Source organism: Eucyclogobius newberryi, unplaced genomic scaffold (genome assembly GCF_026437365.1).
Source record: "Eucyclogobius newberryi isolate DKJ021-1_F unplaced genomic scaffold, fEucNew1.0.hap1 SCAF_4, whole genome shotgun sequence".
Classification (NCBI taxonomy): Eukaryota; Metazoa; Chordata; class Actinopteri; order Gobiiformes; family Gobiidae; genus Eucyclogobius; species Eucyclogobius newberryi.
The window spans coordinates 36,289,491-36,433,669 of NW_027316056.1; the positions used below are offsets into that span (position 1 = coordinate 36,289,491).

The following is a 144,179-nucleotide window of genomic DNA, read 5'->3' on the forward strand; positions in this document are numbered from 1 at the left end:
CAAATTTTTGTGACTTTTCGTCAATGTTCACTGGGTGAAAAATAGGGGGGTTGGTCCCGAGAAGAAGAAGAAGAAAGAAAGAAAGAAGAAATATAGCCGCAAGCGGCAATGATCGGCCCTCGCCACGCCGCCGCCACGCCGCAAGAGGAGGGGGCGCTAACGCGCCCCAATTGTCCTTTTATTACGCCTACTGCTGAATCTGTGACGCTGTCACATCTTCTCCCCTTTGTTTTACCATCAAAAAGCAATTTTATTTTGAATTCTTGGCACAATGTGCGGCTTTGCCGCACAGACACCGTGACTCTTTGAATAAAAATGTGGATAACTTTTGATGGTCCACCCCTGAAGATGAGTCTCACCAAATTTCAGGTTAATAGGGCTGACGCCCTAAGAGGAGTTTGTGAAAGTATAAAGTGTAAACATGTTCTGGCGATTTCCCCATTGGAATAACATGGAAGGTTTCGGTCATCGTTACGGCAACGCCATAACAATTATGACATGGGTCTCATTGACTTTTTTGATGGGGATGCTAAAATTGAGTTGTGTGTCAAATTTCATATAATTTCGCAAAACTAAACATTTAACCTCCATATAAAATCTGTAGGGGGCGCTGTGGCGCCAAATGAATTTATTTCACTTCAAGTAGGTTTAGGGCAAAGAGTTTAACAACTGATTCTAATTTGACGCAATTCAGACTTTATCTGCGCAAACGGCAGAAATTTTAAATATGGGAGATTTCTGAAATTCTAGCTACAGTTTGCGGCTTCGCCGCACAGAGATCGTGAGAGTTATCAATGTAATTTGGATAACTTTTGATGTCCCACTCCTCAGTAGCATTTTCACCAAATTTCAGCTTTTTAGGGCCAACGCCCTGGGAGGAGTTCGTAAAAGTACGACGTTTGGAAAAACTCCGAAGTCATGTTTAGCCATTTCTGAAGCAATATGGCCGATATTTGGTTGGGCGGACGGCGTTGCCGTAATAATATTTTTTACTTCTCTTGTCACCATCTACCTCTGCGCCAAATTTCATGATTCTACGATCAGATTATTTTTGGGTCATTTCCCATCTCTCAATGCATTATTGGTACATTTGGGGGCGCTGACGCGCCAATTTTTTTTATTTTAGAAAAGGGAAATAGCCAGAATGTAGAGAGGCACGATTTTTAGAGGTGTGCAAATTTTTGTGACTTTTCGTCAATGTTCACTGGGTGAAAAATAGGGGGGTTGGTCCCGAGAAGAAAGAAAGAAAGAAGAAGAATATTCTGATGCGAAAACCATGTTTCCCATTTTTCAAATATCATAAACTATACATTTTCGGAAAGCGCTCGCGCTTTCCTACCTCATGGTGTGGGTCCCTGGTCACTGACGGGTACTTTCGTTAATTTTGAGTGGGCTCCGCCCACTTTGTGTTTTTGGCCCTCTATACAGTAATAATGTTAATTTTTTGCATTACATGCTTATATGCACGGAACATGCAAGAGATGGGGAACGTATTCGTGAGCTACTTAGCGCAAATGAGTGCTTTATATGGGGATGACGACCGCCAATGTAAAGTGCTCGTTTAGTGCGAACTTTTGCACGGGCTTCGCCCGTTTACAACGGTAATGTTCCATTTTCCTACTACTAATTAGTATGCACGGGGCGTGCATGAGTGCGTTAGTGAGTGTTTGGAAGTGGGCGAGCGCTTTGCGCTCGATTTCGTGCGCACTACGTGCGCACTTTTGCAGCCGTGCTTCGCACGGCCTTACGAGACTAATAGGCCTCTCGCCAGCTTGTGGCGCTCGGGCCTAATAATAAAGGCGGAGTATAAGGGCCAACCAAAAATAATAATACGAAAATAATGATTGAGCACCACGGACAGGACTTGGATGGGTTAAAAGTGAATACTAAAGCCCACAATAGATGTCGATCTTTATAACGCGGGCCTTTTAGACAGTGCCGTACTTAAATACATCTGAGAACATCTGTATTTTCATTCCCTCTTGAACTGGACTGAAATGTTGAAGTTCATTCCATGTGGTTTGAGTTCATTTTCAAATTTCCTCAGAAAAAGGAAAGTGTTTTGAGTCGACCTCTGCAAACAGCACATTTAACACTTCACAAAATCTGTGTCAAATCATTCTACGTTTCACTCTTAAAGTACATATTAACTTTTTTTTGAAGATGCTGTTGCCCGTAGGCTTTATTAGAGAGCACATGGTAAAATGGGGAAGAGCGAGGGGAGGACATACAGTAAATCTTCGGAGTCGGGATTCAAACTCACGACACCACGGCCGCCTGCACCTGGCATATGTGTACTGTGCCTTAACCACTCAGCCACCGGGCAGCACTAAAGTACATATTTAAACAGGTACTTCACAGTATTTACACAGGCCTCGGGCGACGGTCTGGACTGCAGTAAACGCCACACATTCACATAATTTACCTGCACTTTTAACAAATACTTTTAACACTTTTACACACAGCTAATTTACTTCTACTTGCATTATTCGCTCTACTTGAATCCTTCTCGAAGCGGGTCTGAAAGAATAAAGGTGCGTTTGTTCTTCTCGTGTCCCGGGACGTTCTGACAGACCCGGACGACCTGTCGAACCTGAACGACCGTTTAAAGAGGCAAGCGATCTGGGGCAGACACTCGCTGACTGACATCACGGCAGAGGCACGTACAAGGGCACGAACGCAAAGAACGCCGCGTCCTCATAAAGCCGTCTGTCTATGCTCAGAAACGTAAGAAAGAGTCAGTCTGGGGTGGAGAAGTCTCGGGTGACACCTGTGCTTACGACATGGAAAGAGCAAACAAAGTCAATAAAATAGAAGCAAATGACAAAACTGCTTTTTTTTTTATGCCCGTACACAAGTTAGAAAGTACTTGGCGGGCGAGACGAAGTTTAGAAAGTATTTGGCGGGCGAGACGAAGCTTAGAAAGTACTTGGCGGGCGAGACGAAGCTTAGAAAGTACTTGAGCTTAGAAAGTACTTGGCGGGCGAGACGAAGCTTAGAAAGTACTTGAGCTTAGAAAGTACTTGAGCTTAGAAAGTACTTGGCGGGCGAGACGAAGCTTAGAAAGTACTTGAGCTTAGAAAGTACTTGAGCTTAGAAAGTACTTGGCGGGCGAGACGAAGCTTTGAAAGTACTTGAGCTTAGAAAGTACTTGGCGGGCGAGACGAAGCTTAGAAAGTACTTGGCGGGCGAGACGAAGCTTAGAAAGTACTTGGCGGGCGAGACGAAGCTTTGAAAGTACTTGAGCTTAGAAAGTACTTGGCGGGCGAGACGAAGCTTAGAAAGTACTTGAGACTGAAAATATAAAGGCCGTGAAGTATTTGTACTGAATTTTGTTGTGAATCGCCGCGGGCTCCACCAGTTTCTCTTGCACAAAAGCCGCTCTTGTTGCGTTTACAAACTAACTGCGCCGTTGTCGCTTTCCACGTGTTCCAGAGCCTTCCGCGGCCCCGCCCCCCTTTTACACGTTCCCCACTTCCCATTGGCCCAGCGCGTCCCACCAACCCCCCCACCCCCCGCCTCGCCGCCCCGCCTCCTCCCTCTACGTCACCGGTTCCGTCCCAACACGGAAACGTGGAGCCGTCACCAGAACGCGCGGCGCCGTTGTTGTTATTATTATTGTTGTTGTTGTTGTCACGATGAGTTCTCACGCGGCGCTCCGTTTCGCCGTTCCGCGCGATGACGTTGTTCTCCTCACGCGGGAGACGCTCGCCTGACCCGGCGCGGCGGGACGGATGGGACACGCGCCGCGGACACGGAGCGACAGCGCGCGAGCCGCGTTGTCATTGAGCGGAGCCGTTTGAGGCGCGCGCGAGAGAGAGAGAGAGCGCGAGCGCGAGCGCGAGCCACGATGGAGAGGGGCGTCCGGGGGCTCGTGCGCGCTCTGGCACGTCTGCTGGTGGTCCTGTGGGGGCTGTCGTGTCGAGGCGGACCGCGTCAAGTAAGTTTGGACCCCCCCCCCCACACACACACACACACACACACACACACACACACCCGCGCCGCTCCGTGCCGTGGTCACGCGGGTGTCGCCGAGGTCCGTGCGCGAGCCGCGAATAGGATCCTTCCGCGCGTCCCGGGGCTATTTCGGGAGCTCGCGGTGGTGTCGCCGTGATACCGGGGCTATAATGACAGCGAGGACCCGCGAACGACACGGGCAATAGTGAAAAAGAATTAGATTTAACCTAATTTATGTCTTTACGCTTTGTGCTGTTTGAATTCAGGCTTTGTACGGTAATAATAAGAGTAGTAATAACAGTAATATTAGTAATAGTAATAATAAGAGTAGTAATAACAGTAATATTAGTAATAGTAATAACAATAATATTAGTAATAGTAATAACAGTAATATTAGTAATAGTAATAATAAGAGTAGTAACAACAGTAATATTAGTAATAGTGATAATAAGAGTAGTAATAACAGTAATATTAGTAATAGTGATAATAAGAGTAGTAATAACAGTAATATTAGTAATAGTAATAACAGTAATATTAGTAATAGTAATAATAAGAGTAGTAATAACAGTAATATTAGTAATAGTAATAATAAGAGTAGTAATAACAGTAATATTAGTAATAGTAATAATAAGAGTAGTGATAACAGTAATATTAGTAATAGTAATAACCGGAATCATGATCACAGTAATAATCATTGTTATAACTATAATAAATAATTGTAGTAATGATTATAATAGTTATAATCATAATAATTACAGTGATAATCGTTGTAATAATCATAATAATCATAGTAATAATCGTTGTAATCATAATAATCACAGTAATAATCGTAATAATCATAATAATCACAGTAATAATCGTTGTAATAATCATAATCATTCATGTGCAATCTATGTGCTGTCGTGACACATTGTGCAATTACTGTCGTGATCACATGCAATGGTATTTATGTATTTATGTATTTATTTATTTGTCTATGGGAGTTTTTATTTATTTATAGGAGATCTTCTACTGAAAGTGTTTTTCAGACTTCCTATAAGTGATCTGTTCTTCTGTATCTACCTGCGTTGCACCAATGAAATTTCCCCATGTGGGACAATAAAGGAATATCTTATCTTATCTTATAATAATCGTTGTAATAATCATAATAATCATAATAATCACAGTAATAATCGTTGTAATAATCATAATAATCACAGTAATAATCGTTGTAGAGATGAAACTATTAATGGACTAATCGTATTAAAAATAATAATAAGATAAGATAAGATATTCCTTTATTGTCCCACATGGGGAAATTTCATTGATGCAACACAGGTAGATACAGAGGTAGATACAGAAGAACAGATCACTTATAGGAATTTTGAAAAACACTTAATAATGGCATTATTCATTCAAAATATTAAATCAGAAGAACACTTTGTTTTTTAATTAATTTATACTTAATTTGCTTTATTTATTTACATTCTCTCACCTTTCGGGCGCCATATTTCAACCTTTATTTGGTTGAAAATTATGTTTAATGTACAATAAAAATAGTCGACTAATCAAAAAAAAAAAGATGACTGACCGGCTAAGATAATCGTTTGTTGCAGCCATAAGGCGCTGGTACAGCTGGCAGCCCGGTGTAAACGCTCTTTCTTCTTTCTCACACTTATTGTGCTTTATCTCCTATATTTTGTAAATATAGTTAGTATATTTTTTCTATTTTACTGTACGATAGGGACACGCGCTGGAATAGTTTTTTAATTCAACTGTTTTGACTTTTTTCGGCTGGATTTGAGCGTTTTTCGTTGCGTTCGTTGTGTTGTTGTGACGTGAGCTAGCTCCGAGCGAGCCCACCAGCCCCTCCCCGCGCCCTCCGGCCGCGCTAAAGTACGGCGTGTCGTCGGTACACGTTTATATACACGTTTATATGAAAGAGGAACTTCACGAACGATCGGGACACGCACTGGAATCGCTTTAAATTAACTTGTTTTGACTTTATTCGGCTGGATTGAGTGTTTTCGTCGTGTCGTTGCGATGTGTCTTGGCTCTGAGTCCCCCGGCTCCGGCCCCGCCCCCCGGCCGGCGCCGTACCGCGTTTACACAAAGGAGGAACTCATGAAACTGTGGAGAACAGTCGTCTTACCCGGAGATCGTCACGTTATCCCGGCGGACATCCTAAGGAAAACGCAACGAGGCAGACAGGCTGGACGTAAACTCCGAGAGAAGAGAGGAGAAAACAGGAAGTCGGTTCCCGCCGTAGTCATGGGTAACGTGAGGTCCCTTCAAAATAAAATGACGGAAATAGCGAGCCTCATGCGGTCCCAGAGGATTTATAGGGACAGCAGCGTCTTGATTTTCACAGAGACCTGGTTAACAGCAGAAATGCCAGACTCTATTGTAGGTTTGGACAATTTTCATCTGCTGCGGGCGGACAGAACGAGAGAATGCTTGAAGAAAAGAGGTGGAGGTCTGGCGGTATATGTGAACACGAGCTGGTCCAAACCCGAACACTGCACAGTGAGGGAGCAGCTATGTAACAGGGATATTGAACTATTGGCTATTGGCATGAGGCCATATTATCTGCCCCGGGAGTTCTCACATGTGATTTTGATCGCAGTCTATGTGGCCCCGTCTGCCAATGCTGAAAATGCTTGTGAAGCACTGCTCTCCTGCACTTGTAGGCTGCAAACACAGCATCCACAGGCTCTCTTCCTCATCTCTGGTGACTTTAACCACGCTTCTCCCTCTTCTGTTCTACCAACATACACCCAGTATGTTACCTGCCCCACCAGAGAGAATAGAACATTGGACTTGTTTTTTGCCAACACCAAGGAGGCTTATTCTTCTTCCCCCCTCCCTCCCCTGGGCAGCTCGGACCACAACCTTGTACATCTGAGGCCTGTGTATGAACCCATCGTGCGCAGGCAGCCTGTGGTGTCCCGTGAGGTGAGGATGTGGTCTGCTGAGAGCGAGGAGGCTCTGAGGGACCGCTTCAGCACCACTGTCTGGACTGAGGTTTATGACCCACATGGGGAGGACATCAACACCATCACAGAGTGCATCACGGACTACATCAACTTCTGTTTTGAGAACATTGTTCCCTCCCGGACGGTGCGGTGTTTTCCAAACAACAAGCCATGGATTAACCGTGAACTGAAGGCTCTGCTGAAGGAGAAGAAGAGAGCCTTCAGGTCAGGGAACAAGGAGGAGCTGAGGAGGAAGATCAGGCAGGCTGAGGCCGGCTACAAGAGGAGGATGGAGGAGCAGCTGCAGCAAAAGAACATTCAGGGAGTGTGGAGGAGCCTGAAAACCATCTCGGGCTTCAAAATCCCCTCTGCCCAGACAGAGGGGGATCTACAGTGGGTGAATGATTTAAATGCTCATTTCTTGAGGTTTGATCGGTCACCCGCCCCTCCCCCTGCACAGCTGCATGCTCCCTCTTCCACAGCTGGACAATGCCCTGCATCTGTTCCTCTTCACTTCTCTGCCCCGGACCATCAGCTCCCCACTTCGCCTGGACTCACCCATCCCCCCAGCACACGGTCCCCCTGCCAACCACTGACTGTCACAGCAGCACAGGTGAGGAGTGAGCTGAAGAGGATTAAAGTGAGGAAGGCAGCAGGACCTGATGGCATCAGCCCCAGGCTCCTTAAGTCCTGCGCAGATGAACTGTGTGGAGTTGTGGAGCATGTCTTCAACATGAGCCTGAAGCTGAGGGTGGTACCACAGGTCTGGAAGACCTCCTGTCTGGTACCTGTGCCTAAGACACCGCGCCCCAAAGACCTCAACAGCTTCAGGCCAGTGGCTCTCACGTCCCACCTGATGAAGACACTGGAGCGGCTGGTCCTGGACCACCTCCGCTCCACCGTGAGCTCAGCCATGGACCCGCTGCAGTTTGCATATCGGCCTGGCATCGGAGTGGAGGACGCCGTCATCTCCCTGCTGCACCGCTCTCTCTCTCACCTGGAAAAGCCTGGCAGCTCTGTGAGGATTCTGTTCTTCGATCTTTCCAGCGCCTTCAACACCATCCAGCCGCTGCTCCTGAGGGACAAGCTGGAGACGGCTGGTGTGGAGTATGACCTGGCAGAGTGGATCCTGGACTACCTCACAGACCGACCCCAATTTGTGAGAGCCCGGAACTGTGTGTCTGACACTCGGACCTGCAGTGTGGGGGCGCCCCAGGGCACTGTCCTCGCGCCCTTTCTCTTCACCCTTTACACTGCAGACTTCAGACATGACACGGACAGCTGTGTCCTGCAGAAGTTCTCTGATGACTCTGCCATCATCAGACTCATCACGGAGGACGATGACGCGGAGTACAGAGGACTGGAGCAGGACTTTGTGGACTGGTGTCAGCGGAACCACCTCCTCATCAACGCAGGGAAGACCAAGGAGATGGTGGTGGACTTCCGCAGACGCCACCCCACTGCCCCCTCACCAGTGAACATCCAGGGACGGGACATTGAGAGAGTGGACTCATACAAGTACCTGGGTGTTCATCTGAACCACAAACTGGACTGGACTCATAACACAGACGCACTGTACAGGAAGAGCCAGAGTCAGCTCTACCTCCTGAGGAGACTCAGGTCTTTTGGAGTGACAGGGCCACTCCTGAAGACCTTCTATGACTCTGTGGTGGCATCAGCCTTCCTGTATGGTGTGGCCTGCTGGAGCAGCAGCATCACAGAGAGGGAGAGGAAGAGGCTGGACAGAGTCATCAAGAAGTCCAGCTCCGTCCTGGGCTGTGCTCTGGACTCGGTGCAGGAGGTGGGGGACAGAAGGGTCCTGGCTAGATTCACATCTATGCTGGACCATGAGTGTCACCCCCTGCAGGACACTCTGGAGAGCAGCTTCAGTGAGAGACTGATCCACCCTCGATGTGCGAAGTAAAGGTTCCGTAGGTCTTTCCTTCCTGCTGCTGTCAGACTTTATAACAAAAACTGTTAGTACTGAACACTCGCAATACTGACCTAACCTAATACTGATGTGCAATTCTGTCATATGTGCAATTGCTGTGAAATTCATGTGCAATCTATGTGCTGTTGTGACACATATTCATGTGCAATTACTGTCGGGATCACATGCAATGGTATTTATGTATTTATTTATTTGTCTATGGGAGTTTTTATTTATTTATAGGAGATCTTCTACTGAAAGTGTTTTTCAGACTTCCTATAAGTGATCTGTTCTTCTGTATCTACCTCTGTATCTACCTGCGTTGCACCAATGAAATTTCCCCATGTGGGACAATAAAGGAATATCTTATCTTATCTTAAATAATAAGAATAACCACAACATTCTTCACTCTTAAAGAACATTAAGTGTCTGTGTCATGGCTTTTCACACGTCTGACACGATCCTGTGTTTATTATTGAGCGGCTGATTTTCAACGTGTTTCAACCTCTTAACGCTTTAATCGATTTCAACAAGTTTGACCTCTTTACGATCGGCTTCACCGTCCAACGTCTGCTACTGCTTTTGACATCTGAACATCTTGTACTTTTTGCAGTATTTGCAAAAGCATCAGTACTTTTTCCCATTGAAATGAATGCGGCATTGAACACTATTCAGTTTTTCAACAAAATATCTAAGTCTAAAGAATAAAGTCTAAAGATTAAACTCTAAAGATTAAAGTCTAAAGAATAAAGTCTAAAGATTAAACTCTAAAGATTAAAGTCTAAAGAATAAAGTCTAAAGAATAAACTAAAGAATAAAGTCTAAAGAATAAAGTCTAAATAATAAAGTCTAAAGAATAAAGTCTAAAGAATAAAGTCTAAAGAATAAAAGTCTAAATAATAAAGTAAAGAATAAAAGTCTAAAGAATAAAATCTAAAGAATAAAATCTAAAGAATAAAATCTAAAGAATAAAGTCTAAAGAATAAAGTCTAAAGAATAAAGTCTAAAGAATAAAAGTCTAAATAATAAAGTAAAGAATAAAAGTCTAAAGAATAAAATCTAAAGAATAAAATCTAAAGAATAAAATCTAAAGAATAAAGTCTAAAGAATAAAAGTCTAAAGAATAAAAGTCTAAAGAATAAAAGTCTAAAGAATAAAAGTCTAAAGAATAAAAGTCTAAAGAATAAAAGTCTAAAGAATAAAAGTCTAAATAATAAAGTAAAGAATAAAAGTCTAAAGAATAAAATCTAAAGAATAAAATCTAAAGAATAAAATCTAAAGAATAAAATCTAAAGAATAAAATCTAAAGAATAAAGTCTAAATAATAAAGTCTAAAGAATAAAAGTCTAAAGAATAAAAGTCTAAAGAATAAAAGTCTAAAGAATAAAAGTCTAAAGAATAAAATCTAAAGAATAAAATCTAAAGAATAAAAGTCTAAAGAATAAAATCTAAAGAATAAAGTCTAAAGAATAAAATCTAAAGAATAAAATCTAAAGAATAAAATCTAAAGAATAAAATCTAAAGAATAAAGTCTAAATAATAAAGTCTAAATAATAAAGTCTAAAGAATAAAAGTCTAAAGAATAAAAGTCTAAAGAATAAAGTCTAAAGAATAAAGTCTAAAGAATAAAAGTCTAAAGAATAAAAGTCTAAAGAATAAAAGTCTAAAGAATAAAAGTCTAAAGAATAAAATCTAAAGAATAAAATCTAAAGAATAAAATCTAAAGAATAAAATCTAAAGAATAAAGTCTAAAGATAAAGTCTAAAGATAAAGTCTAAAGATAAAGTCTAAAGAATAAAGTCTAAAGATTAAAGTCTAAAGATTAAAATCTAAAGAATAAAATCTAAAGAATAAAATCTAAAGAATAAAATCTAAAGAATAAAATCTAAAGAATAAAGTCTAAAGAATAAAGTCTAAAGAATAAAAGTCTAAAGAATAAAGTCTAAAGAATAAAGTCTAAATAATAAACTAAAGAATAAAGTCTAAAGATTAAAGTCTAAAGATTAAAGTCTGAAGATTAAAGTCTAAAGAATAAAGTCTAAAGAATAAAGTCTAAAGAATAAAGTCTAAATAATAAAGTCTAAAGAATAAAGTCTAAAGATTAAAGTCTAAAGAATAAAGTCTAAAGAATAAAATCTAAAGAATAAAGTCTAAAGAATAAAGTCTAAAGAATAAAATCTAAAGAATAAAGTCTAAAGATTAAAGTCTAAAGAATAAAGTCTAGAGTACAGTCTTTACTACACACATGTAGTACTTTTACACATATGTTGTACTTTTAGGCAAGAATGCAGACACTCGCAATGGCTTCAGCTATTGCACATTATTTAATTTTGAATTTTCTACTTCAAATAACAGCCTGGCCTGTTAATAATGCAGTGAGTGTTGACTTTTCATAATTTCTTAGCTGTGCAAATATGGGAGTGGTAAGTACTTCACAGTTACAGTTTTGGGTTTGTTAAGGATATCCTGTTAGCAACGCACACACTGATTAACGTATAGAGGGGGAGGAGGAGGAGGAGGAGGAGGAGGAGGAGGAGGAGGAGGAGGAGGAGGAGGAGGAGGAGGAGGAGGAGGAGGAGGAGGAGAAGGAGAAGGAGGTGGAACAGGTCTGACACACCCAGCACCAGCACCAGACACACGGCCCGCGGCCCACAGCCCGGGGCGGGTCACACCTGCAGGTTTAGAGTCAGTTTCTGGCCAAATGAGTTTAAAAACCAAACGGACAAAAACAGGCAGCGCATCGCGGAGCTTTGACGTCCATCAATAGCACGCGATAAAAGATCATTCAAAGTACTGAAAGTTTGGATTTAAAAGGCGCAAAGACGTACGGGTAAACCATTTTAACCAAGTATAAATATAAGTATAAGTCGGCCAAAACTATGAAAAAAGGTGCGACTTATACTTTTTTATTTATACTTATACTCCGGAGCGACTTATATGTGATATTATTTGTTATTTTCACACTTGCAACCGCATTTCATTCTCCAGTGCGACTTATATATGTTTCTTTCGTCTCTTTTATGCATTTTTGGCTGGTGCGACTTATACTCCGGTGCGACTTATAGTCCGGAGAATACGGTAATAGCGATGGCTCACTTTTTAATGAATAAATGTGGTGTTTTTAGCTCGGGTTGTCAGAAGAATACAAATCGAGGCATCAAAACTGGATATTGATTCAAAAACAAATCACAAACAGGTCAAAAAGGGTTAATCAAGCTGTTTTAGAACCGGTATAAGAAAGTGCTATTGTTTAGTGTGGAAATTCTGTTTTTTGTATCAAATTCAGTGTAAAGTATTTGAGCCTTTACTTTTTATAGTGTCGAGACTGAGTTTGAAAAGCATCAAAAACCAGATATGAATCAACATCAAACTCGGATGGAAACTAGATACTCCTGTGAAGTATTGATAACAAAATAATCATATAAACAGGACAAAATGCTACAGTTTGTGAATCATTTAGAGCTTCATTATGATACAAAAACTTTTTATTTTGTGTTGAGAGTGTAAAAACTTTTTTACCGATTAGCGTGGTATATAGACTCAAGTATAGTCCTCAGTGTTGAAATGGAGTTTTAGATCGTGAAAACAGAGCTAAGAATCCCGTTACCATAATGAATAAACCACTGAAGTTATAATATAAAAAAAACGTTCAATAGTGATAGAAGTGCTTGTGTCCGTGGAGATGTGACGTTTCACAATATTGCATTAAACAAATCTGCTTTCTTACACCGGTCAGCGCAGGTCAATGCACAGTGACAGGCCAGGTCAGATCTGTGGAGGGGCGTCTTGAACTGACAATGCAGTTTTACAACATCCGACAACTATGTTGCGGCATTAAACATATTGTTGACGTGAGCAAACGGAACAAACGCTCCGGAATGTTCTAAAATATGTCAATTTAGAGGGCCCCCTACATGTCATCACAGAATAGCACATTTTTAAGGTTTATAATCTCACTTCCTGTTTGTAATTGATGAAATCACATCAGGAAATTACCCAGCAAACACTGGGCCAAAACTCATTTAAATATTCAGTGTTCTCGCTGGGCTGATGTTGAAAGATGGCGGTGGGACAAACCACCGTAGGCGGCGCTCGCAAAAAGTACTTAAAACATTTAACAAACTTTTTGCTACTACGGCACGTGCACCGGGATCTTAATACCTGCCGGTATCTTTTGGGCATGGCGGTGCCCAGCCGAAGCATGCTAAAACCATGCTAAAACCCCCCAGCGAGAGCACTTTTCATGTGCAATCTATGTGCTGTCGTGACACATATTCATGTGCAATTACTGTCGTGATCACATGCAATGGTATTTATTTATTTATTTGTCTATGGGAGTTTTTATTTGTTTATAGGAGATCTTCTACTGAAAGTGTTTTTCAGACTTCCTATGAGTGATCTGTTCTTCTGTATCTACCTCTGTATCTACCTGCGTTGCACCAATGAAATTTCCCCATGTGGGACAATAAAGGAATATCTTATCTTATCTTATCTTATCTTATCTTACTGCAATTTATTTAATTTGACATACAAAAATATATGAGAGCGAATTTATTTTGTTGAATTAATGCTTAGAAAGTCAAAAAAGTCTAAATTCTGCATAAACTTCTTCTTTGGTGTTTTATGGCGTTGTTATCCAAGTGTTACATTACAGCCATCTACTGCCGTTTTACATCTGAGACTTTAGACTTTATTCTTTAGGCTTCATTCTTTAGTCTGGGGTCTGGGCCTGTGGTGGGTTTGACTGAATGAGCTGTCCCTGGTGTGATGTCACTTCCTGTCACAGATTTTTCAACCTTTTCTCCACAAATATTTACTTTATTGGTGTAAAACCCGGCCCCGGATAAAGCGGCAGAAAATGGATGGATGGTGTAAAACTATAATTTATATGTACAACTTGTATAAAAATACACTGAATAAAGTCAAAATGAGAAAACCGTAAGAACCTGGCACTGTAAATGTTCATTCAGCCATTTTGACAAAAGGGTAGAAATAATACTACTTGTTTGGACAATTACACTAAACGTAATTTCCCCACAAATATATATCCACTCCAACTGTTTTGTGTTGCAAATTGTATAAACCAGAAAGTATCCAAAGTAGATCTCCCACTTCTACTCCAGTCATATCGTTTTTAATTTAAAATTATTATTTTTAAATATTTTTGCTTTTTAGCGAGACAATGACAACAGCAACACACACATTATACAGACAAAAATCAATTGATAATTATAATAATAATTAAAAAAAATATATTTAAAACAAGTTTTGAACGGAGCTGTGCCCACATTGGCCCGCAGCCCCTCCTCCCAAGCCCCTCCTCCCAGGCCGCAGCCCCTCCTCCCAGGCCGCAGCCCCTCCTCCCAAGCCCCTTCTCCCGGGCCGCAGCCCCTCCTACCAGGCCCCTCCTCCCGGGCCGCAGCCCCTCCTCCCGGGCCGCAACCCCTCCTCCCTGGCCCCTCCTCCCGGGCCCCTCCTCCCGGGCCGCAGCCCCTCCTCCCTGGCCCCTCCTCCCTGGCCCCTCCTCCCGGGCCGCAGCCCCTCCTCCCTGGCCCCTCCTCCCGGGCCCCTCCTCCCGGCGCGAGCAGCAATGCGACACATGACACTGGCCGCACTCACGTCTCACAGCTGTCTGTCCCTGTCCTCTGTCGTCCCCCAGGTCAGTGGAGTCACCCTCCCAGAGTCCCTCCTGTTCGTGTCCACGCTGGACGGGAGCCTGCACGCTGTGTCCAAGCAGTCCGGGGACATCAAGTGGACGCTCAGAGAAGGTCCATCATCATCATTCATATTGTGGCGGCGAGTTTAAGACGCATGCGACAATGTTCTCGTGCTTTTCTAATTTAGCGTTTCGTTTGGTGGGATAGTGTCTGTGCTGAACATTCATAATTGTTTTACGTCAGTTGAGCGTTTTGTGAAGGAAAATTGGAAAATAAAAGTTACAGGAAGTAGGGCTCTGTTCTAAAACAGAATCCCTCTGTGATGTCATCAGTAAGCGACGTCCCATCTAAAATGCAGGGTTAATTTGCACGTAACACACGCAATCTTCTGTCAGTTTAAACAACAATTGAGCAAAAAATAAAGACATTGTCAGATATTAAATCATATCAGATATTAATATATGTCAAATCATAACTATTTGGCTCTTGTTTACAGTATGGTTGCTAGGCAACAGTTGTGGAATCACCATATGTCCAACCAGGAAGTACAACTGCAAACTACACCAAGATTGTCTGGGGGAAACGAGGCAAAATCTTAAGTAAAATCTTAAATATGATAAAGTTTACTATGTTTTAGTGAAATGTGCAGTCAAACATGTCATATGCACTTTAATGAAACAGAGACTCAATATTATATATTTTTTTAGTTCATGGTTTTAGACATTTTCCACACAATAAATAGTTCTTTCTTTATTGGATTTTATACTCGTGCTGATGAAGCTCAAGGTCATTACAAAACTGTTCAGGAAAGGACACATTTTGTTTCGAATCGTTTGTTCAAATGAGAATCCAGTTTCAACACTAGTTTTAGTATCGTTTAGTATGTGATTTTCAATACTTTGAACAACTCTACAAGCGAGACCATGAGTATTAAACCCCTTCATCTAACAGCCACCAAAATATGAGAAGTTCCACAGGTTATTGCAAAACTTCTCCGGGCGGGGACACCCAACCCCCCTTCACTTCTTTTGCACAAACCAAAAGTTTAAAGGTGAAGTTATTATTGTTTCTGATTCACAAATCTTAATCTGTATAAATGGTACCACATGAAGGCGTCCCCCATTTTCCAGTGTTAAAAATTGCATAGTAAACAAAACATTTATTTCAGATGTTCTAAGATAATTCATTTTATTGCTGATATCTTTCTTGGTGAAACTGTGGGCAAAAGGGGCTAATTCAGACCTCTGCAAACATGTTCTGAAATGCAGATTAAATGTTCACTATAACGACAATCATGTACGATCTGATGGTTCTTTTCAGACCCGGTCATCCAGGTGCCAATCTACCTGACAGAGTGAGTCAAACACACACAGATTCTTTTCTATACGGGACATATTGTCACTTACACACAGTTTGTCAAGTCATTTCTTTATTGTTGGTTTAGGCCTGGTTTTCTCCCCGACCCAAACGATGGCAGTTTGTACATCCTGGGAGGCAAACACAAAGAAGGGCTGGTGGTGAGTAAAACAAGATGATTACAGTCATATGAAAGAGGTCCTTCGACTTCCTGTTCAAAACTGCAGATCCGATAAGCCGAGAATTTCATTTACATGTTTTTATTTTAGAAAAGTGGCAATGTGATACTGTACAACACGGAGTCTTCATTTTATAATATTAATATAAGTACTACAGTGATGTGGGCGGGGATTGAGGGTAGGTGTGTACAATCAGAAAAAGGAATGACAGGGAAATATGAGGAAGAGACCCGGAGCTCTGCCTGATCCGCGTCACATAAACACATTTGAAGTGCGACTTTAGCCGAGTTTGGATTCATTCTTTGGCGGATTTACCCCACAACCTGCCCCACTTGTGCACAACCAGCCCCACATGTGCACAACCAGCCCCACTTGTGCACAACCTGCCCCCCCATGTGCACAACCTGCCCCCCCATGTGCACAGCCTGCCCCCACATGTGCACAACCAGCCCCACTTGTGCACAACCTGCCCCCACATGTGCACAGCCTGCCCTCACCTCACATGTGCACAACCTGTCCCACATGTGCACAACCTGCCCCACGTGTGCACAACCTGCCCCCCCATGTAAACAACCTGCCCCACGTGTGCACAACCACCTGCTCCACGTGTGCACAACCTGCTCCACGTGTGCACAACCTGCCCCACATGTGCACAACCTGCTCCACATGTGCACAACCCGCTTCACATGTGCGCAAACTGCCCCACATGTGCACAACCTGCCCCCACATGTGCACAACCCGCCCCCACATGTGCACAACCCGCCCCCACATGTGCACAACCTGCCCCCACATGTGCACAACCCGCCCCACATGTGCACAACCTGCTCCACGTGTGCACAACCTGCCCCACGTGTGCACAACCTGCTCCACATGTGCACAACCCGCTTCACATGTGCGCAACCTGCCCCACATGTGCACAACCTGCCCCCACATGTGCACAACCCGCCCCCACATGTGCAAAACCCGCCCCCACATGTGCACAACCCGCCCCACATGTGCACAACCTGCCCCACATGTGCACAACACGCCCCACCAGAGTTACTTTCTTTGGTCCAGATTGCGCGTTCATAATCACCCAAAAGAATCAAAAGTGTGACTTCACTCTTAGAATAAGTAGTAAATATCATGAATAAGTCAGTGATAAAGATGATATTACCATGATATGCCACACTGTGGAACATTCCAGGCAAAGCCGTACTAAGGACACTCAGTTCTTAGGTAAATAAATAACACAGTTAAAAGAATACTTTGCAGAACGTAGTGTTGGATTCAATATATCAAGACAGGACGAGGTCGTATGAAGAAGACGCTCCACCAGCCGCTCTGCTTGGAACACTTTCCCTCACACACGACGCTCCACCAGTCGCTCTGCTTGGAACACTTTCCCTCACACGACGCTCCACCAGTCGCTCTGCTTGGAACACTTTCCCTCACACGACGCTCCACCGGGCGCTCTGCTTGGAACACTTTCCCTCACACACGACGCTCCACCAGTCGCTCTGCTTGGAACACTTTCCCTCACACACGACGCTCCACCGGGCGCTCTGCTTGGAACACTTTCCCTCACACACGACGCTCCACCAGTCGCTCTGCTTGGAACACTTTCCCTCACACACGACGCTCCACCGGGCGCTCTGCTTGGAACACTTTCCCTCACACACGACGCTCCACCGGGCGCTCTGCTTGGAACACTTTCCCTCACACGACGCTCCACCAGTCGCTCTGCTTGGAACACTTTCCCTCACACGACGCTCCACCGGGCGCTCTGCTTGGAACACTTTCCCTCACACACGACGCTCCACCAGTCGCTCTGCTTGGAACACTTTCCCTCACACGACGCTCCACCGGGCGCTCTGCTTGGAACACTTTCCCTCACACACGACGCTCCACCAGGCGCTCTGCTTGGAACACTTTCCCTCACACACGACGCTCCACCGGGCGCTCTGCTTGGAACACTTTCCCTCACACACGACGCTCCACCGGGCGCTCTGCTTGGAACACTTTCCCTCACACACGACGCTCCACCAGTCGCTCTGCTTGGAACACTTTCCCTCACACACGACGCTCCACCGGGCGCTCTGCTTGGAACACTTTCCCTCACACACGACGCTCCACCGGGCGCTCTGCTTGGAACACTTTCCCTCACACACGACGCTCCACCGGGCGCTCTGCTTGGAACACTTTCCCTCACACACGACGCTCCACCGGGCGCTCTGCTTGGAACACTTTCCCTCACACGACGCTCCACCGGGCGCTCTGCTTGGAACACTTTCCCTCACACACGACGCTCCACCGGGCGCTCTGCTTGGAACACTTTCCCTCACACGACGCTCCACCGGGCGCTCTGCTTGGAACACTTTCCCTCACACACGACGCTCCACCAGGCGCTCTGCTTGGAACACTTTCCCTCACACGACGCTCCACCGGGCGCTCTGCTTGGAACACTTTCCCTCACACACGACGCTCCACCAGGCGCTCTGCTTGGAACACTTTCCCTCACACACGACGCTCCACCAGTCGCTCTGCTTGGAACACTTTCCCTCACACGACGCTCCACCGGGCGCTCTGCTTGGAACACTTTCCCTCACACACGACGCTCCACCAGTCGCTCTGCTTGGAACACTTTCCCTCACACGACGCTCCACCGGGCGCTCTGCTTGGAACACTTTCCCTCACACACGACGCTCCACCAGGCGCTCTGCTTGGAACACTTTCCCTCACACACGACGCTCCACCAGTCGCTCTGCTTGGAACACTTTCCCTCACACACGACGCTCCACCGGGCGCTCTGCTTGGAACACTTTCCCTCACACACGACGCTCCACCAGGCGCTCTGCTTGGAACACTTTCCCTCACACGACGCTCCACCGGGCGCTCTGCTTGGAACACTTTCCCTCACACACGACGCTCCACCAGGCGCTCTGCTTGGAACACTTTCCCTCACACGACGCTCCACCGGGCGCTCTGCTTGGAACACTTTCCCTCACACGACGCTCCACCGGGCGCTCTGCTTGGAACACTTTCCCTCACACACGACGCTCCACCAGGCGCTCTGCTTGGAACACTTTCCCTCACGCGCTTAAGACAAATAATGTGAATATTCATGAAGATTGAATGTCTCGGGACCAGTATTTTTCCACAGAGATGGTCTTTCTCTGTCCGTTCCTAATATGGTCGTGTTGTGGTCAGGAAGCAGGTGGTATTACTTCATCAGAGACAGATAACGCACAAGGCCTTGAGTTTATGAGAAAGGAGTAAGACAGAGCAAGAATATATTTGCACTGTGCGTGTGAAGCCAGTATTACAATATTAAAGGTTTATTAATGCATTACGATATTAAAGGTTTATTAATAACAACAGTAGGACATTTAAAATCACTCTCCGACTCTTCGTTTTCCTCGTGTGATTCCAGAAACTGCCCTTCACCATTCCAGAGCTGGTGCAGTCGGCTCCTTGTCGAAGTTCGGACGGAATCTTATATACAGGTAAAAAAAAAAGATAAGCAAACGTGACTCTGCGTTGCCGGGGGAACACGCTCCGGTTAACATACTCGAACCCAAACGACGGTCACGGACTTTAGGGACCGGGCGTGTGGGCGCTGTAACCACGGTCGCCTGAACTGTCCCTCGCCGTGTGCAGGTAAAAAGCAGGACATGTGGTTCGTGGTGGATCCGGAGACGGGCGAAAAGCAAACCAGCCTGACCACCATGTCGTCCGAGTCCATCTGCCCCAACTCGCCGCTGCTCTACATCGGCCGCACGGGTATGTCGAAACGGGCATAAAACAGGCATAAAATGGCGGTCGCAGCCACATACAATGGTCTAATAATGTCTAACTGAGCTTAAATCATTGGCTAGTGAAAGTAATAACAGTTCAATAAGCAACAGTTACTTGGATTTGGACTGAAAAGTATAATAAATAATTTACTAATGTGTTAATAGTGCTGTGAGTTTTTTAGTTATTGGTGGAAATATATTTTTGTTGTACTTACATCAAATTTATAGGGACTTTTCTCGAATTAGACAAAAAACTACTGTAATAACTACTACTGCTATGTAATAACTGGTTAATAATGCTGTAAGTTTTTAAGCTATTGGCTTGTTATTACTGTTGATTAAAGTGACGTAAGACAGGCTTTTACAATTCACAGATTTTGACTTTATTTGGTGTGTTTATACCTGTTGTACATATAAATTATAGTTTTACACCAATCGAGCAGGTATTTGTGGAGAAAAATCTGTAGAACATGACAGGAAGTGACATCACGCCAGGGACACTCATTCCAGTCAAAGTTTATGCAGAATTTACACAAAAGAAACATCTTTTTTTTGACTCTCTATACATGTCTAAACATGAATTCCACAAAATAAAGTCGATCTCATATATTTTTATTCGTCAAGTTTTTTAAAAAGTGACGTTAGATTAGTTTTTGCCGGGTAATTTCCTACTGTGATGTCATCAATTACATACAGGAAGTGAAATTATAAACCTAAAAAATTAGCGATTCTGTGATAACATTTTAAAATATTTTGTAGCAACATTTTAAATATATCCACCTTAACTGCATTTTAGTTCAATGAGTCGTCCGACCTGTAGGGGGCGCTTTAAACACGCACATAAGCATGTTTAGTCTGAGTACCTTTGTTCCTTTTGCAGAGTACATGGTGACGATGTTCGACACCAAGACGCAGGAGCTGAGGTGGAACGCTACCTACAACGACTACTCCGCCCCTGAGTACGACGAAAAACAAGATTATAGTATGTACCTGTCACACGGACACACGCTTAGCCACACCCAGGAGCTGTTCTCGCCGTTTAACAGGAAACACAGAGCACAAAGACGGAGGCGGAGCACAAAGACGGAGGCGGAGCACAAAGACGGAGGCGGAGCACAAAGACGGAGGCGGAGCACAAAGACGGAGGCGGAGCACAAAGACGGAGGCGGAGCACAAAGACGGAGGCGGAGCACACACGTTACACTGCACAATATATCACTCAAACAGGAGTAAAAGGAAGCAGTAATAAATGCATTTACCGTAAACACATCTGCAATTGAATGAAAGCATGAATATTTGTCAGTTAACAGCACTTTGAACACACATGCAGTTGTCAACAGAAGGAAGTCTGCAAAGATTAAAGGAGACGTATGACAGTTTTTTACGCTTCTCTAATTGTGACTTTATTTGGTGTATTTGTGCCTGTTGTACATATACATTATACTTTCACACTAATCAAGCAGGTGTTTGTGGAGAAAACGTTGTTGTAGACAGGAAGTGACGTCACACCAGGGACACACTCATTCCAGTCAAAGTTTATGCAGAATTTACACAAAGAAACAACTTTTTGGACTCTTTAAACAGTCATTCAACAAAATAAAGTCGCTCTCATATATTTTTATTTGTTAAATTAAAAAAATGGTGACATAAGATGAGTTTTGGCCCAGTGTTTGCTGGGTAATTTCCTACTGTGATGTCATCAATTACAACCAGGAAGTGAAATTATAAATCTTAACAACAATTTTTATAATTTTTAGCAGTTTAGTTCTGTTTTTTACAAAAGGAATGTTGAGAATCTTTTACTTTCCCTTTTATTTTTTTTCTTCACATTTTTTGTTTGTTTAAAAAGGCTTTCATCAAACAGTTAGTCAAGTAAATTAACTTTATGTAACCCACAATTATAAGAACAAGTTTGTATTCAAGACAGTTGCAACAGGATTTGGTCAACTCTCAGATTATTATCAACCAGTTGCTCTTAACATACGGTAAACCACTAAATATTTCAGATACATTGTGTAGCAGTCCTACAAATCGATATCATTCAAATAAAAATAGCGAATATTTCAAGATTGTCGGGGCAAAAGTCTTCTATGCCGAATAAGAAGTAATGTGTCAAGTAAAAGCATGATTATTATCAGCTTAAATGTTCCATCTTTTGTTACACAAGAAAAGAACATCACACAACAGATCATTTTGTCTGTTTATGCTCTTGAATAGTTAAGATTAAACTATTATTGCAAACGTTTAAACTATTATGGCAAACATTTGGAGCATGTTCTCTTCTTCACAACGTTTAAAAAGGTTAAACACAAATCCAAATCACAAAAAAATCCCAAATATAGTTTGAATCCTTTTTTACTTTGATATATCAACACAATGTGGAACAAGCATGAAATGTTACAACTGCAAACGATCAGACGCATGTGATCTACACTCTCCATGTTTGTGTTTGATCAGATATTAAGAGCCACAGTTATATTGATTCTTCCTTTAAAGCGCCCCCTACAGGTCAAACGACTCATTAAACTGAAATGCAGATAAGATAAATATATTTAGAATGTTGCTAAAAATGATTAAAATGTTATCACAGAATAGCACATTCTTAAGGTTCATAATTTCACTTCCTGTTTGTAATTGATGACATCACAGTAGGAAATTACCCAGCAAACACTGGGCAAAAACTCATCTGATGTCACAATTATTTTATTTGACAAATACAAATATATGAGAGCAACTTTATTTTGTTGAATTAATGTTTAGAGAGTCAAAAAAGTTGTTTCTTTGTGTAAATTCTGTATAAACTTTGACTGGAACGAGTGTCTGGTGTGATGTCACTTCCTGTCTACTATTTTCAACCGATTTTTCAACGTTTTCTCCACAAATACCTGCTCGATTGGTATAGAACTATAATTTATATGTACAACAGGTATAAATACACCAAATAAAGTCAAAATTAGAACATCGTAAAAACCTGTCATAGGCACTTTTATACTTCTTGGATAACTACATTGTACTTTTGCTTGAGTATAATTGTTTCGAGTAAAGACTTTGACTTCCTCTGATTATTCCACGCACTTTTTATGCATTTTAAACAGATTTAGAGAGTTTTCGTCTACATTTACTAATTTCTTTCCTCATTTGCACCGTTTCCCCCGTCGCTTTGACTGAATGTCTTGACTTCCTGGTTTGTTCTCCGCAGAAATGGCCCACCTCGTGTCCAGCGGCGACGGACACGTGGTGACGGTGGACAGAGAGACAGGTGAGGGCAGGAGGCGTGTGCGGCCTGGGGCGGTCCCTCGCCACCTGCACAAACTCACGATGGAACACGCCCATTTTTAATCATCAAAAATGTTTCCTTTCTGTAAAACGAGCGACAAAATTGTAGCGTGGTTGCAAAATAATTCAGGAAATTATGTTAAAAAAAAATGACTCGATATATCGACATGGAAGCCCACGATATCGATACTGCATCACCACATTTAGTATCACGGGATGTGGATATTTCGGTATATTTGCCAATGAGGCACTTCTTGCTTCGACGCCAAGGTACAACATAAAACATATACCGTATTTTCTGGACTATAAGTCGCACCTTTTTTCATATTTTTTGCCAGGCTGCGACTTATACTTATAAGTACATACCGGACATGTCCGGTGGGAGGAGCTTACTACACTTTATTTCCGTTTATTATTTAATTTTTGTATTTATTTCATTCATAACATATTAAATACACGATCAGTGACACAAAGAATGAATGAAACGGAGCAGAAAGAACAGCGATCTTACGTTATCGGCCCTTTTTTCCACTGATATTTAAAAACACAAACTACTTCTACTTTTTCGTGTGTGTGAATTCAGAAATATCAAATTCGCACATTTGTCGCTGTAAATACACAAGAGCGAAAACAAATCAAATGGAACGCCCACTTTACAAACTCCTCCTTTTTGTGTTGTATACTTCTACTCGAGTACTATATCTCAGTGCAGTGTTCTTCTCCGCCTCCAGGTGACGTGCTGTGGAGCCAGAACTACGGCTCCCCGGTGGTGGGCGTGTACCTGTACTCCGGGGACTCGCTGAGACACGCCCCTCGCCTGTCCCTCGCCGTGGAGACGCTGCGCTTCCTCACCTTCTCGGCGAGCGAGCGGGACGACCCGTACTCCGGCCTGAAGTGGAGCTACCAGTTTGTGAAGGAGCAGGCCACTGCGCAGGCTCAGCTGGTGTAAGACGTTCGGTTAAAGGCGCACTGCGGGACATCTGGGGCTCGTCTTTATGGTCTCGCTATTGCTTTGCCTACAACGTTTCATAACAGTTTCATTTTCACGTAGAACACCGACAAACTTGTACAAATATCCAAGTGTGCTAACGCATCGCTAGCGCCGCCAGTCGTGAGGCTAGCCACGCGCTAAATGCTAACGCTTGTATTTTGACGTAGAGGGGAAAAAAGTTGCGTTTCCCATTGACATCAACGAAGAGTTCCCTCTCACTCCAGGCCACGCCCCCAGCTACGGACACATGTAATTTAATAAATGCAAAATAGACACGTTTTAACGTCATACCGTGAAATGTTTCAGGCAAAGCGATAACATCTCCATGGAGACGAGCACCAGAGCCCAACCAGAAAAGTTACATAGTGCACATGTAATAGAAGCTAAAACCTTAGACGGGATCATATTGAAATTGTCCTTGGATATGTGAAAAAATTTACAAAATAAAAGCATCTATTAAGGTGAGAAACAGGATAAAAACTGCTAAAACAACCTCTGAGCAATAAAAGAAAGAAAACACGGCATAAAGAATCAGCCCTAAACTGTATTAATCTGAGGTGAGAGAAGTTAGAAAAGTCATACATGATATTCTTATACACCTGTCAATACTGTGTATGTTTGAGGCGGTATATTTAAACCTGTTTGTCTCCAGGCCCACTCTTTACGTCGGGAAAATGGACTCCCACCTCTACGCGTCCACTTCCCTCGTCCATCACGGCGTCTCGCTAGTGGTACGTACGCGCGCGGAGTACAAGTACTGCAATAGTGTCGGAACGCAGTCCGCCGTCATGAGTATTTGTGTATTTGCCCTTCAGCCTCGCGGAGTGACCCTGGCCCGTATCGAGGGTCCTCGGACAGAAGAGGTGACGGAGCGGGAGCGGGGCGAGTGCGAGATTACCCCGTCCACAGATGTGCGCTACCCGCCGGGGAGCACCGCCAGCCTCAAGAACCAGTGGCTGCTCATAGGTACGACACACGCACACATTTTTACCATAAACCAGTGGCGTGCGGTCAGGGCAATCAAGACAAGCAGTGAGTGACCAACCAAATCTAAACTTACTGTCTGTCACAACTTTATTGAGTGTCTGCGTCATAAAGCAGACACTATATGTTCTTGTATTCCCATTTATTTTTCCATATCAGGATTTTTGACGCGCTTCCACTCCTTAACACTTTCACCGATTTCAACAAGTTATACCTCTTTACGATCACTTTCACCGTCTTAGGGGCTATTGCCTTTGACATTTGTACATACTGTACTTTTTTTCAGTATTTGCAAAAGTAAATTGCTAATGCTAATTAGGGTTAGCATTAGCGGTGCAGCCGGGTCACCGAGGCTCTCTCTCCCTTTCTCCCTGCTCAGGTCTGCGTTCAGCACGATCTTGCAATTTGTCAGGACAAACAACTATTTGAGTAGCAAACTACGCAATCATCAACTGTGAATTACTGAGCTTCGTTGGTATGACGCAAAACGCAGTAGAAAACATGGACGGGCGGGAAGGTGGAATGTAATTTGTTGTCAATTAAATCTGACTTTTTATCTTGAGTAGTAGTAGCAGTGGCGGCTGGTGGTACAAATTATAGGGGGGGCTATTTGACATGACCGTGTTTTTGTTTTTTTAAATGTCCAAAATTGAAATTTTTAACATTGACTGTATGGATACATATCTTAAATAGACATTTACAACTGAATTAATTAAGTAAACACTCTTTATTACCACTCCAAAAGAGCAAATCAAAAATCTCAGTGATACTGTCACTTATAGTGCAGAGTAGCAATTACTACATTAAGAGGAAATAAAAACACAAACAAAAAACACAAAAAATACAAAAAGTGGCATTAGTTACCCTGACATGTGTAACATTTTACATTTACACCTACATTACACCTACATGTGTAACATTTTACATTTTTATATTTAATCATCACAGACATTATTGCTGTATGGAAAGTTGTCATTTATGACTTTCTTTCATAGGTTTTCTAATAACAAAAGCATATTTTTATCAATAGAAGTTAAGCGATACTGAATGCTTAGCGTTAGGCTTATGCAAGTAATAAACAAAAAAAAACTGCGTGCTTGTTATCATGGTAACGGAGCACGGGGTTTGACAGACACATGTGGCTCGGATTGATACGAAATCAGCCACTTTCAACTCGAATAAAGCAGCAAACAGTTGAGCAGCACATTCTGAGTCGTTTTGGACGTACCTTTTGTAACAGACGTCTGTAGATGCAGTTTTAAGATGTAAACACGGAAAACATGCCGTGTGTGGCACTTCCGCGTAGGCGCGCGCACATGTCTGTGTCTCTAGTGTAAAAAGTGTAGCTCCATGGCGCAACTACTGCGTTCAAAAGGGCGCTTTCTGGAGCGCCCCATAGTCACTATTTTCCTATGGAGAAAACCATAGTGACGTAGTCACTTTTGATTGTGATTTGATTGGCTAAAAATCCCCATTGATTTTCTATGGGGCTCTGGGGCGCTATTCAAACCGCCCCACGGCTACGTAGAAAAGTGACGCAGGCTGCGCAGCAGACCACGCGGCGCGCAAACAAAGTATACATCTATATCTATTTATAGATATAGATGTGGATATATATCATTATTTTAAACATTTACACTAATAAGAATATAAGATATTTCTGAATAAATTATATTTAGACACCAAAAAATTTACGTAGTTGGCAGATTGACAGGGGGGGGCGGCGCCCCAGCGCCCTTAATGGACCAGCCGCTACTGAGTACTACCATTACTACTTACACACATGTAGTACTCTTACACGCATGTTGTACATTACGCAAGAACACAGACACTCGCAATGGCTTCAGCCATTGCACATTATCTAGTTTAAATTGCTCTGAAATGTATCCAAATGAGCTTGTTTCCCCCTCACTTCTGCTGCCGACGCTTGGCTGAAGTCGTGGTGTCTTTTAGTGGCCTCTACAGGACACCGAGCAGTACTGCAGGAAGCTTGATTCTTCTTCTCCGTCCCCTTTTCATTCTCTGACACCGCACGCTACTGCTACCTCATATTTACAATTAATTAATAACACTGTCCCCGCCTCAGGTCACCACGAGCTGCCTCCGCTGGCTCACACCACCATGTTGAGGGACTTCCCTGGGGGCCTGCAGCGCTTTGGAGATGCAGTGATCCCCCCTCGAAAGCCCTCCCCAGCCTCTCCCTCCTACTATGACCAGCACAATGTAAGTACTACTACTGTAAGCTCCTCCCACTATGACCAGCACAATGTAAGTACTACTAGTGTAAGCTCCTCCCACTATGACCAGCACAATGTAAGTACTACTACTGTAAGCTCCTCCCACTATGACCATGTCTTAAAAATGTTAGTTGATTATAACGACGTTTCTTTGCGTCCCTTTGTTAATCCTGCTCTGTTTTCAGTTCGAGGGCCCGGCCGGTGGCTCACAGAGAGGAGCGGGTCCAGAGGAGCACCCAGAGAAGGCCCCCCCTCGAGTGGCCGTGCTGCCCGTGTACATGACCCAGGACCACCTCACCCTGGCTGTGCTCACCCTGCTGCTGGGAGGGTGGCTGGCCTTCGCCTTCTCCTACCCCATCGTGAGTATCTGCTGCTGGAACGCCCTACCACAACATACTTACATGTATTAGATTATTTTACATGTTTGACCTTTGAAACTTTTCTACGACGGGTCACTCCTGGACCAATGTGGGATTACACCGACTTTAATATTATTTTTTTTTTCTGAATGTTTTAAATGTTCGTTTTGTATTTTTATCCTTCTTTTTATATTTTTACTATTATATATTTTTCTTGCCACAATACATATTTATTTCTTTGATTGCTTTTTCAATAGCTTTTTCCTTTTCAAGAATTGTTTTGTTTCAAGATAAGATAAGCCTTTATTTGTCCCACAATGGGGAAATTCCAGTGTTGCAACACCAAGTAGGTACAGAAGTAAATAATAAAAAACAGATAACTTTAAAAACTTTAAAAAACACTCTTATATGGTGCACTAAATCTTTTGACACAAGCACACAAACATAACTAATGTTTTCTTAATAAATAAAATTGTTTATTAATTCCATGATTGTGAGACGTGGCTAAAGCTTTATGAAATGAATTGACAAATATTAGACACATTATGCAGCGCATCAATAAACTGAAAACAGCTGATGCTAACGTGGGCTAGCTTTGCGCCGCTAAACATGTGGGCTCGATCACAGCATCGACATAAAAGTTAGCATCACAGCATTGACAAGTTAGCATCACAGCATCGACATACACGTTAGCATCACAGCATCGACAAGTTAGCATCACAGCATCGACAAGTTAACATCATAGCATCGACAAGGTAGCATCACAGCATTGAAAGATTAGCATCACAGCGTCGACAGGTTAGCATCACAGCATCAACAAGTTAGCATCACAGCATTGAAAGATTAGCATCACAGCATTGAAAGATTAGCATCACAGCATTGAAAGATTAGCATCACAGCATCGACAAGTTAGCATCACAGCATCGACATACAAGTTAGCATCACAGCATCGACAAGTTAGCATCACATCATCGACATACAAGTTAGCATCACAGCATCGACACGTTAGCATCACAGCATCGACATACACGTTAGCATCACAGCATCGACATACAAGTTAGGATAACAACATCAACATACACGTTAGCATCACAGCATCGACATACACGCTAGCATCCTATCCTAAACCTATCTTGCTCCATGGAGACTAGCAGCTGTCCCCCACCAGGCCGCTTTACAGGTCGGATCTGTGGAGAGTTGACCCCGCTCAAAGAGTAAGAATAAGAAGAGTAAGAGTAAGAAAAGAGTAAGAATATAATTAAAACACCTCTAATTAGATAAACGCAAGAGGTTTTTCCTGGCAACGCAATAACATCGCGAAGGAAACAAGTAGGTGACGACCCCTCCGATCGATATGTTAGAAGACTAGCATAAACACCACATCCAAAGTGGGTCTAAACTGGGACTAAACATACAATTAAACCAGTAAAAAAGATAAGATATTTCCCCCTTGTGTTAATTATAAAGAGTTATTTGACGAAGTGTTAGAAACAGATGGCATTGTCTTATCGCCGTTTCCGTCACAAGAAAACAGGATGTACTGTACACTTCGAGGTCGTGCATGCAAGATGTTCCAGAACAGATAAACAGTTTTAAGGACGCTGTTTTCGACATCAAATTATTACATTGTGTGTTTTTTAAGAGCTTGAAGATGTCGCTTGAAATCTTGTGTGACTGCGATGTAATTGAACTTAAGGAATATTAAGTTTATACGCTCTTATATGGCGTTTAATATCACTTTATCACTTGGTTATTGACAATAGTTTAATAAGCAGCTTATAAGGTTATTACAAATGCCAGTAAATGCCATGAAGTGTTAGCTTATTAACGACTACTAAATGGTTTACTAAGGACCCTGATTATAAAGCGTTAACAAATATTCTTCTTCAATACAGTGTTTGGAAATACTGATTATATTATTAATTAAATGAAATATAAAAGGGCATGTTCTGTTTGAGAGATTATAAAGTGTATGATCCTCTTCCTGCTGTGTGCTTTGGCTGCAGCGTGTAGCTCATCAGATGAAGGCCCAGAGGCAGCTGGAGCAGGCCCTGGAGTCCCGCCTTCAGAGGATCCAGAGCACCATCCACACAGTTCCCCTGGCCTCCTCCGACTCCACCATCTCTGAAGAGAGATCCTCGGGTAAATCCAGAGCTCGTGTCAGCCCATTGTACTAGTTTAAATAATGCGGTCCGGTAAATACCTCCAGGTTTAGATGAAATGGCAGCGTTAGGACTTGAATCTGCTGCACAGTGAGGAGCGAGAGACGTTTTCATTGAGCTTGAAACGATGGTAGTGACTATCGAGTGTCATTGAAATGCTTAAAGATCTGGTAAATCTGGCAAACGATTTACAACGCATTAGCACTAGTCATAAGTTTATACAATCTTATAAGTCCCTGGTTTTGTTCCTGGTTTAGATTCTTGCTTTCGTCCTGGTTTTTGCCCTGGTTTAGTCCTGCTTTTGTCCTGCTTTAGTCCTGCTTTAGTCCTGATTTAGTCCTGGTTTTGTCCTACTTTAGTCCTGGTTTTGTCCCTGGTTTCGCCCTAGTTTCGTCCTGCTTTAGTCCTGCTTTAGACCTGCTTTAAACCGGCTTTAGTCCTGGTTTTTGCCCTGGTTTAGTCCTGGTTTAGTCCTGGTTGAGACCTGGTTTAGACGTGCTTTAGTCCTGCTTTAGTCCCGCTTTAGTCTTGGTCTAGTCCTGTTTTAGTCCTGTCTTAGTCCTGTTTTAGTCCTGTTTTAGTCCTATTTTAGTCCTGCTTTAGTCCTGCTTTAGACCTGGTTTAGTCCTGGTCTAGTCCTGGTCTAGTCTTGCTTTTCAGTTCAACAGAAATATGTCTTCAAAAATTTGGTAAATGTGAGAAATGTGAAGCACGAGTTTGAGGCTGTGACTGTATCAAGATCAGGAGTTATCACCATGGTTACGAGTTCAATGTCGATCGTATTTAAGACGATTACGAAGTCCATAAATGAAACGTGTACATTTTTATAACAACTTTATAATGACAGATTTCTCCCGTTATTTGTTGTAACGTGTATTTTGTTTCCAGACTCTCCTCCGGCGTCTCCCGAGCCGCCGCCGAGCGCTCGCGTCGCCGCCGACATACGCGCCGCCGACCACAAACCCACTGCCAATGCTCGCGCCAACCACGGCAACCAGGGCAACCATGGCAACCAGGGCAACAACGGCAACCACAGCAACCGCTACGACAACGTCAGCAACAATAATCAAGGTTTGTTCGACAGTTTACACAATGCAAAAACCTCTCTAACTTTTCACGTTTCAGACTGATTTATCACAAAAAATGATATTTGCCGCGACTTGTCACAACTGTAATCGTTATTTATTGTAGTTGTTCTGTACGGACAAAACCCAGACGTGTTCTCTGTGAGCGCAGAGCGACTTCCGGAGCACACAACTCAGTGTTGTTGATCTCTTTTTCATTGTTTTTTTTCTCAATCTCAAACGTAACAAAGCTTTAAAAACAGCTTTTTATCTGCAGTTTTCCGCGTGTTAAATAAGCTGTAACTCATTGTTCATCTGGTGATGCTTTTTATGTCGACAGTAACGTTTTAGATGTGGGCTCTTTTTAGGGTTTTATACAAGTGTTTTTTTTTTTTTTTTTTTGTTTTTTATCGGCACTTTTTAATTGTCTTTTATGACCGTATGTTGTTTTATCAGTTTTTATGTATTTATTACAATTTTACATAATTTACATAAAAATATCAAACAAACACAAACAGGTCTGTTTTTATTTTTTTCAATTACAATTATCTTTGTTCTTGTTTTATGTTAAAAAATAAACAAAACAAACACTTGTTTTTTGCTCATTAAAATGATTTATTTCTTAACATAAAACAACAAGAACAAACACTTATGTCTGTTTTTTTAAAATTATTTTTAAAATTATAATTATTTATTCATTTTTTACATAAAAGAACAAACATTAAACAAACAAACACTGATGTGGAAGTGATTCGACCTCTGGGTATGAATAAAGCTGAGCGTACGTGACATGTTTGTACGTACGCAGTATATAAAAGTATGCAGTATATAAAAGTACACAGTGTATAAAAGTGCTGCGTATATAAAAGTATGCAGTATATAAAAGTGAGCAGTATATAAAAGTGAGCAGTATATAAAAGTATGCAGTGTATAAAAGTACGCAGTATATAAAAGTGAGCAGTATATAAAAGTATGCAGTGTATAAAAGTACGCAGTATATAAAAGTGAGCAGTATATAAAAGTGCGCAGTATATAAAAGTACGCAGTATATAAAAGTGAGCAGTATATAAAAGTGCGCAGTATATAAAAGTACGCAGTATATAAAAGTGAGCAGTATATAAAAGTGAGCAGTCTATAAAAGTATGCAGTGTATAAAAGTACGCAGTATATAAAAGTGAGAAGTATATAAAAGTGTGCACTATATAAAAGTATGTAGTATATAAAAGTGTGCAGTATATAAAAGTACACAGTATATAAAAGTGAGCAGTATATAAAAGTATGCAGTGTATAAAAGTGCGCAGTATATAAAAGTGTGCTGTATATAAAAGTACGCAGTATATAAAAGTGAGCAGTATATAAAAGTATGCAGTGTATAAAAGTACGCAGTATATAAAAGTGAGCAGTATATAAAAGTGCTCAGTATATAAAAGTACGCAGTATATAAAAGTGAGCAGTATATAAAAGTGCGCAGTATATAAAAGTGTGCAGTATATAAAAGTACGCAGCATATAAAAGTACAAAGTACACAGTATATAAAAGTGAGCAGTATATAAAAGTATGCAGTGTATAAAAGTATGCAGTGTATAAAAGTACGCAGTATATAAAAGTGAGCAGTATATAAAAGTGCGCAGTATATAAAAGTACGCAGTATATAAAAGTGAGCAGTATATAAAAGTGCGCAGTATATAAAAGTACGCAGTATATAAAAGTGAGCAGTATATAAAAGTGAGCAGTATATAAAAGTATGCAGTGTATAAAAGTACGCAGTATATAAAAGTGAGCAGTATATAAAAGTGTGCAGTATATAAAAGTATGCAGTATATAAAAGTGTGCAGTATATAAAAGTGAGCAGTATATAAAAGTATGCAGTGTATAAAAGTATGCAGTGTATAAAAGTACGCAGTATATAAAAGTGAGCAGTATATAAAAGTGTGCAGTATATAAAAGTATGCAGTATATAAAAGTACACAGTATATAAAAGTGAGCAGTATATAAAAGTATGCAGTGTATAAAAGTACGCAGTATATAAAAGTGAGCAGTATATAAAAGTGCTCAGTATATAAAAGTACGCAGTATATAAAAGTGAGCAGTATATAAAAGTGCGCAGTATATAAAAGTGTGCAGTATATAAAAGTACGCAGCATATAAAAGTACAAAGTACGCAGTATATAAAAGTGCGCAGTATATAAAAGTACGCAGTATATAAAAGTGAGCAGTATATAAAAGTGCGCAGTATATAAAAGTACGCAGTATATAAAAGTGAGCAGTATATAAAAGTATGCAGTGTATAAAAGTACGCAGTATATAAAAGTGAGCAGTATATAAAAGTGTGCAGTATATAAAAGTATGCAGTATATAAAAGTGTGCAGTATATAAAAGTGAGCAGTATATAAAAGTATGCAGTGTATAAAAGTATGCAGTGTATAAAAGTACGCAGTATATAAAAGTGAGCAGTATATAAAAGTGTGCAGTATATAAAAGTATGCAGTATATAAAAGTACACAGTATATAAAAGTGAGCAGTATATAAAAGTATGCAGTGTATAAAAGTACGCAGTATATAAATGTGAGCAGTATATAAAAGTGCTCAGTATATAAAAGTACGCAGTATATAAAAGTGAGCAGTATATAAAAGTGCGCAGTATATAAAAGTGTGCAGTATATAAAAGTACGCAGCATATAAAAGTACAAAGTACGCAGTATATAAAAGTGAGCAGTATATAAAAGTGAGCAGTATATAAAAGTATGCAGTGTATAAAAGTATGCAGTATATAAAAGTGAGCAGTATATAAAAGTATGCAGTGTATAAAAGTACGCAGTATATAAAAGTGAGCAGTATATAAAAGTGCGCAGTATATAAAAGTACGCAGTATATAAAAGTGAGCAGTATATAAAAGTGAGCAGTCTATAAAAGTATGCAGTGTATAAAAGTACGCAGTATATAAAAGTGAGAAGTATATAAAAGTGTGCAGTATATAAAAGTATGTAGTATATAAAAGTGTGCAGTATATAAAAGTACACAGTATATAAAAGTGAGCAGTATATAAAAGTATGCAGTGTATAAAAGTGCGCAGTATATAAAAGTGTGCTGTATATAAAAGTACGCAGTATATAAAAGTGAGCAGTATATAAAAGTATGCAGTGTATAAAAGTACGCAGTATATAAAAGTGAGCAGTATATAAAAGTGCTCAGTATATAAAAGTACGCAGTATATAAAAGTGAGCAGTATATAAAAGTGCGCAGTATATAAAAGTGTGCAGTATATAAAAGTACGCAGCATATAAAAGTACAAAGTACACAGTATATAAAAGTGAGCAGTATATAAAAGTATGCAGTGTATAAAAGTATGCAGTGTATAAAAGTACGCAGTATATAAAAGTGAGCAGTATATAAAAGTGCGCAGTATATAAAAGTACGCAGTATATAAAAGTGAGCAGTATATAAAAGTGCGCAGTATATAAAAGTACGCAGTATATAAAAGTGAGCAGTATATAAAAGTGAGCAGTATATAAAAGTATGCAGTGTATAAAAGTACGCAGTATATAAAAGTGAGCAGTATATAAAAGTGCGCAGTATATAAAAGTACGCAGTATATAAAAGTGAGCAGTATATAAAAGTGTGCAGTATATAAAAGTATGCAGTATATAAAAGTGTGCAGTATATAAAAGTGAGCAGTATATAAAAGTATGCAGTGTATAAAAGTATGCAGTGTATAAAAGTACGCAGTATATAAAAGTGAGCAGTATATAAAAGTGTGCAGTATATAAAAGTATGCAGTATATAAAAGTACACAGTATATAAAAGTGAGCAGTATATAAAAGTATGCAGTGTATAAAAGTACGCAGTATATAAAAGTGAGCAGTATATAAAAGTACTCAGTATATAAAAGTACGCAGTATATAAAAGTACGCAGCATATAAAAGTACAAAGTACGCAGTATATAAAAGTGCGCAGTATATAAAAGTACGCAGTATATAAAAGTGAGCAGTATATAAAAGTGCGCAGTATATAAAAGTACGCAGTATATAAAAGTGAGCAGTATATAAAAGTATGCAGTGTATAAAAGTACGCAGTATATAAAAGTGAGCAGTATATAAAAGTGCGCAGTATATAAAAGTGTGCAGTATATAAAAGTACGCAGCATATAAAAGTACAAAGTACGCAGTATATAAAAGTGCGCAGTATATAAAAGTACGCAGTATATAAAAGTGAGCAGTATATAAAAGTGCGCAGTATATAAAAGTACGCAGTATATAAAAGTGAGCAGTATATAAAAGTATGCAGTGTATAAAAGTACGCAGTATATAAAAGTGAGCAGTATATAAAAGTGTGCAGTATATAAAAGTATGCAGTATATAAAAGTGTGCAGTATATAAAAGTGAGCAGTATATAAAAGTATGCAGTGTATAAAAGTATGCAGTGTATAAAAGTACGCAGTATATAAAAGTGAGCAGTATATAAAAGTGTGCAGTATATAAAAGTATGCAGTATATAAAAGTACACAGTATATAAAAGTGAGCAGTATATAAAAGTATGCAGTGTATAAAAGTACGCAGTATATAAAAGTGAGCAGTATATAAAAGTGCTCAGTATATAAAAGTACGCAGTATATAAAAGTGAGCAGTATATAAAAGTGCGCAGTATATAAAAGTGTGCAGTATATAAAAGTACGCAGCATATAAAAGTACAAAGTACGCAGTATATAAAAGTACGCAGTATATAAAAGTACGCAGTATATAAAAGTGCGCAGTATATAAAAGTACGCAGTATATAAAAGTATGCAGTATATAAAAGTATGCAGTATATAAAAGTACACAGTATATAAAAGTACGCAGTATATAAAAGTACGCAGTATATAAAAGTACGCAGTATATAAAAGTATGCAGTATATAAAAGTACGCAGTATATAAAAGTATGCAGTATATAACAGTACGCAGTAAATAAACGACAATTACACACAACTAGTACTTGACATTCTCTCCCTTACATTCTAGTCTGAGATGAAAATGATCATTGTTTCACCTGTCGCAGTTCGTCCGCCTGCGTCTCGTTCTGTCAGTCGTCAACGGCGACGGCACATTCCTCACACTGAACATTGTGAACCGCTCAAACTGTAATCTCCAGCTTGTCCTCAGCTGTCAAATCCTCAAGGTGTTCAAAGTATTTACAGCACGTACTCTGTTTATTGGATATTTAAGACTCCAAAACACACACGAAGACGGATGGCGCTTGAGATTACGGCCGGCTCGTCTTTCCACAGATCTGACTTGTAATCGTGGTGTGATGTGCTGAAGAAAAACACCACAGAATAACATTTAAACTAATCCATGCCACTGACACGACTCTAAAGCAGGATCGTTTCTAAATGTGCGATAGCGTTGAAAACAAACACTTTAGTTGTTCGTTTGTAGCTCTGAAAATGCCCACGATAAATATGACCCAACACAAATGATTGTTCCATTCGTCATTTAGGTGTAGTATAGAATATTCCATGTGTTTTGTATATTTTAATGTATAAAAATGCATCATTGTGAGCGTTAGCCTAGCCTAGCATGGCCCTGGAAGCGCTCTAAAGCTGAACTCTTCCTGCAGGGGGCGACGGCGAGGACGTCCAGGTGGGGAAGATCTCCTTCAGCCCGTCTGACGTCCTGGGACACGGGACGGCGGGCACTTTTGTCTTCAGGTTCGTGCTCCGGGCCTTTCCGCGTGGAGTTTGCATGTTCTCCTCGTGTCTGTGTAGTTTGTGAAGTACAAGTGCAAAAGATATTCTTCAAGGACACATATTTTAACCGTGTTCTAACGTTGTTTCTTCATCATCAAAAACAGATTTATCTTCATTATAGTTGGTGAAGTCCTCTCCCTCTGAGCCTCAGAAAACACTCTGTTTCAAATGTTCAGCTTTGTGACATCAGAAGTCGAGCTCAGAGATCCTGGGCCGTTTTTAAGTTCATAAATCATCGCTAGACTCTGAGCATTTCTGCCGTCAAAGCACTTGGAGACACGTTTTTTAAGTTCTTTGTTCCAGTCTTCTTCCTGTAATTTTAAAGTCAAAATGTCTTCACAAACTGTAACTTAACAGAAGGAAAACTATGATAAATATTTACTACACCACCAAACTAATCAGAACACCAGGAGATCCTTCATATGAACTGTAGAAGCTCGATTGCACTGCCAAAACAGAAGTCTTTGAGCACCTCGTCTTCCAAAGCATCAAAAATAGTGAAATAGTTTAAATTGATTAATTTGGCTCAACGTTGTCACAATAACACATGGAACTACATTAGACACGGTCCAGACTCACATTTGCACCTTCCAACGCCTGGAGCCAGTTTCCTGCCCTCTTTATGCCTGGGGTTTCCTCCCATCAGCTGCCCAACAGCGCCCCCTAGAGGCCGGAGGTGCACACAGGCAGTACAAATGGACTTTAAAATGACATTTAATACACATTAGTGAAATGTCTAATGTCAGTGGGACTATTCTGGGTAAATAAAGGTAATTGAGTGGACGCCCCTCGTACCCGTCGCCGTGGTGACCTGTGGTGACCCCTGTCGCTCTCACCCTCAGGGGCACGTTTGACGGGCGGCGCGTGGCCGTGAAGAGGATCCTGCCCGAGTGCTTTGAGGTGGCAGAGCGAGAGGTGCAGCTTCTGCGCGAGTCGGACACTCACCCCAACGTCATCCGATACTTCTGCACCGAGCGCGACCGACTCTTCACCTACATCGCCATCGAGCTGTGCGCCGCCACGCTGCAACAGGTCAGTACTGTGACGGGTCAGTACTGTGACTGGTCAGTGCTGCGACAGGTCAGTACTGTGACGGGTCAGTACTGCGACTGGTCAGTGCTGCGACAGGTCAGTGCTGCAACAGGTCAGTACTGTGACGGGTCAGTACTGCGACTGGTCAGTGCTGCGACAGGTCAGTGCTGCAACAGGTCAGTACTGTGACGGGTCAGTACTGCGACTGGTCAGTGCTGCGACAGGTCAGTGCTGCAACAGGTCAGTACTGTGACGGGTCAGTACTGCGACTGGTCAGTGCTGCGACAGGTCAGTGCTGCGACAGGTCAGTACTGTGACGGGTCAGTACTGCGACTGGTCAGTGCTGCGACAGGTCAGTGCTGCGACTGGTCAGTGCTGCGACTGGTCAGTGCTGCGACAGGTCAGTGCTGCGACAGGTCAGTGCAGCGACTGGTCAGTGCTGCGACAGGTCAGTGCTGCGACAGGTCAGTGCTGCGACTGGTCAGTACTGCAACTGGTCAGTGCTGCGACAGGTCAGTGCTGCGACAGGTCAGTGCTGCGACTGGTCAGTGCTGCGACAGGTCAGTGCTGCGACTGGTCAGTGCTGCGACAGGTCAGTGCTGCGACAGGTCAGTGCTGCGACTGGTCAGTACTGCAACTGGTCAGTGCTGCGACAGGTCAGTGCTGCGACAGGTCAGTGCTGCGACTGGTCAGTGCTGCAACGGGTCAGTGCTGCGACAGGTCAGTGCTGCGACAGGTCAGTACTGCGACAGGTCAGTGCTGCGACAGGTCAGTGCTGCGACTGGTCAGTGCTGCGACAGGTCAGTGCTGCGACAGGTCAGTGCTGCGACTGGTCAGTGCTGCGACAGGTCAGTGCAGCGACAGGTCAGTGCTGCAACGGGTCAGTGCTGCGACAGGTCAGTGCTGCGACAGGTCAGTGCTGCGACAGGTCAGTACTGCGACAGGTCAGTACTGCGACGGGTCAGTGCTGCAACGGGTCAGTGCTGCGACAGGTCAGTGCTGCGACTGGTCAGTGCTGCGACAGGTCAGTACTGCGACAGGTCAGTACTGCGACGGGTCAGTGCTGCGACGGGTCAGTACTGCGACGGGTCAGTGCTGCAACGGGTCAGTACTGCGACAGGTCAGTGCTGCGACAGGTCAGTGCTGCGACGGGTCAGTACTGCGACGGGTCAGTACTGCGACAGGTCAGTGCTGCGACAGGTCAGTGCTGCGACAGGTCAGTGCTGCGACAGGCCAGTACTGCGACTGGTCAGTGCTGCGACAGGTCAGTGCTGCGACAGGTCAGTGCTGCGACAGGCCAGTACTGCGACTGGTCAGTGCTGCGACAGGTCATTGCTGCAGGAACTGACCCACACATGTCTGTGCTGGAACCGGTCAGACATGTGCACCTTTCATTATTGTGTTTATACACTGCAAAAAGTCATATGGTATTAAACTGACTTCAAGAATGTTTTATTGAGGAGATTTGACTTGATCAAAACTCTTTGCATTTAAATGAATGAAAATCTTATTCAATTTTAAGACAAAAGTCAAAATACACTACAATCAATTTAATAATATGTCATTCAAGCACATCTTGATATAAGATATTTTTCATAATTCAAGTTTACTTTTGTTTATTTCAATTTATTTTGTGTACTTTACTTGTACTTGAAGTTTGAAAACCACATTGGAAAACGTGTTCAAAGTACCAGGAAATAAAATATTTTTTTTATTAATTAGCTTTATTTTATTTATAACTTTTAAGTTAAACTCTAATGTAATAAAACAAAATATGGAGCACCGATATTTAGAACTAAACACAAAAGATTCAATACAACCTACAAATGTGGCCTTTTTTTGAAGTAATAATAAGTACGAGAATATTTTTTTCTGAAGTACTTGATGCAAAGTATTTACTGTATATATACATATAAATCTTTCCTTTCTTCACAGTATGTGGAAAACCCCTCGGCTTTTCCAGACCTCAGTCCGATCTGCTTTTTGGAACAGACCATGTGTGGCCTGTCGCACCTGCACTCGCTCAACATCGGTCTGAACTCTCATCACTAATGACATCGCACTGTTAAACTTTGATTGTATTATTTGTCTCACGTTTCTGTTTTTGCAGTTCACCGGGACTTGAAGCCCAGAAACATCCTGCTGTCGGGCCCCAGCGCGGCGGGTCGGGTGCGGGCGCTCATCTCGGACTTTGGCCTGTGTAAGAAGATCCAGGACGGGCGCTGCAGCTTCTCCCTCCGCTCGGGGATCCCAGGGACCGAAGGGTGGATCGCCCCGGAGGTCCTGAAGGACACGCCGGCCAATAAACCGGTAAACGGGGTCGTGTGGGGCAGGTTGTGCACGTGCGGGGCAGTTTGTGCACATGTGGGGCGGGTTGTGCACATGTGAGGCGGGTTGTGCACATGTGGGGCGGGTTGTGCACATGTGGGGCGGGTTGTGCACATGCGGGGCGGGTTGTGTACATTCGGGGCGGTTTGTGCACATGCGGGGCAGGTTGTGCACATTCGGGGCATGTTGTGCACATTCGGTTGTTACATGTGGGGCGTGTTGTGTACATGTGGGGCGGGTTGTGCACATGTGGGGTGTGTTGTGCACATGTGGGTTGTGCACTTACGGGGCAGGTTGTGCACAATGTGGGGCTGGTTGTGCACTTATGGATTGTGCACATGCGGGGCAAGTTGTGTACATGTGGGGCGGTTTGTGCACATGTGGGGCGGATTGTGCACATGTGGGGCGGGTTGTCCACGTGCGGGACAGGTTGTGCACATACAGGGCAGTTTGTGCACATGTGGGGTGCTTTGTGCACATGCGGGGCAGGTTGTGCTCATGCGAGGCAGGTTGTGTACATGTGGGGTGGTTTGTGCACATACAGGGCAGGTTGTGCACATGTGGGGCGGGTTGTGCACATGTGGGGCAGGTTGTGCACATGCGGGGCAGGTTGTGCTCATGCGGGGCAGGTTGTGTACATGTGGGGCGGGTTGTGCTCATGCGGGGCAGGTTGTGTACATGTGGGTTGGTTTGTGCACATACAGGGCGGGTTGTGCACATGTGGGTTGGTTTGTGCACATACAGGGCGGGTTGTGCACATGTGGGGCGGGTTGTTCACATGTGGGGCGGGTTGTGCACATGTGGGGCAGGTTGTGCTCATGCGGGGCGGGTTGTGCTCATGTGGGGCAGGTTGTGCTCATGCGGGGCAGGTTGTGTACATGTGGGGCGGGTTGTGCACATGTGGGGCAGGTTGTGCTCATGCGGGGCAGTATGTGTGTAATGTCAGGGGGTCCCAGATGATATGTAGTAAGAAGTGTTTTAATCTATGTAATAGTCTTAAACAAAGCTTCAAATTAGGGCAACTAACGATTATTTTAGTCGGCGAGACCAACTATTATTTCAATTCAATATTGATCACATTTTTAACCAAATAAAGATTGATTTATGGTAACAATACAGTTTAAAATAAAGAATATTATTAATGGCAATTAAAAATAGTTAGTTCTTTTTTAAGATTAAGTAATGCTACAAGTATTTTTTGTATGTTATATCTGTCCAGAGTACGTATTGTCCAGTTCTGCTTTTCAAAATACATCTATAATTATTTTCATAGTCTACTAGTCATAATTAGTCAATGAACTGTCGCTGCCCTACTTCAAATACAGTGGTAAATATACTGTACTAATATGTAAATATACTGTAGAGTCCCACAATAGACATAAAGCTTTATCCTTTTACGGGAGATCTACCTTTTGTTTGTGGCTTGTGGAGGTCGACCGCCGTTCTTGACATCATTTTTTATTATTCTGTTTGATATATGAGGGAAGTACTTATTGTCATTACACAAAATAACATGAAGTGGATTTGCAAAAGGTGAACAAATATTCAACATTGTGGAAGTGACAGAGGCTAAAACGTTGCCGTGCTCTTGCTTTTCCAGACGGCGGCGGTGGACGTGTTCTCGGCGGGCTGTGTCTTCTACTATGTTGTCAGCGGGGGGCAGCACCCGTTCGGAGACGCACTGAGGCGGCAGGTGAACATCCTGTCGGGGGAATACGCCCTGGCTCACTTCATGGAGGAAATGAACAGTAAGAAGACGCACACACACACACACACACACACACGCACACACATGTTGTATAAGACGAGCTGTGACGCGGCGTGTGTCTGTGTGTGTGTGTGTGTCTGTGTCTGTGTCTGTGTGTGTGTGTGTGTGTGTGTGTCTGTGTGTGTGTGTGTCTGTGTGTGTCTGTGTCTCTGTGTCTGTGTCTGTGTCCAGATGACGTGATCGCGCGGGACTTGATCGAGCAGATGATCAACCCTGACCCGGTGGTCCGGCCCTCCACCGCCTGTGTGCTCAAACACCCCTTCTTCTGGACGCCGGAGAAACAGCTGCTCTTCTTCCAGGTATCGGCGGCCGTCTAAAGCAGCGTAAAACAGGGGTGGGCAATTATTTTCCTCCGAGGGCCATATTCAAATCCAGGCAAGTAGCGGAGGGCCGGCCCGCGATCATTGGTGTGAAAATTTTTTTATTACAAAAATTAAATATCAAATGAAATACGTGACGCACCTATATTCTGTCAAATATTGGCTATTTCAATCTATTATTTCATTTATTTCACGTCATATTTATTAAGGATACAAGTGCAGAGAGATACCTAAGGGCAAAAAAGAAAAATAACCTAAGTCTATTTTGGACTCCCAAAATAGACATGCAACCGGACCCCCATAGTTAAATAAAATAGACATCTGTAATATTTCAATATGTAAATCTTGAAATTATTACTTTTATTTATTCTTTATGTTTTCCGTCCCATTTTCCCTGAAAGAAACTGTTTTCATGCTTTGCCTTAGACCGTGTTTGGCCCGTCTGGTGTGAATGAACGTTTTTGTTTTTTTATTAATGACCTACATATTGTAGAAAACGCTGGATGATATAAGTCTCGCTTATACAGACTGAGCAGAGACAAGAACACTTCCTGGAGGAGGCGGAGTTTCCCTGTACTGCTTCAGATTTGTCAGAGCTGTGAGTGATGTCGTTGGCTCTCCGTAAACCCCTCCCCCCTTTCAAAGGGTTAAATCTACTAAACACACGGATTAATTTAAAAAATACAGTTTTTAGGTACAATTAACACTGAGAGAAGGTTAAACACTTTTACAAAATGGCACCTCTAAATTTATTAACATGGGGCCAATGAGAACCCGACGGCAAAAAAAAGTTGCAGTAAAAATATGACGCACAAAGTCACAAACGCTGATGTGTGTGACCTGATGCCAAAATAGTTCAGCCACAGGAAGGGGCGAGAAAGGGGTGTGGTCGGCTCCTGAACGTAAGAGAACAAACTCAATTTTTAAAAAGCCAATGAAGGCATAACTCGAGCTGAAAGCATGTTACCATGCCAACCAGACAAACACTGCCATAGACTTACATTGCATTTAGGTTTACAGGCATTTTGAATTGGATTAAAACATTTTGTCATAAACAGTTAAAATTTGGCACACTTATTCTCCACATCAAACTGAACATAAAAGCCAATGGGGACGTAACTCTACCTCGAACCGGGCGCTCGTGAAAATGTTGAGTATAAAGTAGTATAAAGTTGGTACTGTTTGTGATCAGTTTTCCGGCAGAAAATGGTCCAATAGTAAATCCTGTGCAGTTCGCCCACAGATGTTTAAGTCTTATCTAAATATAGGACCCTCAGTGCTTGAGTGTGTGTGTGTGTGTGTTGGCAGGACGTGAGTGACCGCATAGAAAAAGAGCCCTCCGACAGCGTCATAGTGGTCAGACTGGAGACTGCAGGACGATCTGTGGTCCGGACCAACTGGAGGATGCACATCTCAGTTCCTCTGCAGACGGGTACGAGCCGCCTCAGCTCAGACTGGACCGGCCCGGATAATGATCATTGTGTTTGTGTTTTTGTTGTGTTTATGTGTGGTTATGTTGTGTTGTGTTTCTGTTTGTGTTTACGTTGTATTCTTGTTTTGTTTGTGTTTACGTTGTGTTCTTGTTGTGTTTGTGTTTACGTTGTGTTCTTGTTGTGTTCTTGTTGTCTGTGATTACGTTGTGTTCTTGTTGTGTCTGTGTTTACATTGTGTTCTTGTTGTGTCTGTGTTTACGTTGTGTTCTTGTTGTGTTTGTGTTTACGTTGTGTTCTTGTTGTGTCTGTGTTTACGTTGTGTTCTTGTTGTGTTTGTGTTTACGTTGTGTTCTTGTTGTGTTTTTGTTTACGTTGTGTTCTTGTTGTGTTTACGTTGTGTTCTTGTTGTGTCTGTGTTTACATTGTGTTCTTGTTTTGTCTGTGTTTACGTTGTGTTCTTGTTGTGTTTGTGTTTACGTTGTGTTCTTGTTGTGTTTACGTTGTGTTCTTGTTGTGTTCTTGTTGTGTTTGTGATTACGGTGTGTTCTTGTTGTGTTTACGTTGTGTTCTTGTTGTGTTCTTGTTGTGTTTGTGATTACGTTGTGTTCTTGTTGTGTCTGTGTTTACGTTGTGTTCTTGTTGTGTTCTTGTTGTCTGTGATTACGTTGTGTTCTTGTTGTGTCTGTGTTTACATTGTGTTCTTGTTGTGTCTGTGTTTACGTTGTGTTCTTGTTGTGTTTTTGTTTACGTTGTGTTCTTGTTGTGTTTACGTTGTGTTCTTGTTGTGTCTGTGTTTACATTGTGTTCTTGTTTTGTCTGTGTTTACGTTGTGTTCTTGTTGTGTTTGTGTTTACGTTGTGTTCTTGTTGTGTTTACGTTGTGTTCTTGTTGTGTTCTTGTTGTGTTTGTGATTACGGTGTGTTCTTGTTGTGTTTACGTTGTGTTCTTGTTGTGTTCTTGTTGTGTTTGTGATTACGTTGTGTTCTTGTTGTGTCTGTGTTTACGTTGTGTTCTTGTTGTGTTCTTGTTGTCTGTGATTACGTTGTGTTCTTGTTGTGTCTGTGTTTACATTGTGTTCTTGTTGTGTCTGTGTTTACGTTGTGTTCTTGTTGTGTTTGTGTTTACGTTGTGTTCTGGTTGTGTTTACGTTGTGTTCTTGTTGTGTTTGTGATTACGTTGTGTTCTTGTTGTGTTTACGTTGTGTTCTTGTTGTGTTCTTGTTGTGTCTGTGATTATGTTGTGTTCTTGTTGTGTTTGTGTTTACGTTGTGTTCTTGTTGTGTTTACGTTGTGTTCTTGTTGTGTTTGTGTTTACGTTGTGTTCTTGTTGTGTTTACGTTGTGTTCTTGTTGTGTTCTTGTTGTGTTTGTGATTACGTTGTGTTCTTGTTGTGTTTACGTTGTGTTCTTGTTGTGTTCTTGTTGTGTTTGTGATTACGTTGTGTTCTTGTTGTGTTTGTGATTACGTTGTGTTCTTGTTGTGTCTGTGTTTACGTTGTGTTCTTGTTGTGTTTGTGTTTACTTTATGTTCTTGTTGTGTTTACGTTGTGTTCTTGTTGTGTTTGTGATTACGTTGTGTTCTTGTTGTGTTTGTGTTTACGTTGTGTTCTTGTTTGTGTTTACGTTGTGTTCTTATTGTGTTTGTGTTTACGTTGTGTTCTTGTTGTGTTTGTGATTACGTTGTGTTCTTGTTGTGTTTGTGTTTACGTTGTGTTCTTGTTGTGTTTACGTTGTGTTCTTGTTGTGTTTGTGATTACGTTGTGTTCTTGTTGTGTTTGTGTTTACGTTGTGTTCTTGTTTGTGTTTACGTTGTGTTCTTATTGTGTTTGTGTTTACGTTGTGTTCTTGTTGTGTTTGTGATTACGTTGTGTTCTTGTTGTGTTTGTGTTTACGTTGTGTTCTTGTTTGTGTTTACGTTGTGTTCTTATTGTGTTTGTGTTTACGTTGTGTTCTTGTTGTGTTTGTGTTTACGTTGTGTTCTTGTTGTGCACAGACCTGAGACGCTTCAGAACGTACAAAGGAAACTCGGTGCGAGACCTGCTCAGAGCCATGAGGAATAAGGTCAGAGTTCATCTTGTTTATGAGTGAAAGTAACGACATGTATGATATAGTCTATTGGAACATATTATTACTCATATTATACTAACTGAACAAAAGTGACACTATAGCTTTAAACCAGGGGTGTCAAATTAATTAAAACCACACATAACTACTAATTTACCACAACAGTGTGTCATCCCAAACAAAAAATCTAATCAGCCATGCAATAGCATATCGCTCAGTTAAAACTAGTGTTCTCACATTAAAACTAGCTCGCTAGCCGGCATCACTTTGTTTAATCGGCTGTCACTCCGCTATTAACGGAAAATACCTTTCAAACTCTGATTGTATTCACAACTAATGTGTCCTTCATCCTACCAAATATAATGAAACGGCATGTAGTATTGCACCAAGCGGGAGCAGAGTTTTGTTCGTTTATTCTTCAATCTACTCTACGTAAACAATGACATCATGAATCCACATGGCTGAGCACAATACTAGAACTTCCTATAAATATCACAATTCACCACAAAAAAAAATGATAGCCTGATGTATGCTGTGAGTGAACCCCTGGTGATCCTGCCATGAAGACAGAGTCCAACTATCACACGCACAATCTCGGGAAAAGGTTCTGGTGTATGTTCTCCCCTTTTCGCTCGTCTGTTGGGTCATGTTCACTTCTGGCTTGTTGAGTTGTTTTACAATGAACTTTTCCTCAAAAGTTCTTCTTCAAAGTGAGGCAGATGTAAGGATTTGACTGAATTTGCGGCAAATTCATCTGAAGTCTCCATTTTACACACTTTGCTGCTGGAATGAAAACGCTTGTAAACAAGCAGCTGCAGCGGTGATTCTTGGTACTTTGGGTGGCTAATCTTCAGCGCCCCAAACCCATAAAATTCCTCGACGATGATTGGCGGATGTGTATTCTTTTTTGCCTAGCAACAGGGGAGCCATTGGCTTAAATACAGCACAATGGGGCTGATCGAACAGGAGCCCCGGCAAGACAGCCTATTGGCTCCTACACCAAACATGATAAACGTTTTAAACGTGGAACTTGAAAGTTAATATAAATATAATTCTGGAGAGTTCTAAACCCATAAAGCAAAATCATCTATAGCATCTAATTAACACAGATTATTTTTTCAAAATGAGAGATTATTTAAAAAATAAAATATAAACAGGCAGTCAGGTCAGGTGGGGCAGTGCCCCCTATGGGCGAGCCGCCACTGGCCTACGCTGTTTTGAAGCAATTACTGGATCAATATTTTTTTTTTTACAAAACTCATAAACTGAAATGTATTTAGAAAAACAAGTGTAATTTCACCAATACTGTGCTTCAGTTTATGTGCTTTACAACTTCAGAGTTGATCTACAGTTCTACAGAGATAAACATTTGACTTTATAACAAAATAAACTTTTCAAGATCTAAAAAAACTTTGAAATGTACTAACTAACATTTCCACGTCTGTGTAGTTCTCTGTACACCTGAACTGACACACCACTAAACTTCTGCTCAAAAGTGCTTAAAGTGCACTTCTCCCTCGGCAGCTCACACAGCAGTGCAGCAGAGCCCCGTGGGGGAGGGGCGGCCACCGGCGGCATTGTGGGACACGTAGTTTTAGCGATAAAAACGGTTACGGATGAATCGATTAAAAAAAAAAATATATATATATATATATTTTTATTTTTTGTTGTTGTTTTTTTGTTTAAATATAAATTTGAAATGTTCGGCGGGCCGGATTAAAACATCTGGCGGGCCGGATTTGGCCCGCGGCCCTTGTATTTGACATATCAAACAAATCACTGTTTTCCCCTACCCCCCAAACACACCCACTGCTCTTCTCCGGTGGGTCGCCGTCTGGTCTGGCAGAGCGGCGCTTTGTTGTCATGACGTTCACGGTGACGTACCAGAAGGAGCAGGCTGTAGTTTTCAACCGGAACGTCACGACTTTCAGAAGTTTAAGATCAATATTGGGATTGTAAAAGTTCAAAGTATAAAATAATGATCCAAAAGCCTAACGTGTCTTAAAGGTGGCATGGACGATTTTTTTCAGCAAATTTTGTATCATATTTCCTCGTGGCGTGGATAAATCATTTGTCCTGCCACTTATCAATCATAAAACGTGTGCGGCTCGTCCCCACGTTTCCGCGTGCCTAAGCGCATGGATCTATCATAATATAGTTCCCTCAGTGTACGGGGCAAAATGAAGACGGAGAAAGACAGTTCGAGCTGACGCAGAAGTGGACAGAAATCTACGGGAGACGAGCGATGCGATGCGCTCCGTTGCGCTAATAAACAAACGCACGTGTGTGTTGTATCGGTCCACACGGGGGAGGGGCATGAGCACTTCAGCCTGCGTTCACAAATCGCCGAAAAATCGTCCATTGCGCCTTTAATTATGTCTCCATGTGTTCACAATGCTAAAGTCATATTCTGGATTACTGCTATTACTCAAATATAATTATAGTAGAAAGTATTGATATTTGTTTTTGTTTACAGAAACACCATTACCATGAGCTGCCTCGTGAGGTGCAGGAGACCCTGGGCGAGCTCCCAGAAGGCTTTGTGTCCTACTTCACCTGTCGCTTCCCCCGTCTCCTCATGCACACACACACTGCCCTGGAGGTGTGCGCCCACGAGAGGCTCTTCCAGCCCTACTACCTGAGCCCCCCCTTCTCCTGAGCCCCCCCTACTCGTGAGCCCCCCTCTACCTGAGCCCCCCCTTCTCCTGAGCCCCCCCTACTCCTGAGCCCCCCTACTCCTGAGCCCCCCCTCTACCTGAGCCCCCCCCTTCTCCTGAGCCCCCCCTACTCGTGAGCCCCCCTCTACCTGAGCCCCCCCTCTACCTGAGCCCCCCCTACTCCCGAGCCCCCCCCTACTTCTGAGCCCCCCCTCTACCTGAGCCCCCCCTACACCTGAGCCCCCTACTCCTGAGCCCCCCCCTCTACCTGAGCCCCCCCCTCTACCTGAGCCCCCCCTACTCCTGAGCCCCCCCCCTCTACCTGAGCCCCTCCCCCTGGGCTCCTCCCCCTGGGCTCCTCCCCCTGTGCCTGTCACAAATACATTTTAAGTGCGATTACTTTGCTGAATAAAAGTATAAGTAGTCATTACTGTGACAGGCCGAGGCCGCTGACACTGACACACACAAATACACAAATACACAAATACACAAATACAACGGTCATTCATATGCAGTACAGTATACACCATTTCATTCATAGTATTATACATAATACTTCACAGTATATCAGTATGAGACAGAGTACCTTCAATTTCAATGATCGATTTGATTTGAATATATTTAGAGGTGTGGCAGTCCCAGTACTGCGTTGTACTATTATTCATCAGAGAATACTCCACGTGAGATCAGGCGCCAGTTAAGGGACACGTATTATGCTAAATCGCTCTTTTTTGAGCTTTTAAGCATGTTACTATGTTATTTCCACACGGTAATTCCCTCTACTGCCTGTAGATGGAGCACTAAGACCAATCCTGACCAGGGAACATGCATTAGTCTAAAGTCTAAAACATGGGGTGCAAGGTACAAGGGCACGTTTAAAGGACAAATAATGCGTTATAGCTGTCCTTTAAGTCCATTCAAGTTCAACTCAACTTTATTCACACGCACGGTCACACGGACAAACACAGTGACAACATAAAATAAACGGGGCTCAGAGAGGTTCAGATTTGGGCAAATGAATGTATTAAAAGGCTTTTTACTGGTCACTGTTTTTGCTAATTGTCTAATTAGATTTGCACATGACATTGTACATAGGTTTGGCTGAATTATTGATAACTTTACAATACAAATGTGCTTGATTTTTGTCCTCAAACCCAGCTTCAGACACTCGAAACCCAAGTGCGGTTTGTGTCTTCTTCTGTCTGAGGACGACGGACGCAAACTCGAGCGTCCTCGGTTTAAATAAAGAAATAAATGACAAAATGTAGTTTATACATCTCCAAATAGAACGTTTTAGTGGAACTTATTGGACGTAAGATTCGCTGTTTACCATTCTAAAAGTGTTGGAAACATGGAAAATAATTGGAAGTTCTGGTATTTCTAATCAAGTATTTTCCAGTACACTTAAAATATATATATATATTTTTTACAGTTTCATATGTCATGACTGATTACTCAATAGTTATTCCGTTATTACTGCTAGACTAGACTTTTACAACTGCGAAACCTGCATAAAATGTGCTGATTGTGTTTGGGTGAAAGTACACGGTTACTGAAGTAGCGACACTGGCTCAAAGTATTTATTCAAAGTTCAAATACTGATCTGAAAGATTTTAGAATTCTTGTACATTTTGCCGCGGCTGCATATTGTCAGTATATTATCCACCACCGTGAGGCGCTGCTACCGGACCCGAATGAAGATGTGTTATAGACTGTAATATACTTTTGTACTTTTTTAGAGCGAGTGAAATAAAAATAACGAAAATTGTCAGCGTGTTTCTCTTTTTGCGCACGACTCGAACACAAATGTGCAGCGTTTTCATCTTTGGTCAAGTTAAGGTGCATTTTATGAACCTTTAACGCTGCAGATGACGCTTCAATTGTATTTGAAATGGCCAAACGTGTCATTTTTAAGATGTTATCATAGTCAACAACAACAACAACGATAATGTATGTATGCTGTCAGTAAATACATGATTATAAGTTCTAAAGCAAAGGCACTCGAGCATGTTTAAAGGACACTAACGATACAAATACAGAGAGAAAAGAACTGGCAGCACAATCATAACGATGCAGCGTGTTATTATGAAATGTGTCGAATCACTTTATTCATCTAGATTTGAAACTGAACCAGGAGTGAGTCGTAGCTAAAGGGGAGGAGCCTATTATCGTCATAAGGCGCTGGTACAGCTGGCAGCCCGGTGTAAACGCTCTCTCTTCTTTCTCACACTTATTGTGCTTTATCTCCTATATTTTGTAAATATAGTTAGTATATTTTTTCTATTTTACTGTACGATAGGGACACGCGCTGGAATAGTTTTTTTAATTCAACTGTTTTTGACTTTTTTCGGCTGGATTTGAGCGTTTTTCATTGCGTAAGTTGTGTTGTTGTGACGTGAGCTAGCTCCGAGCGAGCCCACCAGCCCCTCCCCGCGCCCTCCGGCCGCGCTAAAGTACGGCGTGTCGTCGGTACACGTTTATATACACGTTTATATGAAAGAGGAACTTCACGAACGATCGGGACACGCACTGGAATCGCTTTAAATTAACTTGTTTTGACTTTATTCGGCTGGATTGAGTGTTTTCGTCGTGTCGTTGCGATGTGTCTTGGCTCTGAGTCCCCCGGCCCCGCCCCCCGGCCCCGCCCCCCGGCCCCGCCCCCCGGCTCCGGCCCCGCCCCCCGGCTCCGGCCCCGCCCCCCGGCCGGCGCCGTACCGCGTTTCCACAAAGGAGGAACTCATGAAACTGAGGAGAACAGTCGTCTTACCCGGAGATCGTCACGTTATCCCGGCGCAATACTGACCTAACTTAATACTGATGTGCAATTCTGTCGTATGTGCAATTACTGTTGGGATCACATGCAATGGTATTTATTTATTTATTTGTCTATGGGAGTTTTTATTTATTTATAGGAGATCTTCTACTGAAAGTGTTTTTCAGACTTCCTATAAGTGATCTGTTCTTCTGGATCTACCTCTGGATCTACCTGCGTTGCACCAATGAAATTTCCCCATGTGGGACAATAAAGGAATATCTTATCTTATCTTATCTTATACATGTTGTTGTTGGGGGAAACCTATGCAGACACAGGGAGAACATGCAAACTCCACACAGAAAGGACTTACGCCGGGAGTTGAACCCTGGACGTTCTTGCTGTGAGGTGAGCGTGCTAATCGCTGTGCCACCGTTTCACTCACAGAAACATGGTCACATTGTGCAAAGTAGAATCTTATGAAAGTCTCTAATAAACAAATTATCCGCTCAGTAATGAGTAATGAGCTCACATCCTCCATATGAACAACGCCTCTTTGTGGTGGCAAACAGTCTAACAGGGACCAATCATTATTTTTTTATATATTAATTTGATTTATTTTTTTGACACATGAAACACAGAACAGCTAAAGAAATAAAATCACGACACATTTCAAACAAAGGGAGTCTAAAGTCAAACAGGTCCATTTAGGACTGGATCATTTTAATGATAAAACAGGTGGTTCACCATAACTTTAGTCTCATTCATTCACTCGTTTTGTCTTTTCTCCAGTTTGTTCTCAAATGAACTGCAGTTTATAGTTTGGACATCAGTAGAACGAGATTGTAAGGTCAAAAGTGGACCCTCTTACAGAGGACTGGGTGGGCATCACTGGCCCCGCCCTAAACTGGTAAAAGTCCTATCTGGAAGACAGGAAGTACTTTGTTGTGTCTCAGACCACATGGCCCTGACCTGTGGGGTGCCCCAAGGGTCAGTCCTGGGACCCCTTCTGTTCAACCTCTACATGCTGCCGTTAGGTCGTGTCCTATCACAATGATACAGACGAGTCAGAGCTATGTTTCACTGTCGCAGGTGAATATAGACCAGTGGATTCACTCTGTCACTGCATCCAACAGATCAGTGTGTGGACCGAACTCCTGCTGGTGCCAGAGGGCCTCCTGCTGGTGCCAGAGGGCCTCCTGCTGGTGCCAGAGGGCCTCCTGCTGGTGCCAGAGGGCCTCCTGCTGGAGCCAGAGTCAGTTTGTGGAGGCAAAACAACTTTCTCCAGCTGAACTCAGACAAGACTGAAATCATGGTCTTTGTCACAGAAACAAAGAGAAAGTGTCAGCGTCACCTCCAGAGTCTCGCTCTAAAACCTACAAACCAAGTTAGAACTCTGGGGGTAAAAATGGACTCAAACTTAAACTTCAATCAAACTTCATCAATAACATCAGCAGCTTTTTACCCTCTAAAAACATTGCCAAAATCAAAAATATAGAGTCTAAACCAGATTTGGAGAGACTTATCCATGCGTTTGTCTCCAGTAGATTAGACTACTGTAACGGCCTCCTGCTGGTGCCAGAGTCAGGACTAAACATGGACCGGCCTCAAATAAACAGAATTTTGGTTATCGGCCTGTTTTTTTCTCGGGCCTAACACACAGTCTCAGTGTAACATGTATTTCAGACACTAGCAGGATTTGTATATATATATATATATATATATATATATATATATATATATATATATATATATATATATATATATATATATATATATATATATATATATATATATAGGATATCTTCATTTATCCAAGGACAAGCTTTTTTCAGTCAGTGATGACAAAGTGGATTTTACAGGTGCCACCTGATCTAAAATGGATAAACAGTGGCTGCTAAAGGAATTAATTAAACTGTCCACATCAAGACAATTCATAAACAAATGAGGATCAAATACAGCAGAAAATTGGACGGCTGTATTTGCAGTGATAATGTGCCTCTGAGACCTGATGTTTGAGGCACAGGCTCAGGAGAAAAGTTCAATTCAAATAAAACACAGCTATGATCACTCATATGGACATCCTCCACACAGAGGTTAGCAACACTCAGGCCAAGTGAAAACACCAGGTCTAAAGTGAAAACACCAGGTCTAAAGTGAAAACACCAGGTCTAAAGTGAAAACACCAGGTCTAAAGTGAAAACACCAGGTCTAAAGTGAAAACACCAGGTCTAAAGTGAAAACACCAGGTCTAAAGTGAAAACACCAGGTCTAAAGTGAAAACACCAGGTCTAAAGTGAAAACACCAGGTCTAAAGTGAAAACACCAGGTCTAAAGTGTGTCCCTTTTGGTGAGTGGGACCTGAAACATGCTGCTCAAAGTTAAATGTTTCCGTCAAGGTTAAAAGATCCTTTGCAGGGCATGATGAGCCATCGACCCAAATGTTAAAATCCAAGAATTAAAACATTTTCCAGCTTTATAATAGAAGATAAAAAGTCACTAAAGTCCTTTAAAAAGACAGCAGCAGGACCAGGGGGCCGGTAGACTAAAACACAGTAAAAAGGACTTGAAGAACCAACCTTAATCATCTGTGATTCAAAGGAAGTATATATATATATATATATATATATATATATATATATATATATATATATATATATATATATATATATATATATGTGTGGGGGTCCTGCAGTGTGAGGAGGGACCTGCAGTCTGAGGGACCTGCAGTGTGATGGACCTGCAGTGTGAGGCACCTGCAGTGTGGAGGACCTGCAGTGTGAGGGACCTGCAGTGTGATGAACCTGCAGTGTGAGGGACCTGCAGTGTGATGGACCTGCAGTGTGAGGCACCTGCAGTGTGAGGCACCTGCAGTGTGATGGACCTGCAGTGTGAGGCACCTGCAGTGTGATGGACCTGCAGTGTGAGGGACCTGCAGTGTGAGGCACCTGCAGTGTGATGGACCTGCAGTGTGAGGGACCTGCAGTGTGATGGACCTGCAGTGTGAGGGACCTGCAGTGTGAGGCACCTGCAGTGTGATGGACCTGCAGTGTGATGGACCTGCAGTGTGATGGACCTGCAGTGTGATGGACCTGCAGTGTGAGGGACCTGCAGTGTGATGGACCTGCAGTGTGAGGGACCTGCAGTGTGATGGACCTGCAGTGTGATGGACCTGCAGTGTGATGGACCTGCAGTGTGAGGGACCTGCAGTGTGATGGACCTGCAGTGTGAGGCACCTGCAGTGTGATGGACCTGCAGTGTGATGGACCTGCAGTGTGATGGACCTGCAGTGTGAGGCACCTGCAGTGTGAGGCACCTGCAGTGTGAGGGACCTGCAGTGTGATGGACCTGCAGTGTGATGGACCTGCAGTGTGATGGACCTGCAGTGTGATGGACCTGCAGTGTGAGGGACCTGCAGTGTGATGAACCTGCAGTGTGATGGACCTGCAGTGTGATGGACCTGCAGTGTGATGGACCTGCAGTGTGATGGACCTGCAGTGTGAGGCACCTGCAGTGTGATGGACCTGCAGTGTGATGGACCTGCAGTGTGAGGGACCTGCAGTGTGATGGACCTGCAGTGTGAGGCACCTGCAGTGTGATGGACCTGCAGTGTGATGGACCTGCAGTGTGATGGACCTGCAGTGTGAGGCACCTGCAGTGTGAGGCACCTGCAGTGTGATGGACCTGCAGTGTGATGGACCTGCAGTGTGATGGACCTGCAGTGTGAGGGACCTGCAGTGTGATGGACCTGCAGTGTGAGGCACCTGCAGTGTGATGGACCTGCAGTGTGATGGACCTGCAGTGTGATGGACCTGCAGTGTGAGGCACCTGCAGTGTGAGGCACCTGCAGTGTGATGGACCTGCAGTGTGAGGGACCTGCAGTGTGATGGACCTGCAGTGTGAGGGACCTGCAGTGTGAGGCACCTGCAGTGTGATGGACCTGCAGTGTGATGGACCTGCAGTGTGATGGACCTGCAGTGTGAGGGACCTGCAGTGTGATGGACCTGCAGTGTGAGGGACCTGCAGTGTGATGGACCTGCAGTGTGATGGACCTGCAGTGTGATGGACCTGCAGTGTGAGGGACCTGCAGTGTGATGGACCTGCAGTGTGAGGCACCTGCAGTGTGATGGACCTGCAGTGTGATGGACCTGCAGTGTGATGGACCTGCAGTGTGAGGCACCTGCAGTGTGGAGGACCTGCAGTGTGAGGGACCTGCAGTGTGATGAACCTGCAGTGTGAGGGACCTGCAGTGTGATGGACCTGCAGTGTGAGGCACCTGCAGTGTGAGGCACCTGCAGTGTGATGGACCTGCAGTGTGAGGCACCTGCAGTGTGATGGACCTGCAGTGTGAGGGACCTGCAGTGTGAGGCACCTGCAGTGTGATGGACCTGCAGTGTGAGGGACCTGCAGTGTGATGGACCTGCAGTGTGAGGGACCTGCAGTGTGAGGCACCTGCAGTGTGATGGACCTGCAGTGTGATGGACCTGCAGTGTGATGGACCTGCAGTGTGATGGACCTGCAGTGTGAGGGACCTGCAGTGTGATGGACCTGCAGTGTGAGGGACCTGCAGTGTGATGGACCTGCAGTGTGATGGACCTGCAGTGTGATGGACCTGCAGTGTGAGGGACCTGCAGTGTGATGGACCTGCAGTGTGAGGCACCTGCAGTGTGATGGACCTGCAGTGTGATGGACCTGCAGTGTGATGGACCTGCAGTGTGAGGCACCTGCAGTGTGAGGCACCTGCAGTGTGAGGGACCTGCAGTGTGATGGACCTGCAGTGTGATGGACCTGCAGTGTGATGGACCTGCAGTGTGATGGACCTGCAGTGTGAGGGACCTGCAGTGTGATGGACCTGCAGTGTGATGGACCTGCAGTGTGATGGACCTGCAGTGTGATGGACCTGCAGTGTGATGGACCTGCAGTGTGATGGACCTGCAGTGTGAGGCACCTGCAGTGTGATGGACCTGCAGTGTGATGGACCTGCAGTGTGAGGGACCTGCAGTGTGATGGACCTGCAGTGTGAGGCACCTGCAGTGTGATGGACCTGCAGTGTGATGGACCTGCAGTGTGATGGACCTGCAGTGTGAGGCACCTGCAGTGTGAGGCACCTGCAGTGTGATGGACCTGCAGTGTGATGGACCTGCAGTGTGATGGACCTGCAGTGTGAGGGACCTGCAGTGTGATGGACCTGCAGTGTGAGGCACCTGCAGTGTGATGGACCTGCAGTGTGATGGACCTGCAGTGTGATGGACCTGCAGTGTGAGGCACCTGCAGTGTGAGGCACCTGCAGTGTGATGGACCTGCAGTGTGAGGGACCTGCAGTGTGATGGACCTGCAGTGTGAGGGACCTGCAGTGTGAGGCACCTGCAGTGTGATGGACCTGCAGTGTGATGGACCTGCAGTGTGATGGACCTGCAGTGTGATGGACCTGCAGTGTGATGGACCTGCAGTGTGAGGCACCTGCAGTGTGAGGCACCTGCAGTGTGATGGACCTGCAGTGTGAGGGACCTGCAGTGTGATGGACCTGCAGTGTGATGGACCTGCAGTGTGAGGCACCTGCAGTGTGAGGCACCTGCAGTGTGATGGACCTGCAGTGTGAGGGACCTGCAGTGTGATGGACCTGCAGTGTGATGGACCTGCAGTGTGATGGACCTGCAGTGTGATGGACCTGCAGTGTGAGGGACCTGCAGTGTGATGGACCTGCAGTGTGATGGACCTGCAGTGTGATGGACCTGCAGTGTGATGGACCTGCAGTGTGATGGACCTGCAGTGTGATGGACCTGCAGTGTGAGGCACCTGCAGTGTGATGGACCTGCAGTGTGATGGACCTGCAGTGTGAGGGACCTGCAGTGTGATGGACCTGCAGTGTGAGGCACCTGCAGTGTGATGGACCTGCAGTGTGATGGACCTGCAGTGTGATGGACCTGCAGTGTGAGGCACCTGCAGTGTGAGGCACCTGCAGTGTGATGGACCTGCAGTGTGATGGACCTGCAGTGTGATGGACCTGCAGTGTGAGGGACCTGCAGTGTGATGGACCTGCAGTGTGAGGCACCTGCAGTGTGATGGACCTGCAGTGTGATGGACCTGCAGTGTGATGGACCTGCAGTGTGAGGCACCTGCAGTGTGAGGCACCTGCAGTGTGATGGACCTGCAGTGTGAGGGACCTGCAGTGTGATGGACCTGCAGTGTGAGGGACCTGCAGTGTGAGGCACCTGCAGTGTGATGGACCTGCAGTGTGAGGGACCTGCAGTGTGATGGACCTGCAGTGTGAGGGACCTGCAGTGTGATGGACCTGCAGTGTGATGGACCTGCAGTGTGATGGACCTGCAGTGTGAGGGACCTGCAGTGTGATGGACCTGCAGTGTGAGGCACCTGCAGTGTGATGGACCTGCAGTGTGATGGACCTGCAGTGTGATGGACCTGCAGTGTGATGGACCTGCAGTGTGATGGACCTGCAGTGTGAGGCACCTGCAGTGTGAGGCACCTGCAGTGTGATGGACCTGCAGTGTGAGGGACCTGCAGTGTGATGGACCTGCAGTGTGATGGACCTGCAGTGTGATGGACCTGCAGTGTGAGGCACCTGCAGTGTGATGGACCTGCAGTGTGAGGCACCTGCAGTGTGAGGCACCTGCAGTGTGAGTGGGCAGTGCCGCAGTTGTGCTGCGCTGGCGGGCAGCGCTGCAGGGTGCAGCACTGTGGGCAGTGCAGAATGAGTGAGACATCATTGGAAAGCTTTGAATTCACACTTTCAGAATCTGTGAATAAGTCACTGTGACTGGTTTTCATACGGCCAGTCACATATGCGTTGTTCCCCCGATCATAGAAAAGGGGGAACATAGACGTATCCAGTGTGTTTTTGCTGCTAAGCTAATGCTAACATACACTAAATATCAATCTTCTGAGATGTTCAGGGTTAAACTGGTGAGTTGTGGCTCACTCACACACATCAGGCACAGAGCCCCCTCAGTTCCCCTCTGAGGCTGACACCGGCGACATTGGCATCATTGCTGGTCAAACACTTCCATGGAAGTCAAACGTCTTCTTTGGAATCACAGTAAACATATTTCATGGCCATGGACAAGTATAAATACAGGAGATGTGTTTTGAGGAGACAGTCGGAGATCCAGAGACGCTGAAGCTGAAGTCACTTTGTCCTTCAAGACACGTTCTTCAAGACACGAGCCTCGTTTTCATCATGAAGCTGCTGATGCTGTTGGTCCTCGTCTGCGGTGCAATGGCCCAAAGAAACCGTGAGTGTGTTTTAGTTATTGAACTGTTGACATTCATCCATTGTGTATTTCTATTTTGAATACACAGACCGCACACCGGGGAAACCTGCAGGGATACCAGGGATATTTGGTGAGTGTTCAGTACAGATTAACACTAGATTTGCTCAGTATAAATCTGGTTTACTGTTTTCCTCGTCTGCGATGCGTATGTTAGTTACTGAACTGTTGACATTCATCATTTAGTTTTTTTATTTTGAATACACAGTTGACCCAGAGGCGTCAAGTGGAATGGAAGTTTATGCAGGATCAGCATCAGAATTTGGTGAGTGTTCAGTACAGATTAATACTGGATTTGCTCAGTGTACATCTGGTTTCCTCTTTTCCTCTTTTGCGGTGCAATGGCTCAAAAAAAAGTGTGTCTACAGAGACCGAAACTGCCATGTCATTTTGTGCCACAGCTCCTGAAACTGCTGCGTTATTTGACTGCGCTGTTTTAGACCACGCTGGGTTAAGGTTAGGGTTAGGGTTAGGGTTATGGTCAGGGTTAGGGTTATGGTCAGGGTTAGGGTTATGGTCAGGGTTAGGGTTATGGTCAGGGTTAGGGTTATGGTCAGGGTTAGGGTTATGGTCAGGGTTAGGGTTATGGTCAGGGTTAGGGTTATGGTCAGGGTTAAGGTCAGGGTCAGGGTTAGGGTTAAGGTTAGGGTTAGGGTTAAGGTTAGGGTTAGGGTTAGCTATGAGGCTATATGGCAGTGCCGCGGTTCCTGAAACTGCTGGGTCATTTGACAGCGCCGCAGCTCTGCAGCCACGGCCCAAAAAAACCCCTGAGTGTGTGTTTGTTATTGAACTGTTGACATTCATCTTTTCTGTATTTGTATTTTGAATACACAGAGTGAAAGGAAGGACGTTCATTGGGAAATGGTGGACCTGAAACATGGACATTTGGGGTGTTCAGTAGAGATTGACACTGACTCTAGATTTGCTCAGTATAAATCTATGTGAGGATTTCTAGCCTTTTCCCACTGAGAATTGTAAGTTATTAATGTTGTGTGGTTTCCTGTTTTTAGCTCCAGTGCCTGAACACACTCATGTCTTTTACTCTTATGCTGCCACCTGGGCTAACGCTTAGGTAACTTCATTTTACTTCAATCTTACAAAATAATACAAAATATTTGTCTTTGTTTTCTCACTGTCGCTTGGTCCTGTCTCATGCAGATGATCTGTCAGTCAGTGGGAGGAACATCACAGTCATCGAGAGTCAGGCAGAGGAGGACTTTGTGAGGAAACTGGCAAAAGGAAAGGAAGCATGGATCGGCCTCTCAGACGCACAGCAGGTACATACTCTAGATGTGTTAAGTCAGTCCTATAACATGCTCTAGATGTGTTAAGTCAGTCCTATAACATGCTCTAGATGTGTTAAGTCAGTCCTATAACATGCTCTAGATGTGTTAAGTCAGTCCCATAACATGCTCTAGATGTGTTAAGTCAGTCCTATAACATGCTCTAGATGTGTTAAGTCAGTCCTATAACATGCTCTAGATGTGTTAAGTCAGTCCTATAACATGCTCTAGATGTGTTAAGTCAGTCCTATAACATGCTCTAGATGTGTTAAGTCAGTCCTATAACATGCTCTAGATGTGTTAAGTCAGTCCCATAACATGCTCTAGATGTGTTAAGTCAGTCCTATAACATACTCTAGATGTGTTAAGTCAGTCCTATAACATGCTCTAGATGTGTTAAGTCAGTCCTATAACATGCTCTAGATGTGTTAAGTCAGTCCTATAACATGCTCTAGATGTGTTAAGTCAGTCCTATAACATGCTCTAGATGTGTTAAGTCAGTCCTATAACATACTCTAGATGTGTTAAGTCAGTCCTATAACATGCTCTAGATGTGTTAAGTCAGTCCTATAACATGCTCTAGATGTGTTAAGTCAGTCCTATAACATGCTCTAGATGTGTTAAGTCAGTCCCATAACATGCTCTAGATGTGTTAAGTCAGTCCTATAACATACTCTAGATGTGTTAAGTCAGTCCTATAACATGCTCTAGATGTGTTAAGTCAGTCCTATAACATGCTCTAGATGTGTTAAGTCAGTCCTATAACATGCTCTAGATGTGTTAAGTCAGTCCTATAACATGCTCTAGATGTGTTAAGTCAGTCCTATAACATGCTCTAGATGTGTTAAGTCAGTCCTATAACATGCTCTAGATGTGTTAAGTCAGTCCTATAACATGCTCTAGATGTGTTAAGTCAGTCCTATAACATGCTCTAGATGTGTTAAGTCAGTCCCATAACATGCTCTAGATGTGTTAAGTCAGTCCTATAACATGCTCTAGATGTGTTAAGTCAGTCCTATAACATGCTCTAGATGTGTTAAGTCAGTCCTATAACATGCTCTAGATGTGTTAAGTCAGTCCTATAACATGCTCTAGATGTGTTAAGTCAGTCCCATAACATGCTCTAGATGTGTTAAGTCAGTCCTATAACATACTCTAGATGTGTTAAGTCAGTCCTATAACATGCTCTAGATGTGTTAAGTCAGTCCTATAACATGCTCTAGATGTGTTAAGTCAGTCCTATAACATGCTCTAGATGTGTTAAGTCAGTCCTATAACATGCTCTAGATGTGTTAAGTCAGTCCTATAACATACTCTAGATGTGTTAAGTCAGTCCTATAACATGCTCTAGATGTGTTAAGTCAGTCCTATAACATGCTCTAGATGTGTTAAGTCAGTCCTATAACATGCTCTAGATGTGTTAAGTCAGTCCTATAACATGCTCTAGATGTGTTAAGTCAGTCCTATAACATGCTCTAGATGTGTTAAGTCAGTCCCATAACATGCTCTAGATGTGTTAAGTCAGTCCTATAACATACTCTAGATGTGTTAAGTCAGTCCTATAACATGCTCTAGATGTGTTAAGTCAGTCCTATAACATGCTCTAGATGTGTTAAGTCAGTCCTATAACATGCTCTAGATGTGTTAAGTCAGTCCTATAACATGCTCTAGATGTGTTAAGTCAGTCCCATAACATGCTCTAGATGTGTTAAGTCAGTCCCATAACATGCTCTAGATGTGTTAAGTCAGTCCTATAACATGCTCTAGATGTGTTAAGTCAGTCCCATAACATGCTCTAGATGTGTTAAGTCAGTCCCATAACATGCTCTAGATGTGTTAAGTCAGTCCTATAACATGCTCTAGATGTGTTAAGTCAGTCCTATAACATGCTCTAGATGTGTTAAGTCAGTCTTTTCGTGACCTTTTCAGAACCATCTCTGCTTCTGGATCAGCGGGTGAACCGAACAACAAAGGCGGAAACCAAAAATGTGCCGTGACTAATTACCCAGGTCAGTGACCACCGACCACGAGGCCGACGGTTCAAATCTCGCTCGGTCCATGTCAGTCAGAGTGAGTGTGGGGATTTGGCGAGGACAATGCAGTGTTGACATGACGCGACTCTCTGCGTGTGGATTAGATTGTGGATTACACGTGTGTTTGTCGCCCACAGATTCCATGTGCTGGGACGATGAGATGTGTCACGCGTCACATCACGAGCATGTGAAATACAGCAAGATCCTTCTCACTCCGCTTTTTAATTAGAAAATCAATCCAACCTTTGCTCATTTTAGCATCGTTTTCCCGTCGTTACATTACGAGTGTTTCAGATTGACTGAATGGATCGCTCTAAACGTCATTAAAAAGCATTGAAACGACAGGCTGTTCTTTTCTTTCCTTCTTCATAGTTTATGCTTGTGTGATTTAAATGTACAATCGTTTCTAAGCGTGTCGAAACAGCACGAGCACTGGCACTGGGGAGGGAGGGAGAGAGGGGGGAGGGAGGGAGAGAGAGAGGGAGGGAGAGAGGGGGGAGGGAGAGAGAGAGAGGGGGAGAGAGAGGGGGGGAGGGAGGGAGAGAGGGGGGAGGGAGGGGGAGGGAGGGAGGGAGAGGGGTGAGGGAGGGAGAGAGGGGGGGAGGGAGGGAGAGAGAGGGAGGGAGAGAGAGAGAGGGGGAGAGAGAGGGGGGAGGGAGGGAGAGAGGGGGGAGGGAGGGAGAGAGAGAGGGAGGGAGAGAGGGGGGAGGGAGAGAGGGAGGGAGGGAGGGGGAGAGAGAGAGGGAGAGGGAGAGAGAGAGGGGGGAGGGAGGGAGAGAGGGGGGAGGGAGAGAGGGAGGGAGGAAGAGAGAGAGAGGGAGGGAGAGAGAGGGGGAGAGAGGGAGGGGGGAGAGGGGGGAGGGAGGGAGAGAGGGGGGAGGGAGGGAGAGAGGGGGGAGGGAGGGAGAGAGGGAGGGAGATAGAGAGAGAGGGGGAGGGAGGGAGAGAGAGAGGGGGAGGGAGGGAGAGAGAGAGAGGGAGGGGGAGAGAGAGAGGGGGGAGGGAGAGGGGGGATGGAGGGAGAGACAGGGGGAGAGAGAGAGAGAGAGAGGGAGAGAGGAGGAGGGAGAGAGAGATAGAGGGGGAGGGAGAGAGAGAGAGAGGAGGAGGGAGAGAGAGATAGAGGGGGAGGGAGAGAGGGAGAGGGGGGAGGGAGGGAGAGAGAGAGAGGGGGAGGGAGAGAGAGGGAGAGAGAGAGGGGGGAGGGAGGGAGAGAGAGAGAGGGAGGGAGAGAGGGGGAGAGAGAGAGGGGGAGAGAGGGAGGGAGGGAGAGAGAGGGGGGAGGGAGGGAGAGAGGGGGGGAGGGAGGGAGAGAGGGAGGGAGGGAGAGAGAGAGAGGGAGGGAGGGAGAGAGAGGGGGGAGGGAGGGAGAGAGGGAGGGAGGGAGAGAGAGAGAGAGGGAGAGAAGGAGAGGGAGGGAGAGAGAGGGGGAGAGAGGGAGGGAGAGAGAGGGGGGAGGGAGGAAGAGAGAGTGAGGGAGAGAGAGGGGGAGAGAGGGAGAGGGGGAGAGGGGGGAGGGAGGGAGAGAGGGGGGAGGGAGGGAGAGAGAGAGAGGGAGGGAGAGAGAGGGGGGAGGAGAGAGAGAGAGGGGGAGGGAGGGAGAGAGAGGGAGGGGGAGAGAGAGGGGGGGGAGGGAGAGAGAGGGGGGAGGGAGGGAGAGAGGGGGGAGGGAGGGAGAGAGAGAGAGGGAGGGAGAGAGAGGGGGGAGGGAGAGAGAGAGAGGGGGAGGGAGGGAGAGAGAGAGAGGGAGGGGGAGAGAGAGAGGGGGGAGGGAGAGGGGGAGGGAGGAGAGAGAGAGAGGGAGGGAGAGAGAGGGGGAGAGAGGGAGGGGGGGAGAGGGGGGAGGGAGGGAGAGAGGGGGGAGGGAGAGAGGGAGGGAGAGAGAGGGGGGAGGGAGGGAGAGAGGGGGGAGGGAGGGGAGAGGGAGGGAGAGAGAGAGAGAGAGGGGGAGGGAGGGAGAGAGAGAGAGGGAGGGGGAGAGAGAGAGGGGGGAGGGAGAGGGGGGAGGGAGGGAGAGACAGGGGGAGAGAGAGGGGGGAGGGAGGGAGAGAGAGGGGGAGAGAGGGAGGGAGAGGGGGGAGAGAGGGAGAGAGGGGGGAGGGAGGGAGAGAGAGGGAGGGAGAGAGAGGGGGAGAGAGGGAGGGAGAGGGGGGAGGGAGGGAGAGGGGGGAGGGAGGGAGAGAGAGAGGGAGGGAGAGAGGGGGGAGGGAGGAGAGAGGGAGGGAGGGAGAGAGAGAGAGGGTGAGAGGGAGAGGGAGGGAGAGAGGGGGTGAGAGGGAGGGAGAGAGAGGGGGGAGGGAGGAAGAGAGAGGGAGGGAGAGAGAGGGGGGGAGAGGGAGAGGGGGAGAGGGGGGAGGGAGGGAGAGGGGGGAGGGAGGGAGAGAGGGAGGGAGGGAGAGAGAGGGGGGAGGGAGGGAGAGAGGGGGAGGGAGGGAGAGAGAGAGAGGGGGAGGGAGGGAGAGAGAGAGAGGGAGGGGGAGAGAGAGAGGGGGGAGGTGAGGGGGAGAGAGAGGGAGAGAGGGGGGGGGAGGGAGTGGGGGGAGGGAGAGGGGGAGAGAGGGAGGGGGAGGGAGAGTGGGAGAGAGAGGGGGGAGGGTGGGAGAGGGAGGAGAGGGGGGATGGTGGGAGTGTGAGAGGAGGAGGGTGGGAGAGGGGGGGAGAGTGAGGGGGGGGGTGGAGGAGGGAGAGAGAGTAGTGGGGAGGGAGAGAGGAGGAGGTGGGAGAGAGAGTGAGGGGGAGGGAGAGAGGGAGAGGGGGGAGGGAGGGTGAGAGTGAGTGGGGGTGGGAGAGAGAGGGGGAGAGAGAGGGAGAGGGGGGAGGGAGGGAGAGAGGGGGGGTGGGAGGTGGGGTGAGTGTGGAGGGGGGGGAGGGTGTGAGTGAGAGGGAGAGAGAGAGGGGGGAGGGTGGGGGAGGGAGGGTGAGAGGGAGGGAGGAGGAGAGAGAGGGAGTGGGGAGTGAGAGGGGGGGTGTGGGTGGGAGTGAGGGGGGAGGGTGGTTGTGTGTGTGGGAGGGTGAGAGTGGGGGAGTGGGAGGGAGGGAGAGGGGGGAGGGAGGGAGAGAGGGGGGAGGGAGGGAGGGAGTGAGAGGGGGAGGGAGAGGGGGGAGGGAGGGAGGGTGAGGGGAGTGAGAGGGAGAGAGAGAGGGGGGAGGGAGGAGGGGGGGAGGGAGGGAGGGAGAGGGGGAGTGAGGGAGGGGGAGTGAGGGAGGGAGGGAGAGAGAGAGAGGGGGGGGAGGGAGGGAGAGAGGGAGGGAGAGAGAGGGGGGGAGGGAGAGGGGGAGGGGGAGAGAGGGTGAGGGAGGGAGGGAGAGGGGGAGGGAGGGAGAGAGAGGGGGAGAGAGGGAGGGAGAGAGAGGGGGGGGAAGACAGAGGGAGTTGTAGAGTTCATCAAAGTTAAACGTTCACATTTATGAACCACCAGAGGGAGACAAATGACAAAGTGTCTGAATGTGCATTTTGTATTTCTTTCGCATTCATTTGAAATTCAAATAAAGATGTTCGAAAAATTGAAAAATAATTTTCCAAAGGAGATTATTTACATAAATTGGACGGATTACATTTTGTGGATCTTCAGTGGAATCACTGACTGTTGATGGCGCAGCAAGAACACATTATTCATTCTCTACCACTTGTTCCTTTTCGGGGTTGCGGGTGACTGAAGCCTATCCCAGTGACTTTGGGCCTTAGGCGGGGCACACTCTGGACAGTGGCCAACACAGAGACATAGACATTACAGAGACAACCATTCACTCTCACATTCATTCACTAGGGCCAATTTAGAGTGACCAATCTTTCCTAACACATGCATGTGTTTGGACGGTGGGAGGAGCCGGAGAACCCGGAGAACATGCAGACTCCACCCAGAGAGATCATGTGATGTTGATCATGTGATGTTGCCACCGTACACCCAAGAACACATTTTATATAACAAAACTTAAATAATGTAAGTAAGTAAAGAAAATGATCTAAATACATTGTTTTTGTTTGTTAATAGGCTATGTTTTGTAAAGTCGCACACATCGCCATGTTATACAGACTTTTGAAATTGAACACAGACTATTTCAGAAATGCAACCCCCAAAAAACTGCTAGACCAGACGCTGTCGCTCCCACCACCTTAAAACACAGTGCAGGCGAGCTGACTCCTGTCTTCACTGGCATTTTTAACACCTCCCTGGAGTCATGCCATGTCCCAGCTTCAAGTCGTCCATCATTGTCCCTGTCCCCAAGAAGCCTTGGATCACTGGACGTAATGACTACACACCTGTGGCACTGACATATGTAGTCATGAAGTCATTTGAGCGCTGGGCCCCCTGCTGGGCCCCCTGCTGGGCCCCCTGCTGGGCCCCCTGCTGGACCCCATGCTGGACCCCCTGTAGTTCGCCTACAGAACCAACAGGTCTGTGGATGATGCTATCAACCTGGCACTCCACTTCACCCTGCAGCACCTGGACTCCCCGGGAGCCTATGTCAGGATCCTGTTTGTGACTTCATTGCATTCAACATGGGGAAATTTCATTGGTGCAACGCAGGTAGATACAGAGGCAGATACAGAAGAACAGATCACTTATAGGAAGTCTGAAAAACACTTTCAGTAGAAGATCTCCTATAAATAAATAAAAACTCCCATAGACAAATAAATAAATAAATACCATTGCATGTGATCCCGACAGTAATTGCACATGAATATGTGTCACGACAGCACATAGATTGCACATGAATTCCAACAGTAATTGCACATACGACAGAATTGCACATCAGTATTAGGTTAGGTCAGTATTGCGCCGGGATAACGTGACGATCTCCGGGTAAGACGACTGTTCTCCGCAGTTTCATGAGTTCCTCCTTTGTGGAAACGCGGTACGGCGCCGGCCGGGGGGCGGGGCCGGAGCCGGGGGGCGGGGCCGGAGCCGGGGGGCGGGGCCGGGGGACTCAGAGCCAAGACACATCGCAACGACACGACGAAAACACTCAATCCAGCCGAATAAAGTCAAAACAAGTTAATTTAAAGCGATTCCAGTGCGTGTCCCGATCGTTCGTGAAGTTCCTCTTTCATATAAACGTGTATATAAACGTGTACCGACGTCACGCCGTACTTTAGCGCGGCCGGAGGGCGCGGGGGGGGGCTGGTGGGCTCGCTCGGAGCTAGCTCACGTCACAACAACACAACTTACGCAATGAAAAACGCTCAAATCCAGCCGAAAAAAGTCAAAAACAGTTGAATTAAAAAACTATTCCAGCGCGTGTCCCTATCGTACAGTAAAATAGAAAAAATATACTAACTATATTTACAAAATATAGGAGATAAAGCACAATAAGTGTGAGAAAGAAGAGAGCGTTTACACCGGGCTGCCAGCTGTACCAGCGCCTTATGACGTATGTGTGTGTGTGTGTGTGTAGCATGTGTGTGTGTGTAGCATGTGTGTATGTGTGTGTGTGTGTGTAGCATGTGTGTGTGTGTAGCATGTGTGTATGTGTGTGTGTGTGTGTGTAGCATGTGTGTGTGTGTGTGTGTAGCATGTGTGTATGTGTGTGTGTGTGTGTGTGTAGCATGTGTGTGTGTGTAGCATGTGTGTATGTGTGTGTGTAGCATGTGTGTGTGTGTAGCATGTGTGTATGTGTGTAGCATGTGTGTGTGTGTAGCATGTGTGTATGTGTGTGTGTGTGTAGCATGTGTGTGTGTGTAGCATGTGTGTATGTGTGTAGCATGTGTGTGTGTGTAGCATGTGTGTGTGTGTGTGTGTAGCATGTGTGTATGTGTATGTGTGTGTGTAGCATGTGTGTGTGTGTAGCGTGTGTGTGTAGCATGTGTGTGTGTATTAGACCAGGGCTGGGGGGTCTCAGTTTACATGTTTGCAAAGTCCCAGTCCAGTGAGAGCCCCGGTCAGACACTGACAGTCCATTAAAGGGGAGTACTGTGTCAGCGGCTATGTTAGCGATAGCAAGGTTACCGATGTTAGCCGAGCCACTTTTCTCGTAACATCGATAAATGTCTCAAATGATCTGACACGCCGGCTCTCGTTGAACGTCCGATGAGGAAACATATCGAGCTTTTTGTCAGGTATTTAGTATTTGAACTTGGGTTGCCAAATATCTTTGACTGTCAATACTACATTACAAGTATTCTTTTTTCCACTTTGTCATTTCGGTCGGACTCGCGGCTAACCGTCACTTAGCTCGCTTTAGGCCCGCCGCTTCTCTGTGGGAAACTTCAATAAATATGAAAGCGATACTCGCACTGTCGGGTCATTTACTTGTTCATAGCGCCGGTCAAACTTTCAGCTTTCAGTTTGTAGCTGTGCGGCTCTTGAACCTCTCCGCCGTCGCACTCACGCAGTCAGCAAAAGGTCCAAGGATTCAAAGCGATCGGATCAGAAAGCATTTACAAAAGGTTGTGCCTTTTTGACCTGCTTGTTTATTTTCCGCTCCCACCGCCGGAGCATCCTGCCCCTTGGCCTCGGCGTGGGGGGGGGTCCTCTCTGAAGTCCAGGACAAACGCGTACAAACGGAAAGGTCGCCACAAAACGTTAAAGGTGCTGTGCCTGATTTTTACTGACTTAAAACAAGGGAAAAACAGAACTAGTTCATTTTAAACTGTTTGCATTGGTCCAAAGTTGCGGAACACTTCCTTAGCGCTCAGAGCAGTTTACTGTAAAGCATACGTTAGCATGCTAACAGCACCGTTCCGACGTTGTGGGGAATAAAACATTCTACGAAGACTAATTTTCAGAACTGTGCTGGGGCTAAATGTGTAAACGACTGTATTTCATGAAAGAAAACGGTGTATGGATGAAACAAACACATGATTGGTCATTGTAAATCGCACGGTTAATCCAGATATTTAATAAAACAGGTCCATCAACTTCCTGTTAAAACTGATGTGTAGTACAAACATTTTCTGAGCGCTACATACGTGGATTTATCATATGTATCATCTTTCTCGTAAATTTGGAAAGAACCAGGTCGGAAAAGACATTAAGTGTAGCGTAGCAGCATGGCGCTAACAGGCTAACTATAACGGGCAGATTCTTTGTACAGGAGTTAATTTGATCATAACGCGTTAACAAGTTAGTCGTTTAATCGCAGCTACTCGAGCATTTCAATAATTCTCTACTGATTTAGTGATGGAATAATGGAACCGTACATATAATCCAGAAAATGTCGAGTGAGAAGACACGAAAATGACGCACAAAAACAGGCCAAACAGGCTCGATTCACCCGAAATGGAGAAAACGTACTTTAGCCACGCGCCGCTACACGGGGCTAGCATAGAAAACGTGTCTACGGCTTTATAAATAAACCAAGTATTATTAAATTGACTTTCTTGGTGTTGTAACTTTCTTTGAGTGCAACAAAAAAACACAAAGGTAAAATGTCGTGTGATTTACGTTTTATTTAAAGCTATTTTAGTTTTAATTTTGCAGTAGATTGAAAATGATTGCGTATAATTTTACTGTCGGATCGGATAGATTTTAACGGCAATAAAAACGTCAGACGACACATACGTTTTAATACAACACACATCTCGTGCAGTATCATGTTCTGTTCAGAAGTGTTCATTTTACGTTTTACAACAATATTTTTAGTCGTTTTTTTGGTGGTATCAAAGGGAGTAAAACCGTCGTAGAAAATGTACATACTTATTTTACGATTTTTTAAGCATAAATAAATGTAATGTGCTTATTTAACATGAGTTTTCATTAGGTAAAAGCTTTTATAACATTTGGAGGATTTGTTATAAGCACGACTCATTGGGAAGATAAGAAAATGAACGATTTCGTGGTTCATCACGAGGCTGCGAGCGCTCAACAAGACAAATACACACAGTTAAATGACTTTAATTAGTAATCTTTATTTGAGTAGTGTTGACTTTTTGTGTGTTTCGCTGGAGTCGTTTGGCTCACGGTGAGACCGCGGCGACGATGAAACGTGAAAACGACCAAAGACGGTGAAAACGACGGGCTGCTTGGGGTTCAGAGTGAGCCCTCCTCCTCGCCGCGTCCACAATCAATCTCTGTCGAACGCGTGACCAAAAATAAAACACAAACGCTCAAAGTTAGAGCTCCGCCGTGAACAGGAACTCAACTCCCCGTTTCCCTTCCAAATACCAACGTCTACAAACACAAAGACGCAGCTAGCATCTGGTGCTAACTGCTAACTGGAACAATACATAACAACAGTGTCTAAAGTTTGATATTCACCACCCAAAAATCTTACAAAATGAAAACAACCGTGCAGTGGACACTACTCAGACGTCGACAGGTTTACATCGTTGGGATTTTGTCACGCCAACATTGAAAAACTTGGAAAAAAAAAATGAAAAAAAAAAAAGTTAGCCGTTTTTTAAAGTAAATAGAAATAAAGTAGACATAAAAAGTGGTCAAATCTACTCAAATAAAGTGTTCTGAATCCCAGATCATTGGAAGTACATGTAGTGCGCTGCTATAAGTGATCGGCAGCAGAGTTTAGTGACAGTCTGTGTCATTATGTACAAAAACACTCAGAGTGCGAAGTGGAGCGACAGTGTGGGCCGGCCGAACACGGGACATCATCGATACACCGGGTTTTACCGCCAAAATGTGGTCGAGCGCGTACGCCTCCAGAGAACGCAGAATACAGAAACAGAAATTCAGTGCATTTTAGTGGTTTGTTACATGGAAAGTGACAGCTGGAGTGGTTCTTTGGTGCAGATTCGCTGGAATTTGGCAAAATATGATCTTGTTTTCAAATACAAGTTGTCATCGAATCAATACAATGAGCAACAATATGGTATTATTCAATTGGGATATTTTGTAATAATAATAATTTAATTTAAAGATCCAGTTGCTTTTGTGCATCGATAATGTGCATGAACGGAAGCTCCACACGTAAACACATGAAAAACACATAATTGTACAAGTTCCTCGCAGGATTTCCCTGACCACAGCGGTCCACCACGTGCCCAGTCTCAAATCTCCACAGGTTAAGAGTTCATTCCACAGTGTAGTTCCTTGAGTGTCCACAGGTGGTGTCCGTGTGCACAGGGGTGCCTCAGGGGTCCGTCCTTGGCCCCTTGATGTCGGGGTCACTGGAGCATGATGTCTTTGAGGTTCTCCTGGAGGATGGTGTCTTTGACGGCGTGGAACACGAAGCGGATGTTCTCCGTGTCCACTGCGGTGGTGAAGTGGTGGAACAGCGGCTTCCCTCGGTTCCTCCTCTTCCGACTGAACGACTGGACCAAGAACGCCTAGAACGGGGAGCGAGAACCAAACGGAGAGCAGTTAGACTCGGGCGAAATGTGCACTTTCTTTGTCGTTTTAGCCTGATCTTTTATTCAAAAGTAAAACATCTCATTTTGAGATTTGGTTGCTCTGCTAAGATTAAAAAATATGTTAAAAAAAAAGTACATGTTTGGCTAACTTTGATGTTATCTTATTGTTATTTAACGAAACCCTGAGAGTTCATGACACTTTATGGTCTTTTGACCAGAAGACGAAGGCGTCATTTATGGAAAAAGCAACAGAATTCTGCCTTGATTAAGTGGAAATGGAATCGAACAATGATTAAACTTATATTTTGACATTGTGCCCCTTAAAGGCAAACGCGTGCTAATGCTAATGCTACCTCCCTCAAGCATTTTTAACTAGTTTCTTTGTGGTTTTAGCCCGATCCTTTATTCAAAAGTAAAACATCTCAATTTGACGTTTGGTTGCTCTGCTGAGATTAAAAAAAAAAAAAAAAGTTTAAAAAAAATGTCAAATAACTTTAAAGTTATCAATGTTATTTAATGAAACCCTTTATGGGCTTTTGACCAGAAGGAAAAGACATAATTTATGGAAAAAGCAACAGAAAAATGGAATAAAACATTTGCTAGAACAATAATGAAACTTAGATTTTGACATCGTGCCGCTTGCAGGCAAACGCGTGCTAATGCTAATGCCAATGCTAATCCACTCAAGCATCTTTTACATGTAACAAAGGCACGGCACACCTGCACGTCCTCCAGCCGGCGCGGGTCGCCCCTGAACTCTGGGAAGTTCTTGCTGATGTCGACGGTGCGGATCTTCTCCACCAGCAGGTCCGTCTTGTTGAGGAAGAGGATGATGGAGACGTTGAGGAAGAGCTTGTTGTTGACGATGGTCTCGAAGATGTTCATGCTCTCCACCAGCCGGTTGGTCCGCCGGTCCTCCATCAAGACCTGCGGAAAAAACATCGGGGTCACGCTCGAGTCACGGCGTCATGTGACGGATCGAACCGGAGACGCGCCTCGTCCGCCGACCACAAAGACGGCACTGTGAGGATGTCATGTGGAGCGTCTGGAGAACGTTGACATTTCATATTCACAAAAAAACGCAATTGGATCATCTGCAGAAGCATTTGCAAAAACTACGGCCATGAAAAGAGACGTATTACACAACGGCAGAAGCAGGAACCACTCGATTTTAACGTTTTATCGAGGGAAACCGCACAATAATGAGGATTTTACATTAAGTTTGTGCAGGTAGTGGTTAATCTACAATCTAAAGTCATGTTGTAGATAAGTATCTGTTCCTTTTAAAAACAGTGATGTATTTTGGATCATCACGCTCAATATATCGATTATAGCTTCAAACTATGTACGTTTTATATATCGCGTAATTGTGAAATTATCGAATTGGGAACCTTGATCGAACTGTGACTCCCTGCCCAACAAATATCCCAACAAAAATACTGTATTTTCTGGACTATAAGTCGCACCTTTTTTCATAGTTTTGGCCGGAGTGTGACTTATATTTATACTTTCATATTTACATACTTATGCTCCAGTGCAACTTTTTTTTCCCGTTATGTATTTTTTGGCTTATACTCCGGAAATTACGGTAAATATATGTTGCGATAACACCAAGATTCAGTTGTAAAAAACAAACAAAAAAACAGGAGATTATCTTAAAGGACAAATATGATGTAGTATGTGTTGTTTTATTTAATATAAATATAGAGCCATTATTTCAACGCGTTTCAAGCTGGCGGTTGTACTGATCGCGATTAGACGGGTTAAACTTACGAGTCTGGCATTGATTTATGGACTTAAGCGGAGAAGATTCTCAGAGCCGCGTCACAGATCGAGAAAAGGTCAGTTATCGATTGAGATTGAGTGTTTTTGACGCTCGGAGGAGAGAGGACCTTCTAACCAGGATTTATCAAACTAGCATGAATGAAGCTAAATGCTACTCCAGGTATGTTTTTGATGATGAATAATGATTAAAGCTCACAAAAATTAATCCAGCATAATATGTGTCCTTTAATAATTTCCTTATTAAAGCTGATTTTCTCAAAAAAAACAGAACTAGTTCATTTCAAACTCAAGAGCTGTCCACGTGTATCACTCACTAAACTACAGCATTACCAGCATCCGAAAGACTCACCGCAACGAGATTTTAAGCACTTTTCACAACTCTGATGCCAAAACGTCACGGTAAAGCTAACAAACATTAGCATGCTAACAATGCACTTCCTGTTTCGTGAAAAAAATACAACTCTTTATAATTAGAAGCAGAGAATGGTCTCACTTTCACCTGAACAGATGAATTAACAGTATATTTGTACTGTGGCAAAACGGATTTATTACAGGCAAAAAATAATGGTGTACCGGCCCTTTAAGTCCAAAACTAGCTTTGATTTTTTTGTTTTTGTGTTTTTAGATGAAGCCATTTTTTACAGTGATATCAATATTGCAGTACTTAACAGTCATATTGCAAAAAAAACACATAAATAAAGCTCCAAAGTCTCCATTACCTGATCGTATTCGGAGGACGAGACCATGAAGAGAATGGACGTGATGCCGTCAAAACACTGGAACCACTTCTGCCTCTGCGACCTCTGACCCCCCACGTCCACCATCTTGAAGGGGATCTTCTTGATGAAGAAGTCGTGCTCCACGATGCCCTTGGTGGCTTTCCTCGCGAACAGAATGTCCTGCTTGCTGGGAATGTAGTTCTGAAAGGAGGACGGAACCGAGGCGTAAAGGACACGCGACAGGAAGTGATGACATCATGTGACATCATGTGACTGTTCATGGATGTTGGATATCTAAATCATTGCATCCCCAATATGGAGAAATACTCTACTAAATATATTAAAAACAAATGGGAAAGAGAAGGTAATCTTGTTTTGACGGATGAAGAGTGGGAACATGTGTTTACGTCCCAGTGGAGGAAAAGAAAATCACACGTTTGGAGGGAATTTAGCTGGAAAAATGTGTCGTGTTCTTCCATAACATCGTGTCAAAGTGCTCAATATTCACAAGGAAATTAAAACTGTCGACATCAGGAGGAACTGTCGACATGGCCGTCCTGAACTTTAGAACTATGAACTTGGTTCTCAAAGCTCCTGCCGTGGACACAGTAAACAGATACCTTTGGAATGTATGTATGTATGAATGCGGCAGGAAAACAGGCCGTCACAAATGGCTGTCACAAACATCAGAGCAGACTCAGACAAATGGAAAAACTGGCATTTTTACCGACTCTGGACTCAATGGGACTCTTATTTGAATTATTCTGTGTTATAACTGTGTTTCTTTTATTGATTGTCTATTTGTAATTGTATTTTTATTTCACTCTCTGGTCCTGTTTTGTGTCTGTTCTGTGTTTTATGTTTTGAACCTTTACAAAAATAAAAACGGGAATAAATGAAAGAAAAGAAAAAGATTGGGAAAGCACTGCAAACTGTTCCAGTGTTGGTATTCCACTTGACTAGAACTTTATTTGGGCCCCAAAACGCTACCATGGACACAATAAATGGATACCTTTGGACTTTATCCTAATATGACGTTATGTTGAAATCAAATATTGATAATGATCGCACAAGATAAAATGTATGTGGAAATCGAGCTAAAAAATGAGCAATGTTTAGCAAAAGTCTAAAAAAAAAAAAAAAAGGCTAAAATACTGAAACGTACCAGTTCGTTATCCAAAATCTCGTCTTTAGTCAAACTCACCGTTTTCACCATCATAATCTTTGATAAATAAATGACTAAATAAAAAAAGGATCTCACCAGCTGTCCAATCCGGTCTAGGCTGTCCAGGAAGTACTTGACGGATTCACTCTGCACAAAACACAAAACATCAAACACTTTAGATTCTGTAACATCGGACGGAACATTTAAAGTGCCTATGACAGGTTTTTACGATTCTCTAAATCTGACTTTATTTGGTGTATTTGTACCTGTTGTACATATAAATTATAGCTTTACAGGTATTTGTGGGGAAAATGCTGAACAATCTGTAGAAAATGACAGGAAGTGACATCACACCAGGGACACTCATTCCAGTCAAAGTTTATGCATACATCACACAAAATAAAGTACTTTTTTTGACTCTCTAAACATTAATCCAACAAAATAAAGTCACTCTCATACGTTTCATTTGTTAAATTAAAAATAGTGTGACATTAGATGAGTTTTAGCCCAGTGTTTCCTGGGTAATTTCCTAGTGTGATGTAATCAATTACAAACAGGAAGTGAAATTATAAACATACAAAATGTGCTATTCTGGACATTAAAAAAAAAAAAAAACTCTTTTTTTAGTAAACCTCAAAATATATTTATCTTAAAAATGGGTCAAGCACAACAGGGCTGCAACTAACGATCATTCTGCTAATTGATTAGTCGAGGGTTATTCAGATCACAATATAATCCAAAGAACCAAAAAATAATAATCGTGACAATTTTGGAAGCAAAATTAAGTATTTTCTGTTCAATATACAGCCCAAAAATAGACCTAAATAAATAAATAAATATATTATTTTAATGTGGCTGACTTTATTTTGTCGGTTTAAGTTGGTCACAAACTTGAGGAACAGTCACATGTCAGAGCACGAAAACGAAGGAAAAGTAAAGATTTCACTGTTGTTCTGTCACAAAGTCTCGATAATCGTGAAGAATCATTAAATTGCAATGTTTTTTCTCACAATAATCATAACAAAAATGTGATATCGTGAGGTCCCAGATCGATACTAAAAATAAATCGCATAAAAAGAACAAAATTGAACCTTTCCTGAATAGTTTTAGAAAGAGTGTTTTAGTTTCATATTCCGCAATAATCTAATGAGTTTTTGTTGCTGACACTGTGTTTTGGCCGTTTTCTCAATCACACGTGGTTTTGAATGACCTTTGCTCACTAAAGTAAAGACTTGTTGTCTGTCGTGTGCTTTTCCTCTTCATGCAGCAGCTTTATAAAATGATTCAATTCCACACGCTCAACATTCACTCTCCTGATGTTGGCAAACTCCCGTAGACATCCAGTCTGCCGCCAATTTAGCCCCCCCCTGCCCTTTTTTTGTCCAAAATTCTGAATATATTTATCTTAACTGCATTTTAGTTTGAGTTGCCCGACCTGTAGGGGGCGCTTTAACACATGTCTTCATCCAAAGTCCAAAGCGACATGTTTTTATTGACAGAATTAGCTTGTGACGTCTCCATTGTAAAAAAATCCCAAGCGTATTATCAGCCGACTTGTGCTGAAGCTCTAAAAACACACGTAGCTTCCACTAAACCGTGTACTTTCCCGTCTTTAACCTTGGGCCGGACAAAAGCCGCACGTCGACACAACTTCATTTTTTAAAAGCATTTTTTTCTTTTTTTACTGGACAAAAATGGGACTTTTCAAATCTCTGCTGGTTCAGGATAAAAGCTGAGCGAGTCTTTCCTCCCGAGCGCGACAGGAAACAGCTGTGAAGAATGGCGGGCGGGGCCAGCGAGTCGGGGCGGGGCCAGCGAGTCGGGGACCGCCGCTGAGAAATGTGGAGCCAAAGGAAGAACGCGGCTTTGAACTGTCCAGAGAGACGCTTCTAATGCTTAATAAAGGCTTTAATCAGGCTTTTTGGCACATTATTTTCATATATATACAACTTATAAGCCTGAAACCATATTGTAATTAAATATATAAGTTCCACGATTAAACAACTATTAGTGAACATCTAGATATAGACCAGAACGTCATGGTTATTAGCAATTTCTGAACAATCTTGTGATAAAATGATGATATATCTTTGCTCGCAATTATACAAAATGTACCAAGAATGATTATTGTCATCTCTATTTATTTGGATTAACGTTAATATCGTCTATAGTCCAGTCTTTACATAAAATACTGCTCGTGTTTGGGGGGAAAGGCGCTCGTGGAATGAACACGTTTGCGTCGCGCTGATGTTCCAGAATTTGACTGTAAATATGAGTGAAGTTGAAGGGCGTGTGGCAGGTTTGTACGATGTTCTAATTCTGACTTTATTTTGAGTGTTTATACCTGTTGTGCATATGCATTCTACTTTTACACCAACCGAGCAGGTATTTGTGGAGAAAACGCTGAAAAATCTGTAGAAAATGACAGGAAGTGACATCACACCAGGGACACTCATTCCAGTCAAAGTTTATGCAGAATTTACACAAACTTTTTTGACTCTCTAAACTTTAAATAAACAAAATAAAGTCGCTCTCATTTATTTTTATTTGTCAAATTGAAAATGACATTAGATGAGTTTTGGCCCAGTGTTTGCTGGGTAATTTCCTACTGTGATGTCATCAATCACAAACAGGAAGTGAAATTATAAACCTAAAATATGTTATTCTGTGATAAATATATTTAGAATTTTCATATCATAAAAATGTTCAATGAGTGGAATGACCTGTAGGGGGCGCTTTAAGTTATTCTTTCTTTATTAACCTTTACTTAATCAGGTGAGACCACATAGAGAGTGAGACCTCTTTTCTTGACCTGAAGATGCAAATCTCACAGTATTATCACAATATTCATGTCACGGTACGACATTTACTGCAGTACTGTTATGTATGTATGTGGAGAGGCGAGCAGAAGAGTACAAATGATACTTTTGAACCTTTTAAAATGCCTTGACAAGACTTTTTTCATGTACTTCATGTTATCACCTTAAATGCCTTTATAAATAATGTTTTTTGTTGCAGTTTGAACAGAAAACACAAGTTTGAATTGAGCGTTCTGCGCCGTGACAGTAGAACTAGAATGAGTCATCGTGTCACAGACGGCGCTTAAAGGTTTGGCACTAAAGAGAAGACGACACCTTTATCTCGACTTCAAATCTAAGAGCGATAAGACTGCTGCAATCCAAAGTGTCCTGTGTGTTCTGTAAGACCCAGGACCAGCTCTGGGCTTCAGGGTTTGAGCGACAGGTCCAAACGTAATCATTATTATACTTTTGTGAAAAACAACTTTTCTGGAAAACTTTGAACATGTGAAGAGCGACGAGAGAAACACAAACGTCCTTGTGCTTGTTGCAGAACTGATTTGTTTCTAAAATGATTTGTCTTTTGCTACAAAGGCGCGTCGCGATAACAGAAATATTAATATTGTATCATTGTCACATCGACTCGTTTAAAAAGGTTGAGAACATCATTTAATCAGCTTTTAATCGTCTCATTGAGCGAACAAACAAATATCAAGTTTGTCGCTCATTTCCACCTGTCGGTAGCCGCGACCTGATGACCTCACGACCTCACGACTTCGCGGCTGTAACGCCGGCCACACCCCTCGCACGAAGCCCGCGCTGTGATTGGTGCAGACGGAGCGGGGGGGGGGAAGGGCGGCGGGACGGGGGGGAATTCCCGCATTACAAGACCGAAGTGAGCGCCGCACAGTGCTATACGCCGCTGCTCAGCGGGGACAAAAGGCACCGAGGTATCCTGGGTAATGTGTAGAGGAGCGTGCGCGCCGAGGGCGGAGCTGCGGCGGCGTCTGTGTGCGAGTAAGGCGGCAGGAATGCGGGTATTGTAGAGAGAAGATTAGACCCTTTATGACGGCTAAGACCTCTATAGTGTCATTGTGAACCCTGTCTGCAAAAGGACAGGTGTGTGTGTGTGTGAGAGTGTGTGTGAGAGTGTGTGTGACAGTGTATGTGTGAGAGTGTGTGTGTGAGAGTGTGTGTGTGAGAGTGTGTGTGTGAGAGTGTGTGTGTGTGTGTGTGTGTGAGAGTGTGTGTGACAGTGTATGTGTGAGAGTGTGTGTGTGAGAGTGTGTGTGTGAGAGTGTGTGTGTGAGAGTGTGTGTGTGTGTGTGTGTGAGACAGTGTATGTGTGAGAGTGTGTGTGTGAGAGTGTGTGTGTGAGAGTGTGTGTGTGAGAGTGTGTGTGTGTGTGACAGTGTGTGTGTGTGTGACAGTGTATGTGTGAGAGTGTGTGTGTGAGAGTGTGTGTGTGAGAGTGTGTGTGTGTGTGTGTGTGTGTGAGACAGTGTATGTGTGAGAGTGTGTGTGTGAGAGTGTGTGTGTGAGAGTGTGTGTGTGTGTGACAGTGTGTGTGTGTGTGACAGTGTATGTGTGAGAGTGTGTGTGTGAGAGTGTGTGTGTGAGAGTGTGTGTGTGAGAGTGTGTGTGTGTGTGACAGTGTATGTGTGAGAGTGTGTGTGTGAGAGTGTGTGTGTGAGAGTGTGTGTGTGTGTGTGTGAGTGTGTGTGTGACAGTGTATGTGTGAGAGTGTGTGTGTGAGAGTGTGTGTGAGAGTGTGTGTGACAGTGTATGTGTGAGAGTGTGTGTGTGAGAGTGTGTGTGTGAGAGTGTGTGTGTGAGAGTGTGTGTGTGAGAGTGTGTGTGTGTGTGTGTGACAGTGTATGTGTGAGAGTGTGTGTGTGAGAGTGTGTGTGTGAGAGTGTGTGTGTGTGTGTGTGACAGTGTATGTGTGAGAGTGTGTGTGTGAGAGTGTGTGTGTGTGTGTGTGACAGTGTATGTGTGAGAGTGTGTGTGTGAGAGTGTGTGTGTGAGAGTGTGTGTGTGAGAGTGTGTGTGTGTGTGTGTGTGTGAGAGTGTGTGTGACAGTGTATGTGTGAGAGTGTGTGTGTGAGAGTGTGTGTGTGAGAGTGTGTGTGTGTGTGTGTGTGACAGTGTATGTGTGAGAGTGTGTGTGTGAGAGTGTGTGTGTGAGAGTGTGTGTGTGCGTGAGAGTGTGTGTGTGTCTGTGTCTGTGTGTGCGTGAGAGTGTGTGTGTGTGTGTGTCTGTGTGTATGTGTCTGTGTGTGCGTGGGAGTGTGTGTGTGTGTGCATGTGTGTGAGTGTGTGTAGGTGTGTGTGTGTGCGTGTGTCTGTAAGAGTGTGTGTGTGTGTGTGCGCGGGTGTATGTGTGCGTGCTTGAGAGTGTATGTGTGTGTGTGTATGTGTGTGTGTGTGTGTATGTGTGTGTGTAAGACTGACCACTGAGCCACAGATTACACTCAACATCCACATGGAAATAATTGAAAGATAATAATTGGGGTGATTTTAATGTGCATGTTCAGAGTCGCCCAAATCGTGCCGCTCGGTGGTCGAGCAGTTAAGGCAGCAGCGCATATTCCACTGCGTTCGACTCCCACCTTTGGCATTTTGCTGTGTGTCCCGCCGCCCCTCATCCTCATCTCATGCTAAAACGGTCCCGTCTGATAAAGCGCACGGGCAGCCTCAAAACAAGCGATTCCAGCCGCACAAAAGAAAGAAGTTTTCAAATCAAAAGTTAGCTGAACGACGGCCAATGAGATGCATATATTTCTAAAAGCATATTTTACATCATTGCAGCTTTAAAACGTAATTTAACACCTTTTTTTAGTCATTACTTGAACCTATTAATGAAAAGCAGACCTGAAAATGACAAAGCAGCACCTGTTTTATTACTTAGAAATGCAGCTCAAGAGCAAGCATTAAAAACATAATCTGTGATTGTCGAAATGTATAACTTTCAAAAAAAAAAAGAAAAGAAAAGAAAAAAGGAACTCAAGGTCGCTATAAAAAAACATCACATCATTTTGAGATGTAGGAGTGTTTTGTGAGTATAACCTGTCTTTTTACAGATAAACACATTGTTTACTTGTGGTTTCCTGTGCAGGCTTTTAGATAGAGACCCGTCTTCCCGTATTTTGGACGGTGTATTTTAAAATGTGGACGGACATTTTCGAGTGCAGGGACGGACATTTTATGAATAAATCTTAGACAAAAAAGGGAATATTATCATTAAATCGGGCCAGGAAGCGTTTGACAATAGTCCGCCATGACAGCGTACTGTTTACAAGTGAAGATGTGCATGCTGCGTGCTGATTGGCTGCCGAGCCGTGGTCCGGAGAATCCCAAAGCTACTCGTTTTTTGCCTAGTCGGCCCCCGAACTGTTTTCAAATCCTATATAAAAGCCTGTTCCTGTATAAATATTTGTAACTGAGGGATCTACTGTGTGATCGACTACAGCCCTTTTTATTCTTTAACCCAATGATGATATTCAGAAAGTTTCTGCAACCAAATCAGAAATGTGTTAAATTGTGCCTGTAAACGTCTTGGTTGAGGTTCACGTATCACACTCCACGTAAACTCAACCACACGACATGCAGTAACATGGCGTTCTGCCCTTACAGTGCTAGCATGAGCGCTAACTAACCATTATTATGTCCGTAATTGATTTGTTAATCCTAGCGAGACGTGACTATTCTTTCACTTAATTGTTTGGACTGTGAAAGGCAAATTAGAACAAGATTTTTACAATATTTGACCAAGATGAAGCTAAAAAAAAGTAAAAGTTTCTTGTATAATTTTGGGGTAAATACTGCTTTGTGTCTTCTTTCAGCAGGCAGCGTGTTTTGGAGCTTGTGTAGAGTTCAGAAAATTATTACCGTATTTTCTTGACTATAAATCGCACCGGAGTATAAGTCGCACCAGCCAAAAAATGTATAATAAAGAAAAAAAAACATATATAAGTTGCACTGGAGAATGGAATGTGGTTGCAAGTGTAAAAATAACAAATAATATCACATATAAGTAACTATGAAAAAAGTTGCGATTTATATTCCGGAAAATACGGTACCTGATCATTAATTTAGTTGATAATTATTTCACTAATTGATTTCAACCCAGTATGTTTGTTTGGCTGTTTGTTTTGTTGTTTTTAACGTAGGCTAAAAAAGGTAAGATTGGACAAAACTGGGACTGAACCAGAACTAAACCAGGATTAAACCAGGATTAGACCAGGAACAAACCAAATCTACACCAGGACTAAACTTGGCTCAAACCTGAACCAAGTGTGAACGCAGTAAAAGAGCTTGTGTAGCTTAAAAACGATTAAAAACCACCAACATGTCGGCGTTACCCGTCATTCGTCCTAAAAACGCTCCCGCCGTGAGAACAGGCCGCGCATTAAGAGCGTGTGCACATTTTCAGAAGCCGCTCTGGATTCTCCAGACACAGATAAGGGTCCACTTATCCCCGGAGCACGTGAGCGAAGGTCATTGAAGGATTTGTGGCGTTTTGAACAGGAATCATGTGGTTATCATGATCCCACGCGCATGTGGTCGGAATCGGGTTTTTAACATTCCGTTCGATGTGTCGTCGTTACGCACCGAGCGCACAAAGACGCAACTACATATTGGCAAAAGGATTTGTTCAAGTAATCCCTGAACCTTTCCACATATTGTCATGTCACAATTACAATCTTACATAAATTAAGTAAATGGGACTTCCGGTTTTAGAGAGTGCACTTTTATTTTGAAGAGCTACTTCCTGTATAGAGTTTTGGCGGAATTAGCATGACAGAAGAAGACGCTAAAAAAGGGAGAAAAAGAACAAGTTATCACGGAGCTAAATCGACACAGTTTTCTGTATTAGCTGCACCTCTGAAGAGGCACAAGGTACGTTTTACGTTGTATTAAAGCATAAATGTTGTATTTTGTGTAATCAAAGCTCATGTTATTTTAGTTTGGTGCTAAACACAGTTCATTGATGTGTATTTATTACGATGTCATATTAAGCTAACTTTTCTGTTGTTTTGCTAAGGTGTGGCATGGCATTTAGCATTTACGCACTGTCTTTTAGTGTTTCCCAGCTCTTACGGTGTATTTGCAAGATTTACTGCCATTAAATCTAAAAATCATCAGTAAAGTGTCAACCTTCATTCGGGGGGGGGATTGTTGTAGCTAAAGAACAACACGAGACAAATGTGAAGTGGAGGGAGGATTAAACATCAGTTCCAGGTTAAAGTGCAGCAGGCAAAGAGCAGACGGACTGTTTTCCCCGAGTGTTTCCAGTCGCTGTCAGAAGAAGATGATTGTCGAGAGATTAAACGTCGACTTGATGATTCAATAGAGTCCGGTCCCGTCTGTAATCTAATCTCGCATAAACGCAGCTGTTCCCGTGAAGGCCGTGAACGATGGTGGTTGTGCAACTCCGAGCGTGCAGCAAGCGCCGTCTGTTTACGAAATCCGAGCCGAGCCAAAGCCCGGACTGGACCGCTATCGGATCGGGAAACAAAACGTAGATATTTTAGCACAAATGTCTATTCTAAGAAGACTTCATGATTTGTAATGACCTGACATGACCACGCCCCCCCCCCCTGGCCTGTACAAAGGCTGGGTGAGGAGGCAGGACCACGTTTCTGATAAAAATACAAATAAAACTCTCAAATAAACCTACAAGTTTGCAGCTTGTTCTGGTGAAAGAGCCTTTTTTTAGAGCTTTTCTCAATGATGTGACGAGGCGACGCTGAAGTCCACAGATCTACACGCAGAGAAGTGCTCCTCTGTGTTTTTAAAGTGCATATCATGAATTCAGAATGCAAAAGCGCGGTAAAAGCGAGTACTTTTAAAGCCCGGATGACCCTCCGAACCCGGCTCTCGAGACTCTCCTCTAGCCCCGGTCTCCACTCGTCCCGACTGGTCTTTGCGATTGCCCCGCCCCCCTCTCCCCCTCCAGTTCTTTCGGCGTCTGGAAGGATCCTCGAGTGTTTATCCTCCCATCGGCGCGTTATCTGGGTGCGGTGGGAACGTCGCCGGGGCCCGCTGGTAAACAAGGGCCGCTGCTGCGCGTGTCACGTGCTCCGCTCAAGAGTTTGTTTTCCTCGCTCTCCCAGTCCGGTTGTTTGGCCCCGGAGTCCCATCCCCCGCCCGGGCCCCGTCTCTCTCCCTCTGCCTCTCTCCGTGGCGACGGTCCAGCCCGGCAGTGGGAAAGATCTCTGTGGTCTGGGATCCCGGGAGCCTGCAATCTGAAGGCTCGAAGTCAGCACTTTCATTTGTGTAGGAGTTGAGCAGGGAAAGGCTCTGCAAGGTCTTTGTTTTCTGACCGATTTGGACGAGCAAAACTGGACATTGAAAGTAGAAGAGTGCCAAAGTATTGAATTATTTTGTCGATCCGTAGCATGTTGAAATCGCGGGGGCCGAGAAGGTTCAAGAAGGTTCTGGGTTCTGACTCCTGGGCAAGATCAAAATCGTTTCGAGAACTTCTGTGCCATGTAGGACTGAGTATTGCCAAGTACCTCACAATACAATACATATCGCGATACACCGTCTACGATACGTGTCCAGATACAACCTTTTCACAATGTCCTTCATATCAGAAGACAATGGTCCTATGATTAAGTCACATGTTCAGCCTTGATGCAGCAGTCAAAGGTTAAAAAGTGTATAATAATGACTTAAAAGTATCATGATAAGCACCTCTGTATCGATAATCGTGTTACCAAGAAGTCCGTCATGATATACATCACACTATACTGTAAATATTGAGTACAAGCCTAGAGCCACTCCCCTTTTAGTCTACTATCGATGCCCAGTACATTGTCTTCAGTCGACCACAGCCCTCCACGATTAAACGTCAGGTAAACTCTCCTGCTATGAGCTGGAGATGGGTTACCGGGCGCCCAGTCAAATGCTGAGAATGCTAATTTTCCTCACGAGAGATGAATAATATCATAAAATTGTATCACGGGCTACTGAATTGATACATCACTGTGTTTTATTTTTGTTGGAATTCACACATAAAATAGAAAAATAGGGAATTATTGAACAGAAAGTGCAGTTTATGGTTAAAGAAAGAAAAACTGTTGTGAAAATGCATGATATGGTATCGTGCAAACTGTACTGTGCATCGTATCAGATTCAAAGCCTTTCTTGAAAACCTAAAATATTATTTAAAGACGATGCATAAACTCCAAAATCCAAAGAAAGCTTGAAACTGATTTACATGAATAAACATCATCCCCAGAAACAGATATAAACAGATAAAAAACACAAGACTTCAAAGATAGTTAGTCTACAAAAAATATATGCCAGTATGAGGACAATAACATTTCACTTTAAACTAACCCAGTGTCTAATAAAGAGCGGGAAAGCATGTGATTTGATGCTGGTTCAGATCCAGATATGGCCCAGTGGACTGCCAGGAAGAAGCCAGAGCCGGTCATCACTTTCAGTAAGTCTCTTATCAGACGGACGGGATTGTTTACAACAGGCTCGCTCTGAAAACTTAGAGCACTGTTTTGCAGCGTGCCGCTCGCCACAATCAATACTCCGCTGTTGGACTCAAGTACGTCGGCTGTTTTGTTTACCGTTAGCAGATGTGAGCTAAAGGTTACGCCTCAGCCAAGTGCACACTGTAGAAGGAGATGAGACTCTGTAACAGTCACAACGAACCGTCATCTGCGTATTCATCACTCTGGGTTATCTTTGTCCTTCTTTACTGCAGGCTTAAATAAATGCAAAATCAATTGACAAAATAATCATTCGCTGCAGCTCTAATTAACACCGTATTACTATAAGTTGCACCTTTTTTCATAGTTTTGGCCGGGGTGCGACTTATACTCCAGAGTGACTTATATGCAAAATGATTTGTTATTTTCACACTGACAACCACAAGACGCAGAAGAAGAATCTGCACTTCCTCTTCCTCTGGAGTTTGTGGAGTTGTTTAGAAGTGACACAGAGGAAGAAGAATTCAGTGGATTTAGTGATTTGGGGTAAAACTGATGCTTTGCTAAACTTGTTAGCATGTTCTTTATGCTATAGTTATCTGAATAACTGTTCATATGTTACGTTAACATACCAGACACTTACCACAGTTCTGTCTGTGCCTCATGTAGCTGAAGGTGTTAGCGTTAGCATACGTCATGTAGCTGAATGTGTTAGCGTTAGCATACGTACACCTATTCACCATGTTCTCTCATCTGTTATTATTTTAAACTGCATTTCAAGTTCTTGAAATGTATTTTATCAAATACATTTCCCCCAGTGCGACTTATATATGTTTTTTTTAATGTATTTTTTTGGCTGGTGTGACGTATCCTCTGGAAAATACGGTAAACTATTTCAGATTTTTATCAATAATGCACTTTATTTGTAAAAAATCTTAATCTTGAAGTCTTAGGTCATCATATTTCAACCTTTATTTGTACGAAAATGTATAAAAAGTCTCAATCTGCAATAGAAATTATTGTTTGACTCGTCGACTAAGCTAAAAAAATAATCGCTGTCTAGTAACGTACTAAAGCAAGTGTTAGTTGAAGCCCGACTCAAGTGCGTGGCGCCTCTGCTCTGTCCCGTGCGGCTCGCAGACTTTATCAGCCCGATAGTCCCCCCTGCATTCGCTCTGGAGGGCCTCGTATCTGCGCACGTCACAGATGCACGACCGGGGCCAGGGGCCGGGGGCCAGGGGTCAGGTTTAAACTCTACACAGACTCCCACTGCCGTCTCACTTCCTCCAGCGGCCAAACGAAACAGCTGCCTCAGCCAATGCGGAGAGGGAAACAGCGCTGCGGCTAATGCTAACGGACTTGAGGCTTAAACCAAAGCAAACGTCCGCTGACCGCTTTGCCTCGCGGCCCAAAACGGTCAGGCCTAAAACAAACACTTCAACAGTGAATCAGCAGATGTTTACAGAGCGACCACAGCAGCTCCTGGAGGACGGTGTTTAGATTTAGGCGAGACATTCAGCATGTAAACACAGTGACGGGCACAGGAAATCATGACTTTTATTGGTGGATTAGAACTGTAACTTATTGCATATCATACGTTGATATGATATGATGAAAAAAAAGAGTAATGCCACTTTTTCGTTCAGCTTGTTGTAGACCAATGGTTCCCAAAGTGGGGGTCGCGAGATGATTTCAAGATGTAATTTTATATAATGACATTGTATTTAATCTTTTTAAACTGAAGACAGTGAGTTTTGGTGAAACTGGGTCAGATGACACAATAATCTACACAAATAAATACAATTAAACCTAATATCAAATGGTTTTGAAACTTTAAATCTTCACAGACGTTCTTTTAATTAAGCTGTGGGGGTCCCAGAGTCGTTTCATGGTTATTCTGGGGGTCTTAGCCAGAAAAGTTTGGGAACCCCTGCAGTAGAGTATAGGGGCAAAAATCATGCTCTGGGGGGCTACCATGGAAACACTGGTTATGGATTGGTTTATCTTGACCCGAATCTCCTTCTGACCACCGATTGACAATATTATCACAGAATCTGAGTTCCCGTTCAGAAATTACGCCGAGATTTGCTTTGATTGAATGGATTACCGCGTGTGTCGCTCTACGTTAGCGCGACACGCCGAGCAATACATCGCTTCCAGTATTGGCATCGGCTGATTTTCACCGATATTTGGTGCCGATATTGTTTGGCAGTGCCCTTGATTGTCCCCGGCATCAGATTTGAACAGACTAGTGAGTAAAAACGGAGATAGCAGCAATTAGCGGCACCACGCTGTTCACGCCACCGCCAAGTTAGCGCACGACCATATATTTTATATCCCGGATAATTACATTCCGTTATGATTTTTGCTATAGATGTGGAGCGAGCCAAATATCGGACATCGTATCGGACGACCTAAGGCAGTCATCAGATACGAGAGTGAAACGGCGGACTCACCAGCTGGAACTCGGAGCGGCGGCTGTAGGCCTCCTGGATCCCGGTGTCGGCCCACAGCGCGTTCAGGGCCATCACGTACAGCTGGAACTCGCCGGGCTCCACCCCCGTGATGCCCGCTCGGCCTTCCCACGACATCACCAGCATGCCCTGCTTCTCATTCTCGCACCTCTGCCAACTGATGCCCAGCTTGTCCCGGGCGTCCACCAGCACCCGCATGCCCTGGGGGGACGAGAGGGGGGGGGGGGGAGCAGGAATGTTAGCATACGCAGGAATGTTAGCATACGCTTCAGGTTTCACACTTCATGTTTTGCCATAACAAAGTCTTCTGGAATCTTTGGGATTTGGGTTTGGAGAAAACAGCTACAATTTCAAACTCGATCTTGTGGAGGATTTTGTGGGAAAACATTGATGGTCTTTTTTCAATACCAATATATATATTTTACAACAACATGTAGGTATGTAGCGATACGCAAATCTCACAGTACAATATTACCACCATAATACAAATGGATAACCCAACACTAAGCAAAATCAAAAACTTATTCAAACCTATTTAAACACGTATCGATTTGGGCTGTCGCTGTTAAACAAATTTCCATTGCGGTGGTTTGTGGTGTGGCCCAAAGGTTCATAAATAAATTGAAGTTGTACTATACTTATAATAGCAACAAACTATGACAGCAGGAATAATTAATGTGTACATTAATTACCAATATTATGCAAAAAAGGCATCTTGGATAGCGCTAAAATTATTATCTATCCTTATTATAACACAAATATGCAAACAGCCTGGCATTATTCTCTTTTGTTTTCCACACATACGACACCGATGCACAGCATATACTTTTACTTCACGTTCACGTTCATGGAGGATTATGGCAGAACGCAGGAGAGTATTTCTTATTTATTTTGGCTGAACTTTCACCGACTCCGTTTAGCTGCATCTTCTCCCTGGACATTAGCCGCGCCACATTTACTTGTGATTTACACGTTTACTTGGGCCGAGGAGGAGGATTAAACAGCCAAGTGTTGACCGTGTTCATTTTGGCTTCAAGGTGTATTTACGCACAGCACGCAGACTGTGTGTTTTTGAGTGGATATAAGGGCAACTCTGGACCTTCAGACTTCTTTATCTGTGAGCTGATACTCCGGGCTTTGTTTGGGTCAGTGCAGGTTCAACATGGTGCCGTTCGTGCAGAAGGATCAGTCGTGAACACCTGCGCGGTTACGCAAGTTGGCACCAAAACTCGAGCCGAGTCTGATGGTCGAAACACGGGGAAAGCGTTCTTAAAACGGCAGATGGTGTGAACACATAGTCCATCATTAAACAGGTCAATTACGCCTGGCATGTACCGCGGTCACTTGAGCCCTTTTGCGGCTTTAGTGATCACATGGCAACAGCCCTAGCAACAGCCCTAGCATCGATACGGAAAAGAGTCACATCGGACCTTTCATGAATATTTCTGGTATGGTCTGGATTCATGTCAGAACGATTCTTATCATCATTGCGGTATCAACATTCTATCAAGCCTTTTCTTTAGTGTTGAAATTGAGTTTCAAATGTTTGTATTGTGACAAACCAAAGTGAATTAAAGGCGGTATGGACGATTTTTCGGCGATTTGTGAACGCACGGGGGAGTGCACATGCCACTCCCCCGTGTGGACCGATACAACACACACGTGAGTTTGTTTATTAGCGCAACGGAGCGCATCGCATCGCTCGTCTCCCGTAGATTTCTGTCCACTTCTGCGTCAGCTCGAACTGTCTTTCTCCGTCTTCATTTTGCCCCGTACACTGAGGGAACTATATTATGATAGATCCATGCGCTTAGGCACGCGGAAACGTGGGGACGAGCCTGACGCGGCTGCAGGTGAGCGGTAGGTGCGTTTTATGATTGATGCGTGGCAGGACAAATGATTTATCCACGCCACGAGGAAATATGATACAAAATTTGCTGAAAAAAATCGTCCATACCACCTTTAAAATTAAGTACAGGATAAAGGGACAGACTTTTAGATTAGGATTTGAAAACACCCCGTCCAAATAATTTTGTCCAGGGGCACAGGGGCCGACTAGGCGAAAAAACGAGTAGCTTCGGCATTCTCCAGACCACGACTCGGCAGCCAATCAGAGCCAAGCACACAAATTTCGTCGACCAATCAGCGCGCACTTGTAAACAGTAATTGGACTATTGTCAAACGCTTCCCGGCCCGATTTAATGATAATATTCCCTTTTTTTCTAAGATTTATGAATAAAATGGCCGTCCCTGCACTCGAAAATGCCCGTCCACATTTTAAAATACCCCGTCCAAAATACGGGAAGACGGGTCTCTGTCTAAAAGCCTGTGTAGGTGAAAAAAAGGCTCAAAGATTTTGTTATCTTCTTAGAAATTACTCCAGTCTTTGTGTCATTCCCAGTTTGTCCTTCGGTCTGCGCCCGTTACAGATGAACGTGTATTCCACAGACTACACGTAAAGTATAACTGGTATTTGAGGTACATCTTTAGCGTAGCGTGTTAGCCGACACCACAGACTGCCGCGAGCTCTTGTAAACACTCGGGAGCTTTGGCGCGAGGCTTATGGGCCCGTTTGAAGGGAATCATGTGCAGTCATCTCTCTAGGAGGTCGGATTCTCCCCGATTAGACAAACCGACACCGCGCGCAGCCGTCTGCCTAAAACTTTATCATCTCTCGTCATCAACGCTTCACATCTGCTGGAAGCGACTTTTTACGCGTTCACTTTTGCCATTTCTTGAACATTTTGCGCAGTTTTTTGCCCCGGGAACACTGATCAAACAACCGTGAAAGAACACAAAGATAAAAACAGAAGTTGCTAATCAAAGCCACTCGGGGGGGGGGTTTGGCACGTTTGTCTTTGTGATACGCCCGAGCTGCTCAGCAAACACACGTGAACGAGACACTTCGCGTGTCAGCGTTCCTTTGTGCGTCGCTCACATTCTCTATAAACACACAAGCATTAGTAAGTTAATACACAAAGTAGGAAGTGTAAGCACAGACTCTGACTCACAACAAATCACAGCACTTTTTACGCAACATGTGTCACCGAGTCCTCTTCCTGATCCACAGCGTTGTCATCTGTTTGTCTTCCTTTATGCCTCGTGGCCTATTTTATATTATTATTGTTATCTTTTTTATCTGATAGCTTATCGTTATGACTCATTCATCGTTTTATTGTTTTATGTTGCACTGAATCACCAAGACAAGTTCCTATGTTTGTGATTTTGTTTATTGACAATAAACCTATTCCGATTCTGATAGTTGTCATGGCATCAGCCGCCGTCAGTAAACATCCAAACGCATTTACGGCTCGACGAGTTTGCGCAAATTGAAATGGCGATTTACTATAACGCGTCGTATCCCTGCGCGGCGAGTCGCACTTTGCCTCGCATCGTGGAGGTTCTGGGTCCGAGTTATACATTTTCTCATTTCCTGTTCATGTCGGTTAATCTGCTTGCGTTTTATTCACCGACTCTAGCTTTCCGTTGGTTGAAATTGACAATCTCTGACTGGCGTACACTCCCCAAGTCTGAGCTGGTTTCGACACGATGCTTTTGTTTCCTCCCCTCGACTCTGGACCGACAGAACTTCGGGGTCCGTACGTGGGTACTTGGGTGGTCATTTGACTTGGCATTCAACTGCGGTCGTTTTACTGGGCGTTCTACTGCGGTCGCCCACTGCTTCCGACACGCATTGCAAGGACGGTTCTAGAACTATCTCCTATACCAATTTCGCTCTTAACTTGTAAAAGGCTAAAACTGGGGCTAACTTCATTTAATGCACCCCGCGGATACATCCGGCGGGAGTCATCGTCGACCGACCTCGGCCTTGAAGACGCGAAAAGCCGGCTGTTAAAATAATGAAGTCAATTCTAGTTTTATTGGAAGTCTCAAAATCTTCACCATTTGACTTTGCTCGAAACGCTATTTTTGTTTTACGCTCTCAGTCGCTTCCGTTGTTGTTAACGATCGGGCAAAGTGACCGGCGGGTTTTTAGCACCGAACGTCCTTCCTGTTGCAATCAGCCACACGCTGGGACTCGAGAGCGCTATGTGGGGGAAACTTCCCGCCAATTGAGGGGGCGACAAACAAGGTTAAAAAAAGGGAACAGTCTGAGCTGGTTTGATTGCTCACCAAGTCTCCTGAACGACACATGTTTGGACGTCGGGAAACAGGTCGGAACCGGAGGAATTGTAATGGATTTCGACGACGTGAACGAAAGCGAATGAAGGATTTCACGATCACTACATCGTGAAGGATGTTGTGACGTTCCCGGCTTGTGGTTGTGGCTCTGACTAGTGCATGAAAACAAGCTGCAGTAAGAATACGCAAGATATCTCGTAAAAGTATTTGATTTGACCTTGGACTGTGTTTTTTGGTATATCTTCTACTTATGAACAAGTGATTGAAGTGAAGGAGGTTGGAATTTGACATTTGGTGCCAGTAATGTTCGTTTGAGACCTTGGGAAAGGAAATAATATTTACTTTGATGAGGACTACAAGGTTAATCTTGCCAATGATATTATGACCTCAAAATCCCAAATCTGAAGTGAACATTTTACATTTTACGCAGAACGGCCTTGTAGGACTGGGCGATACGGCGATACAAACCAAATCGTGATATCATCTTTTATTTGAGCCAAACCGTCGTATCGTGAGTCTCCATTTAACGCAGCCGTCTGCTCAAAAACAACCCCTTGTCCCACCCACTCCTCCCATTGGTCGGCCTCCGTAAGTGAGTGACAACTGGATGTAACCAATCACAGTGAAGAGTGACCTTTCGGGAGAAGCGGATGACGTTATTTACTTCTTAACAGCAAGGGAAAAATACCAAGTCTAGATGAATCGTGATAAAATTAAAATTGTGACTTGGCTCAAAGGAAGAGTTGTTTTTTTTGACATTTTAATCAACCCTACGGCCACGATACCATCTCGAAACCGCCCAATCTCCTTAGAAAACCCCCCGAAAACTCACCTGACAACTCATTTTGTTGCTTGATTTTGTGTGTTTTTAACTTTGCGTCCGTCCTGGAACAGTTAAATAAGTCCCATTGTGCTTTTGTCTGCTACACACAGCTCTTTGGGACATTTTAAATCGCTTTTAAATATTGATCTCACAACGTGTCGGCTTTCTCCCGGGTTGAAAACCGTGTTGCGCCGTTTAAGTAAAGACAAGAAAATTGCAGAAGGAAGTAAGTAAAGGACAGCGGGTGAAGACGGGAGAATAAACATGACTCACATGTGCACGAATACGACTTCAAGTGGTTCAATGAGAAGAAGAAAACAATCTTAATATGGTAAACAGCCCCTGAAACTCCATTTTGAATAATTGGTCTGCTTTAAGCCTCAAGGTGTTGTGTATTATTAACATAAACACACAAATAATAATCCTATTGTTCCAACACTCTTTGTTGAATTACACTAGATTCCATAGCTTTATTATCATTATTATCATTAACAATCGTATTATTTAGATGAATAATATCTTCATTTGTGTGTTTTTCCTGTTGCAGTGATTGTTACGGTTTATTAGGATTTCTACTGCTTTTGACGGTCATTTAAATCTAACGTTCTAATAAAATTTATTTCAATTTTTTCATACAAATGTGTCTTTCTTTGTACCGTTTGTCGTTTATGTTGATTTATGTTGCTTAACCTTATATGGCATTATTGAAACTGTGGTGAACTGTGGTCGTTTTTAAATGTGCTGCAGAAAAGGTTTGACTTGAATAACTCGACTCGGCTCGTTTCAGTTTATCCGCTTTATTTTCCGGACTATACGTTTTTTTCCCCATAGTTTTGGCCGAGGTGCGACTCATACTTATATTTATACTTATATACTTATACTCCGGAGCGACTTATGTGATATTATTTGTTATTTTCACACTGCGTTTCATACTGCAGTGCAACTTATGTTTTTTTCTTCTCTATTAAGCATTTTTTGGCTGGTGCGACTTATAGTCCAGAAAATACGGTAAGTAGACAAACTAACAGTTGGTCCGATCGTTACAGTTTTAAATTCACGTTTTAAGTGTCCGGCTTGAAACAATGCAGTTAGTTCAAATTCCACGTTTCTCTTGCGGCGCACATATATTCTAAAGGCTGTGTTATTGTGCTGTTGTGTGTTGTGTAGTCTGGTAGAGGCTGTGTGTTGTGTAGTCTGGTAAAGGCTGAGTGTTGTGTAGTCTGGTAGAGGCTGTGTGTTGTGTAGTCTGGTAGAGGTTGTGTAGTCTGGTAGAGGCTGAGTGTTGTGTAGTCTGGTAGAGGCTGTGTGTTGTGTAGTCTGGTAGAGGTTGTGTAGTCTGGTAGAGGCTGAGTGTTGTGTAGTCTGGTAGAGGCTGTGTGTTGTGTAGTCTGGTAGAGGTTGTGTAGTCTGGTAGAGGCTGTGTGTTGTGTGTAGTCTAGTAGAGGCTGTGTGTTGTGTGCTGTATGCAGAGCAGCCTTATCGTCCCAGCTTTGGGCACTGGGCCAGATGTGCTCATCCCTCAGGAATAGTCTGGTATTGTGTGTATTGTGTGTATTGTGTGCTGGTGAAGGAGGCCCAGCCACGGCACAAAACAAAGACACACCAAACACTTCAGGACAAAAATATGCCCTTTGTCAACAAGCAGCTCTGTGCAGTGGGTACAAATGTCTGAGCCCGAGAAACGGGATCAATGTGAAGGACTGTTTTAAATTGAAATGATTAAAAAGAAAGCAAATGTCAAACTCGACTTTGAAACAAAGGAATAGACTGAATGTCGATTTTGATACTATTTTACAGTAGACTTTTCAGCAGAATAATAGTACTTTCTTTATATTATCACATAGTCCTATACTAGTCCTCATAAAGCCGTTCAGGAAAGGTCAAAATTTGTCATTAATATTGTCTTTTTTTTTTTTTTTAAGGATCCTTCCTGTCTCAAATGAGTATCTAGTTTATGCTAGTTTTAGTATCGATTAGTCTTTGAATTTTGACAATCCAAACTATTTATAATTTACTGTTTTATTTGGGTTAGTAAACACATGACAATAAACAATTATAAAGTATTACCAGGCCAATTATATGGCAATAAAAGTCTGATTCCAGATAACAATTACGATGATCAAACCACAGTCATTTATTCAGAGTAATTGTTGAGCTGAACCTCCCAGTTACACATATAAACCAGAATTAAACACATGGAAGCTGAAACCCACACAACAGTTTGAGAACCATTACGCCTACACACGTTGGTCGAACGTAATAAACAGCAGCCATCAAAGAAGTAAGCTCAAATCATCAAAGCACTTTAAGTCAAGTCATTTTCAAAGAGTGAAATAAGAAGGAAGTGGGTGTTTACATCTATCTCAGACGTTCCAAGCGCTCACAGACACTTTGTATTGGACCACTCTCCAACAGCCAATCAGCTCTCATCCCAACGCCGCAGTTTGCAAAAGATGAAACGTTTAATACTCAAGACGAAGACGGCGTGTGGAGCTCTGTTCATACAACAAAAGTTATTACTGGCGAGAAGAGATGTTAAGTACTTCAGCTTTGAGTTGACATGAGAACATCTCTGGTGACCAATGAGGCACCTGTCCAGTCCAAAACAGATCACAACAAGTCATCAACAAGTGATTAAAAACCAGTGCTCAACTTAGCCACCAAATATTCAAACCGTTTACCATGTGAAACGAGCTATTTTAATGATGGCGACTTTGATTTTCTTCAGTTAGGACTAAACCCCAAACGAAGGCTATAACACGGCCTATAACTTATGATAAAGCATGTAATAAATACAAAAAATAAGAAAAGAAAAGCAAGAACATACTTCACAATAAATAATGAAACTGTTTACCAGGTGAGACAAGCCATTTTAAAGATGGCTACTTTGATTTTCCTATAAGGCCTATAATTTATGATGAAGCATGCGAGAAAAAAAAAAAGAATAATTAAAAAAACAACAACAAAAAAACAATAATACATGACTGAAAATGAGTGGGTGAAAGTAATATAATCCCCCCTCATTCCTCAATGTTCAATAAATTACATTTTATTTATACTTAACAAAAAAAATATTTGCAATCTATACATGTTATTTTTTTTTAATACATTACTAGACGTTCCACTGTCACTCACACTTATAACAAGGCCTGTAACTTATGATAAAGCATGTAATAAAAATAAATAATATAATCATTAAAAAAAAGACTACCTTCAGTTTCCTTAGAATTTGATTAAAACAAAAAACTAAATGAACATTAAATTCATTATATTTATTCTCCGTTTCACCCCTTGTCCATCACTAGCAGCCCCACGGTCCCTCAGACTTACCTTGAGCACATTCTCATAAATAGTGTCCCGGAAATCCAGCATCGCCTTTCGGTCAAACTCGTGTCCGTTTATGATGCGCATTTGCTTGAGGAACGTGGACTTTCCGCTCTCGCCGGCCCCGAGCAGCAGGATCTTGACGAGCCGGCGCACGGCCCTCCTCTCCCGGGCGAGCATGGCGTCGATCTCCCGGCTCCTCCGCTTCGCCTCGCGCTCCCGCTTCGCCGCGTCCTTCTCCCGGTCGCGCTCCCGCCGGCTCCGCTCCTTGTTGCCGCCCGCTCCCGGCTCTTGGCTCGCCTCGGCCGGGAGCAGGCAGCGGCTCAGACTGCGGACGACTCCCGACATGACGAGGCGAGGAAGACGGGGAAGGAAGAGAACAAACTCGGGGGTGGGGGAAAAGTTCCGTGAAAGTTTAGCGCATTATGTGGCGTTTGTACCGGCGAAAGTCCCGCTCGTTTTCGGTTGGAAAAAAAAAATAAGAACCACCCGTAGCGAGACTGAACACTACATTAAGCCCGGTTAGCTTATCCTCGTCCCCCGGGAGTCCATCTTTGTTCGACCGCGCGAGTAAAACAATATTCCCCCCGGAGCGATGCGCAGAAAGCGGCGTGCGGGAGAAAAGTTTCGCCGAGCGGGTCCCGCCGAAGAAAAGTCCCGGTAAAAGTTCATGAAAAAACGACCGCGGTGAGTCGGTGAAAATAAACGTAGCCCGGAGCCAAACCCGAGGAGGTTCCGACCGGAGGCAGGGCAGAGTGCGTGGGCCGCGAGCCGTGCGTGTGGGACAGACGGAGGCGGCGGGGAGGACAGCAGCTCCTCCGGGCGGTGGTGGAGGAGAGGACACGCCGGAGCACCGGGAGGGAGAGCGGCCGCCAGGGGGAGCCCGCGGGCTGGAAGGCGGTTTCACTCCGGCCACAAGTGCAAAAGTGTGACGTTTTTAGTCGAACACGTGCGTTTATTTGTATTGTTCTTTTTGTCTGGTTTTGGTAAATTTGCTTCAGTATTTGAGGGAAAAAGAGAACACTTTTCAAACATGATTCTGTTTTTAATTATAGAGCCTATAGTTTGCATTCATGTGACATTAATAAATATTAGTCTTATTATTAGTATTACTACTAATAATAATTATCTGTATTATTTGCATCGTCATTATTATTATTTGTATCATTATTATTATTTGTATTATTAGTAGTATTATTTGTATTATTAATATTTGTATCATTATTATTAGTATTATTCTATTATTATTTGTATTACTATGACTTATTTTTAGGCCCGAGCGCCACAAGCTGGCGAGAGGCCTATTAATCTCGTAAGGCCGTGCGAAGCACGGCTGCGAAAGTGCGCACGTAGTGCGCACGAAATCGAGCGCGAAGCGCTCGCCCACTTCCAGACACTCACTAACGCACTCCTTCACTCATGCACGCCCCGTGCATACTAATTAGTAGTAGGAAAATGGAACATTACCGTTGTAAACGGGCGAAGCCCGTGCAAAAGTGCGCACTAAACGAGCACTTTAAATTGGGATGACGACCAAGCACTCATTTGCGCTAAGTAGCTCACGAATACGTTCCCCATCTCTTGCATGTTCCGTGCATATAAGCATGTAATGCAAAAATTTAACATTATTACTGTATAGAGGGCCAAAAACACAAAGTGGGCGGAGCCCACTCAAAATTAACGAAAGTACCCGTCAGTGACCAGGGACCCACACCATGAGGTAGGAAAGCGCGAGCGCTTTCCGAAAATGTATAGTTTATGATATTTGGAAAATGGGAAACATTGTTTTCGCATCGGAATATTATTCTTTCTTTCTTTCTTCTTTCGTCTCGGGACCAACCCCCCTATTTTTCACCCAGTGAACATTGACGAAAAGTCACAAAAATTTGCACACCTCTAAAAATCGTGCCTCTCTACATTCTGGCTATTTCCCTTTTCTAAAATAAAAAAAATTGGCGCGTCAGCGCCCCCAAATGTACCAAAAATGCATTGAGAGATGGGAAATGACCCAAAAAAAATCTGATCGTAGAATCATGAAATTTGGCGCAAAGGTAGATGGTGACAAGAGAAGTAAAAAATATTACTACGGCAACGCCGTCCGCCCAACCAAATGTCGGCCATATTGCTTCAAAAATGGCTAAACATGACTTCGGAGTTTTTTCAAACGTCGTACTTTTACGAACTCCTCCCAGGGCGGTGGCCCTAAAAAGCTGAAATTTGGTGAAAATGCTACTGAGGAGTGGGACATCAAAAGTTATCCAAATTACATTGATAACTCTCACGGTCTCTGTGCGGCGAAGCCGCAAACTGTAGCAAGAATTTCAGAAATCTCCCAAATTTAACATTTCTGCCGTTTGCGCAGATAAAGTCCGAATTGCGTCAAATTAGAATCAGTTGTTAAACTCTTTGCCCTAAACCTACTTGAAGTGAAATAAATTAATTTGGAGCCATAGCGCCCCCTACAGACTTTATATGGAGGTTAAATATTTAGTTTTGCGAAATTATATGAAATTTGACACACAACTCAATTTTGGCATCCCCATCAAAAAAGTCAATGAGACCCATGTCATAATTGTTATGGCTTTGCCGTAACGATGACCGAAACCTTCCATGTTATTCCAATGGGGAAATCGCCAGAACATGCTTACACTTTAGACTTTCACAAACTCCTCTTAGGGCGTTAGACATATTAACCTGAAATTTGGTGAGACTCATCTTCAGGGGTGGACCATCAAAAGTTATCCACATTTTTATTCAAAGAGTCACGGTGTCTGTGCGGCAAAGCCGCACATTTTGCCAAGAATTCAAAATAAAATTGCTTTTTGATGGTAAAACAAAGGGGAGAAGATGTGACAGCGTCACAGATTCAGCAGTAGGCGTAATAAAAGGACAATTGGGGCGCGTTAGCGCCCCCTCCTCTTGCGGCGTGGCGGCGGCGTAGCGAGGGCCGATCATTGCCGCTTGCGGCTATATTTATTATTATTATTATTACAGTGCATTTATTTAGCCCAATTCAGAATTCTTTGGTACAATTTTCTGTTTTAATGTCAGATTTGTTTTATGGTAAATATCTCTGGCTTATCCCCATGAAACAAAAACGTTTTTTATGTTTTCACAGAAAGTGGCGCCGTGAGATTCATATGACAAATGTGTGCAGCCAATATAAGGTTCAATGTTTGTGGGTTTCTATACAAGCGCAGGGACGTATGGCGTTGCTCGGGGCAACGTCCGGAATAATACATTTATTCATTTTATTATTTATTTGAAGTTATTTTTCTACACACCAACAAACCTTAGGCTATATGTGTGTTTCAGCTTCCCATTTATACGTGTCCTTCTGCCGTCATATAAAAGATGTAACTTTTATTTTAACCTTGTAAATTGCCATGGCAACAGTGCAACTTTTTCATCACTCTGAAACCCACGACTAGGCTACGGAACATAGGCCGAGTACACAACACAACACAACACAACACAACACCAGCACAAACTGAACCGGCCTCTTTACAGAAACTATTGACGTGGAATTCATGGTGCTTTTATTCAGATGTGTACAGTACGCTCGCCTTTAACTTTGAGACATAAACACATACTTTTTCCACTCGTATGCGCTCCGTGGGAATTAAACTATATTGAGAATGAAATGCATTTTTGTACGTTTGTCCAAACTTATAACTAGCAGCTTGTTTTCTGGTGTGTCTCTGTTTGCCATGGCAGATGAGGAGAGACTTACCGTATTTTCCAGACTATAAGTTGCACCTTTTTTCATAGTTTTGGCCGGGGTGCGACTTATACTTAATTATACTTATACTCCGGAGCGACTTGTGATATTATTTGTTATTTTCACACTTGCGACCGCATTTCATACTCCAGTGTGACTTACATATGTTTTTTTTCCTTCTCCATTATGTATTTTTTGGCTGGTGCGACTTATACTCCGGTGCGACTTATTGTCCGGACAATACGGTAATCTGTTTATTTAAAGGCATAAGAGGACACTATATGTTCGATGCAGGACGATGAAATCCTGCGAATAAATGAACTAACAAACGTGTGCAGTTGCCAAATGAAGAGAGCATAGAAGAGTGAAAGAAAAATGTAAATAAAGAGCGCTGCGTGGGTACTTTAAAACTGTAAAAAAGGCGCTCGCAGTGATGACAGGTTGCCCCGGTGACATTTAAACACGGGTCAAATGCTGCGGTCAGTAACATGTACCTTTACCTCACCTGTAATTGTAATAGAGCTCATGCAGTTCAAGGAAAAATTATTTTAAAAGACATAAACACATCGCTTATTCAACGTTTCATCGAACATTATCTGCATTTTTTACAGTGCCCGTCCCGTTCACTGTCAAATATTTAACCGCGTCTGGAACGGCGTTGCTCACAGATGCTGCAGGGGGCGCTCCCGGGCTCTAATTGGATTGTTTATGGTGGACATTGGCGCTGACTCGGCCCCCCCCCCCTCCGGCTGGCTCCGCTCTGCCCGGTCCCGGCTTGCCTGGCGTCGGGTTAGCGGCAGCGGGCAGTTAGCGGCGGAGGACGGCGGTCAGCTGGCGCGGCTCAACCTGACCATCCTCCAAAACGAGCGCGGCGCGGGCCATTACTCTTACGAGCGCCCGTCTGGCTGGCACGGAGCGACGGGCGGCTCTGGGGACGAGGCTGGCAGAGGGAGAGGTGATATTTGTCCTGGGCTCTCGTTTAGCGGGAGGGGTCAGTGCTATAATTGGACTGCTAGCGTGGCTTGACGGCAGAGTGGCTGCTAATGCTCCAGCTAGGTACTCCTGACCCTCAAAACACGTTTCCTCGCCACAAACACATCTGGAGTCGTGCTTCTTTATGCACCGCAGTAAAATAGCCTTCTTACAGTTTTAATGCTTCACTTTTCCAGCAGATGGCGCAGACACATTTAGAGCGTTGTTTATGCTTTAATAATGTGTTTGAATTAGCGTCTAACAGAAGGATCTCTCATCTCTGCTGTTTGCAGACGATGTTGTCCTGGTGCTTCATGTTTGTAGTGGAGTGTGAAGCGGCCGGGATGAGGGAACAGCGCCCCCTGCAGGTGAGTGAACGGTCCCTGCTTCAAGTGGAGGAGGTCACGCTCGGGGTCACGCTCGGGGTCACGCTCGGGGTCACGCTCGGGGTCACGCTCCGGGTCACGCTCCGGGTCATGTGTGAGGGCAGGGATCGAAGGACAAAGCTCTCGATTCACCGATCAATCCACGCTCTGCCCTCACCTGTGGTCTGGAGGACAAGATCGCAGATACGAGTGGTTGGAGGTCACACGGGAGGAGCTCAGAGTAGAGCCGCTGCTCCTCCAGCTGAGGTTGCTCGGGGAAGACCCAGGACACGCTGGAGGAAGTGTCTGGGGTGGGGGAAGTCTGAGCCAGGATAAAGATAGAAGATGAATGGTTGTATTTTGTGTTTTATTTCAGGTAATACAAGTGTTAAAATCTCAAAACGTTTCAAAATGTTGTTTTTAATAATATTTTTATGGAACTATTGGCGTTAGATTCTCATCTCTTTAATGCTCTTTGTCTCTTATAGATCTTTTGTCACTGATTTTCTCTCAAACTCTTTGTGATAAAACACATTCACTCACACATAATTTTCATTTTTACAGAGATCTGGATTTGAATTTGAAATGACTCCTCCTCTCCTCTTCTCCTCCTCCCCTCTTCTTTTCCTCTTCTCCTTTTCTAATCTTTTGCTCCTCCTCCTCCTCTCCTCCTCCTCTGTCACTTCCCATCAGCTCACATTCCCTCACCTCCTCCTCTCCTCCTCCTCATCTCCTCCTCGTCTCCTCCTCGCCTCCTCTCCTCCTCCTCTGTCACTTCCCATCAGATCACATTCCCTCACTTCCTCCTCGCCACCTCTCCTCCTCTCCTCCTCTTCTCCTCCTCTCCTCTCCTCCTCCTCCTCCTCCTCCTCCTCCTCCTCCTCCTCCTCCTCCTCCTCCTTTCCTCCTCCTCTGTCACTTCCCATCAGATCACATTCCCTCACTTCCTCCTCGCCACCTCTCCTCCTCTTCTCCTCCTCTCCTCTCCTCCTCCTCCTCCTCCTCCTCCTCCTCCTCCTCCTCCTCCTCCTCCTCCTCCTCCTCCTCCTCACCTCCTCCTCTGTCACTTCCCATCAGTTCACATTCCCTCACCTCCTCCTTTCCTCCTCCTCCTCTCCTCCTCCTCCTCCTCCTCCTCTCCTCCTCCTCCTCTCCTCCTCCTCTGTCACTTCCCATCAGTTCACATTCCCTCACCTCCTCCTCTCCTCCTCTCCTCCTCTCCTCCTCTCCTCTCCTCCTCCTCTCCTCCTCTCCTCCTCCTCTCCTCTCCTCCTGCTCTGTCACTTCCCATCAGCTCACATTCACTCTCCTCCAAACATCTTATTAGATTAATCCACACAGTGGCTGGTGGCGTATTATTGTTTCACATTTCCAAATCGAGGGGGAAAAGGTCTGGTTCTGGGAAGAGGCCCGGGCCGATCTCCATAATTGCAGATCCATAACTCGCCTAATTTATTACACTCATTATGCGCAGAATTCAAACGTGCGCGATGGAAAAGGCCAGACGTAACTTCATAAAGCAGTTTAGATCAGCTCCCCGCGGACCGCCGAGGGCTCGGCCAAGGCGGGACAAAACGGGGACGTATCGAGTTTGTTGAGCCGCGACGGGGGGAGTCACGGCAACCGGCTGAAACCGACTCGCATTGATCGGGCGAAAGTGATTTGCCGAACTCTTTGGCTCGTTCTGTAATACAACGAGGTCCAGTTTGCTCCGTTTAAAGCTGAGGAACGTTACACAGTTTCGTGCTCGTTTGTGAATGAAAAGGCAAGAATCAAAACAGTTAAAATAGATCAAATGTTTAATCTCTGTCAGTACAATTCTAATACAGAGATAACAGAGCGCTTACCATCTGTCCCTATCGAATGTGACGGCGACTTACACGGGCGACTTACACGGGCGACTTACACGGGCGACTTACACGGGCGACTTCCTGATTTCCCTGCTCTGCCGTATATTTATAACATTCAGAAATAAGGCGGAATATGACGGTTGACGCCTTCTCCCAGTGTTCTTCCTTGGGCTTTTTCGCACGTCCGTGTCCTTGAAGTCTGCAGTCTCTCCGGCCAGGTGTCCTCCCTTATCAGAGAGTGTCTCAAAAGGAGCAGTGAGTGTCTCAAATTAAACAATAGAGGAAGTGTTTTGCGTGTAAGCAGTTAAACCCTTCTAGTTTAATACAGGCTAAAATGAATATAGTTGGTTATACAATATAGTAATGGTTAATATATTTAGTTTCCCCTTCAAGACCAACAGGTGGCACTACCCTCCATCATTTCAGCGGTGCAGTCGGCTACACGTGCTTTAGCGCCTGCTACGTGCTTTAGCGCCTGCTACGTGCTTTAGCGGCTGCTACGTGCTTTAGCGCCTGCTACGTGCTTTAGCGGCTGCTACGTGCTTTAGCGCCTGCTACGTGCTTTAGCGCCTGCTACGTGCTTTAGCGGCTGCTACGTGCTTTAGCGCCCGGTACGTGCAGTGAGTAAAATCAGTCCGTCTCTAACTTGAGTTTCTAAAGTTGAGTGATAAACGCAGGACTCGTGGCGCTCGATGAGATGAAATAAAAGCTAGATTTACTTTCTGTGTTTGGTGTTTCGGGGCTCGAGACCAACACGGCTTTAGTGTTTTGCAGATGACACACTTTTTGTTTGTTCTGGGAATAATTTAAAAGCATTTATACTTTTGAAACTTCATCAATGGTTTAATCCAAACAAACGCTCACTGAGTTGAACTAAAACTGAGTTAATGTTGTTTACGAATCAAAAATCTCATTAAAATGTTGAGTGTTTTTTTTGTGGAAACTATATTATATTATTAGAATTTCTGAATTTCTGGGAGAGAAAATGGAAACAACACATTTAACATGTGAAAAAAAGTGAAATATCTGTTAAATATTAGATGAGAATTGTGAATTACAAACGTTATTAATTACGCACAAAGCAAAAGACGTTTTTCTGTGCGGTTGCAAAGTTTTTTGTTGTCAACAGTGACGGCAGAAGAACTACACTTAAACAAATACTTTAATCACACTTAAACAAATACTTTAATCACACTTAAACAAATACTTTAATCACACTTAAACAAATGCTTTAATTACATTTAAACAAATACTTTAATCACACTTAAACAAATACTTTAATCATACTTAAACAAATACTTTTATTACATTTAAAATAATACTTTAATTACACTTCAACAAACACTTTAATTACACTTAAACAAACACTTTAATTACACTTCAACAAATACTTTAATTACACTTAAACAAATACTTTAATTACACTTAAACAAATATTTTAATTACACTTAAACAAACACTTTAATTACACTTAAACAAATACTTTAATTACACTTAAACAAATACTTTAATTACACTTAAACAAATACTTTAATTACACTTCAACAAATACTTTAATTACACTTCAACAAATACTTTAATTACACTTCAACAAATACTTTAATTACACTTAAACAAATACTTTAATTACACTTAAACAAATACTTTAATTACACTTAAACAAATACTTTAATTACACTTAAACAAATACTTTAATTACACTTAAACAAACACTTTAATTACACTTAAACAAATACTTTAATCACACTTAAACAAATACTTTAATCACACTTAAACAAATGCTTTAAGTACACTTAAACAAATACTTTAATCACACTTAAACAAATACTTTAATTACACTTAAACAAACACTTTAATTACACTTAAACAAATAGTAGAAAAAGCTTCAGTTGTAGTCATCTGGACTCAGTTTGAAAAAGTAGACGTTTCGACTCTCATCCAAGAGTCATTGTCAATAAAAGAATTCTGTTGTTGTTGAAACAAACAACTCTTTCTACTTCAGGAAGGCTCCTCCCAATGGGCGGGTCTTACCACAGAACAGTATTAATATCGGAGTTCTCGACCTAAATTCTTTTATTGACAATGACTCTTGGATGAGAGTCGAAACGTCTATTTTTTCAAACTGAGTCCAGATGACTACAACTGAAGTTTTTTCTACTATGGAACACGCCTGGACGAATGAGGGATTACACCGACTTAAACAAATACTTTAATTACACTTAAACAAATACTTTAATTACACTTAAACAAACACTTTAATTACACTTAAACAAATACTTTAATCACACTTAAACAAATACTTTAATCACACTTAAACAAATGCTTTAATTACACTTAAACAAACACTTTAATTACACTTAAACAAACACTTTAATTACACTTAAACAAATACTTTAATTACACTTAAACAAATACTTTAATTACACTTAAACAAATACTTTAATCACACTTAAACAAATACTTTAATTTGCTGGTATAAAGGTATGAACTTTCTACTGCAGAGGTTAGAATGTGATGTAGGTGTTGGAGGAACAGCCCTCAGCTGGTTTAAATCCTATCTATCTGATAGGTTCCAATTTGTTAATGTAAACCAGAGCTCCTCACCAAGCTCTAAAGTAATTTACGGTGTGCCACAGGGTTCGGTACTCGGTCCAATTCTGTTTACTCTTTATATGCTACCATTAGGCAACATTATCAGAAAGCATGGCATTAACTTCCACTGCTCTGCAGACGACACTCAGCTGTATTTATCAATGAAACCTGATCAGAGCGATCAAGTAGACAGACTTAGTACTTGTGTGAAGGAGATAAAAACCTGGATGACACTAAACTACCTGCTTCTTAACCCTGAAAAAACCGAGGTCATTGTGCTTGGCCCTAAGCATCTACGAGACGCTCTATCTGAGCAGATAGTCACACTGGACAATGTCAGTGTAGACTCCAGTTCTACTGTAAGAAACCTTGGAGTCTTATTTGACCAGGAGCTCTCATTTAAAGCTCATATAAATCAAGCTTGTAAAACAGCCTATTTCCATTTGCGCAACATCGCCAAAATCAGAAGAATCCTGCCTAAAAGTGATGCCGAAAAACTTATCCATGCATTTGTAACGACTAGATTAGACTAGTGTAACTCCCTGCTTGCAGCGTGTCCTAAAAGCTCCATAAAAAGCTTTCAACTGGTTCAAAATGCAGCAGCAAGATTACTAACAGGAACAAAAAGAAGAGAGCACATTACGCCAGTGCTGAAGTCTCTTCACTGGCTCCCCGTCGAGTCTAGAATCAAATTCAAAATTCTACTCTTGACCTACAAAGCCATAAATGACATGGCCCCATCCTACCTCAAAGATGCTATAGAACCATATCATCCAAACAGAGCTCTTCGCTCTCAGAATGCCGGCCTTCTGGTGGTGCCAAGAGTCTCTAAAAGCACAGTAGGAGGTAGAGCGTTTAGCTACCAAGCTCCTGTGTTATGGAATCAGCTCCCGACCCATGTTAAATATGCTGACACAGTCTCTTCATTTAAGTCCAGGCTTAAAACGTTCCTCTTCGAAATCGCTTATGGTCAGAGTAGTTAGGAACAGAAAGATAAACCCACAGCTTCAGCTACGCTGCCCTAGGAGTAACTATGCTGGGGGAAGTATGACAGCTTGAGCACTATCCTCTTCTTCTTCTGACTACTTATGCTATCAAACAATATTTATTTTTTGATTCCACTTGCAAACTGTTCACCGCCTTCTTTTCTTTCTCTTACTCCTGAGGACCTGTGGACCCAGATGCCCCTCCCCTGGTGAAGTGGTCCCTGCCCTGTGTGGACGGTCCCTCATCTGCCTGAAGAGTGGGTCCAGCTCGCCTCCGACGGTCCCTCATCTGCCTGAAGAGTGGGTCCAGCTCGACTCAGTCGGTCCCTCATCTGCCTGAAGAGTGGGTCCAGTTCGCCTCAGTCGGTCCCTCATCTGCCTGAAGAGTGGGTCCAGCTCCAGTCTCCTCGTGTCCGTCTGTCCGTCTGTGAGAGTCGGATCTCTCCTTCACTGGAACTCCTCCAGGTTTCTACGCTTTTTTCCCAAAGAGGTTTTTTTGTAGTTTTTCCTGGCCGAGAAGGAGAGTCTAAGGACAGAGGACCCTGGGACATCGTCCCTCGCCACCACAGACATTGTCTGACTTCATCGCCACCACAGACATTGTCTGACTCCATCGCCACCACAGACATTGTTGATTCATTTCTCCCTGTGGCCCTCAGAGGCAACTGTTGTTGTGATTTTGGGCCTTACAAAAATAAATTGATTTGATTTGATTTGATGAACTTAAGAAATGTCAGAATCACAAAAGGTTTATTTCCGTTGTCAGTGAATAAAAACAAGATTCACAAATGAGGAACTTTCTTCAATAAACAATAAAATAAAATAATAATAAGGCACAAATTTTAAAAAAAAGGTTGACAAAATAAGATTTAGAAACACATTTTTTTTTAAAGTTCAAATATAAAATTTAAGTATAAATAAAAAAGTTAAGTTATATTTAATTCAAGTTTTAAAAAAAAATATTATTGTCTTTTATTTCCTTTTAACTGTTTTTATCTTTCCGTTTATATCTCTTCATTGTGTAAAGAATGGGGTCTTCGTCCTGTTCTTAATGTGAAATCTAGAACGTTCTCACGCAAAATAAAACGCAATCAAATTCAGAACGTCAGCGTTTTGGTGCCGCTCAGTGACAGAGTGGATAGCACATGTGCCGAGCTCCGTGCCCAGAAGCCGCAGCGTCGTGCGTCTCATTCTGGCTCCGACAATTTGCTGAATGTCCTTCTCTCTCTCGTCCCCATTTCATACGCTACACTCGAATAAAACCTACACGGCAAAAAAACGGAACAAAAAACAAACAAAAAAAGAATGTAGGTGCTGTGTTGGTTACATGAAAACAAAAACCAAGCTAATGAATAATATGTGAGACAGTAATAACGCATGTGGTTATAATCTGCCCGGAAAAGAGCATCAAAAACCTTTATTCATTTTAAACAATCCAAATTTGCCCATAATGTCACACTTTCATTTCTCGTTGCTTCACGTGCTTAAAGTAACACGACCTTTATCTTACAACGGCTTCGATATTAAGCCAAATTCACCTTTTGGCGGTTTCAAATGAGCAATAACGTGTTTAGCCGTGTTTAGCCGGCGTCGCCCGTAGCTGAAACGTCTCTCAATCTTCTTTTAGTCACACTCGAGTATTTTCTGTCCCGGGCAGAAGGCTGTGCGCTTGGAGATAGTGTAAGCCTGCAGGTCATTCACCCGAGAGCAGAGCGACTGGGGAGAGGGAAGGCTGGACGGCTGGACGGATGGAAGGCTGGACGGATGGAAGGCTGGACGACTGGACGGTGGACGGATGGAAGGCTGGACGGATGGAATGCTGGAAGGCTGGACGGATGGAAGGCTGGACGACTGGACGGTGGACGGATGGAAGGCTGGACGGAGGGAATGCTGGAAGGCTGGACGGATGGAAGGCTGGACGACTGGACGGTGGACGGATGGAAGGCTGGACGGATGGAAGGCTGAACGGCTGGACGGTGGATGGATGGAAGGCTGGACGGATGGAAGGCTGGACAGAGGGAAGGCTGAACGGCTGGACGGTGGATGGATGGAAGGCTGGACGGATGGAAGGCTGGACGGATGGAAGGCTGGACAGAGGGAAGGCTGGACGGATGGAAGGCTGAACGGATGGAAGGCTGGACGGATGGAAGGCTGGACAGAGGGAAGGCTGGACGGATGGAAGGCTGGACGGCTGGACGGTGGACGGATGGAAAGCTGGACGGATGGAGGGCTGGACGGATGGAAGGCTGGACGACTGGACAGATGGACGGATGGAAGGCTGGACGAATGGAAGGCTGGACGACTGGACGGTGGACGGCTGGACGGATGGACGGATGGAAGGCTGGACGGATGGACGGATGGAGGGCTGGACGGACGGATGGACGGATGGAGGGCTGGACGGATGTACGGCTGGACGGATGGACGGATGGAGGGCTGGACGGATGGGTTTTATTAACAGACAAACAGACAGATGAGTGAGAAACGGGTCAGAGTCGGGATTCAAACTCAGAACACTGAGGTCGGTTACACATAGAGCCTGGCACGTGTGCTTTGCCTTAACCACCGGGCAGCACCAATATGACAGTTTAAAATGAACAAAATGTCAAATGATGATTTACTTATGTTCATGTACCTGGAAGAAACGCATAATATGTCTCCTTTAAACGTCTAAGACGTCTCCTTTAAACACATAATATGTCTCCTTTAAAGGCATAATATGTCTCCTTTATAGGCATAATATGTCTCCTTTAAACCTATAAGACGTCTCCTTTGAACACATAATATGTCTCCTTTAAAGGCATAATATGTCTCCTTTAAAGGCATAATATGTCTCCTTTAAACGTATAACGTCTCCTTTAAACACATAATATGTCTCCTTTAAACACATAATATGTCTCCTTTAAACACATAATGTCTCCTTTAAACACATATGTCTCCTTTAAACACATAATATGTCTCCTTTAAACACATAATGTCTCCTTTAAACACATAACATGTCTCCTTTAAACACATAATATGTCTCCTTTAAACACATAATATGTCTCCTTTAAACACATAACATGTCTCCTTTAAACACATAATATGTCTCCTTTAAACACATAACATGTCTCCTTTAAACACATAACATGTCTCCTTTAAACACATAATATGTCTCCTTTAAACACATAACATGTCTCCTTTAAACACATCAGTCTCCTTTAAACACATAATATGTCTCCTTTAAACACATAACATGTCTCCTTTAAATATATAATATGTCTCCTTTAAACACATAATATGTCTCCTTTAAACACATAACATGTCTCCTTTAAACACATAATATGTCTCCTTTAAACACATAACATGTCTCCTTTAAACACATAATATGTCTCCTTTAAACACATAACATGTCTCCTTTAAACACATAACATGTCTCCTTTAAACACATAACATGTCTCCTTTAAACACATAACATGTCTCCTTTAAACACATAATGTCTCCTTTAAACACATAACATGTCTCCTTTAAACACATAACATGTCTCCTTTAAACACATAATATGTCTCCTTTAAACACATAACATGTCTCCTTTAAACACATAATATGTCTCCTTTAAACACATAATATGTCTCCTTTAAACACATAATATGTCTCCTTTAAACACATAACATGTCTCCTTTAAACACATAACATGTCTCCTTTAAACACATAACATGTCTCCTTTAAACACATAACATGTCTCCTTTAAACACATAACATGTCTCCTTTAAACACATAACATGTCTCCTTTAAACACATAACATGTCTCCTTTAAACACATAACATGTCTCCTTTAAACACATAACATGTCTCCTTTAAACACATAACATGTCTCCTTTAAACACATAATATGTCTCCTTTAAACACATGACATGTCTCCTTTAAACACATAACATGTCTCCTTTAAACACATAACATGTCTCCTTTAAACACATAACATGTCTCCTTTAAACACATAACATGTCTCCTTTAAATGGAGAGAGGCAGGCCTGTGATCTGGGTCTTTTTAACGCCATAGAAACACCTGCAGTTGAATAAAGGCCAAACAGGTTTAATGACTGAGGAACATTCCAGGTGAAGGAACCACATCTCCATGGAGACGAGCAGGAGGTAGATATTTCATCAGAAAAAAATAAGTTAAAGAGCAATTAAATACTTCCAAAAGACGATATCTACAAATGAATTAATTCTATTGAGAACACAAAGACACTTTATTCTATTTCTGTGTCTCTGCTGGTGAAAACGTGACTTGTTTCTTTTCCTTTTAACAATTACTAACAATAAAAGCAACTTGAAAATGAATCTTTGTCTCAGAATCTCACACATTTGTTCATTTGTTGCCTCCGTCTCACACTGTTATGAGTGTGAGACGGAGCCTGTTCTCCTGCACTTCTCCTTCTGTCCTGAGGGGGGAGCTCTAACATCACGCCGTGCTCGAGCCGCAGCGCTTCTTTCCATAAGGACGAGTCTGTGGAGCTGGATTTGCAGGAGAACAAACTGGTGCAGATTTAATTCAATTGGACCGACATTCAGCCAATCACAGCGGGAGACCTCGAGACACAGATGCAGGGAAAAGACAATCAAATTGACTGATAAAATAGCACACGATTACATTCAAACCCCCTCGAATGTACTTTAAACCAGCTTTTACAGTTGAATTCATTCCACTTAATAGAATTCCTTTGTCTAAATAAACACGAGTGACAATTAGGACGCACTGAAGAACAAATAATGTGTTAATTTGTGTCGGTGGATGTAAACAAAAGAGGATAAATGCTTAGATTAGACGAATAAAAAGATGATGAGAGGATAAAGCGATGGTTATACAAAGTTATTTCAAAAGTAGTTTCATATTTTGGTTTGCAGTGTAATCGTGTTGTGTCGGACAGCAAATCTAATCGAAAGTACCGTATTTTCCGTACTATAAGGCGCACTGGATTACGAGGAACGTTTACCACACGAAATCGCTGTGAGGTCTGTGAGCACCACCAGAATGAATCCATAAATAAAGGTGCACTGTCGCTTTTTGAGAAAATGAAAGACTTTTAAGTGCGCCTTATAGTGCGGACAATACGGTAAAAGACAAAATGTCGCTCAAGACGACGTTTTCAATTCATTTTAACAATAGCGATAACGATGTCTGGAATGAAATGGGATTTTCAGAGCGGGCGAAGTGTCTTGCCCGGGGACACGACATCAGCACGCGCATTAGAGTCAGGCGCGGTTTGGTGCCAAATCCGATTGGTCGAACTGAAAGTGAAACGCCCATTTTAGAAGACGTATACCGTATTTTAATAATGGTAATGATAAAAATGCGCTTTCCAGACGATACTTATGAAGAAAAGTAAAGTCTGTAATATCCATGTTTTGTCCATTTTGTGTCGTTCAAAGTCATTTAAATGTGTTTCTTGCACCTACATAATGTCAATTTCCTCTTTTTTCATCTTTGTCAGTATTTTTGACCGTGTAATTGGACCCGATATGTCATTAACATCAAAATATGATATAATGTCCAGATGCCATTGTGTTGGACTTCAAATCATTCTTGTGCCCGAGCTCATTTTACAACAAAACCATATGTAACAATAAAAAAAAAGGCGTGATCCCCAGTCCACAAACACATATACATTCAAACACGTGACACACACCTCGCACCGCCCGCTAAACCCCGCCCCTCCAATACTTCCCCCACTTTCCGGACAATAATCACTTTGAATCTGCAAACTACAAAAGTGTAGTTGGAGATGTTTAATGGTCATCTTGGGTTCGGGAGCGGGACCACGCCTCAACCTCTACTCCTCCAGTGACCACGCCCCACTCTTTAACCACACCTCTAATTACCCAGAAGCCCTGTTTATAAGTCCTATTCACAGCATCTCTTGTCGTCTCTGCTCTCTCGACCCCGCCCTCACACCCCATGTCTCTATCATCTCCACCTTAACACATCACCATCTACGGAGGCGGGGTTCTGAATGGGCTGGGCTGATTACCCGAGACAGAACCCCCATCCTGAGTCTCTACCCAGACAACTCTCGTCGCTCCATCGTCGCTCCATCGTCGCTCCATCGTCGCTCCATCGTCGCTGTCGCTCCATCGTCGCTCCATCGTCGCTGTCGCTCCATCGTCGCTGTCGCTCCATCGTCGCTGTCGCTCCATCGTCGCTCCATCGTCGCTCCATCGTCGCTGTCGCTCCATCGTCGCTGTCGCTCCATCGTCGCTGTCGCTCCATCGTCGCTCCATCGTCGCTCCATCGTCGCTGCCGCTCCATCGTCGCTCCATCGTCGCTCCATCGTCGCTCCATCGTCGCTCCATCGTCGCTGCCGTTCCATCGTCGATCCATCGCCACTCCATCGTCGCTCCATCGTCGCTGTCGCTCCATCGTCGCTCCATCGTCGCTGTCGCTCCATCGTCGCTGTCGCTCCATCGTCGCTGTCGCTCCATCGTCGCTCCATCGTCGCTCCATCGTCGCTGTCGCTCCATCGTCGCTGTCGCTCCATCGTCGCTGTCGCTCCATCGTCGCTCCATCGTCGCTCCATCGTCGCTGCCGCTCCATCGTCGATCCATCGCCACTCCATCGTCGCTCCATCGTCGCTGTCGCTCCATCGTCGCTCCATCGTCGCTGTCGCTCCATCGTCGCTCCATCGTCGCTGTCGCTCCATCGTCGCTCCATCGTCGCTGTCGCTCCATCGTCGCTGCCACTCCATCGTCGCTCCATCGTCGCTCCATCGTCGCTCCATCGTCGCTGCCGCTCCATCGTCGCTCCATCGTCGATCCATCGTCGCTGTCGCTCCATCGACGCACCATCGTCGCTCCATCGTCGCTCCATCGTCGCTCCATCGCCACTCCATCGTCGCTGCCGCTCCATCGTCGCTCCATCGTCGCTCCATCGCCACTCCATCGTCGCTGCCGCTCCATCGTCGCTGCCGCTCCATCGTCGCTCCATCGTCGCTCCATCGTCGCTCCATTGTCGTTATTATCAATAAACATTCTTTCACATTCCATTGTTGTGGCGTGGGCCTTGCTAGTGAATCAACACTGAGTAGCAACAAAAACACAAAAAAAACATGTGCAAAAGCGGCACATTCCTGCTAAATATCTACCAGAAATAGAGCTACTGTTCATTTCTCTGCGCGGCGAATTCATTTCACCGACGGCCTTTGAAACATCCGGAAAACATCACGGTCCTCGTTGTCTCCCCAAATTGTTCAATAGACTTCTCATTTCTGTGTCTTCTTTTCCCTCATCTCTCCCGCCGGCGTGAAATCTGCATGAAAAAAGCTCTCCGAGATTAAAACGCATCCAGACAAAGATAGCCACATCGCGCGCAATTAGCCTAAAAGCGCTCTCTCGTGCGGACAACGCTCGCCCGCCGCTCGCTTAATGCGCCGGGACCTCTTCTTCCTCTCGGCGTGCGGCGGTGCGACGGCCTCGCAGTGTGTTTGGGTGTTTGGATGACTTATTTATATGCTAATGAACGAGCGTGGAGGGCGCGTGTGGAGAGCGGAGAACGGGCTACGAGAAGTGTCTGCGAAGGGGCGCAAACAGGTGGCGAGCGGAGATGGAGAGGAACGGTAATATGCACCATCTGAGGGATAAAGGGCACTGGTTTTGTTATTGCCGCTGGCGCCGCGGTAGGTTTCTGTTCAAAAATAACACATAAATCATAGAAGGTTCTTAGCAGGCTTGGACACGTCGCGAGAATCTGGCGTCGGCGAAAAGTTGTAAGATGATCAAAACGCGAATCAATGCGACGCGATTCAAATGTGTTTCCGGGTAAAATTGTTGCGTCGCTTTTACATTCTGGATTATTGATGGGCTAATTTCCTGTAAAAGACACAAATAATGCAAATTCTTCTTTTTTTTAAGCTTTTAATCCATGTTATTAAGTTGTTCCCTCATCAAAAACATATCAGGAGTTGTTCATTGCTTAATTCTCGCTTTCATTAATCCTTCTTTAAAATTCATAAATAACTCTGTTTCAATTTTCTCCAAGATGTTAAGCGCCCCCTACAGGCCGGACGACTCATTGAACTAAAATGCGGTTAAGATGAATATATTTAGAATTTTGCTGAAAATTATTAAAATGTTATCACAGGATAGCACATTTTATAGGTTTATAATTTCACTTCCTGTAATTGATGACATCACAGTAGGAATTACTTAAACACTGAGCAAAAACTCACCTAATGTGACAGTTTTTAAAATTTGACAAATAAAAATACATGACGGTAACTTTATTTTGTTTAATTAATGTTTACAGAGTCAAAAATGTTATTTTGTGTAATTTATGCATGAACTATGAGTGTCCCTAGTGTGATGTCACTTCTTGTCATTTTAAATAGTTTTTTCAAAATTTTCTCCACAAATACCTGCTCGATCGGTGTATAACTATCATTTATATGTACAACAGTATAAACACACCAAATAAAGTAAAAATTAGAAAATCTTAAAAACCTGTCACACTTTAACGCAACATGAAATAAACCCAGAAGTGTTGTTTTTATATCAATCACTGTCAGCGAGCTCGTTCTGTGCTTTTCTGTGGTCGAATTCTGTTCACTATAAATACACAGACCAGTCACGCTGCCTAGTGGCTTTATTTATTTATTACCTCACTGTTCATTCCCACCTCTGACAGCAGAGGGCGCTCCGACGCCTAAACACCGCACTGGAAAGAGTTAAGACAAGGGAACAAAATGTTGTTTATACGGGAATTAAAGCCACAATAATGCACATGTCCCACTTTAATTGTTTGTTTCCGAAAGACGTTTGTGATTTAAATGCTTCCTGAGAGGGCGGTGCTTCCTGAGAGGGCGGTGCTTCCTGAGAGGGCGGTGCTTCCTGAGAGGGCGGTGCTTCCAGAGAGGGCGGTGCTTCCTGAGAGGGCGGTGCTTCCAGAGAGGGCGGTGCTTCCAGAGAGGGCGGTGCTTCCAGAGAGGGCAGTGCTTCCTGAGAGGGCGGTGCTTCCAGAGAGGGCGGTGCTTCCTGAGAGGGCGGTGCTTCCTGAGAGGGCGGTGCTTCCTGAGAGGGGCGGTGCTTCCTGAGAGGGCGGTGCTTCCAGAGAGGGCGGTGCTTCCTGAGAGGGCGGTGCTTCCTGAGAGGGCGGTGCTTCCAGAGAGGGCGGTGCTTCCAGAGAGGGCGGTGCTTCCTGAGAGGGCGGTGCTTCCTGAGAGGGCGGTGCTTCCCGAGAGGGCGGTGCTTCCCGAGAGGGCGGTGCTTCCCGAGAGGGCGGTGCTTCCCGAGAGGGCGGTGCTTCCAGAGAGGGCGGTGCTTCCTGAGAGGGCGGTGCTTCCTGAGAGGGCGGTGCTTCCAGAGAGGGCGGTGCTTCCAGAGAGGGCGGTGCTTCCTGAGAGGGCGGTGCTTCCTGAGAGGGCGGTGCTTCCTGAGAGGGCGGTACTTCCTGGAGTGGGAGGGGACATGGACAGTAGGCGGGGACAAGAAGAGAAGAGTTTTCAATACGTACAGATACATAAACAACAGTAAAAAAAAAAAGGCACGTTTGGACATTTGACCACTGTCCTTTTGCCCACTCCCCTTTCCAGCCTCTACGCTCACACTTATCCTATTCATAGATAGCGTTAGCCTGCTGCTAGCTCCCACGACATTAGCATTTCAGAGGTAGAACCCTCGTAATGACTGCGACTGACACTCCACCGTCGCCGCCGCCGCCGCCGCCTTTCAGTGCCTCTTTAAACCGTCAAATCAAAGCTAACGTGTCTGTTTTGGTTCTTCGACAAATTCTTTACAAGCGGCGTTTGGGTGTCTGGCTTTGTTGTTTCCCCGTCTGTAGTGCGACTTCTTTGACTTCCTCGGTGCTGGCGAGGTAGGGCACTCTTTAAAGTGCTAGCGCCGTCCCTCCCGCCCTCCCTCGCCCCCCTGTTTACCCCCCGCTCTCCCTCTTGTTCCCTCTCTTCTCAGATGAAATATTGTTATTCCGCCGCGCTGTCTGGCTGCCTGTCTGACGCTGGCACCGAACCCCGCGCAATACCTGACTGAATTTCCAAAGCGAGGCAGGTGGCGGCGGGTGATTGACGGGCGCTAGCTCCGGTTAGCGCCCCCGTGCTCCATTGTGCTCGGCGCTGGTTATAATGGCACGCACATGAAACCCATTGAGGTGAGTGGCAGCTCGTGCTATTTCTGTTTTGTCGCCGAGTCGGAGACATTCTGGAGGGTTTAGTATGGCTGTCACGGCGACTTTTCTGCACAAAACGCCGGCGAAACTAGAATGAAGATCAGGATTGTGCGTCAAATAGTCCTCTGCCTAATATCGAGAGGCTGGAGATGTTAAAAGGACACGTTATGCAAGCAAAATGTCCTTCTTTTTGTGCTTTTTGCCGTGTCATAACATCGTTTTCCCATCTAAACACTTAATTAGCTTCAGTCACACGTGTTTCTTTAATGCTGTTTACGAGGTCCTCTACGTCCTCCGCGATCGCTTTTTAACTCTTTTTCAAATTTCCCAGTTTTGTAACGTGAAAGGTGGAAATTATTATGCATTATGCTGTTTTTAGGTCCGTAAATGTTTGCCAGACTCATGCTTTCATTACAACTACATGCTTGTATTAGCATGCTGGCTACGTTGCTAAAATAGCTAACTTTTTTGTTTGTTTTTCTTGGTAATTCTGATGCTTAAGTACTTTACTGGGCACGTTTAAAAGGCCATCAACAGTACAAACGACACACAGTTTGCGTCCTGAGTTAGTATCCACCCAAAAGTATTCAATTCATTAAAGTGATACATGTACTCACCGATACTGACCCAGCAGCTGTCGGGGAAGTACCACGGCTCGTTCACTGACTTGTTTTGGCTAATGCATCTCTATAAATGTTTTGAAGATGGTCCTCCATGAGCACAGCAGATTAGCACATCAAAATATATCGTATCTTTCGAACGGGGCCACGTCCTTCAGCTCGGTAAGTAATTATATGTCTGAAACCCACGGAAATATCTCTACACAGGAGTTTGACAGAAAATTTGTCTACAATATGGTTAAGGTTTATGTCTATTGCACTTGCCCAGCTCCAGATCGTGAGAGTGGGTTTATGGGCGGGAGTACCTAGCTGGAGGAATGTTACGCAGACCTACGTAGAACCCAGGGGGAAAGGGACTTGAACGAGACGCATTAGTTTGATTGTAGCAGGAGATTTTAACTGTAAATGTCTCGTGTGGAATTGGGAAGGCAGTTATTTGAATTTCTATAAATCCAAATGAGATTAATTGCGCGACTATTGATTCTGAATAAAGCCACATCATCACATTTGAAAACAATACACGGGGCTCGACTTAAGCGTGTCCAGCATGACATTTGGTTGTAATTGTCCTGGTGTAGCGGACCGAGAAGACAAGAACTCCTTGTTTATTCTGTGAGAATCGCGCAAAAAGTCAGCAGGCTTCCAAATATATATGATTACATGAGGTCAAGGGTCATTGTACATGCACAACAGACACAACAGTCAAAATAGTGGTTTATCACGACATCTCCCCGCGTTTTCTCCACTTGAACGCGCTCGAAACACACATCAAAACATTGACATGAACCGCAGTGCCAAGCCAATCAAGTCCCAGACCAATCAAGTCCCAGACCAATCAAGTCCCAGACAGGAAAGCCAGAGGTCAGAGCTCCAGCAGCCGGTCAGCGCAGAGGGAGGCCCAAGCTGCAGGAGTTCAGCTGGACACACACCAGAGAACAGACACCCGCTGACCGGCACATTCTCTCCCAGGGCCCACCGGGAACGTCAGGTCACCGAAAACAAGTCACACACATCTGCAGCACCACAACAGGCACAGGCACGGGCACAGGCAAGGGCACAGGCAAGGGCACAGGCAAGGGCACAGGCAAGGGCACAGGCAAGGGCACAGGCAAGGGCACAGGCAAGGGCACAGGCAAGGGCACGGCGGCTCCCAAGGGATGGCACTGGATTGAGTGGCCCAGGTGCACCAACACAGCTGGACATGCATTAAGAACCACAACAACTGGCTGTCCTAAAAGTATTTCCCCATTTTATTTAAAAAAGAAAGTTCCAAATGAATACTGGGTGTGGCAAAAGCTCCTGCACCACCAGTTGTGTTGAGGACGGCTTCACGACAGGGAAGAAAATGCGGTAGTGAACGGCAACGAGCCTGAAATTTAGCTTTTGGGGTTAAATTAGTCTTTAAATAAAGATTTATTGACGGTGAAGATAGTTTGAATATTTGAGCCATTAACACATATTTCCGTCCGTTTAGAATTAGTTTACATTAGTGGCTAAAATGAATATGGACTGTGCCACTTTTATACTGGAGGGACTGCCACCTGCTTATCTCCGTGGTGATGTTGTTTCTTTCTCTGGAATGTTCCACGGCCTCGCATTAACGTGACCGATGCTGCACAGAAGTGTCGTAAATGCAAAAACCATAACCTTGGAAAAAGGCATTTTGAACAGGGTTTGCATGGTTAATCATGCCTTCAAATTAGCTTCATCAGCGGTGTTAGCTTGTCCTGCTAACGAAAGAGGCAAACGTCACCGCGTTTCTTTGCTCTTCAAACTACTCTGTAAAACAAACACTGCACGACTTATATTTACCAGAAATAATCACTTTTAATTACCCTACTTTCCATTTCGCTGTCAACGCTTGGCTGCAATTATTTTTGATCGGCAACACTTCGTTCTTAAACCCCAATAAACAGCGAGTAAAGTCGTTCTGCAGATATATCCGCGCGCTCTCTGTCTCTGACGTGTCGTAGCAGGGGGGCCGCGGTGGTAATGAATAACCTTAATTACGCCTGGGGTCCTGCTCGCGCCGCTCCTCGAAGGTGTTCTCCTCCTCCGTCGTCTTATTAGCTCGCCTTAATGATTCATCTCTGCGGCACGGCGCCATTATCAATCTATTAATTACATGTGCGCCGCGCCAACTTGAGAAAGAAAAAAAAAAGAAGAAGAAGCACACAACACCGTCCGGGGCTCAGGCGATTACAAAAGAACTTTAGAGCGAGAGGAGTTGCCAGAGCGGGGCTGGATCGCAAATGAATACGCTTTTAATTAGAAGTGTGTTATGAGATTACGGATAACTCATGGCCGTCGTAATTCAGCTGAAGGAAGTTGCTTTGGAACAGTTTTCTTTCTCAGTGCTTTCCGGAGGTCCTCGCGGAGCCGTCGCTAAGACCTGCTTCGGCTCTTGATCGCGTCAAGGCTTCCACTTTGTTAACATCCTTTTTATTCCCTTGACGAGGGCTCAACGTTCGGAGTCGTTTCTTTCTGGCTCTGGTCCCAAAGAACAGTGGACGTTTAAGACTTCACGACACGTACGTCCCTGAAACTTTGAATTTCCCCAGCATTTTTATCGACAACAATGCGCCGCTGCCTTCTCGGACGCATCGGAAAGACACCGAGCCACACTTTTCCTCAGCGCTCGGCAGGTCGCAGCGAGCGCCTGGCCTTTGCTTCAGTGCCGCGGTGCATAAAAGATGTTCAGATCTTCAAACACAAAGAGCAGAGTCTAAGCGCGTAGAAGAACATGAACGCCGTCCTGTCGTGCTGTTTCTTAACCGCTCAGTTTAAACATATTGTACATCACAAACGAAGGGATAGGACTTTACATTGACAGTTTGATTAGTTTTCTTTTAAAAGCCCCAGATGCACTCCATGTAACCACCTGTCACTCACGTGCTGGGAATACATAATGACGGATAAAAAACAGCTCATGGCAGATTTTTTTGGAACCCCGTCCATCACGATGACGGATTGGAGTTACTTTAAGCAAAACCTCCGCTTGGTACAGACAAATGAATATAATATAGCGCCGTACAAGGCAATTTGACCTTCCTATAATTCAATCAAAATATACATGCACGGTATGGATTTATATAGACCCAAAACGGGCGCACGCCACGCCGCGCACTATCTGTGTGAGTGAATTGCGAAGGTCACGGCTTCCGACTGAGCGAGACCTTGAGTTTCATTTCAGAGCAAATGCATTAAAGTAAATTGTTGCTAACCTTCACGTGGGGGTATGTCGCAGATGTGCATTCGCGTGCCCTCGCTCACACTCCTACAGGGGCCGAGCAGAGGTATAAACCCTCAAGTGGGAGCCCGCCATCAGCTCCCTCGTCACAAGAACACTTCCCCTCTGCCACTGTCACTTTAACCATCATTTAATCACTGCACTGTTCACTTCCGCACTACAAATGTAAATTCAACTGTAAATTTGTGTACATAGTAAGAGTATTTTCATTTTTGTCCGATGGCAGATTTGAATAGTTATTCGTTTTGACTTTATATAGGTTGTTTAATCATTGTTCATTGTTTTATGTTGCACAGAATCACCAAAGCGAGTTCCTATGTTTGTGACTTCTGTTCATTGACAATGGCAATAAAGCCTGATTCTGATTCTGATTGTAAAAGAAATAAATACAAATACAAAATGAATACGGAACACAACGGTGGCCAGTGCACTTGGGAGCGGCGCAGATTAAAAGATGCAAAAAAGAAACAAACGATATTCTACCTTCAATTGAGCGGCGTACTGAAACGAGTCGAGTGACGGTGTTTGAAAACTTGGACGATCACGTTGTGAGTCACGAGCGTCAACGGAGCATTTTAAGTATTGGAGAGCGTGGAGGTTTCAAACAAATGTTGGAATGAAACACAACCCGTGGCATGTTTTTTGATGAGGAAACAATACGGTTAAAAACACAAAGTTAGCATAAAACAGGAGATCGAAAGCTAGCCAAGCGCAGCCAGCAAGGGTTCATCGAAAACTCTTCTATACCTTCATCTTTTCGTGTTTCCACTTCTAAAATCCTTCTAAAATCCTTCTAAAATCCTTTTAAAATACTTCTAAAATCCTTCTAAAATACTTGCACCAGTTTAAACATTTCTTCAGAGATGTACAAACAGACTCGCGCCAATTTACCCTACATGACCTACACACAATTGGGGTGAAGAGGACGAGGAGGTTGACGGTTCCGCTGCTGCTTTGAAGATGGATTATTGCCCGTAGCTGAAACGGCGAGAAGCAGGTGAGGGTTTATCGACACGCCTCTCTCGACAAGCGATCGGACGGAGATGACAAAGGCAGAAAAAAAGAAATCGCACCTTCCCGGTCAAATTCGGCGACACTCATCGTTTCGCTCGAGGTGGCGTACCTTTTTTTGCCCGCCGTTCCCTCAAAACTTTCCACCTTTCCCACATCCCGGTGCTTTCCTGGCAGACTCGCTGATGCATCGCCGTTCGCCGCGGCCGCCCATTTTGCTCTCATTTGTCAACGGCGGCCCCCTCACTCCCCGTCTGCCTCCCCGAGCGTTCTCTTGGCTCCGAACCGGTCCCAATGAGCTCCTGTGCAGAGTAATCGCCGCAGCCAGTCACCGCGGGTCGCAGCTCGCACTCTGCCAACGCAGTTCCTCCGGAGTTAGTGCTGAAGTAACCGAAAAGAGAAAATGAGGTATGTTTTAGCGGGAGAAGTGGGGTCAGGGGTGTTTTCGTTTGAAATGTAAAACCACTCTGCGGCTGCTTAGCAGAGAGGCTGGAGGAAGGGGAAGTGCGGGGGAGTACATTCAGCACAAGACTGTCAAGGACTTTTGCAAATAAGGTAGAAGTGGAGGGGAAGTTTGGGTGCTTTAAATGAATGATATCAAACTTTAGTCCAAAGCAAGATATTAAGGCAAGGCAAGTTTATTTGTAGAGCACATTTCATACACAAGGCAATTCAAAGTGCTTCACAACAACAGGAAAAATGCATTAAAATCACAAAGAAATGACAGAAACAGAAATACAATAAAATTGACTAAATAAAAAATGTAATTAAAAAAAACAAAAAAACACCTTGCCACAAAGGGTAACGTGTTTTCGGAGTCCAACTCCTTTTTAAATCCCTTTTGTATCAATCCAACTGATTGTCTAAACTAATGAAATCACAAACAAAAGAGAAGAGTGCAAATAAAAATCCTTTCAGTCGTATGCGCAGCTAAACAAAACTGTTTTTAGCTTAGATTTGAACATTGTCAGAGTAGAAGCCTGTCTCTATTAATACTATATTAATACTACAAATGTTCAGTGGTGGAAGAATACTACTCTTACTTAAGTACAAGAGGAGCTAAGAAATGACTCAAGTAAAAGTAAAAGTAGAGCAATAAAAAAAAAATGACTTAGAGTGACGTATTTGTACCTGTTGCACATATATATTATGGTTTTACTCCAATCGAGCTGGTGTTTGTGGAGAAAACATTGAAAAAACTGTAGAAAATGGCAGGAAGTGACATCACACCAGGAACACTCAAGTTTATGCAGAATTTACACAAAGAAACAGCTTTTTTGACTCAACAAAAAAAAAGGGCTTTTATTTGTCAAATCTTTAAAAAAAAAAAAAAGTCACATTAGATGAGTTTTTCTGGGTAATTTCCAAGTGTGATGTCATCAATTACAGACAAGAATTGCAATGATAAACCTAAAAAAAGTGCTATTCTGACATTTTTATAATTTTTGACAAAATTCAAAATATATTTATCTTAACTGCATTTCAGTTCAGTGAGTCGTTCCAACCAGTAGGGGGCGCTTTAAGTCAATGTTTTGAACTGTTAAATGCCGTTTCAATTTGAAGACATTTTAGTCAGATGTTTGAAAGAAAATCAGCCGGAAGAAGTTTGAAAAATGATAATGTTGGATAGGGATTTGAGCACAGACCATTTCACCAGGAAAAACCCGCTGAGACTTATAATGTCTAACCAAACCTCATTCCACAGCTAGAAGTCCAACGTCGTGAAGTTAATCACACTCACAACCCTTTTCTCACATCCAGTTTGATTCCCACGCCAACAATTTGCGCCAATAAATCAAAACAGGCCAAAACAACGCAAAACAAATCCAATTCAAAAAAGAAAAGAGAAAGAAAGAAAAGGCAGAACGGTGGAATCATATCCAGCCGCTGCCATTTCTAAAGGGGCGTGACTGACAGGCGTATTAACCAATCGGAGAAACACACGGTCCGTTCGTGTCCAAACAAACATGGCGGCTTACGAGGAAACAAAAACAGGATTGAGAAAACGGCGCCGACTTCTGCTGAGTCAACAAGCGACGCACCAAACTCTGTAAATCTGAGGTGAATTACGTTATATTTTAGGGACGAGTGACACAAATTAGCGGCGGTGGTCGGACCGGCTCGAGTTTTTGACCGCGCCCGATTCTGCGTTTGACCAGGATGTAGGAGGGACTGGCTGCTCGTGCGAAATGGGCGATGCAACGAAATCGAACTTTTGTTATTTACTGTCGAGAGAACCATAGACAAAAACAAAAATAAGCAGAACAAAGTACGTCCATCGGCGTCGCCATGTTTGTTTCGGTTCATTCGGGCGCTTTCACCTTTAGCTTCCGCCCGAACCACAACGCCACCTCCTTGCGTCTTACACCTTCGCATCTCGACCCGTCAATCACAAACGCTAGCGCTACCTCCGCGCCGTTAGCCCTTAGCGTTCGGCCCGTCCCTCGCGGTTTCGTCTGCTTTGCGGGGAAGAGTTTCGCGGACCGAGCCGAAGCCATTTGTTTCCGTGGCTCCGGCGAACATCAGACAGCGAGACAGACATCTAATCGGGAAGATGAATTCTAAGCGTGGCCCGTGTCTCTCATCTGCGCCTGCTATCTGTCTGCTGTCATCTGCTGACAAAGTGCTCTCCAGTCTGAAGCCGGAGAAGGGCCCCTAATCTCCCCCCTCTCCCCGACGCACCCCCGCGGCACTCCAAGAAAAAAAAAAAAAGAAATGCTGGAAAGAAATGAAGAGAAATCGCCAAAAAGAAAAGAAAAAGGTCATGTCATTATTGAGCTAATTTGTAGCTAACACGTCGTGGTCCTGACTTCCAATCAGTGGGATTCTCCGGGGAAAAGTCCTCGGCCGGATCGTGGCTGTGTAAGAGCGCTACTGATGATTAGCGCTCACTTGTAAGTTGGAAAACGCTTTGGCTTTTTGTGACGTAACCGTGATTATTATTAGTCGTCCGTTGCGCATGTTGTGGTTCTGATGAGTCCGTGTTGAATTCGGTTGCTCATTGGGTTAGCGCTACGCAAGCAGGTAAAACCAGGAAGTGTTCTCGTGTGTTTTAAAGTTCATACGTCTGGACTCTTATAACTCTCCACAAATGTTTTCACTCAATCGGACAAGACTTTCTCATTCCAACATCGCTCCACGAAGCTACTACTTTGCCTGCAATCTTCCACGGTATGGAAACATTACGTATTTTGAATTGAATACTGTGAGAGGGCTGGTCTCTCCGCAGATCTGACTTGTAACTTGTCCTTGTGTCCTTGTCGTGGTTTAATGCCATACGGTCAAACAATCTTGTCCAGACAAATCGAACAGGTAGCGGACCGCCATACATGCTAACGTTTGAAGACAGTAGAAACACATTGTTGTTGTTGTTGTTGCTGTTGTGTATAAGCTAGCTTGATGTAGGCTAATCAAGCTGTTGGACTCTCGGTGCTTGATCAGCCGACATAAAATCTGTCTAACTGCTATTAATAACAACCACGGCGTCGGCGCTAACTGCTACGTCAATACACTGTAGTCAGCATCTAAGGGTGTAATGTTTTGTGACGAGGCTCTGGCAGTGGGTGAGGGATGGGGGGAGGCAGGGTTGGGATGGAGTTTGGATGCATTTTTGTTTATATCCTACGTACTACGGCTCATTTTGCATAATATGGGCACAAACAATTATTTTCAAATGATAATATAATAACAACACAGCAGATTGTCCTAAAATAAAGACTTATGGGTTCCAAACTGCTTCCAGAGCCGTTGATTTCACGCTTCACGGTGTCGACGATCAAGCCGTGGTCAGTCCGTGGTCTCTTTCTGCAGCGATCGTACTCACATAAACAGATAAACATGTTTTTTTTTAATCTCCCATCGACAAAAAAAAACACACTCGACTGGAGACGGCCAAACAAACGCACAGGGGAGGCGCGACATGTGGCGGATAAACCAACGAGAGCTGTGGGGATCGCAGCGGCGCAAACGCGTGGGCCGCCGCTGTGTGTGTCCGCCGTCGAGAAGCAGAGGAAAACAACATCATTTTGTCCCCCCTCGAAACGCCCACTGGGCTCTGGCGTTACTCATGCGGTCGAGTGTTTGTCGTCATTAGCTTTAGCCTGCTAACGCCGCAAACTCTCCCACTGAAAATGCATCAGAGCCAAAATATGGAATGGACCTGCCTTTTCTGGCCCCTGGCTTGACTGGACAGGACAGCCGAAGTCGTGCAATGTGGGGAGTAGGTAGAGACATTCGGCAAATGGTTGGACCCCACGACACGGAGGTGGGTAACGACTGCACATGTGCCACGCCTTAAATGAGAAATGTGATGTTGTTTTTTTTCAGGTTCTTAGGATTGAACTATTACATAATTAGATCAACAGGTCATGGCTCGGTCGTGGAAACACTGACTTCCTGTTCCAAAGTGCAGAACTGATAAGCCCCGCCTCTTCACTGGGACGTTTCGCCGTAACAAGCAGCAGCAGCAGCAGCACCAGCAGCAGCAGCAGCAGCAGCAGCAGCAGCAGCAGCAGCAGCGGCAGCAGCAGCAGCAGCAGCAGCAGCAGCACCAGCACCAGCAGCAGCAGCAGCAGCAGCAGCAGCAGCAGCAGCAGCACCAGCATAAGCAGCACCAGCATAAGCAGCAGCAGCATTAGCAGCAGCATTAGCAGCAGCAGCAGCAGCAGCAGCAGCATTAGCAGCAGTAGCAGCAGCATTAGCAGCAGCATTAGCAGCAGCAGCAGCATTAGCATTAGCATTAGCAGCAGCAGCAGCAGCATTAGCAGCAGCATTAGCAGCAGCAGCAGCATTAGCAGCAGCAGCAGCAGCATTAGCAGCAGCATTAGCAGCAGCAGCAGCAGCATTAGCAGCAGCAGCAGCAGCATTAGCAGCAGCAGCAGCAGCAGCAGCAGCAGCAGCAGCAGCATTAGCAGCAGCATTAGCAGCAGCAGCAGCAGCAGCACTAGCAGAAGCAGCAGCAGCAGCAGCAGCAGCATTAGCAGCAGCAGCAGCAGCAGCAGCAGCAGCATTAGCAGCAGCAGCAGCAGCAGCAGCAGCATTAGCAGCAGCATTAGCAGCAGCAGCAGCATTAGCAGCAGCAGCAGCAGCAGCAGCAGCAGCATTAGCAGCAGCAGCAGCAGCAGCAGCAGCAGCATTAGCAGCAGCAGCATTAGCAGCAGCAGCAGCAGCAGCAGCAGCATTAGCAGCAGCAGCATTAGCAGCAGCAGCAGCAGCAGCATTAGCAGCAGCAGCAGCAGCAGCAACAGCAGCAGCACTAGCAGCAGCAGCAGCAGCAGCAGCAGCACTAGCATTAGCATTAGCAGCATTAGCAGCAGCAGCAGCAGAGTGTCATTTACGCCGCATGTTTTGAGTTTGGAAAAGTACATATGATCACATCTCAGAACTCACTCAAGAGTAATTCATTTCCAGGGACGAGTCGGCGTAATCCCTCATTCGTCCACTAGTTGGAGAAGAAAGCGCTGAGCTCCTCCACGTCTCTGGTACCGAGAGTCTGTGGTGGACGAACATCAGTAGCTCAATGACGACTTGCTCTGTCTTCCATCCTAAAGATACTGAGCTATTGGAGCCACAGATAACGTTCTTTCTTCCACAGGTATAAACAGTTGCTATGACGCTAGTGACCGACACAACAAAAACCTCACTGTAAAGGGAAAATCGTCTATTATCTTCATTTTGACAGCGGGAGCGCGTGTAAACAAAGGAAAATGTAATAGCGTAAGAGTGACGTTTGAAACCTGGTTCAACAAAGGGATAAGAATAAACTCTGAAATGGATGATTATAATCGCAGTTACAATGACGGACATGTTTATTGATCTCAACACGGGGAAAAAACAACAATGTTATAATTAGCTGCGTTCATAGGTCAAACGCAGACATTTTTAAGAGTAAGATCTGTCGTCAATAAACCCGTATTTACAAGTGGGGCTTAAATATAGATCTCTTGAATCCGAACAAACACAAACCGATGAGTTCATTGATCGGATGAACAAGTACGTCCGTATTTATGTCATTTATGAAACCCAGGATCACATCACACAGCGCATTTAATCGACGTTAATCGACAATATTCTTTTTATTCACGTCGCTGACCGCTGACACGTTATTACGACATACAACCGCAGCGTTCGTGTGAGCTACAAACGTGTACAAACGGCGTTCTGTGAGCAGATACAGTGAAGAAACAAGTTATAATGACAAAAATACAGACAAAAACACATAATCATTTCCAATAATTTCCAAACAAATATAAAAAATGTCCTTGGATTTTTAGAATTTTCAAATAAGCTTCATAAATCCTTTCTAAAATGGAAAGCTAAATACTACAAGTGATATCAAAATAATAACTGCAAATTTTCTTTGTCAATGTTGGTCCTGAATTGGCAGCAAAAGTAAGACATTCTTTCTGTTTTTTGCTCTTAAGTCAGTGAAAATGAAGTGTAAAAATAAAGTTTCGACAGACGCTCATTCTATAGATATGTTACTAATATATGTACAGCAACACCTCTAACCTACATCTGTAACCTGTCACTGAAACAAGCTCATTTTGACTAATTACAGACTTGTTTCGAATTCAAAAATCCTTCTAAATCAATATGTTCTGGATCACAGTGCCATTCACACACTGCACTGTCCCACAATTCTTCTATATTTAATCTATTCAAATCAAATCAAATCAATTTATTTTTGTAAGGCCCAAAATCACAACAACAGTTGCCTCTGAGGGCCACAGGGAGAAATGAATCAACAATGTCTGTGGTGGCGATGGAGTCAGACAATGTCTGTGGTGGCGATGGAGTCAGACAATGTCTGTGGTGGCGAGGGACGATGTCCCAGGGTCCTCTGTCCTTAGACTCTCCTTCTCGGCCAGGAAAAACTACAAAAAAAACCTCTTTGGGAAAAAAGCGTAGAAACCTGGAGGAGTTCCAGTGAAGGAGAGATCCGACTCTCACAGACGGACACGAGGAGACTGGAGCTGGACCCACTCTTCAGGCAGATGAGGCACCGTCTGAGTCGAGCTGGACCCACTCTTCAGGCAGATGAGGGACCGTCGGAGGCGAGCTGGACCCACTCTTCAGGCAGATGAGGGACCGTCGGAGGCGAGCTGGACCCACTCTTCAGGCAGATGAGGGACCGTCCACACAGGGCAGGGACCACTTCACCAGGAGAGGGGCATCTGGGTCCACAGGTCCTCAGGAGTGAGAGAAAGAAAAGAAGGCGGTGAACAGTTTGCAAGTGGAATCAAAAAATAAATATTGTTTGATAGCATAAGTAGTCAGAAGAAGAAGAGGATAGTGCTCAAGCTGTCATACTTCCCCCAGCATAGTTACTCCTAGGGCAGCGTAGCTGAAGCTGTGGGTTTATCTTTCTGTTCCTAACTACTCTGACCATAAGCGATTTCGAAGAGGAACGTTTTAAGCCTGGACTTAAATGAAGAGACTGTGTCAGCATATTTAACATGGGTCGGGAGCTGATTCCATAACACAGGAGCTTCGTAGCTAAACGCTCTACCTCCTACAGTACTTTTAGAGACTCTTGGCACCACCAGAAGGCCAGCATTCTGAGAGCGAAGAGCTCTGTTTGGATGATATGGTTCTATAGCATCTTTGAGGTAGGATGGGGCCATGTCATTTATGGCTTTGTAGGTCAAGAGTAGAATTTTGAATTTGATTCTAAACTCGACAGGAGCCAGTGAAGAGACTTCAGCACTGGCGTAATGTGCTCTCTTCTTTTTGTTCCTGTTAGTAATCTTGCTGCTGCATTTTGAACCAGTTGAAAGCTTTTTATGGAGCTTTTAGGACACGCTGCAAACAGTAGTCTAATCTAGTCGTTACAAATGCATGGATAAGTTTTTCGGCATCACTTTTAGGCAGGATTCTTCTGATTTTGGCGATGTTGCGCAAATGGAAATAGGCTGTTTTACAAGCTTGATTTATATGAGCTTTAAATGAGAGCTCCTGGTCAAATAAGACTCCAAGGTTTCTTACAGTAGAACTGGAGGCTACACTGACATTGTCCAGTGTGACTATCTGCTCAGATAGAGCGTCTCGTAGATGCTTAGGGCCAAGCACAATGACCTCGGTTTTTTCAGGGTTAAGAAGCAGGTAGTTTAGTGTCATCCAGGTTTTTATCTCCTTCACACAAGTACTAAGTCTGTCTACTTGATCGCTCTGATCAGGTTTCATTGATAAATACAGCTGAGTGTCATCTGCATAGCAGTGGAAGTTAATGCCATGCTTTCTGATAATGTTGCCTAATGGTAGCATATAAAGAGTAAACAGAATTGGACCGAGTACCGAACCCTGTGGCACACCGTAAATTACTTTAGAGCTTGGTGAGGAGCTCTGGTTTACATTAACAAATTGGAACCTATCAGATAGATAGGATTTAAACCAGCTGAGGGCTGTTCCTCCAACACCTACATCACATTCTAACCTCTGCAGTAGAATGTTGTGGTCGATGGTGTCAAACGCTGCGCTGAGGTCCAACAGGACCAGGATTGAGACCAGTCCATCGTCAGCGGCTAATAACAAATCATTTGTGACTTTAACTAGTGCAGTTTCAGTGCTGTGGTGGGCTCTGAACCCTGACTGGAAAACTTCAAATAAGTTATTGTCCTGCAGGTGGCGACAAAGCTGTTTTACTACAACTTTTTCAAGGATTTTAGAGACGAAGGGAAGATTTGAAATAGGTCTGTAGTTTACCAATAGGTCGGGATCTAGATTAGGCTTTTTCAGAAGAGGTTTAATGACTGCATGTTTGAAGGACTGTGGAACATAGCCACTTTCGAGTGAAGTATTTATTATATTAAGAATAGGGTCTATAATTAGGAGGAGAATGTCTTTGAGGAGTCTGCTTGGAATGGGGTCTAGGACACAAGTTGAGCTTTTAGAGGACATAATGGCTGAAGTTATCTCTGCTTGATCAACAGCTGTGAACCTTTCTAAGTTTACAGGTGGATTTATATGGGACGTTAGATTTACAGCTTGGGCTAGTTCAGGGCTAATAGCGGGGGTAATTTCATCTAATTTATCTCTGATTGTTTTTATTTTATTATTAAAAAATAGGAGGAAATCATCAGAGCTGAGAGAAGCTGGGAGTGAGGGCTCTACTGCACTGTGACAGTTTGTTAGCCTGGCTACAGTGCTGAAAAGGAATTTAGTGTTACTTTTGTTGACTTCTATTAGATTTGAATAATATCTGGTTTGGGCCTTACGCAGAGCCTGCTTATAGGACAGCAGGCAACTTTTCCATGCTTTTAGGGATTCTTCGGTGTGAGAGCGACGAAATAATCCCTCTAACTTTCTAACTTTTTGTTTATGTGAACGCAGTTCTTGGTTGTACCATGGGGAGGCGCGCTTTGGCCTAATGACCTTCTGTTTTAACGGCGCGACAACGTCAAGAGCAGACTTCAGAGAATTCATGGTCAAGTCGACACATTGATCACTTAAACTGGGACTACAGCTGTTCTCAGCAGGATCACATGACATGTCACTGAATATTGGCTCTATTATTTCTTTGAATTTTGAGATAGATTTTTCAGATATTGTCCTTTTCATTATAACTTTATTTTGTGGGACTGGATGATCTTTAAGAATAAACTGAAAGGTAATTAGGAAATGATCTGACAATATAGGGTTTTGAGGGAGGACAATGAGGTCACTAATCTCTGTTCCATACGTTAGGACAAGATCCAGAGTGTTCTTGTGAGTGTGAGTCGGTTTATTTACATTCTGAGTGAAACCAATGCTGTCTAACAAGGCGCTGAAGGCATTACTGAGAGCGTCATCACTCATGTTCACGTGGATATTAAAGTCTCCAACTATAACTATTTTATCCCAGGCTAACACTAAGTTTGATATAAAGTCAGAAAACTCTGTTAAAAACTCTGAATAGGGACCAGGAGGTCGGTAGATAACTATGAACAAAACTCCTTTTTGGTTTTTCATATTTGGACATGTGATTGACAGCATAAGGCTTTCAAATGAGTGAAATGCATTGTTAGTTTTAGGGCTCATGAGTAGGCTTGAGTGGGAGATCACTGCCACACCACCACCTCGGCCTGTGCTCCTGGCAGTCTGAAAGTTAACATGGCTGGGTGGCGCAATATGAGGAAATAAGCATAGAACTCCATTTCAATCGCTATTTCAGCTGGAAAAAACACACAAATTCTCCATTTCTCCAGTACAATCCAACACTCCAACTTCTCCAATCCAAGTGATTAAAAACGTACGATGTTTGGACTTGTTGTGCCACTTTATTTAACTTTTATCCCCTGTTATTATGTCTGTGTTTTATTCAACTGAAAACCTTGATACGTCTTTAAATGTTGAGTTGATGGATGTTTGTTTTTTGATGGATGTTTTGCTCGTGTTCTGTTTGTTTTTGAGTTTTATTTTGAAAAACTGCGACGAGTTGGCCACTGTCCAGGGTGTGCCCCGCCTAAGGCCCAAAGTCACTGGGATAGGCTCCAGTCACCCACGACCCCGAAAGGGAACAAGCTGTAGAAAAATGAATGAATTTTGAAAAACTTTTAAAAAATTGAAAAAAATATGATCTGGTGAAATTATAAACATCGTTTGAAAAGGAAAAAAAAAACTGCCAAAAATGATCTTTACCCTGTCGTATCTTTGGATAATTATTGCTGGTATTTAAAATGAATTAATAAATATTTCTGCATGTGAAGTGAACATTTATAAAACCGTTACTGCGTATTATTCTCAGGTGCTGGGGCGAGTTACGATACATTTGACTTCGTCCCACTCGGTTGGAATAGTTTTATTTCGCTTTACGACGACGTGGGACTTGAACCCGTGCGGATCGTATTCCCTCCTGACGCTCGCTGTTTGTTTGGCCCGAGGCACAGAACCTCAGAGCGTCTCCATGGAGACGAGTGGGAGGCAGATCCTCCACAAGGGGAAAGTTACGAGTCAAGTTTGTGGCACAGCACTATAAAAACACCTGTAATGAAGTCATTGTGTTTATTTAAGTCTGTTTTTTGTGTGTATTTTTATTTTATTGAATGGTGATTATTATTGTAAATATCTCTTGCTATAATATATATTATTCCACGTCTCTTTTACCTCTCCACATGCCATTGTCTTTATCTTATGACTGTTTATGACATGTTTGGAATGCAGAGTACAAAAAAAGTTGAAATTAAATTCACATTGAGTGTTTGGGGATTTAAAAAAATGAAAATAAAGACATAAAATGAAACACGATGAATAGATCAAATTTGTAATGAATATTGAGGATTAGATTTGGTTGTGAATTAAAAAATAATAATAATTAGTTTGGCGCAAAAACAGTGTCAAACTTCTACAGTATCTTACCAAAAATAAAATAAAAATATTTGGTGCAATAATTTAAAGTGTATTTCTTTTGTTGTATTTACCTTGGACAGAGTTCCCATCAGCCACTGCTCCCGACACACACAGAGGACATCTTTCTCTACTAGAACAAATAAAAGAATAAACATGTTCCAGCCCCCCACAAAAAACACAACTTCCCTGTTCAAAAACACTAAGTACTTTTGTGCTTGAGATCTCTAAAATTACAACAATTATAATTTATTAACATCTTTCACGCGCTGGGAACAAAGCGGAGGCGCCAGTCGCACTCGCTCTGGGTGTGAAGAACAGGAACAGACAGGAACGGGATCAAGAACGGGATCGGGAACAGGATCGGAAACAGGATCAGGAACAGGATCAGGATCAGGATCAGGATCAGGATCAGGAACACCCAGGAACAGGATCAAGAACGGGAACGGGAACAGGATCAGGATCAGGATCAGGAACACCCAGGAACAGGATCAAGAACGGGAACGGGAACAGGAACAGGATCAGGAACAGGATCAGGAACAGGAACAGGATCAGGATCAGGAACAGACAGGAACAGGATCAGGAACGGGAACAGGAACAGGAACAGGAACAGGATCAGGATCAGGAACAGGATCAGGATCAGGATCAGGAACGGGATCGGGATCGGGAACGGGATCGGGATCGGGAACGGGAACAGGAACAGGATCAGGAACAGGAACAGGATCAGGATCAGGATCAGGAACAGGAACAGGATCAGGATCAGGAACAGGATCAGGATCAGGATCAGGATCAGGGACAGGGACAGGGACAGGATCAGGATCAGGATCAGGATCAGGATCAGGATCAGAAACAGGATCAGGATCAGGATCAGGAACAGGATCAGGATCAGGATCAGGGACAGGGACAGGGACAGGGACAGGGACAGGATCAGGATCAGGATCAGGATCAGGATCAGGATCAGGAAAAGGAACGGGAACGGGAACAGGATCGGGAACGGGAACAGGAACAGGAACAGGATCAGGATCAGGAACAGGAACAGGATCAGGATCAGGATCAGGATCAGGAACAGGATCAGGATCAGGATCGTGTTGGTCACTCCTGAGCCTGCTCCACTTTAACAGGCTGCGGGTCATTTAGCTTCAATAGCCTTGTGATTGGCCTGTCGTCCCGAAAATGCTACACTGTTGTCTTTATTCAAGAGAAAGAGAAGATGTGTTTAGTGTGATTGAAAATACTGGTCATCTCCAGGAATCGTAAAGAATAGGCTGTGATACCTGAGGACCTGTGGACCCAGATGCCCCTCCCCTGGTGAAGTGGTCCCTGCCCTGTGTGGACGGTCCCTCATCTGCCTGAGGAGTGGGTCCAGCTCGCCCCCGACGGTCCCTCATCTGCCTGAAGAGTGGGTCCAGCTCGACTCCGACGGTCCCTCATCTGCCTGAAGAGTGGGCCCAGCTCGCCTCCGACGGTCCCTCATCTGCCTGAAGAGTGGGTCCAGCTCGCCTCCGACGGTCCCTCATCTGCCTGAAGAGTGGGCCCAGCTCGCCCCCGACGGTCCCTCATCTGCCTGAAGAGTGGGTCCAGCTCGCCCCCGACGGTCCCTCATCTGCCTGAAGAGTGGGTCCAGTTCGCCTCAGACGGTCCCTCATCTGCCTGAAGAGTGGGTCCAGCTCGACTCAGACGGTCCCTTATCTGCCTGAAGAGTGGGTCCAGCTCCAGTCTCCTCGTGTCCGTCTGTCCGTCTGTGAGAGTCGGATCTCTCCTTCACTGGAACTCCTCCAGGTTTCTACGCTTTTTTCCCAAAGAGGTTTTTTTTGTAGTTTTTCCTGGCCGAGAAGGAGAGTCTAAGGACAGAGGACCCTGGGACATCGTCCCTCGCCACCACAGACATTGTCTGACTCCATCGCCACCACAGACATTGTTGGCAACTGTTGTTGTGATTTTGGGCCTTACAAAAATAAATTGATTTGATGATTTGATTTGATTTGATTTGATTTGATGATGATACGGGGGATTTGTGGGCGTGGCTCGTGCTGTTTAAAGGTGTAAGTGAAAAAACATGATTGTATACTTTTTAATACAATATTTTTTTATATCCCTCCCTACAATACTGAATGCTTTAGTCAGATATTCTAACAGGTAAAACAAGTTACAAAATAAAATTAGAATACTAAAAAAAAAAGACCGCTTGTCTCCATGGAGATGTTATTGCATTGCCTGGAATATTCCACAGTACGACATATATTAAAACACACACATATGCCGTGCAATTAGCTTCATTACACAAAAACATAAACAACAAAAATGCAAAAATAGATAAGTAAATACAATACTGTGGAACATTCAAGGCTTAATGGAGTGACAAGTAGGGATGCAGACCTAAACCCACGTTCAGGTTCAGGTCCGGACCTAATGAGTCCGGCTGAACTCATGCCATATTTGCATAATGTTATAACAGCGTAACACAAGCTACTTGGCTAAATTAAGTTGAAGACACATGAACAAGGACGACTATCAAACACAAGGCTTAACTGCAGATTGAAATAAACTCAATTTATCTGGTTTATTCACTGTTTTTAACAGAAGTTACAACTTACAAATCACAAGCTACGAGCTGCTAACACACATTCATGTGTTTTACTAGAGGAACAACTTCTGAACAAGAGCATGTTGAGTATTGGTATTAGGGCAGCTGTTTCAGCTGATATTATGTTTGTCAAGTGTATTACTGGTTTGACTGGGCTGTTCCCACACCTGAAGTTTAATGCCTTTTAGATACATTTCCACTATTTAATTTTGCAGATCCATTGGCATCAAAGTCATGTAAAAACCTTCAAAAACTAGCATAACAGTCAACTAGAACCACTATAAATCAATCAACTCAAAAATAGAATATGAAAATATTTTACACTACACACAATACATCATATTAACAGCATTAAACACAAGACCATATTTAACAACTGTAGAATACAAATACTATTACAAAATATAAGCTCCAATTAATGAATCCAGCAATTAAACAATATGACTTTCACTTAGTATTTACTTAGATGTATAAATATGTATATTGCACATTAACCCACCTACATCACACCACAACATAATACAGTTATTTTATTCATATTGTAGCGACCCTAGTCTCTAGTGTGTGTGTGTGGTCTCTGGGGCGGAGCTAAGAGCGGGCTCAGGAGACCAGGTGGTTTTTGATTTTATTGTTATCACCATGGTTACGGCCAACATTAACCAACTCTGTTCAAGAAATAAAGTGACAACTTCGGTCTCTCGCGTCTTTAAACTCATTGCGCCGGCTTCAACTTCTGCCGCGGGGAAAACGCGTGCGTCGCTGATGCTCTGGGCCATTGACAGCGATGTCAGTGTTTACGTCTTTTCTAGCGCGAATTTCGCGATCTATGGAAGGTTTAAGATGGTTTAGATTCTAGAACATAAGGGATATAGAATGTGAGTGGTAGATTTTTAATGAGTCCAGAACCGAATCACCGGGGTTTCGTTTTTTTTGGACCTGAACCGAAACATTTTTACAAGTCAAGATCCGGTCCTGTGGAGCGGTACGCATCCCTAGTGACAAGGTTACATAGTGCATCTTTAAATGTATATTTATTTTTTTCAAACTCTAAATGTGTTTTTCAAAAGCTAAAAAAACTAAAACTAAATAAAAAGTGTATTCGCTGTGTGGAATATTGAATAAATTGTCTCCAAATCACTGAGATGAAAAAAGAAGATACAAACTGATCACAGTGGGGAAAAAACACCAAATAAAAATTCAGTTTATAATATATTTTGGTGTCTTTGACTATTATCGCACCTGCAGAGGAAACAAAATCAAACGCTTGTTGCTCAAGGCTCCCGATCGCTCGCAATTTCCCATTAATTTTTGTCGCGTCGAATTTCTCGCTTCATAATTCAGGTTCGGAACGTGAAAAAAGGCAGTTTATCAAATGGAAATAAAACTGTTTCAGTGACAAAGAGCAAAGTCGCATCGACTGAAATGAACATGCAGAAGTCGCTCGCACTGCTCCAATTGGATTCCTTGTGTTCAGTCCTTCTCCTTCTGTGCGATTCTGCGCTTTTACTGTCTAATATTGTGTCATAATTCATATTCGGTGCACTCCTGATTGCTCTAGAAGTAAGTATATTGTTACTTCAAAACAACACGCCTCAAGTGGAAGGAATACTCAAGCTGTTCAGTAAGAGTAATTGTAAAAGTACCAGTAAAATCTGCTCAATCATTTGATAATAAAGCATTTTCAAAGATGGAACGGTGCAAGAAACAAACATCTCCAAACGTTTTATTGTCACCGTAAAGCTTTGGTTGCGTTATTTAAGAATAAAGGTGTTTTCACAAGCAGCTTTACTCACCTAAGTGTCTAAACTACTCCAAGGTGTACATTTTATTAAGCAGTAACTTCAGTAATGTATTTGTATTTATGAATGCGTCTGAAGAGGACCCGCCTCGGACAATAAGCTCGGCCCCGCGGAGCCACTTCCGTCTGACGTGTCTGTGAATCGTCCTCCACCTCAGCTCCAGCCTTCATCCATATTTAAGTAATGTGCAGCAGAAAACGAGACTCAGGGGGAGTAATCACAGAGAGGAGAAGAGAGAGGTGAAGAGAGAGAGGTGAAGAGAGAGGAGCAGAGAGAGGTGAAGAGAGAGGAAGAGAGAGGTGAAGAGAGAGGTGAAGAGAGAGGAAGAGAGAGGTGAAGAGAGAGGAGCAGAGGGAGGTGAAGAGAGAGAGGTGAAGAGAGAGAGGTGAAGAGAGAGGAGCAGAGAGAGGTGAAGAGAGAGAGGTGAAGAGAGAGGAGCAGAGAGAGGTGAAGAGAGAGGAAGAGAGAGGTGAAGAGAGAGAGGTGAAGAGAGAGGAGCAGAGAGAGGTGAAGAGAGAGGAGCAGAGGGAGGTGAAGGGAGAGGAAGAGAGAGGTGAAGAGAGAGGTGAAGAGAGAGGAAGAGAGAGGTGAAGAGAGAGAGGTGAAGAGAGAGGAGCAGAGAAGGTGAAGAGAGAGGTGAAGAGAGAGAGGTGAAGAGAGAGAGGTGAAGAGAGAGGAGCAGAGAGAGGTGAAGAGAGAGAGGTGAAGAGAGAGGAGCAGAGAGAGGTGAAGAGAGAGGAAGAGAGAGGTGAAGAGAGAGGTGAAGAGAGAGGAGCAGAGAGTGGTGAAGAGAGAGGAGCAGAGGGAGGTGAAGAGAGAGGAAGAGAGAGGTGAAGAGAGAGGTGAAGAGAGAGGAAGAGAGAGGTGAAGAGAGAGAGGTGAAGAGAGAGGAGCAGAGAAGGTGAAGAGAGAGGAAGAGAGAGGTGAAGAGAGAGGAGCAGAGAGAGGAAGAGAGAGGTGAAGAGAGAGAGGTGAAGAGAGAGGAGCAGAGAAGGTGAAGAGAGAGGAAGAGAGAGGTGAAGAGAGAGAGGTGAAGAGAGAGGAGCAGAGAGAGGAAGAGAGAGGTGAAGAGAGAGGAAGAGAGAGGTGAAGAGAGAGAGGTGAAGAGAGAGAGGTGAAGAGAGAGGAGCAGAGAGAGGTGAAGAGAGAGAGGTGAAGAGAGAGGAGAAGAGAGAGGAGCAGAGAGAGGTGAAGAAAGAGAGGTGAAGAGAGAGGAGAAGAGAGAGGAGCAGAGAGAGGTGAAGAGAGAGAGGTGAAGAGAGGAGCAGAGAGAGGTGAAGAGAGAGAGAGGTGAAGAGAGAGGAGAAGAGAGAGGAGCAGAGAGAGGTGAAGAGAGAGAGGTGAAGAGAGAGGTGAAGAGAGAGGTGAAGAGAGAGAGGTGAAGAGAGAGAGGTGGAGAGAGAGAGGTGAAGAGAGAGAGAGGTGACGAGAGAGGTGAAGAGAGAGGAAGAGAGAGGTGAAGAGAGAGAGGTGAAGAGAGAGGAGCAGAGAAGGTGAAGAGAGAGGTGAAGAGAGAGAGGTGAAGAGAGAGAGGTGAAGAGAGAGGAGCAGAGAGAGGTGAAGAGAGAGAGGTGAAGAGAGAGGAGCAGAGAGAGGTGAAGAGAGAGGAAGAGAGAGGTGAAGAGAGAGGTGAAGAGAGAGGAGCAGAGAGAGGTGAAGAGAGAGGTGAAGAGAGAGGAAGAGAGAGGTGAAGAGAGAGAGGTGAAGAGAGAGGAGCAGAGAAGGTGAAGAGAGACAGAGAAGGTGAAGAGAGAGGAAGAGAGAGGTGAAGAGAGAGGAGCAAGAGAGAGGTGAAGAGAGAGAGGTGAAGAGAGAGGAGCAGAGAGAGGAAGAGAGAGAGGTGAGAGGAAGAGGAGGTGAGAGAGAGGAAGAGAGAGGTGAAGAGAGAGAGGTGAAGAGAGAGCAGAGAAGGTGAAGAGAGAGGAAGAGAGAGGTGAAGAGAGAGGTGCAGAGAGAGGAGCAGAGAGAGGAAGAGAGAGGTGAAGAGAGAGGAAGAGAGAGGTGAGAGAGAGAGGTGAAGAGAGAGAGGTGAAGGAGAGAGGAGCAGAGAGAGGTGAGAGAGAGAGGTGAAGAGAGAGGGAAGAGAGAGGTGAAGAGAGAGGTGAAGAGAGAGGTAAGGAGAGAGAGAGAGAGAGGAGAGAGAGAGGTGAAGAGAGAGGTGAAGAGAGGAGAAGAGAGAGGTGAAGAGAGAGAGAGGTGAAGAGAGAGGAGCAGAGAGAGGTGAAGAGAGAGAGGTGAAGAGAGAGAGAGAAGAGAGAGGTGAAGAGAGGTGAAGAGAGAGAGGTGAAGAGAGAGGAGAGAGAGAGGTAGAGAGAGAGGTGAAAGAGAGGTGAAGAGAGAGGAAGAGAGAGGTGAAGAGAGAGAGGTGAAGAGAGAGGAGCAGAGAAGGTGAAGAGAGAGGTGAAGAGAGAGAGGTGAAGAGAGAGAGGTGAAGAGAGAGGAGCAGAGAGAGGTGAAGAGAGAGAGGTGAAGAGAGAGGAGCAGAGAGAGGTGAAGAGAGAGGAAGAGAGAGGTGAAGAGAGAGGTGAAGAGAGAGGAGCAGAGAGAGGTGAAGAGAGAGGAGCAGAGGGAGGTGAAGAGAGAGGAAGAGAGAGGTGAAGAGAGAGGTGAAGAGAGAGGAAGAGAGAGGTGAAGAGAGAGAGGTGAAGAGAGAGGAGCAGAGAAGGTGAAGAGAGAGGAAGAGAGAGGTGAAGAGAGAGGAGCAGAGAGAGGTGAAGAGAGAGAGGTGAAGAGAGAGGAGCAGAGAGAGGAAGAGAGAGGTGAAGAGAGAGGTGAAGAGAGAGGAAGAGAGAGGTGAAGAGAGAGGAGCAGAGAAGGTGAAGAGAGAGGAAGAGAGAGGTGAAGAGAGAGAGGTGAAGAGAGAGGAGCAGAGAGAGGAAGGGAGAGGTGAAGAGAGAGGTGAAGAGAGAGAGGTGAAGAGAGAGAGGTGAAGAGAGAGGAGCAGAGAGAGGTGAAGAGAGAGAGGTGAAGAGAGAGGAGAAGAGAGAGGAGCAGAGAGAGGTGAAGAAAGAGAGGTGAAGAGAGAGGAGAAGAGAGAGGAGCAGAGAGAGGTGAAGAGAGAGAGGTGAAGAGAGGAGCAGAGAGAGGTGAAGAGAGAGAGAGGTGAAGAGAGAGGAGAAGAGAGAGGAGCAGAGGGAGGTGAAGAGAGAGAGGTGAAGAGAGAGGTGAAGAGAGAGGTGAAGAGAGAGAGGTGAAGGGAGAGAGGTGGAGAGAGAGAGGTGACGAGAGAGAGAGGTGACGAGAGAGGTGAAGAGAGAGGGAGAGAGAGGTGAAGAGAGAGAGGTGAAGAGAGAGGAGAAGAGAGGGGTGCAGAGAGAGAGGTGAAGAGAGAGGTGAAGAGAGAGGAGCAGAGAGAGGTGAAGAGAGAGGTGAAGAGAGAAGAAGAGAGAGAGGTGACGAGAGAGGTGAAGAGAGAGAGGTGAAGAGAGAGAGGTGAAGAGAGAGGTGAAGAGAGAGAGGTGAAGAGAGAGGTGAAGAGAGGAGAAGAGAGAGGTGAAGAGAGAGCGGTGAAGAGAGAGAGGTGAAGAGAGAGGTGAAGAGAGAGAGGTGAAGAGAGAGGTGAAGAGAGAGGTGAAGAGAGAGGAGAAGAGAGAGGTGAAGAGAGAGGTGAAGAGAGAGGAGAAGAGAGAGTTGAAGAGAGAGGTGAAGAGAGAGAGGTGAAGAGAGAGAGGTGAAGAGAGAGGTGAAGAGAGAGGTGAAGAGAGAGAGGTGAAGAGAGAGAGGTGGAGAGAGAGAGGTGAAGAGAGAGAGAGGTGACGAGAGAGGTGAAGAGAGAGGAAGAGAGAGAGGTGAAGAGAGAGAGGTGAAGAGAGAGGAGCAGAGAGAGGTGAAGAGAGAGAGGTGAAGAGAGAGAGGTGAAGAGAGAGGTGAAGAGAGAGAGGTGAAGAGAGAGGTGAAGAGAGAGGTGAAGAGAGAGAGGTGAAGAGAGAGGTGAAGAGAGAGAGGTGAAGAGAGAGGTGAAGAGAGAGGTGAAGAGAGAGGATGAGAGAGAGGCGAAGAGAGAGGTGAAGAGAGAGAGGTGAAGAGAGAGGTGAAGAGAGAGAGGTGAAGAGAGAGAGGTGAAGAGAGAGAGGTGAAGAGAGAGGTGAAGAGAGAGGTGAAGAGAGAGAGGTGAAGAGAGAGAGGTGGAGAGAGAGAGGTGAAGAGAGAGAGAGGTGACGAGAGAGGTGAAGAGAGAGGAAGAGAGAGAGGTGAAGAGAGAGAGGTGAAGAGAGAGGAGCAGAGAGAGGTGAAGAGAGAGAGGTGAAGAGAGAGAGGTGAAGAGAGAGGTGAAGAGAGAGAGGTGAAGAGAGAGGTGAAGAGAGAGGTGAAGAGAGAGAGGTGAAGTGAGAGGTGAAGAGAGAGAGGTGAAGAGAGAGGTGAAGAGAGAGGTGAAGAGAGAGGATGAGAGAGAGGCGAAGAGAGAGGTGAAGAGAGAGAGGTGAAGAGAGAGGTGAAGAGAGAGAGGTGAAGAGAGAGAGGTGAAGAGAGAGGTGAAGAGAGAGGAGAAGAGAGAGGTGAAGAGAGAGGTGAAGAGAGAGGTGAAGAGAGAGGAGAAGAGAGAGGTGAAGAGAGAGGTGAAGAGAGAGGTGAAGAGAGAGGAGAAGAGATAGGAGAAGAGAGAGTTGAAGAGAGAGGTGAAGAGAGAGAGGTGAAGAGAGAGAGGTGAAGAGAGAGGTGAAGAGAGAGGTGAAGATAGAGAGGTGAAGAGAGAGAGGTGAAGAGAGAGGAGCAGAGAGAGGTGAAGAGAGAGTTGAAGAGAGAGGTGTAGAGAGAGAGGTGAAGAGAGAGAGGTGAAGAGAGAGGTGAAGAGAGAGGTGAAGAGAGAGGTGAAGAGAGAGGTGAAGAGAGAGGAGAAGAGAGAGTTGAAGAGAGAGGTGTAGAGAGAGAGGTGAAGAGAGAGAGGTGAAGAGAGAGGTGAAGAGAGAGGTGAAGAGAGAGGCGAAGAGAGAGGTGAAGAGAGAGGAGAAGAGAGAGTTGAAGAGAGAGGTGTAGAGAGAGAGGTGAAGAGAGAGAGGTGAAGAGAGAGGTGAAGAGAGAGGTGAAGAGAGAGAGGTGAAGAGAGAGGTGAAGAGAGAGGAAGAGAGAGAGGTGAAGAGAGAGAGGTGAAGAGAGAGGAAGAGAGAGAGGTGAAGAGAGAGAGGTGAAGAGAGAGGAAGAGAGAGAGGTGAAGAGAGGAGAATTTCTGAAATATTTACAATTCTTCATATTATATGTTCAGTGCTTCTAAGATTAGAGTCAATGATCAGAGCTAAACACGACACTCAGACTCACACTAAGGTTAACCCGCCCCCTGGTGGAGAAACGCTGCATCTCCACAGCTGCACCCGAAAACATTCAGGGTCGCAAAACGTTTAAAGTTAAGTTCACGCCGATCCCGGGCCTCCCATCGTCAAGCGGCGTCCTGCACATCACGTGACCGCTCGGGCGAAAACGTTGGACCAAAGATTAACGCCGCCCCGATAACGTTTCCACCATCGACTTCTAATAAAGTGGGAGGGCTAAATCGCAGGCGCCGCTCGACATGATTTGCACGTCGGCCGATGTCGTAAATCCGCGCTCGCTACATCTCGTCTTTCGCCCGCGGCCACAATCACCATACATCTAATTGCGGCTCGTCCACTCCCAACACTTTAATTTCCCCGCACTTAATTTTAATGCATTTTTTAAGTTATTGGAGCGTTCCCCGCCAAACTCATAATGACTCCGGCGCTCGGGGGGGAATGCGCGCGGAGTCTCCCCTCGACACACACAAGCTCGCAAACAGATAAGACGTGGAGAGGGAAAAAAAAGGAAAAGAAAGATTCACGGCCCCGGGGTCAATTTCACCGCTTAATGTGTTAGGAATACTCTCGGAGATAAAACGTCACGGATACAGGTTTTTTTTGGAACTTGTGAAAGGAGGAGGAAGTGTAGTGTCGTACGTAATCTCGCGGCGGCGAAAGTTGCATTGTTTACCTGTAGTAATTGGCTTTCCTGAAATGGCACTGGGGCCTAATGAATCCGGAGGCGTGCGGAAAAGGGCGGGAAGATGCCATTTCAGATAGCGACCCGAGGGGGGGGGCGCACTTAACGGGAGAGGCGGAGCTGGAGGGTCACGTACGGCGGCGGCGGTGACACGATCTGCTTTTAATTAGCGGGATTTCTTCATTTGTTTTCGACGATGTACGCGAGGATAGACGGGAATTCGCGCGAGGAGTTGGGTTTCCGCGGCTAGCTCGATGCTACTTGTGGATGTATCGATGGAGGAGTCGCACTTTGTAGCTCGAATGTGGTACTTTTCTACTTTCAGTATCGTCAAAAGTGTCCGTTACTTGTACATGTCAGAGGCTCGTGTCAGTTGTCAAGATCTATGCAAACGGTGTTGTGCGAAAAGCGTTTGGGATCGTTTTTCTTCAAACTACCGTATTTTCGGGACTATAAGTCACACTGGAGTATAAGTCGCACCAGCCAAAAAAATGCATAATAGAGAAGAAAAAAACATATATAAGTCGCACTGGAGTATGAAATGCGGTTGGAAGTGTGAAAATAACAAATAATATCACATATAAGTCACTCCGGAGTATAAATTGAACACCGGCCAAAACTATGAAAAAAGGTGCGACTTATAGTCCGTAAAATACGATAACCATAGTATAAGTCTCATCTTTTTCCATCGTTGGGTCGGGGTGCGACTTATGTGTGATATTATTAACACATTATTATATCATTTTGTTCGTTATTTTCACACTGACCACCACAAGAGGGCGCTCTAGGCTCTAAGCGACGCAGAAGAAGAATCTGCACTTCCTCTTCCTCTGGAGTTTGTGGAGTTGTTTAGAAGTGACACAGAGGAAGAAGAATTCAGTGGATTTAGTGATTTGGGGTAAAACTGATGCTTTGGTAAACTTGTTAGCATGTTCTTTATGCTATAATTATCTGAATAACTGTTCATATGTTACGTTAACATACCAGACACTTACCACAGTTCTGTCTGTGCCTCATGTAGCTGAAGGTGTTAGCGTTAGCATACGTCATGTAGCTGAAGGTGTTAGCGTTAGCATACGTACACCTATTCACCATGTTCTCTCATCTGTTATTATTTTAAACTGCATTTCAAGATGAAATGTCTGTTCTTGGTCTTGGATTTTATCAAATACATTTCCCCCCAAAAATGCAACTTATAGATGTGTTTTTTTCTTCTCAATCACCATTACACACCCGTAATAAGGCTTTTGAATCATTATGTCCCAGAGCTAAAATCATGACGCAAATGAAAATAAAAACAAACTATCTTTGTAAATCCGTTAAAAATGCTTGTAAATCGTGATGCGCCAAAAGACTCCACGATCTCCTAAACTTCAATAAAGCTTGTTAATAGCGGCAGAGGCGGTTATTTTCTGAGTCAATCCTCTGCGATCATCTCTGCCTCTGTGGACTTCAGTGTCAATCGATCTTTTTTCCTCGGCAACTAAACATTCTATCCAATCCAAGATGGCGCCTGTGTTC

The 144,179-nt window shown here is 44.2% G+C and overlaps 2 protein-coding genes across 3 annotated transcripts; one reads left to right on the plus strand and one right to left on the minus strand.

Annotated features, from left to right (window-relative positions):
- The first annotated feature begins 3,576 nt into the window (after positions 1-3,576).
- On the plus strand, positions 3,577-49,972 carry ern2 (endoplasmic reticulum to nucleus signaling 2). The gene is made up of 24 exons (XM_072463758.1): positions 3,577-3,940; positions 14,501-14,609; positions 15,819-15,852; positions 15,943-16,015; positions 19,446-19,518; positions 19,673-19,795; positions 20,690-20,791; positions 23,009-23,068; positions 23,817-24,030; positions 24,729-24,807; positions 24,892-25,042; positions 27,147-27,283; positions 27,483-27,656; positions 29,663-29,798; positions 30,707-30,889; positions 36,475-36,565; positions 37,447-37,636; positions 39,572-39,668; positions 39,747-39,946; positions 41,565-41,712; positions 41,904-42,031; positions 43,361-43,484; positions 45,477-45,544; positions 48,024-49,972. Exons 1-24 carry the CDS (start codon positions 3,851-3,853, stop codon positions 48,204-48,206), a joined length of 2,967 nt encoding a protein of 988 aa, XP_072319859.1. The 5' UTR covers positions 3,577-3,850; the 3' UTR covers positions 48,207-49,972.
- A 19,412-nt stretch (positions 49,973-69,384) lies between these two features.
- Positions 69,385-95,892, minus strand: gna12a (guanine nucleotide binding protein (G protein) alpha 12a). Of its 2 annotated transcripts, XM_072462721.1 has the most exons (6): positions 95,497-95,886; positions 87,183-87,401; positions 74,571-74,621; positions 73,310-73,510; positions 71,526-71,732; positions 69,399-70,781 (listed from the first exon to the last, which is right to left on the minus strand). In XM_072462721.1, exons 1-6 carry the CDS (start codon positions 95,836-95,838, stop codon positions 70,620-70,622), a joined length of 1,182 nt encoding a protein of 393 aa, XP_072318822.1. In that variant the 5' UTR covers positions 95,839-95,886; the 3' UTR covers positions 69,399-70,619. The 2 variants fall into 2 exon arrangements, with proteins under 2 accessions (XP_072318823.1, XP_072318822.1); XM_072462722.1 differs by lacking the exon at positions 87,183-87,401 and having other exon boundaries at positions 69,385-70,781; positions 95,497-95,892.
- Positions 95,893-144,179: the final 48,287 nt, after the last annotated feature.

What these genes read in the sequence shown, in the direction of transcription:
- ern2 (XM_072463758.1), top strand. Translation starts at nt 3,851, where the DNA reads ATGGAGAGGGGCGTCCGGGGGCTCGTGCGCGCTCTGGCACGTCTGCTG. An exon ending in AACACAAAGAAGGGCTGGTG is followed by an intron (nt 16,016 to 19,445) that starts GTGAGTAAAACA and finishes GTGTGATTCCAG; the next exon opens with AAACTGCCCTTCACCATTCC. An exon ending in ATCACGGCGTCTCGCTAGTG is followed by an intron (nt 24,808 to 24,891) that starts GTACGTACGCGC and finishes TTTGCCCTTCAG; the next exon opens with CCTCGCGGAGTGACCCTGGC.
- gna12a (XM_072462721.1), bottom strand. Translation starts at nt 95,838, where the DNA reads ATGTCGGGAGTCGTCCGCAGTCTGAGCCGCTGCCTGCTCCCGGCCGAG. An exon ending in GCCGCTCCGAGTTCCAGCTG is followed by an intron (nt 74,622 to 87,182) that starts GTGAGTCCGCCG and finishes TGTTTTGTGCAG; the next exon opens with AGTGAATCCGTCAAGTACTT. An exon ending in TAGACCGGATTGGACAGCTG is followed by an intron (nt 73,511 to 74,570) that starts GTGAGATCCTTT and finishes TCCTCCTTTCAG; the next exon opens with AACTACATTCCCAGCAAGCA.